The sequence below is a fragment of the Gavia stellata genome, chromosome 2 (assembly GCF_030936135.1).
Source record: "Gavia stellata isolate bGavSte3 chromosome 2, bGavSte3.hap2, whole genome shotgun sequence".
Classification (NCBI taxonomy): domain Eukaryota; kingdom Metazoa; phylum Chordata; class Aves; order Gaviiformes; family Gaviidae; genus Gavia; species Gavia stellata.
In genome coordinates, this window is record NC_082595.1 from 61510090 (window position 1) to 61654268 (window position 144179).

The window sequence follows — 144179 nt, forward strand, 5'->3', positions numbered from 1 at the left end:
CCATGGCCAAGCACATAGGCTGGCACATAGCTAGGACGGGCAGCCAGGTGATTATCAAGCAGGAGCTGTGCGCTGCTCATCAGGGCAGGTGCCAAGCTCCGAGACTTGGCCAGGACAAGGTAAAATAGAGATGCTGCACCTGCTGAGGTAGCAATCAGAAGTTGAGGATGCTGAGGAGTGGAGTGGAGCTGCTGCAGAACATAAAGCACGTTATAAAGCAAGGCAGAGAGAGGCAAATATACAGGCTCTTGGGGCAGTGAGGCTGGCTGGCTCCCGAGGACCGCCATGTGCTGCTGGGAGAGGATGGCAGCCTGGCATGCTCACGAATCTGTCCAAGGCAGTGGGTCACGCTGGCAGGTACAGGGGCCAAGGATGGGTTGGAGACCTCAGGTCAGTAGGGTCACAAAATCCCCCAGGGTACAGGTAGCTTCTCTTCCCACACTTTTCCCACCAAGGCATCGTGGCCCAAACAATTTTTGGGTGTGGGAGTGTAAACAGCCAGGCTGCATCCTGTGAGGCTATGCATTGTGTTTAATAGCTAAATTTCACATTTTCTAGGACAGAGCTAAGCAGGTAACCCAGTCCTCAGGGTCAGAGGGGGAGCCCTGCACAGCAGGGGAACTGAGGTGCATGTTAAGAAAAGCATCTTCCACAATGCTCTGGACTCTTTGCGTAACCAATTTGCCTCCTGTGCAATTTGCTTCCATGGCCCTGGCAGTGAAAGACCTCATTGCTGAAGATCCTGATGTTCAAACAACCTTTTTGCTCATGGTGCCTAAAAGCCAATTTCCCCAGAGCTCCAAAGAGACTTTTGCCCCTGACATGATAGAAAACTTGACGGGTGCCTCACTCCCTTGGGTTTTATTGAAAAAACCTTGCCCCAGCTTGCTGCAGCCTGAACACCAGTGCTGTACATACAGATCGCTCTCTTGCCCTTTGCTCTGAGGATGGGGTAGTGGCTGTTGAAATACTTTTCAAAAATTAGTTGTCATAACAAAGACTATGAGGATTTTTTTAATCCTTACCTCAGTCTTGGTTCTCTGTGTGCAGCAGTTAGTCCTCAGTTAGCTGCCCCAGGGGGTTACATTACATCTTGTGTGGGTATTTCATACCCTGATAAGGGTGTCTGGCAGGGATATTAGTAACACAGAATATGTTATTTCCAAATGCACATAGGTGCCTCTCTCCTCTGGCTCTCCACCCCAGAGATGGCAGCACCCAAGGTCGCAGTGGTTGGCGCAGGAGTCATCGGCCTGTCCACAGCACTGTGCATCGTGGAGACTTGCCCCAGCTGCTCTGTGACGGTCCTTTCAGACCAGTTCAGCCCCAACACAACGAGCGACGTCGCAGCCGGGATGCTCATCCCTCACACCTACCCAGGTGCGTGCAAGCTGGTGTGACGTTGCCCATGGCACCGCATGTGGCTGCGTGCCCGAGTGTGCAGCAATGCACAGAGGTTCAGGAAGAAGAGTGCCATGACCTGTGTTTCCCATCTGTTCCATCTCCTCGACACTGGCTTGTACGCTTCTCTTCTTTGCATTATTCTTCTCTGCATGTTTGGTTTTGTTTACACACAGGCACACCGATCCACGTGCAGAAGCAGTGGTTCAAAGAGACCTTCGCTTACCTTTTTGCCATCAGCAACTCAGCCGAGGCGTCAGAGGCTGGCATTCATCTGGTCTCTGGGTAAAAAAACATCCCCCCGGGGCAGCCTTTGGTATGTTTGTGCTGTGTGCTGGAGCAGGCAGAGAGGTATTCCTTGCTGGAGTTCAGGCGTATTCCCTTCATGGAGGAGCTCTTAGGACCATATTCCCAAGAAACTGCATTGCAGCTGCTCAGATACAATGTATTTTCAAGCAAAATTCATGCATAGGTGTGTACAGAGAAACCACTCAAGACTGGCCAGCACCGAATGTCGTTTAATAACTGATGTTTTCCATACTGTCATCCACCAGTTGCTTGCAGCAAGGGTGGTCTTCATAGGGATGGGACTGCAGGACCCTCCAGCTTTAGCAACTAGGTATAGGGATGCAGCTGGGGTGTGTGTGTGTTGGGGGTGTTTTATGCTGCTGATTATGTACACAGAAATTCACCTCTTGGGAGTGTTGAGCCTGGGCACTCTGTAGCTTTATGGGTACACAAAAAAATGTGACCAAGAGGCCCTACATAAAGGTCTAGCCAGTGTGGCCGCAGCCATGGTGGGGACATTGTGTGAAGTGACTTTACTTCTACAGCTGGAATTACATACAGTATAGCTGGAAGAACTCTCTCCAGTTTATTTACCCCAGTGTGTCACCTGCAAGCTCGGCTGTGGCAGCCCTCTGCCTGTTTGCCAAGGCAGGTATTGCAGCAGCAGGCAGCAATGTTTCCCAGTTGCTGTTAAACCTTCAGAGCTGCACTGATGAGCAGGAACAGGTTCCTGAGTTCCTGGGTTTGTGCAAAGATTTCTGTGACACATAACATGGCAGACCAATAATGGCTAAGTTTTGCAGCTTTTTCTCTGCGTCCTTTTAGGTGGCAGGTCTTTAAAAACACTCCCAAGGAAGAGTTACCTTTCTGGTCAGACGTTGTCCTGGGATTTCGACCGATGTCCGAAGCAGAGCTCCAAAAGTTTCCGCAGCACCTATTTGGTCAGGCCTTTACGACACTGAAATGTGACTGTCCACCCTACCTGTTGTGGCTGGATAAAAGGTTGGTTTTGCTGCAGGCTGGGCATGCAGAGAGAAACCCGGGCAGAGGGACTGGTGGCAAGCTGGGGACTCTTTGAGAGCCTTAGGTTTGAACAAAACTGGAAAAGGGCTGTTTCTCACTGGGGAAAATGCAGCAAGTTCTTCCTTGGGGCGAAGGACAAGAATTAAATACCCAATTTTTCCAAAATGTGAAAGGCCCCATTTACGCAATGTCCACTTTGTACCACTGTGGCTGTACAGTGAGGCTTAGAGTGGGAGCGCCTCTGGGCATAGGACCAACATAGCCACAGGGGCCATGCTTGGCCAGCCAGACCTTGAAGGTACGTTGGGAACTTGCCATGTCCTAAGAAAACATGTGGGTGCTCCTCATTTGTCAAACTTCCCAAATATATCCCTCTGTTTTTGAAGATACATCCAACACCTGGGAGAATAGGCATGCCTGGGAAGATGTCTTATCTGTGAAGATTTTGCACTTAGGAAGTAGCTGGACCAATTAATCTCAAATTTGGTCAACAACTGGAGTCATTTCTTAATCCAGTCAGGTGAAAAAAGGTCAAAGAGCATCATCGTGTAACAAACCTTTTGGAAATGTTTGCCTGCGTAAGATGGGTGATGCACTTACTCTGAGGAGTCATAGCTTCAGAGTTCATGCCTGGATTGACACGAAAGTCAGAAAATTTGCCAATTTCTAAATTTCCAAGTTTCCCCAAAATACATGGATTTTGGAGAAACGTAGGAGAGTCAGAATGAAGATCTAAAAAGGTTCTGACACCTCTGATGTGCATTTAATCCATTTAAGTACACCTAAAGTGAACAAATAGCTGTCTTCACTTGAGAGAAAGCAATAGGCTGCCAGCTGATTTGAGGTTAAGTAAAGAGACGTGTACCGACACCGTGATACAAATTGCCAGCTCAGCTGGTTGCTTGGATGCCTTTCATCTCACAGAATCACGGAATCGCACAGAATCACTAAGGTTGGAAAAGACCTGTAAGATCATCAAGTCCAACCATCAACCCAACACCACCATGCCCACTAAACCATGTCCCGCAATGCCACATCCACACATTCCTTGAACACCTCCAGGGAGGGTGACTCCACCACTTCCCTGGGCAGCTTATTCCAGTGTGTTACCACTCTCTCAGTAAAGAAATTTTTCCTAATATCCAGTCTGTATCTGCCCTGGCGCAACTTGAGGCCATTTCCTCTCATTCTACAGCTAGTCACTTGGGAGAAGAGACCAACACCCACCTCTCTGCAACCCCCTTTCAGGTAGTTGTAGAGAGCGATGAGGTCTCCCCTCAGCCTCCTCTTCTCCAGACTGAACAACCCCAGTTCCCTCAGCCGCTCCTCATAAGACTTGTGCTCCAGACCCCTCACCAGCTTCGTCGCCCTTCTCTGGACACGCTCCAGCACCTCAATGTCCTTCTTGTAGTGAGGGGCCCAAAACTGAACACAGTATTCGAGGTGCGGCCTCACCAGTGCTGAGTACAGGGGCACGATCACCTCCCTGCTCCTGCTGCCCACACCATTTCTGATACAGGCCAGGATGCCGTTGGCCTTCTTGGCCACCTGGGCACACTGCTGGCTCATCTTCAGCCGGCTGTCAATCAACACCCCCAGGTCCTTTTCTGCGGGGGAGCTTTCCAGCCACTCATCCCCAAGCCTGTAGCGTAGCATGGAGTTGTTGTGACCCAAGTGCAGGACCCGGCACTTGGCCTTGTTGAACCTCATACAATTGGCCTGGGCCCATCGATCCAGCCTGTCCAGATCCCTCTGCAGCGCCTTCCGACCCTCCAGCAGATCAACACTCCCGCCCAACTTGGTGTCATCTGCAAACTTGCTAAGGGTGAACTCAATCCCCTCATCCAGATCATCAATAAATATATTAAACAAGACTGGCCCCAAAACTGCAAAATGTGAAAAAACATTTCTTGTTCTAGCAGCCAGACAGGCTGGGAGTACTCCAGTTGCACCAGTGCCATGTGAGGTCTGTGCCGTCTCCTCAGTGCACATGCTCTGTCACGTTTCATTTCCTAACTGAATTGGAAATTTCAGCTGAAGCACAACTAAGTTTTACAACTCATTTAGTATCTGCCATGTGATTTCTGCTTTCTCCTTATTCCTGCTATAGCCTTCTTATTTCTCAAAAGATGTAGTCTAATAAGATGATCAAGCTCCTTTTCTTTCTCTTCTCTCTGGTGATGAGAAGTGAGAGCATATTAAACATGTAGCTAATTCTCAAACCCCTAGTGACCTGAGCAGTATTTATAGACCATTCTCTTGGCAATCCACAAGGAAAATTGTTTGTGTGCCCACCTTGCTGGTCCAAAAATGGACTTCAGGAATTTTTTCCTGCTTGCTTGCCTGAATTCAGGAGTTTTCAGCAGGTATTTTTATCGGTGTATTTTTTATGGCACGATGGAAGAGTCCCAATTACAATGCTTATGAGCCCTCCCAGCAATTTGCGCAGCCAGCACTGCTGCACGAGACCTCCCCTCTTTTTCCCAGCCAGCCTCAGTGTCCTGCTGCCCCTAAACCCCAGCCCCAGAGCACCAGCTGTGCCCTGGATCCTCGGCTCACTCACTGCTTTGTGGGCAACCACTGCCTTTGTAGGGGGGTTGATCACTTTGCCAGCTGCCAGAGTATTGCAAAGGACAGGATTTCCCTCTTAGTGTATCATCATCACAGACCTGTCTCCTGACTTGCTCATGCTAAAACCCCCACTAAAGACCCCCAGCAACTGGATCCAGCTGGCAGCATGCAGTGACTCCATCTCACACCAATGTTTTTCCATGGGGAAGTGCTTCAAGCTTCAGGCAAGTTCAGGGTGGAATTTGGCTTGAAATTGAGCTCAAAGATGAACCTCAAGAAGGGGTGAATTTTACTGAAGAGCAGACATGGACATATAGTGCTCTGAGCTGCCCTGGGTGACTCCTGGCTGCTGCTCTAGAAGGGTAAGGGTCTCCTGGGGGTCCCCTGCCACATCTGCCCAGCCTGCAGGGACATCTTGGGTACCCCAGGGCTTCACACGTAGCCCTAGATGACTAAGTGGCTCCTGTTATCGGGGGGGAGTTGGAAATGAATGTAACAGTGTGTAACAACAGACACATTAAAAGGGGTGTAGTACGCTAGCACTGTCACTAGCAGAAGTAAGTTGGGGAATAAATCTGACATTTTTCAGCTTGCTTGAGCTGTTAAAGCTTGGTACAGTTAGAGAAATGAATCAATGAGACCATGAGGACCTGAGTGCCTGCCTAGGGTCTTATGCTAGACCTTCTCTAATATTGGTCAACTTGCTGTATCTTTTCCAGCCTAAGCAAGCTAAAAATAGCTTTGATCAGATCAAATGAAACAAATCACAAACAGAAACCCCATGGCATTGTCTTTGCTTTTTGTCCCATCTGTTGCTTGGTTTTGATTGGTATGTTAAAGGCAATCTATCATCTCATTTACTTAATGTGCATAATAATTACATGAGGGTTTAGGGGTTTCTTTTCTGCCTCACTTCCGGAGTCTTTTTGCAGGTTGAAAGCAACTGGCGTCCAGATGTACACCAGAAAAGTCGCAGACTTGTGGGACCTGCACAGCGAATATAACGTTGTCGTCAACTGTGCGGGCATTGGAGCCCACCAGCTGGTGGGGGATGAGAAGCTCTTCCCCGTCAGGGGACAAGTGCTCAAGGTTCATGCTCCTTGGGTGAAAAACTTCATCCGTGACGGGGATGGCTTAACTTACATCTACCCAGGGATACACAGGGTAACCCTAGGGGGAACCAGGGAAAAGGAGAGCTGGAGTCTCTCCCCTGACCCTGGCACTACCAAAGACATCTTTGACAGATGCTGCTCCCTTGAGCCCTCACTGCGGGGAGCTCAGGATATCAAGGAGAAGGTGGGCCTGAGGCCATCCAGGCAGTGCGTGAGACTGCAGAGAGAGGTCTTGAGCCAAGGAGGAGTTAAACTCCTGGTGGTCCACAACTATGGGCACGGGGCAGGTGGCTTTTCGGTGCACAGGGGCACAGCCAAAGAGGCAGCTCGCCTGGTGGGAGAGTGCATTGCTGCCCTGCAAGGCTCCTCATCAAGGGCCAAGCTTTGAATCCCAGAGGCTCCTTTTCCATTTACGACAGGCTAGTGTTACATCTCCTAGCAGCAGCTTTGGACTTTTATTCCATGACTGGATAGAAGGAGCCTAAGACAACAGTTTGTGCCATTGCAGATGCTCGGTGGTATCTCACCTGGCTTCCAGCTGCTGCCTTGGAAAGGCATGATGGGTTGATCCAAGTATTAGTCCAGCTGTCCTTCTCCTCCATCTGGCATTGTTTCTGCCCTGGGCATTTCCCCTAGCCTCATGTTAAGGAGAAGGCAAGATATGTAAATATTCTTCACATAACAGGGATCAGATTGCTGCAGTGTAATATAAATAACATCAATTTAGCATTTCTTCATCTGCATCTAAAGGGTATCGGACGCACTAGGTTCAGATTCAGTAAAAACTAGTTCTCTGCTCTTGTACCAAATCTAATCTAGTATTGCCCTTGCTCTGGCCATCTTGCTAACAAACTTTACAATTTTTCATATGATTTACAAGGGAAATAAAACCCACGCAGTGCTGCATTATAGTGCTCCAGGTCAGCTCTTACAGAAAGCAATGTTAGGTCACTGCCATGCACAGCAACCAGGCAAGTGTGATTTTAAGAGCAAGTTTGTGACACTGATCACTGCATTTGCTCATATTAAACCTCAGGGAACTTAACACAAAGTTTCTGTGAGAGGAGGTTGGCCCATATGAGCTACAGTTTTGTGCATCTTTTCTCACGCTTGTTTGCAAATCTCTTTTTTTTCTCTGAGCCCCTCAGATTTTGCTCTCAGACACAGAAGATTTTTCCCCCCAATAGCACCATTGATGTGGCCTGTGTTCTACAGAAGAGGATTTTTCAGGGTGGGCTTGGGAGTGCAAGCATCTCTTTCCTACTTCGCATCAGCACTGGCTGCTTTCTTTGCAACAGCTGGTATGAATAGATCGGTGACAAACCAACAAGGATCTTAACACCAGCTTCAGTTTCATAAAAGAGAGAAAAGCCTTTTAAGACTAGATAAACACTCTAAAGACAAATTTGTCTGTAACTGGACATGAGCGAGCTCCTCTGCCGTAAGGAAGCTGAGCCACCAGAGCCCAGACCATCACTCCATGGCAGAGGCTGAGCTGGGCTTTACACTCCCCTTAGCAATTCAGGCCCTTTGATGTGGCTGAAGATAGTCACTCCCCAAAATTGGAGCTTACCATCAAAGTACAGGTCTGACTGTTAGTGATTAAACCACTCATTAGATCTTAAATGGCTCATTCAAGAGCATTAGCATCCACTTTTGTCTAGTTTTTTTGTCCTTACAGTTACAAACCCAATCAAAATCCTTCTAGAATTCATGTGATTAAAAAAAACTGATAAATAAAGTTCTAATAATGGAGCAAAGGTCAATTCTGTAGTGTTTCCTTTCATAAACAAGGAGTTTTCCTTCATTTGGGATGGCCTGACAGGGCCAAGAAAGACCACACTCAGACATGGCTGCCAACTCCTGCTGTTCTCAGGGGGGATGAGGACAGTTACCCTTCAAAAGGGACAGCTGTCAGAAGAAACATCACCAAATTAAATTATAGGTCGATAAGCACCTGGGATCAGCCTAAGCCAGCCCTGCCTTCAGCAGCCTTGCCCTCTTCTCCTCAGCTCTGAAAGCTAATTTTGCATTCCACACCCCCGTCATTTGTTCTTTCCAGAGGTGTGAGAGGGCAGAGCTGCTGCTTTTGGCAGCAGTGTTGGCGTAGGGCTTATCAAAGTGCAGCTTTGTCCTCAGCTAACACGGAACATAAAAATATGTGGAAAAGAACGTAAGAATGGGCTATTTTTTCTTAATCTTGATTCTAATCTTAAAAAGTAACAAACAGTGTAGCTTATCCTGGAGCAAGAAACACTACTAATGCTAATGGAGTGTTCATAGCCCATGAGAAACCAGAGCTCTGGTTGTGCACTTCTGCTCTGCAGGGTGGCGGGGTTTCTTCTAATTTACTTCTAAAAGTCATCTGGTTGATAAAAATGTCAAAATAGGTTCAGCTGCAGAGCCCATTAGTCTGTCATCCTAGCTCTGGCCACGGCCAGCAGTGGAGAGGGCCACTTCTAGCCGTTCCTCAGCTGAGGGGCCTTAATGCTTCACGGCCCTCAGATGATTTATCTTCCACACATTTGTTGACTTGCTTCTCAAACCACATATGGTGCTTTTGTAGTCCCCGACATCTTGTGACAACAGGTTCTGTAAAGGGATACACTTTGCCCAGGAGCAGAGCTCCTTGCCTTCATCTTCGTCTTGAACCTGGAAACACAATTTGATGCACCTTTCTTGCATCTTATGAGAAGCAGTGACTAGTTACTCTCCATGACTCTTCTTGAAGTTATAAAGCTGCACCCTACTCCCTCTCAGACTCTTCTTTCCCACGTTGAAGAATCTTTGTTTACGTAGCTGCTACTCACATAAAGTCATCCCATATCTTTGGTCTTCCTTGTTGCCCGTCTTTATACCTTTTCTCGCTCTAACATAACCTTTTCGAGATGGAGGGACCAGAACTGCACACAGTACTCATGATAAGGGATGAACCTTGTATTTAATTGATGACATCTCTCTTCCCTTCGTATTAATTTCTTATATTAAATTGCTTTATAGTCACTAACAAGCTTTTAACTGGCATTTGAATAGAACTACCTAATTCCAAGATATCTGTCCTGAATCACACTAGGTGGTTCAGAGGACATTGCTGAGGCTGGGTAGTGAGAGGGGTCTTCCTCCCAACAAAGCCGTATGTTTTTCTCTGCTGTTATCCACACCAAATTTCACCTGCCATTACTTTGCCCAGGCTCATGAGAACGTTTTTGCAGCTCCTGGCAGGCCGTTTGCATTTTGCTACCTTGAATAAGCTGGTACCACAGAATCACAGAATCACTAAGGTTGGAAAAGACCTGTAAAATCATCAAGTCCAACCATCAACCAAAAAAAAACCACCACTATGCCCACTAAGCCATGTCCCACAATGCCACGTCCACACGTTCCTTGAACACCTCCAGGGAGGGTGACTCCACCACTTCCCTGGGCAGTTTATTCCAATGTCTCACCACTCTCTCAGTAAAGAAGTTTTTCCTAATATCCAGTCTGAATCTCCCCTGGTGCAATTTGAGGCCATTTCCTCTTGTCCTATCACTCATCACTTGGGAGAAGAGACCAACACCCACCTCTCTGCAGCCTCCTTTCAGGTAGTTGTAGAGAGCGATGAGATCTCCCCTCAGCCTCCTCTTCTCCAGACTGAACAACCCCAGTTCCCTCAGCCGCTCCTCATAAGACTTGTGCTCCAGACCCCTCACCAGCTTCGTCGCCCTTCTCTGGACACACTCCAGCACCTCAACGTCCTTCTTGTAGTGAGGGGCCCAAAACTGAACACAGGATTCGAGGTGCGGCCTCACCAGCGCTGAGAGTACAGGGGCACGATCACCTCCCTGCTCCTGCTGGCCACACCATTTCTGATACAGGCCAGGATGCTGTTGGCCTTCTTGGCCACCTGGGCACACTGCTGGCTCATCTTCAGCCGGCTGTCGACCAACACCCCCAGGTCCTTTTCTGTGGGGGAGCTTTCCAGCCACTCGTCCCCAAGCCTGTAGCGTTGCATGGGGTTGTTGTGACCCAAGTGCAGGACCCGGCACTTGGCCTTGTTGAACTTCATCCAGTTGGCCTCAGCCCATCGATCCAGCCTGTCCAGATCCCTCTGCAGAGCCTTCCGACCCTCCAGCAGATCATCACTCCCGCCCAACTTGGTGTCATCTGCAAACTTGCTGAGGGTGCACTCGATCCCCTCATCCAGATCATCGATAAAGATATTAAACAAGACCGTCCCCAAAACTGAGCCCTGGGGGACTCTGCTTGTGTCCGGCCGCCAACTGGATTTGACTCCATTCACCACAACTCTCTGGGCTCGGCCGTCCAGCCAGTTTTTTACCCAGCAGAGTGCACCTGTCTAAGCCACGAGTCGCCAGCTTCTCCAGGAGAATACTGTGGGAGGCAGTTGTCGAAGGCTTTACTAAAGTCCAGGTAGACAACATCCACAGCCTTTCCCTCACCCACTACGTAGGTCACCTGGTCATAGAAGGAGATCAGGTTGGTCAAGCAGGACCTGCCTTTCATGAACCCGTGCTGGCTGGGCCTGATCCCTTGGTTATCCTGCACGTGCCCTGTGAGCGCCCTCAGGATGAACCTCTCCATAATCTTCCCTGTCACCGAGGTCAGGCTGACAGGCCTGTAGTTCCCCGGATCCTCCTTCCGGCCCTTCTTGTAGATGGGCGTCACCAGTGGACCAAGCCACTTCACCATTCACTGCCTGACTGATGGGTATGTGGATTAGCACTGGCCCTACCATGGATCCCTCTACAATGTTATTAGTGACTTCTCTCCACTGTGAAAAATGGATGATTTATCCTTACCTTGTCTCTCTATCCTATATGCAGTTGCTGACTCATGAGAGAATCTTCCTTCTTATCCCATGCCAGATTAGCTTCTTTGTGAGACCTTGGTGACAGATGTTATTAAAGGCTCAGAAGCTGAGCAGATCATACCGAGTGGATTGCTCTGGTCTGCAGCTTTGCTGTTTCCTCTGAAGCCATAAGAGGGTGGTGAAGCACAGCTTCATAGCTCCTCACTGCAATGCTCTGCCAATTCTTCCCTCTTCATCTGTATCTGTCCTTGCAACTATTCTATGACCATGGCTTTTACTGTTTGCCAGCTACGGGTGTCAGATTTAGTGGTTTACATTTCTCTAGATCCCTCACAGCATTGAAAAGAAACAGTGTCACGTGCCATCCTCTTTTTTCTTTGGCTGTTTTAAGTAGAAGGTTATACACCAGCCCTAATGGTGCAACACTTTCCCATTAGCATTCCTTAAAAACCCACAAGTGAGTAAAATCTGCTTCTCATGAATTTGTTACTATATCTCTTGCATCTATTTGTTCTAAAACCTCATCTAATGGCCCTTCAATCTGAGGCAGCTTCTCTGCACTATCTCCTTAACGAATGGCTCTGCTGTGAGAATTTCACTAAGCTTTTCTGCACTGAATGCAGACACAAGTAATCTGTTTAGCTGTTGTGTTAGGGCTTGTTTTCTCTTAAACTCCTTTGCCACCCTCATCATCTGCTGACTGCATACCCTGGTCACCTGCAGAACCCTCTGGCAGGCTCCCTGCTCCTGCTGGGGCAGAGGAAGCTTTTTGTCTATTAGCAAGTTATTTCCTCACAATCTTTTTTAGTCTGTCTTTCTGTTTCTGCTTTTAATTTGAGAGTTCGAGTCCTTTTCTTCATTTGGATGAGATCTATTTCTGTTCTTTTCCATGTAATTTTTATCATGCTATTACAATAAGCCAGTAGTTACCTTTCTTCTGGAACGTCTCTGATATTTCAATACCCTTATATAAAAATCAAGCATTTTAGACCAACATCTTATTTTCAGACTTACAGCAAATAGAAACAAACATATATCCAGCCTGATTGCTCCAGCTCCTGTGCCCTGTTAAAAGGGGTTTGTTTTATTTGTACAGATTGCGCCTTGCCGTTTCCTGCTTACTTGTGGTTACAAAGAGATCAAAATGGCACCTTTAAGGACATGCCATCATGAACCCCTGCTCCTCTCTGCCTGCTCGCTTCCCCCCAGTCTCTAGCTTGAAATTTCTTTTTAAATCTTATTCTTTCTCACAGAGGCTTTCTTCCCCACTAAGGTCATGCCACACAAAGGCTGAGCATCCTACTTAGGAGCCTCAGCTTTTTGTTCCAGCAGCTTTCAATTTGCCAAGAATATGTCCTAATGTTTTGGGAATAATTGCACATCCCTCCCTCATTTTTCTCCCTAAGCATGGAAAATTAAATATTCTAAAATATATCCATAGATAACATAGTGATGCTGCCCTGTGCCAACTATACACCTACCCACAAAGGGGAGTCACACTTTCGATGCCTGCAAGCCGGCTCGCTGACACTGACCACTTGGCTCTTAGGCAGCTGAAGTCTGTTGAGATAAGTCCTTTCTTTCTTCAGCTGCCCAGCCTTGGGTGTCAGTCTCTGGCAATACCTCATCAGCCATCCCTGATTTTCTGCTCCTCACCCAAGAGCCTTGCCAGGAGCTGAAGCAAAGATGTGCCCTGTGTTAACTCTCCAGCTCCAGCTGAAGCTGAGCCAGCAGCTGAGGAATTTGCAAAACTCCATTTTGATCCTAAATCTGTCTGTCCTATTGCATCAGCTCTGTAGTCTTCATCTGGAAACACAGAGCAAGTGTCAGGGAAACACCGGCACGTGGGAGAGGATTAACAGTGGAAGGTCATTAAACCTCCCTGACTTCACATGCTGATGAAAGATGCCCTTAAAGAAAGACTTAGCTGTCACCTGTGCAAAGCATTTTATCCTTGTGCCATTCCGTAAACCCATGCGTGTCCGGACAAAACTTATCTGGACCATACTTGAGTATTTCCTTCTTCTCCGCACTTTCTGATCTACATTGAATAGGCACCCCTGGCAGATGGCAACTGATCTGTCACACTCACAGGGAACTTCAAAGGTGTAATTATGGCATAGAAAGGGAACGATTATATTCTGAGACATTTCTATCAAACCTTGCGATTGCAGACAGCAGATGGTCTGTATGATGGATTTTAGAGCTTGAGCACAAAATAATAGTTTTCTGCAACAGGGAATTTTCTTGATTTTCTTTGCAGCAACAAAGCCCTAAAGACATATTGTCTCGATATAGGCTTTTGCCTATATTTATAACAAATTTGCCAAATTTCTGAAAAAACACAGGAAAATTGGCATTCACCAATCATTACAATTCTTTTCCAGTCGAATACTATTTGAGATAAACTCCAGTGTGATACATTCAAATTCATTTGGAATAAATGTGGTAATTGGAGAGAAAATAATGGCCTGGACCGAGATGTATTGTTTTCACAGCTATTTAAAATTAATGTCTATGTTGTACGAGGCTTTATTTTCTCCTGCTTTATTCCCTATTTTCCACCAGAGGGAGATGTTGGATCAAGCAGTTGCTAAAGAAACCCACACACTCCATCTCAAAAAGAAATGCGGTGATGCTGAACTCAGTGCCTGTCGGGCTCCCACATACCTAAAAGGCTTGGAGGACTTGGGTGCTGCAATAGAGCTTAAGAAATAATCGTGAATCAGTTAGGGCCGTAAATGTCATGGGGAGAGCTTAAAAAAAGTACATTGATGAAATAGAAATGTGAAGGCAGCAGCACACCAGAGGCTGTCATTAATAAAAATAAGGGATTATAATCCTAGACAAAGCTGTTGCTATAGCAGCATGTCCCAGAGCTTTTTCCCCACCAAAAGGCTGGAGGGGAAACCACTGTCTTGGGTAGCCAACTGTCCTCAGTTCCTCATGTTGCGGGGACTCGTGGTCCCCCGGCCCATTGAACTGTGCCTGGGCTGGACATCCCATGGGGGGTCTCTGCGGGGTTGCAGCCTGGCCCATGCGCCCGCTGCCTGGCCTGGCTCCCAGCAAGCCTACACACCACTCTGGGCACTCAAGTAAGAAACTATCACTGATTTAAGGCTGATCTGAAATGGTCTGTTTTCTTTCTGGGAATTTTCCCCCCACATGTCTGGTTTTCTCAAGGAAGAAGTCAAAGTTACGTATTTTGGTGAAGGAAAAGTGGCCATGAGCCAAAACTCAGGCTTACGAGGAAGGGCAGCAGCTGGGGAGAGAAGAAAGTGGAAAGAAACTGTTCTGAAAGTGAAGAACTTCATAAAAATTGTATTTCCAAACATCAAAGAATTTCAAGGGAATCCTTTTCCTGTGTTTTGTTTTTCCTCCTTTGAGACTGTCTTACACCACTGACAGCAGCCAGCACTAGGAGAACACCGTCTCGCATTGCTTTCCTCTGTTCCTGTTCATGTCTGCTACCTACCATGGGACAATATATTTCTCACATTGTAAGAGGTGTGCACCATGTGCATCCCATGTGGTGCTCCTGTCACTGTCACCTCTGCTGCCTTTTTATTCAAATTCTGCGAAGTCTCAGTCAACCAGCTGATATCCAAGCCTTACATTAGCCTTTATTTACATTTATGACCCAAACAGGGGAGGGGAGGCTTGTTTATTTTCTGTATCACTAGAGAATTAAGCATCCAAGCCAGCTGCAGGTGTTTCTGAAACACCTGCATATGCAGCTCCAGTTGGCTTTTTGACTAAAGTGAAGGTCTGGAAAACAACCCTTCCCCAGGGAATGCACTAGAGCCATGGAGCCTCGCACTTGCTTTCCTCCTCGCAAAACAAGCGCAGGGCTGGGCTTCAAGGAGGTGAAGCCTTTTCTCCCCACATGCCTTGCAGCCTGGTGAGCCGAGTGCTCTCCTGGTCGGTGAGACAGCTGGTCGTCTTTGAGCATGCAAGGACTGGATTTGGGCTTCTCACATCCCATGTCGCTGAGACAGTGGCTACAAGAAAAGCAATCTCACTTTTAGGTGTGCTAAAAAAGCTCCTTTCCATTTTTGAAAGAAAGGGGCTGAGGCACCTGAAGTCCAGGAAAAAACTCCAAGAAACAACCTGCTTCTCCACAGTGGTTAATGATAACGTAATATTTCGCTGCAAATGAGTTTTTGAAAAAGCTAGGTGACTCTATAGCAGTTCTGTTATCTCATTCTGTAGCAGTTCAGTAGGATGGCAGCCTGAGCACAATCAAAGTGTAAAAGACCTTGAGAAGCACTGGCTACCCCACTTCTGAAAATCCCTTCGTAAGCCTTGGTGGGCAAGGTCCACACCTTTTTTCTGTGCGGTGAGTGTATCCACACAGTGTCAGCACTCCAGGAATAATCATGGGGTGAATTGCCACAGAGATTTGCAGCAGGATAATTGCCTCAAAGAGAAAGATAAATATCTTTTTCTGGCATTTAATGGGCCTCTTAAGTGAACAGCAATAAACTCTATGCGAACAGATGTTTTCCCTCTTTTTTTGTCCTCTTGCATCTCATCCATAATTATGCACTAAAATGTTCTTGTCTGGGTAGCTGAGAGCAATCCTGCCGCTGTTTGTCTTCACAGTCTTCTTCACAGTCACTTCAGCACAGAGACTGAGCAAAAAGCCCTCGATCCCTAAAGGCTCCTGTCGCTGTACATCAGTGATCACCCTTCCTTTGCGTTAAGCCTGAGGGATGAACGAGAAGTTATGGGGAAAATTTGCCTCTTCCAGCCGCTGCTCGGCAGGTCCCAGCACTGGGGTCTCTCCCTGCCTGCGCTGGTGCCCTGGGCTCCAGCCAGGGGTTCCTGCACTAGCCAGGCTTTGGGCATTGACCCAGCTACGGCTCAGAGCAGTTGCTTCTCCTTTGTCTTGTGGGGGAGGTAAGTGCCCTCTGAGAGAGTCTGGCCCTCTCTGTGCCACCTCTGCTACGCTGAGAGGACTGCAGGGAGACAGCAGGGCAGGCTTTCCTCTGTAACCACCAGCTTTGTCCCCAGCCTTGCCACCAGGACAGTTGCAGGCACCATGCAGGCTCTGCAAAGAGTCTTTGCACTTTCAGAAGCATGTATGTTACCTTCTGACAGAGTACAGAGAAATGACCTTGTTCCCGAAGAAATTCAACACATTCTGGCAAAGGGATCTCCTCCTAACAAGGAGCTTGCAAGCAAGACAGGAGCTGGGGCACAACCACAAGCATTGGCCTGGCTGAGTGTTCATCGCCTGGAGTGATGTCTGCAGGAGTGCCTGCATCTTCACAAACCCACTTCGTCCTTCCCAGCGCATCTTAGAAGAGTCTGGCTGGCCTCTGCTTTCCGCGCCCACGGCTGAGGATGGAGGCAGACATGCTGTGGGAAGACACGTGCCAAAGGGATGACCCCTGCGGCAACACCTAACCTATATACAAACTCTCAGCTAAGGAGGTTATTCCACTTCAAATCGATACCAATATCTCTGCATCACTGATGCTGCCCTACATGGCACTGAGGGCAAACTGCCTTGAAAGGAGCCTGCGGGAAGAGCACAGAGTTTTATCCTCACCGTCTGGTCCTGGCCAGGCTGCTCAGCTGCAGGGGAGCCATGGCATCTTTTCTGCTCTGGGCAAGGCTATTTCTCTCCTCCTCATTAGGATTTTGTTTAAGACATTTAAAATGCAACCAGTTGGAAGAGAGGATTGGCTGACCACATGGTAATAATTCAGAAAAGCAAACTTTTTGTTACAGATAAAGACAGCGATACTGAATTTAGTGTCCTGCGAAGATGGGATGCTTTTCAGACACATGGGTGAAACCTTTATTAAAGGTGGATGCATATTATTAAACTGGCCTGCATACTGGTTCGGGACATTTTTGCACGCCTCCTTTCCTATGAAAGCTGCTTTTCGCCCATCAGGTCCACCAAGGATACTGCCAGCCACTCCCAGCTTTTATTTTATCCTATTGCCTTTAATGAGGCATAAACTGTACAGACACATGCCAGTATATCAAACAACATTGTGAGACAGACTGTAGAAAAAGTGCACAGCACAGCACATTAATTATGGGTCTTCAATTGTTTGTGAAACTGCTGCCTGGAACATGTTGCTGCTGTTCTTCTCCCTAGCAGCCCCGGTGCTCTGCCTTGCACCTCTTCTCCCCTTGGAGAGCCCTTTTCCCCGAGCGCTTGCAGATGACAGTTGCTCTCAGTGATCAGATTGCGACATCTGCTCGATTACTCCAGTGCCATTGCCATCTCCTGTATAAATACTTCAGCATTTGTACTGTGTATGTAAACCCATTAAAAACATGTAATAAAAAGGCTTATATAACTTCTTAAAGCCATAATTACTACTCCAGATGTGGTGTTTTATAGATTTCTGAGTATTATAGATTAATCCCTTTGCCAAATTACATTTTTTAATGAAAGATATTCATCCTCCAGCTTAGAAGTGTAAAAATGCCAGTAAAATTGATTGCATCCAAAAAAAGGGAGAAAGCTGAGCCCAGAGTAACATCAAGGTAATCTTTAAAACATACAGAAAATAGGATTTTGTAATAGAAACTCAGGGTAATTTTTAAGCAAAGCTGGACATCTGTCTGGGATTACAGTACAGATACGGGGGAAATACAGACAACAAACTAATATCGCAAAAATCATTGTGCAATAGTACGTGAAGTGCATATGAGCTATCACTGCTTAATTCCTGTAAACTGGAATGTCTTTTTTAAAAAATGGCGATATATGTTTTCAATTTTTATACTAGTATCCGTTCAATAAAATTGCCACCCCTGCTTTAAAAAGCAGGCAGAATTTTGCTTGTTTAGAATTATCAGACAATTTAGTAGAAGGCAGACTGTAAAACCACTGTTGTTCCTCTCCAGGAGTGAAATACAGCTGCTGGAGGCAATAGTCGCATTGGTAGATACCACAAAGACTGGGGTTAAATAAATAAAGGTAAGGCCCAGGGATAGCAGACTGCTACAGAGCATCTTCTACTGAAGGGCCGTATCATTCCTCTTCTCATTCCTGCAGCGAATGTATGTGCACAGGTACAGGTATGTATGTGTGCAAATGCACAAGAGCGTGACTCAGAGGTAACTCTTGATAATCCCCTCTCCATGCCATTAATTATCAAGGAGCTCTTTCATCAAATTCAGAGCACACGGCTAGGCTGTGGTGTTTGAATCTCTCCATAGCTGGAGGGAAAAGAGAGCTTCTGCCCCTGCCTCATGCTGCCGAACAGCAAGATCAATCTTGTGCTAAGCTGCCTAAATAGCCCGCGAGCTTGAGGACAGCTAATGGGAGACTGCATGAACATTATTTTTTTTAGCTGTTATCTTCAAACCTACCAGCGGTGAGCTGAAAAGTGGTTTTAATGATCCACGCAGCTGAGCTTTAACCTTGACAGCTGTTCAGACACGTATTTCTCAGCAGCAGTAAGTGGGTAATAGACCAATGCGGCCAATTTACTTCTCTGTTGCTAACATCTAAAAGATGACAAAAAGAGATTCTTCCTCTGAGTTTTCAGTGGGGTTTAAGGCATGGGAAGGAGTAAGGGCTGTACGTCCCTTGCAGAACTGCTGGCTGCATGCAGGCTCTAGGGAGGTCTGTCAGTTGGTGCACAGAGAAATACTTCCAGGATTTCCAGCTGCAGTTTTAAGGAACAGAAGTGAGACCAGGCTTGCACCAAAGCCATCACTGAGAAGTCACCTGGGGATCTACAAACATTTCATCCCACCTTCCTCAGGGCTATGGCAGAGCTTTGGCATGTAAATGTGCAAGGCAATGAAACACCCCTGGACCAAAGCTCTGACTCCTGCAGACCCAGGATCGGAGGCACATGCATCTTCTGTGGGGAAGGACACACCGTGATTCTCTTCACGCAGCCACTCTTAAAATGACCTCGTGAAAGTTTCTACACAAAACTTCTCTGTTTTCATGTGCACAGACCAATGTCACTCCGGTTTTCAAAGCATTAGCCAGGAGCGTAGGAGGGAGGAGGGGGAAAAAAGTCTTCCTTCGCTCTGTCCTGTAGATTTTGGCAAGTGGCTCATACCAAATCCAGCGTGGTTGTGAAGTAGAGTCGAAAAGAGCATTTTTATTCATTTACTCATTTTATAGGAGGAATGTTTGACTTCCATTAACAGCCCTTGGAGAATCCAGAGAATTCCCAGTGGTGTTTTTCCTGCCTGGAGTTTAATTTTGCAGAGAGATCTGGGCAGACATTTTGAGTAGCCAGAAGATAAAGAGAAGCCTTGACAGTGGGTGGAGGCAGAAGATGGATGGTGGTAAGCAAGACGTTTGAACTGAAAATGGCCATAAAAGAGATCAACATTAAATAACTGTTGCAAAGGAGAGATTTTGCTACCAACAACATCCCACACAAGATGTACTTTATAAGCAGCAAAGACAGCACTGAAGTAATAAACTTCCATTGATGTTAAACTCTTTCCTTCCAGAGGTTTAGCACTGGACTCTCACCATAGACAAATTTGTAAACGCAGGAGGACTTTTAAATTTTTAAAGACTTTTCCTGGAGAAATGAAGGGCGCTTTAGAAATCTGTGGCACCTACATAGAAAGTAGATACACTAGGACCGATGTCCGATTTTGGTTATCAGGGCATAATGCTCGCTGCTCTCAGTAGAAATTGCATGCTCATATTCAGAGTTGCTGTTTCGGTTACTCCCTGCACTACATGGCAGTACTTTGTGCTCTATTGGATCCGGCATGATGTATTTTCCTCTAACACTATCCATCTTGGTTTGGGGACAACAGGGAGAGGAGGCTATTTGCTTCCTGACTCAAAGAGTGAGCATGTTTTGCAGAAGCTGTCAAACTTTGCAGAAGCTGTATTTCCCAGCAATCACCTCAAAAAGGCCCATCCTCCAGTTGAACTGGAGCTGCATGCATTACGCTGCAATTTTAATTTGCTTTTCTTCTTAACATGCATTGCTCACATACAGGTGTCTTTGCAGCAGATTCCTGGGGGAAGAAATCTGTTTATAATTCACTTATTAAATTGGGGAGGATGCTGGAGAGGTGAGAATGTTTAAGGTACTATCTTAATTCCCATTGATTCTCATGCTAATCCAGATAAGATTTCTCATTGTTCCCGAAATTTCCTGCGATCCTTGTCTACCACTGTTCCCTTTTTCTCTATCTTTAGAAACCCTCTGTTCTTTTTTAAACAGGCAAACTTACACTCAAAAGAGATGGGGGAGAAGCATGAGAAACTCAAACATTTGTTAAAATACAAAAGCAAAATTAAAACACTGAGTTAAATTAATGAACTGTTCTTTATCAGGATCACTTAGCACGCTCACAAATTGGGGCTGATCCGGCTTTCTAAGGAAGAGAACGTCTTGTACAAGGTCAGCATTTACAGTTACAGCTCAGCGACAGCAAGAAGAGTGGCTGGATTCAAGTATTTGAGCTTTCTGTAGAAGCTATACAATGAGAGAAGAACAACAAATGAACCTGTGATGCTAAAACCAAGAAAGACCTTGTGGTTTTTATTCTGCTCAGTCAGACCTCTTTATTTGAATATGCATTGTTCAAGCTTTTAGGAAAGCTTCAATTTCTCAAGGTTTAAACTTCAAGAGAGTGTTTTACAATGTATTTGGGAACTTCATACTTTTTGAGTCTTGACCTTTATACTCCTGCTTTTAAGAGTTTCTCCATAACCATACAAACACAAACTTTTATTTTCATAGGACCTTCACATGCCATTATTTATTGACTAGTTGCTGATTCTCTAAAACAACCTTGGTGCTACGAATTTTCTGATATAACGATTTTGGCGAGCAGTACTGCAACTCTTGTGTCTTGTCACATTTAACCCCGCATTTAGTGTACTCAGCGTATGTCTAAACCTCTCTTCCCTGAGCAGTGGCATTACTTCTGTCCTCCAGATGAACAATGCCATTTCACTCAGAGGAGCAGAGTGATGCACAGGCACCCCTGTGCCAGCCCGAGTGACTTTCCGCTGATGAACTCCAGGCGATGCTCATGGATGGAGCCGGATGCCCGTCTCTTAAGCTGGTATCAGTCATGGTTGTTGGAGTCACACTCTCCCTCTGCCCTCATAAATGTGTTCCTCCCTTGCACTAGCACCGGGGCTTGCCTGATCCGCTCGTGAGCCACCTAAGGCAGGGTTGAAACAGAGGAAAAGCATGTGGTTTTCGGCTGCCAGAGCCGACTAGCTTCCCTGTGGCAAGCACCAGAGCCTGCCTAAGGGAGGGACGGGGACCCCTGGGCAGGGGCAGGGGGAGAAGCGCTCTGATCTGCACTGCATTTCCTCAGGGGCATAAACCACCCATGTCCCACATTGGCTGTAGGCTGACCAAAAGACAAGATGGTACCGAAGAGGGAGTCCAGGTCTATTAGGAAACTGCTCCAGATAGAGTTTTTCTTGAGTTAGTTTTCATCTGGGTCATTGTCCTGGTTTGACTTAGCTTAGGACAAAGGAGCCCCCCTCCTGCTACAGGAATAGCAGGCAGGACTGCCGTCTACCGCCTTCCAAGAGGAGCCTGCATGTAGGGCAGTTTAAAACAACCATGCAATTGCTTTAACCTAATTTAGAAGAATAGCTTACCTAAAAAAAAGAGGACAGCAATGTTTAAATGGCAGAGAGCATGCACCTGGCCTGCCAGTGCATCTGTGCTTGGAGCCACGCTTGAAATCCCACTTCCGCAGACAGATCACGGCTCCCTCCCCTATCTTACTGCGTGCAGCTCCTCTGTCCTGCTGCCACCAAGTCTGGTTGCTTGGCTGCTGGCGGGCTCCGCTTCTGCCAGTGCTCCTCTCTGACCCGCTCCCCCAGCAGCACCCAGCTCCGGCTCTGCCCCAGGCTGTGAACAGACAGGAGAGGTCAAGGAGGAGTGGTGCAGGCTGCCGCCGGGGAGAGGGCAGCCGAAAGGAGGGAGAAGGAGGTCGGTGCAGAAAGCCTCTCCCTTGCCAGCAGACAAGGCAGGGGCGCTGGAAGCACAGCACTCAGGGGACAAAAGTTACAACCTCCCTTCCCTACTCAGTAAAACAAATGGGGATTAGGTGTGTGTCCATCTCCTGCACATCCCACCTGGGAACACATTTATTACTCTCCTGCCACTGATGTGTCTCCCCACCTGTGGTTCCCGCTTCAGAAAATCCCACCAACCACCACTACCTGCTTATCGCACAGTGATGGTTTAGCGTTGTGGCTTAAGACCAAAGCTGGCCTGCACGCTTCAGTATTTCTGTGTAGCATGTCTCTGTTTCGAGACAAAAGGCCTCGTGTGCTCCCGCAGAGGTAAGCGGGACCGCCCGTCCCCTGCGCTGCCTCTCGGCCCTGCTCAGCTCACCCAGAGCCTTTCCCGCAGGGGTGAAACCAAGGATGTGTCATGAAAATTCACAGCTGGCCCGTGCCGACCCAAGAGAGAGGCTAGCACACAAAGTATAGACTTACAGGAGTTAATTCTTTTATTCACGCACACGAGTTGTCCCAGCCAAATCGGGGCACCCCAACTGTGGTTTCACGCAGGGTTCTCGTACCCCTCGTACCCCAAAACAGGTCGAACACGATTTGACTAATCACTAACACCCACACTACTGATTACTAATCATAGTAAAACTTTGTAAAGCAACTCTATTTTTGCAGCATTCTCGCTGCTTGCCTATTGATCCAGACATCCCTGGAGTCAGCCTTGCTAGAGTTACTTATCTGTAACGCCAGACGAGGCTGGAGGGTTTCAAAGACGTGTCTGAGAGGCTGGGATGCTGGTGTTATCTCGGATGGCCAGGGCTATCCTTTGTCCTTCACGGACAGCTCTAACCTTCCACAAAGCAAAGTCCTTACTTCCAGGGCCAGGCTGTCGTGTTTAGTTTGTTTTACTTAAGCACGAACAACACCCGAATCTCCAGTCAAATTCCACTACCTCATGACATTACAGTGCGTAATGTGAACTAATACATACCTATTAACAAGGCAGTAACTTCCATACTCTAAAGACGAGTTGATATCAATAATAAGGGGGCAGTTTTCGTAACAGAAGTTGTCTGTTACAGGCGGCCTTTGAGGGCAGCGTGGGTCTGGGTGCGGGCACAAGTGACACGCACGTGTGGCATGCTACACGACAAGGACCACGGCCGCGAAGGCGCCAGCGTCCGCCCCACACCCGCGGCGGGCGCGGACCCCCGCCCCGTCGGGCCGCCGGGGCCGGCAGCGGCCCTCGGGCCGCCCGCAGGCGGGCACCGCCGCGCCCGCAGCCCACCGCGCGCCCGGGACAGGGGCACGGCGGCCCCTCCCCGGCCGGCCCCGCTCGGGGCGGGGTCTCCCAACTTTCGGCGGCGGCCGCGGGGCCCGGCCCGCTGGCGGCATGAGCCCTGCGGCGGGGCGGGGGGGGCGGCAGCGCCGGGCAGGGCGAGCCCCCGCCGCCATGCCCAAGGAGCGGCCGCTCTGGCGGGGCCCGGCCTTCCGCCTCTGTCTGCTCTCGGCCGCGCTCTTCCTCTGCCTCCAGCTGGGCATGAGGCGGTCCTGGTGCCCGGAGGAGAAGCCCCGGGCGCCGGCGGCAGTGGCGGAGCGGGCGCCCCCCCCCGGCCCGCGGCACGGAGCAGCAGCCGGGCGCGGTGGCGGCGGGCAGGCGGCGGGTCACCTACGTGCGGAGCGGCCGGCGGGGGAGCGCCGCGCCCGGCTGCTGCTCCCTGCAGCCCCCGGGCGGCCGCCGCAGGAAGGTAGGGCGGGCGGGGTGGGGGGGGGGGAAGCGCCCGCCATGTCGCGACAGGAGCGGGACCACGGCGCCCCCTCTCCCCCTGAGGCGGAGGTGAGGGTGACCGCGCTCCTGGGGTCCCCGCGCCGCCCCGGTCGGGGCTGGGCTCCGCGGCCGCTGGAGGACCCCCGACCGTAGGAGCCCCGGTTCGCAGATGTGGCCTCTTCCCGTTGCCGAGGTGTTGCCGGTGCCCGAGAAGAGGTGCCTGGAGGGTGGGGTGAGGTGGAGTGATGGCGGCTTCCGAGGAAGGCGTCTCGTGGTCAGGAGATTTTCTGAGCCGTGCTGCCGAGCTGCGGGAAAGGTGGAGTGTGCTGGTGGGGGAGCGGAACAAGGTCAGAGCTCAGTCTGGGAAGGGGACCTGAGCCCGGAGTCGCCCAGCTGGCTCAGCGGGCCGAAGCACCTCCAACAGGAGCAAGCTTGGGAAAAGCCCTTGGCCCTTGTCATTCTTGGCATCTGAATGCCATTTCATTCGCTGAAGGCCGTCAAGAAATGTTTCCAAGACATGGTCTGCGTGAGAATTAATGAGTTAGTTAATGAGTCGGTAAATGGACCTGTAATTAGGTTCAGAGGTGGTAATGATTGTGGAGCCTTTTGGAGACGTGAGGACCATCATTAGCATCTGCAGCTCAGCAAGAGGGAGGAGGGTGAGTACTAACTTCTCCCCCCAGTTAGCTGCATGTGTGACCGGTAGCAGGATGCTGCCTTCTTCAGCAAGCTCCATGCCATCCTTGGTTTTGGCAGATGCCAGTCTCTCAGGAATCACTTACAGATTCAAATGTTTATTCCACTGAGTTTTGTTTGCAGTCTTTCAGGGGGGACGAGCCAGCTTTCGAAGGCTGGGAAAGGGTAGCTTGTCACCCGTTTTGAGGTCCCGCTGTCAGGGTGCACTAGTAATGGTCTGTGCGGAGATGTGCAGATACTTAAAGAAGCTGGAATGACTGAAGAGGAGCAAATGGGATTTTGCTAGAGGTGGAACCAGCTTCCTGGTCAAAATAAATAACTATTTCTGATGTTTGCCTTGACAAGAATAAAACCAGAGTTGCCTGTGGAATGGCTAAACTTGCTACTGTTCTTAAACTGAAGCTTTATCTGGGTTTGCTCGGACTCCCACGATGAAGAGACCTCTTGCTAACATCCAAACCACCACCTGAGTAGGTGTCCTGTGATCACAGGGTCTCATTTGCAAATCTGCTTCCTTTTCTTTGCCTGTGCGCCCCCAGTAATTTAGTTTTTATTTGAAGAGGAGACGGACAATGAACTCGTGTATAGTTTGAATTTTAGATTCGCCTCATCTTCTGTGGAGAGCTGTAATGGAAAAATAAACCCGCTATTTTCTGCCTCTGGCTTCCTGAAAGGCTTAGAAGGAGAAATGAGATAATCTCTTACTGCCTTCACCGCTGCGGCAGTGGTGAGGACAACATTGTCACATATTTCTTCAGCATAATGACTGTGTGGCATCCTGATGTGCTGTGGTATTGATACCATGGTGAGGCATCCAGATCTTGCAGTATCAGTTGTTGTGATTTTTGTTGTCAATGCTGTGTTACTTGGTATTCTCCTAAAGCCCAACTTTTATGGGATTGTAATTATGGAAGAATTTCAGCATTCACAGGGGGAAAAAAGTGTAATCACGGGGATTCAGGTAGTTTCTTGAAAACATGTGCTAAGCATGGCATCAAAAAACAGGAGGCAGAAGTAAAGCATATCCTAATTTATTTCATGATTTTTGAGGAAATCCTAAGGGAGAAGTGGCATCAGGAGAGGCTGCTCGTCGTCCCGGGGAACCGGCAGTGCCTTGTGGTGTCAGAGACCTCAGGGCTCTGGAAAGGCCATGGTACGTTTTGGTGCATCTCCAGGTGAAGTCCATGAAACATCACTGCTGTGGTTTGCGGCATTTGGCACATTGCTGCTGAGGTCTCATTTGAATCCCACTAATTAAGTCAAGTGAAAAATGTTAGTAAATATAATGGAGGGTGGAGTTGCCAGGTTAAGTTTGAGACCATCAGGTGTCTTCCCTGTTCAGCTATTTGACTTGAGCATGTTGCTTCAGGCTAAGAAAACCTACTCTTCAAAGTGAAGATAAGGCTTTGGAGACAGTGGGAGTGAAATTCTGGGAATTACTGGTTTTGAAATAGAGTCCTTAAATAGAAATGTAGGGGGGGGAAAAAGTGATGAGAAAATAAAGTAGAAGTGGTCTGTTGCCATTTTTCTTGTGGAAGTGGAGATCATGCAGGGTAGCTAAAAAAAATAAGGGGTGAAATAATTTTTGTTTTGGATTTATTTTTTTTAATCAGGAAACATTGTATTTCACTTCAGACTGTTGTAAGACAAGACGGGGGCTCTTACCAGAAAAAGCTGCCTAAGTTGGTGGTCCGTGACTTCTACCAGCAGCTCTGGAGAGAGGCAGCAGCGTGCAGCCGCTGCCAGGGTGGTGTACTGGCATCTGTAAATGCTGCCTGGGGGAGAGGGACGGGCTCCCTGCTCTACCAGGTTGGGATTGCCTTTTGCTGTGGGTTTTACACGCTTTTGTGTCATTGTCAGTCTGTTTTTGAAGCCCGCAGAGGCTTCCAGGTATGGTTCCCCCCCCCCCCCCGGCCCCGCTGCCGATCGTGGCGGTGGTGTTGGAGTATGTTGCGATACGTGAGCCCGCAGGATGATGGCAGTAATGAAAAATCAGCGTAGCCAAACTTTGCTCTGGTTCCCTAGTGCCAGTTGGTTATAACTCTGCTCACACTTACATCACTGAATTAATGCATAAGACTGATGGACGGAGTATTTCCATAGGTCTAGTTGAATATCCTACTTTGTGGCCGTGTAAAAAAAATTGCAAAAACATGCAGGGAAATTATTTTATGCCCACTTTGAATCACTATAAAGTTTCCTGAAGCAGAGTTGTGTTACTTATTTCCCAAGTGCAACTGCGGTCCAACAACCAACAGCACCAAAAAGGGAAAAAAAAGACCCAGGCAGGATGGGAAGGATGGAGACTTGTCCATAAACGTCCTTTGCGTCGGCAGGAAACTGCCTGTGCAGTCGTGCGCTTTTCCTGACCGCTGGTAAATCTCCGTCAGCGGAGAGGGTGACTGTGCGGCGGATGGGGGGGTTTGACCACCGAGGTTACAACTGTTTGTTTGTGCCTTAAGATGCATGCATGAAAAATGCTAACTGAAAGCATCAGGGAATAAAGTAATTTAGCTATGTGGCAGCTCTGGGAGCTGCTGGTACTGCCTGTTCTCGTGCTTTTGGGAGCTGTGTTGGTCCCAGCTGTTTTGCTCCCGGTGGAGCCTCCCAAAGAGCAGATGCTGCTGCTTTTGCTGACAATAAAATTCAGCAATGAGAGCATACGATGGTCATCTGAAGAATGGGAAGTGTTACATGTTGTGCTGCAAATGTAAAGGAAATGGAAGTTTGTAATCCCATTTGTATTTTGGTGGGAGCGCTTAAAACTGTGTTGCTGCTAATAAAATGCCCAACTATGTTTATAAACTGTGATTCTAAGCTGTGGTTGTGTTAAGCACTGGTCTGGTAACATATGCAGCAGATAAAACCTCCAGCTACATGGAAACGCAAATTCTGCCACGTGTACCCGCTCTTGCAATAGGTATTAATGAGGTCTGCACCCACATAGTGCTGCACATGCGTGAGGCGAGTTTTAAAATGTTATTGCCGGGTGTGATGGTAAAAAAAAATAAAAAAATGCTGCGTTTGGAATTTGAAATAACAGCAAATTCTTATCACAGTGATTGCAATAACAAGGTTATGTTGGCTCTCGTGCTCTGAAATGGGGATGACCCCTCTACAAGAGTCTGGTTAAGAAGAGCTGGAGTCCTTTGCCTTCTGGGTGGATTTATTTCCGTGGAGTAGGGGTAAAAAAAAAAAGTTTTATATGGTTATGCATGAAAGAAAAAAGGCCGATGTTAGTTGAGGCAGGTGTTTTAAGTTCCTGCAGTTCTGCTTGCTCATGCTGTGACTGTCTCTCCTAAAAAATGAGGTTCAGGGTCTTGCTTTCTGCATGGATGTAGCAGAGCTGTGCAGTGGGGGACTCCTGGAAGGCAGACTTGTAGAAATGCTGGAGGCTGCTAGGCTGCAGCCACAGGTGTGTCTTCTGAAAGCGTGCCTGCCGGAAGACAAGCAAATTACTAAATTCAGTTTGAGAATTGTAGTATCAGCTAGAAATCACTCCAACTGTTGTGGCTGTCCAAAGGTGGGGACTGTGGTACGCTGCCAAAGTTAACCTGGTGTTATTTTGGATGCTCTTTCATATCTAGGGATGTAAAAATGTTTGCCTTCAGTGATTAAAAGCTAAGAGTTAGATTTTGCTTCTGGGCCCATCTGTATTTTGTCTTGGATTATAACATACTTTGGAACATGAAGTACCATTGCCTAAACCAGAACAGTCTTATGAGATTATATTTTTATAAGGCATTACTTACACTTTTATACATTTGTATTTTGGTTCTTCGTAAATACAGACTAATTGTCTTTTGCTGTTGCTTGTTGGATTGCAGGTTTTGTTTTTCTTTAAACAGGAGCTATTTCTGAGAGGTTACTGCTTCTCTGCAGTAGTGACCGATAACAGTCTCATCCTTAATGTAATCGAAATCTGCAAACTACTTTGGAGTGATATCTTCAAAGTTATGTGGAATAACTGTTTGGCCGTTAATAATACGGCAGGTTCAAAATAACCTCATGCAATTTAGCATTACATTACTGCTAAGATTTTACTTAAATTTTATATTTGATTTTTAATTTAAAAATTACAGTGCTACTTACGTTTCTGTCAGCAGTATGTAGGGCTTATGCAGAGAGTCCTTTTTAAGTCTTCTGCAAATCTGGTTAAAAAAAGTATGCGATGTTTTCATTGCCTGTTGGCCTATAGTGTTTTCAAGCTGACTTCACATCTTTAAAAATCTGGTAAACTTTGGGTGCTACTTGAATAGGAAGTTGCTCTGCCTCTTGATGAGCAGGAGCCAAAATTCTTGGCAAAAACTTGGTTATTCTGAAGTCAAATGTATCCATCTGTCTTTCCATATCCCATGGCGTAATAGCTGGTCTGGTTTGGATCGGGACTTAAGTTTTATAACAGTTTATTCGTTATGTATGCCTGGAGCAATGTTTTAACATTACAGCAAGGTTTAACACGACAGGGCTTTGGAAGCCGTGCAGCGAGTCGCATCAGGCGGTGTTTAAAGGAGCAGATTTGCCCAGGCTGAGCCAAAACAAGGGAGCTGCTGGGGCAGCAGCGTGGGTCGAAGCAGCCTTTTGGATCTCCTAGTGAATTTAAATCCAGAGCTTATTCCAGTCACCTCACCTGTGTACCAGACATGACAAGCTGTACAGCGTGCAGCACTGTTCTCTGAATGCTGCAGCACGGAGTGAAGAGCATCCTGGCTTTGATGAACTGGAGTTGCAGCTGTGATTCTGTTGCAGAGGAGTGCAGTGCTGAAGAGCTGGATATTGGTTATTCTTTTGAGTGTGCCTACTTTTGGGCACCTCCTTTAACAACAGGTAGACAAACTGGAGAGAGTCTCAACGGGAGGAAAAAGGCATTAAAAGGTGCAGGAGGGCAGGCCTTCAGGGAAAGCCTGGCAGAACTGGTACTTATTTTGAATAGGGAAAAGTAGGTTTTGAGAGGAATGTGCCAAGGCTCCTCAAACTAAAAAAAGTAATTTTTTTTGAAGGGCGTGATGACCACTTGTTCCCTAGGACTGCTTCAAGTAGGACAAGTAACTGGCTTAATTTTCAGGCACGATATTAAGAAAATCTTTTAACTCTGCAGTTGCGTAAGCAGTGGAAAGGCTCCCTGGAAAAATGTGAACTTTGGGTAGCCACACAGGGAAGGTCTAGGTGTCCTTAGTTGTGCTTCAGGGCAGGGAGGTAGAGTCAGTCAACCTCCTGAGGTCCCTCCGTCTACATTTACCTGCTCTACAATTAGAGAAGCAGTCTGGCAGGTACAATGTGATTAACTAAACTGGAATTTAGGCTGAACAATGATCTAATGTCAATGTAATAAACAGAGGTAATGGGGTCTTTAAAGACGATAAGCGATCCTTGCCCTGGCTTAATACCTCACTAGAGAGACCAGACCCCGCCATAATTATCCTGTGATGACTTAGTGGACCCCAGAGGAAGGAACGCTACTTGACAACTTTTTTCCTCTGGCACTTGGTCTCTTACCAAATATAAACCAACCCAAAGTTGCCTAGCTTGTAAGATTAGCACAAGGTAGGAGCTTACGGCTTCAGGCCATTAGTACCTGGGGAACAGCTGTGAGAGCCTTGGTTGTTTTTTGTTCACATATTCAGGCTAATAGCACAGACTGAGAGAGGTTATTGTGTTTGGAAGAAAAGAACAAAAGTTTATTGATAGCAGCTTTCAACAGCAGTCAACCAAATCTGGGGAGCACCAGCCAGCTCTGCCTCTAAACGGGGACAGCTGAGGCACCGGAAGGTACTCAAGCACGGGAATCCTTCTCCAGTAGCCAAGCAAGGGCAATACTGGCCTTTTGCTGTATTTTAACTGCAGATGAAATGTGTTTATGGTAGACCATAAAGAGGAGATGGCAATGTTTTTTTCTGACAGGGATGTCACTTGCGAGCTTGTGAGGTAAATGATCACTCAGAATAACCTTGATTCTTATACACCTTTTATTACCTAAAACAGGTTCTTCCTTCATGAATTTTTGAGAAGCAGCTGGGGAATATTATCCTTCAGAAAGTCATTACAGCTTTATGAGACTTAATTATATCCAGTAATACAGATTTCTTTCAAATACCTACTGAAGGCTTTCTTTTAGCATATAAAGACAGGGGAATAATTTTTTCTAGATAGCTGTGGCACAGAAAAAATGTTTTTCGGGTATATAAGCTTTTCTATTTAAGGACATAACCCAGGGACCAAGGTGGTAATTTCTTCTGCAGATGCCTTGCTCCATGACGGCTGTTAACAGTTGTGCCATCTTTTTTCTTGACCCAGGCTAGATGGCCCATGGGCCTTGAACAAAGCATGTATCCTTTATGACTGTGTTAGTGGGTGCAGGAAAAAAACCCATACTGATCCAGTCCCGTTTGCTGTCTTCAGCTCAAACTGTTGAACAGGACTGCTGTGCGGGGAAGCGACCCACACTGCCCTCCTGCCCATGCAGTGATGCTCAGAGAGCGGCTGAGCAGCTCTGGTCATGGCCTCTGTGTCCCACTGAAGGGCAGCAATTCAGTAAACACGTCCTCTGCGCTCACCTCTTTCTTCACCCCTCCACAGTTCACTGTGGTTGGGGTACTGGATTGTGTTGTCTGGTGTACTGCTGGTTTAGACTGGATATTAGGAAAAATTTCTTTACTGAGAGGCTGGTCAGGCATTGGAACAGGCTGCCCAGGGAGGTGGTGGAGTCACCATCCCTGGAGGTGTTCGTAAAGCGTGTAGATGTGGCACTTCAGGACATGGTTTAGTGGGCATGGTGGTGTCAGGTTGATGGTTGGACTTGATGATCTTACAGGTCTTTTCCAACCTTAGTGATTCTGCGATTCTGTGATCAGACCTTATTAGCAGCGAACGAGCAGGATTGCCCTCCACGTGCTGTGTACGTGTTCGGAGGCGGAAGGATCTTCTGCATGAAAGGAGCTTTCAAGCAGGAGGTGGGAGAAGGTGAACACTGGTATGACAGTCAGTTGTACAGCAAGTCAGAGTCTTGTCATGGGAAAAGAGCAAGAGTCCCTGGAAGTCAGAAATTTTGACAGCCTTGAAGGCAGTGAGCACAGTTAGTACCAAAAATGATCTTTTGTCATGTTTCGTGTTTTATATTAGAAATAATGGAAGTGAGGACAGTTTTGAACTCGCAGCTTTCCTTGCTCAAGCAGTTCTCAAAGTGGCCAAGTTTGCTTCATTCTGTTCTAAGACTTCCTTCTTTGAAGAGAGAGAGGCCAGAAGGAAAGATCTGGGACAAGTAAAATTCTCCCAGAAAGCCTTAGGGTTTTTCCTTTACATCTCTGACCTTTAGCTGCTTTCTTATGAGATAAATATTTAACTTTGTTGCTAGTAAGGTTTTCATCCCAGTTTGTTCAGTCAATTCACATCAACATTTACCCATCCAGCCAGGCAATTAACAGAGATGTGAGTCTGCTTCAAAGCTGCATGGTAGGTGCTAGCATGCCAGACATCTCTCTCATGCCACTTTTACTGAACTGTGGGCACGGTTGAGACTGAGGTGCAGCTGGTGATCTTTGGTGTGAACCCAGACCAAAACTCCAGTGGCCCATGACAAGGGATGCAGTACTGAAATCCAGTGATGAAGAACAAAACCCTCTAACAGCTGCCTTGCAGACTCGTACAGACAACGTGACAAGTGCATCATCTGTCTTACAAAACAGACGTCGAATCTGGACGTTTAGATAGCGTTAGTGAGGGACCACCAGTCTTCACACGAGCAGTTTGGTTTGGTTGTAGTAGACCACACTGTCCTTCTCCTGCAGCCTGGCAGTGATGGCTGTCACTCACAGCACAGCTTAGGTAGAAGACTTAACACATAGGTGAGAAAGTGCATGTGAACCACTGCTAATCTTTGATGGCATCCGCAGCAGTCCCCTCTTACTCATTGTTCTAATATTAACTTGGAGCTGTGTTTGTCTTGGACGGCCGTTCAGCGCTCCAGAGCTGTGTGCAGTGGATGCAAGTCATTTAACCAGCTCGAGTGTTTTCGTAGCTAGCAGATACACACAAAGATACTTTTGTGTATGATGAAACATTGTCCAGAGCCCTTCCGCACTGATGAAGTCTAAGATCAAATGGCATTCAGTTCAGTGGAACAAGTAAAAGGCAAAAAAAAAAAAAAAGAGATTTTATGTAATTTTTCTTTTAAGTATGGTATAGCAGGAATATCCTGGAATCCATAACATACATTACTCACCCCAATGTTGTTTATGGTAGTGTCTCTGTATACAAAAGTGACAGGGTGACACGCTGTCCTATTTTGAGTTAGCAAATCCCTAAGGGTGATGGAAACGATGTGCACAAATGGACTGACGCCTTGGGTAATAGATAGATGAAAGCCATGATTTTGAACTCACTCTTATGGCAACAACTCGGTCACTTTAAGCAGAAGATGGCGGAAACGTTCCCAGCTGTTAGTGCAGTACTAAGTGGAAGAGTTTGGATCTTCAATGACATGTGTTTTCCCCTGCCTGATCTTCTGTCCCATCTTCAGTAGTCTTGCTTTTAAATGTGCCATCAGGCTCAGGTGCCATCAAGAAAGGCACTGGCTGTGAGGCGCTCAGGGACTTCATGTCAGGGAATGGGTGGATGGGGTGTCCTCGGGTGACTGCTGACCCCTTGAAGAGCACAAGTCCTGGGTCTGGCTCTGGGGGAACCCCTTGGTGGTGGTTTTGCTTTCTTTTTCATTTTTTGCAACATTTAAAAACTAGCCCTGCAATTTATGTCCTCTCTGACACATGTATAAATACGATAAATAAACCTTTCCTGATGTCTTTGTGTAATGATAAATGTAATGGTTCCAGCAGGTGTTACCACATACACAGAAATCTTGCTTCTCACCGAAATCTTCTCCGTATGCTCTGCAGACGGGAACAAAACGGCTTTGCAATGTTCTTCGAAAGTCAGTACCACAGAACTGTTTTGGCTTTGCAAATCCCAAATCTGGGGGACCCTTGTGAGGAATGTCCTTCCTGCTGCCACCTCTCCCTATCCTGCAATGGGGGCTTCTCTTGTCTCTGGGAATATAGGACCAGGAGGACTTTTCAGTAAGCCGTTGGCTTCTGAAGTCTCTTAGGATTTTTAGGTCAAGCCAACGGCTTCAGATTTTACAAGGAAAACCTCTGGGTTTACGTGCTTGTTACAGAAAGAGCTAACCAACAGCTCATTTAACAAGTGACCCACCGAAGTTTACTTCGGGTTCCACTTTCTGATAGATTTCAGGTGCAGCTTCAGGTACGTTGCTGTAGGTTTTTCTGGAAATGACAAAATTCTGAGTCGTTTCCAGGACTGACCTCGAGGCTCCTGCAGACTGAAGGAATTGAACCCTCTGCCCTTCTTGGGGTGTGGTGTGGAAGACAAACTTTGTGGGCCTTGAGAGCTTAGCAAGGAGAGGGCTGCAAAGAGCCAGTTAGGCAACTCGTCTCTCTTAGGGTTATTGCTAAAATAGCGGACGCTCTGTGTTCTTGCTATTGCTTTTGATGAGGTAGTAAGTCACTTTTTTTGTGTGTGTGTGACAGGGTGGTCTGCTGGGGAAAGTTAACCTAGACAAAAAGGAAGCTGTGCCAGGGGCTGGACCTGGTTGGGAAACGCGTGCAGTTGAAAATGATGTTAGAACCAGTGAATGTTAGCATCGTAGAGTTGCCGTCACTGCTTTAACCTCCCCCCCTTTGCCCCATCCATCCCCAGCCCTCTTCCTTCCTCTCCTAGCAGCTAGCTAAGTCAGATAATTAACTAGGAGCTTCAAAGTCAGTGCCCTTTATTTAGCATCCTCTTTCATATTTTACAAAGAGACAGCCTTTGAGATGCTAGGGGGGAGAGATGGTAATGTCTATTGATATGGTATGTAATGTTAAATAATACTTGCCACTTAAAAGCCTAAAAAATGGTAAGAATCAGTTTGAAATCCTTCCCGCTCCTTGCAGAGTTGGCGGCACTAGTGGAGGATCAAGATTTATCCCAGAGACGAATGCTACAGGGTAGGAGCTCCCTGAAAAAAACCCAAAGGAACAATAAAATTTGTTAATATTGATGTCATGTCTCTTTTTGGGCTTTCCTCATGGTTGTTCTGTAGCACTGAAACTTTCAAAGACGTGAACTTTGTTTCATCCTGAATAGAGCAAAGCAATGGCATCTTTTTCCTTTTCCCTCGCTCTTTTGAGAAAATTAAACAAGAAGCAATTATGTGTCAATTGGCTGCTGCTGAGCTGATGTGTTTCTTCTTAGTTAGATGCCTTGATTAATGATTTGATCTTGCAATTATTATTCATTATGAAATCTGTGGGAATTCTGAGTACATCAGGAGTTCAGGGTCAAACCGTGTAGCTGTGCAGTGCTATATTCTGTATAATGCTCAGAATTAGTAATAAAACATTGGAAAATGTCCTTAACTGAAGAGGATGGTGCATATTTGCCCAAGCTCATCCTCCACGGGCTTATGATACTTGGGTCTATACTTGTCTTGAACAAAAAATATTTCAAAATTGTGTGCTTTGAAACGAGCTTGATTTTCTTCTTTATAAATTGGAAAATAAATATATCCTCTTGTACTTAAAATCCTAACAACTTGTCAGCCAGCTCTCATTCCCTTTCCAGACATGGGGAACTAATTGCCCAAAACACTGTTTTATTTTGCTTGGAAGACTTTTACATAGCTCTAGACTGAGGACAGTTATCCATAATCACATTAAAAACAAGAAAGGGGGTATGTTTGTAGACATTTAAAGCTAGTATACATTTCATTCTATGGAGCTTCATTACCTTGTTTTATTAACTAGTGCTTGTATGAAATAAGGAGTTGAAGAAGAAAAAAGTGAAGTTTGGCTTTTTAAGTCTTCCCTGGCTATCCAGTAAAACCCAGTATGATCAAGTGAACTGATGGTGAGTTGGAGGGATAGAAGCCCCTAGGTACCTATTGTGAATATTTTCTGCCTTACCTTAGGTTTTACGCTATGAAGTCTAAATACCTGTAGAAGTCACTCAGCCTTTTGGTTTACCCATGGATAATAATTAATTGTTTGCTTTATGATATTATAGATGCCTAGTGACAAATACTGCCCTCTCCTGCTCCCTGGGCACAGAAGGTCCTCCTGGTCCTTGCCCAGGAGGGGCAGATGAAGGGAAAAGGGGTTTCTGATGCTTCAGATCTCCCTTTAGGCTGGAAGATGTGGTGGACCATTTCTGTTTAGACATTTGCACTCCACTTGGATGAGAGAGAAAGCTGCACAAGTGTGAAATGCTCTTAGTCGTGTGAAAGCATTAAGATATACTTTAAAGCACCTTCTTTTTCCCCAGTTCTTAGCCTCAGGCAGAGCCTCCTAAAGTCAGTGGATAGGCTGCCAGAGGCATCCCTATCTGTAAATCACAGTTAGAGTGCTGGAATTTGCACAGAATAAACTCGGCTTCTCTGGCTAGCTGAGTATTTACTGATGAATTCTGTTTGTTGTATGCTGTGGTTTGAATATTGCATTGAAGTCAACCTAGAGGAGGAAAATAGCTTTTTTTTTCTCCTATTGTACGGATTATGACATCTCCTGTATTTTCTCAACCAAAGCACTTCATTTAAAGCAGTTATGAATACAGGTTGAAACCGTGGTCTTGCCTCTGCTTAACTAAAGTCTGAATTTGCCAAGCAGTGACCAGTAGTTGCTGTATCTGTTTTTTGCTGTTATCCTTAAGTGTTGGCAAAGGCATGCAGGCACTGAAGATAATTCAGTTGAGTATTACACTGCTTAAGCAGTTTCGAGAATTCGCTTCCATAAATTTCAATGTGTTCTGGCTCCTGGTTTTGTCTCTATCAGATATAAATTATCACTCTGTCAGCCTCTGGATCGCACTGGAATGCTGCTGCCCGATTTATTTATTTTATTTTATTACCATAGCAAAGAAATCCCACTTGACTGTTTTTAAAGTCATGTGTCTCTTAGCAGAGTAAAATCAATCTCTCTTTTAGTAAATGTGTATTTCTTCCTGATGTTGCTGGGATTTCCAGCGGCAGAGCTGTCAGTTTTTGGTGACCTTTCAAGGCCCAAGGAGGGGTTCCCCAGTGCAACACCGCCCTTTCCTACCTCTGCAGCTCCCAGCTCCTTTGGTTGCAGTGGATTTATTCCTCAGAGGTAGTGAGGGGTGGTAGTTACGCGATGTAAATAATAATGCAATGCTTCCCGAATTCGTAAGTACCTACAGATTAATATTTTGGCAAGTGTTCTGAAATGCGTGCTTCCTGTAAGTCACAAACCTGCACCCAGGGTGATGTGCATTAGTCGCTGAAGCCCAGGTCTACCGGTGAATTTACTGGGGCTATCCACCAACGGCTAATTTAAATGTGGTAAGCTGGTTCCCAATACCCATTTCCTAGGGAAGTCAGGGTTTCCATTTGAACTCAGTGGAGCATTAGTCACCTAAATTCTTCTACAGATCTGGCTGTGTCATGTTAGTTTTGGAAGGCGCTCTTTATTTTTCCAAAGCCATTTCTTAATTCTTAAAGTGATATAAATTCTGTCACTTAAAATCAGTGCCAAGCATCCTTTTGCATATGCTTTTCTTACGAGACACTTGTTTGGGGGAAAAGACACAAAACTAGAAGTAGAGTTGGAGAGAGCTTGAGCGTGGGCTTTGCATATGAAACACTGAACCTCCCAAGGCATCAAAGTTGTTGGTGTTTTGCATCGAAGTCGCTGGTGTGGCTTGCCTGCAAGTTAGGCCAGCAGTTCCCCACAAGTGGGAGAGCTGTAATTTGTATGCGCGTGGCTCCATTTCATACTGTCAGATGGGAAATCAGAAGCAAAAGGAGCAGAAAATAAACATGAATATTAACAAAAGGAGAGCAGAGGTGAAATGCTTGGTGATTGCTGCCTTTCCAGGGGTTGTTATGTATGCATGTTCAGACTGATTTGCTCTGCAAGGGTAAAGACTCTTTTGTTTTCAATTACCATGCAGTGGCTCGAAGATTTTCTAATGAGAGTTGAAGTCAGAAAATTGTTTTCTTCGTTTCAATGTAAAACTTTGCATTCAAGACGTATTGCTTTTTTTCCTTTTCCCTGCTCAAAGTAAGAGTTTTACTGATGGTGCAAACTGCAGCCTTGGGAAGCAAGTGCTGATGAACCACTCTCAAGCGAAGCCCTCTGGGTGATGCTCAGAGCTGCGTAAGTTGGCGCTCGCAGCAATAGCATCCTGCTCCCAGGCAGAGAAAGGTGTGCTGCACTGCAGAGGCTTGGAGGAGGTGATGCACAGAGAGCGAGGAGCTAGGGGAGAGTTAAGTGCATTCTAGAAGTTCCTTCTTCAATAAAACAAAACACACATGTCCAGACATAGAAACACCTCTAGTTATTAAAATTCTTTATAGACAAGTCGTGTTGAAAACTCATTTAAATTGAAGACACCCACTTAATGCAGAAAATGGCCTTATTGCAGGACTGGTTTCCATAAGCAGGGTTTACTGTAGTATGTAGCCTTGCTGCACGGGGGAGCCTGACTGTATCTGTTACGTTGCGTGCTCATCTTGGCACAAACCTGTTGTTCCTCAGTCTAATGTTCCACAATCAAATCTTCAGATAAGATCATGGAGCAGATCCTCGTGGAAGATAAGTCAAAACATACTGAAGACAGGGAGATGATTAGGGACATCCCACATGGCTTCACCAAGGGCAAGTTGTGCCTGACTGATCTACTTCTCCTTCTACGATGGAGTGACTGCATCAGTGGACAAGGGAAGGGCTACGGATGTCATCTGCCTGGACTTCTGTAGGGCCTTTGACACGGACCACCACAACATTCTTACCTCTAAATTGGAGAGATAGGGGGTTGATGGATGGACTGTTAGATAAGGAATTGTCTAGATGGCCATGTCCAAAGAGTTATAGTCAATGACTCAATGTCCAAGTGGAAACCAGTAATGAGTGGTGTTCCTCAAGGGTCTGTACTGGGACCAATACTGTTTACTTTGAGGAACCTGATCCAGTGGAAGGTATCCCTGCCCATGGCAGGGGGCTTGGACTAGGTGATCTTTAAAGGTGCCTTTGAACCCAAACCATTCTGTGATTCTATAACAAACACACTACGGTTTTAGAGCACTGGAGTTTGTCTGTGTGGGGGACTCCCTATGTGGCCTGTGTGTCCCACTGCACCAACCCGATGCGCGCAGACGATGGAGCAATCCTGTGGTGGCTGGGTACGAAGAAGGCTGTGTGCTTGCGTGCAGTGTTGTCAGAGATACCTCTGCTTTAGATAAACTCAGAAAAGTAAAACATGGGGAAGTAGAAAGATTTCCTGTATTAATTTTTTTCTCAGTTCATTACGGACTTTGTGCAGCCCGTGAAAGTTTCACTGTTGGAGTGGAAATTCTCAGTTTAGGTGGCTGCAGGACTAGGCGTCAGCTGGGTTTCCCTGTGATACTTCCAATGCCTGATGCCTCAGGGGGAACCCACTGCTTTTCTCTCAATACAGGCACACACATGCAGAGCAGGAGTGTATGTAGCGATTTCTGCAATATGGTTTCGTAAGCAAAAACCTCCTATGTTTAAGAAAGCCAAACTGCAAAGAAAAATAGAAAATAATAGTAATATAAAAGAAAAAAAAGGGAAAGAAACAGTTCAGACATGTAGGGATGGGATACCTATAAAGCCAGCCACATTAGAAATTAATTCACTCGGAGCTTTAAATATGAGTCATAGTCACTTTGTAAGCCTGTATTTTAAATTACAGCTTACTGAGCCTATGCATGGCCCCACTACTTCCAAATTAACGATGTAGCGTAGCATGTCTTTATGGGTGTACCTCTTGTGAGCCCTCTGTATGATGCTGATTACAGTTAGCTAAAGGGGACTGAATGAATTGACCTTTCTCAAGGAGGTCTTTGCCAAGGCTGAGGCATACTTGTTCTTTCCTATTGACACCTCCGCTTTGAGGTGGAGTTTGTTTTACTTGTGCCACGTATTGCGGCTCTGAACATAAAACATTTGGAGTTACTCAACCCTGCTGAAGAAAAAAGTACAATTAAGCGTTGCTTGAGGCTTACAACTAAAGAGTAGGCTCGGCCCTCTAAAATACAAGTTTTTCCGCAGCATGGCATGTATTATAGTCTGGTCTGGGGCTCCTCCTCTGTCATGTTGAAGGTCTATGGTGTAGGTGCATCTGAGCCTGTTCTCCAGGCTTCTTTTGCCCATCCTCCAGGCTTCCTTTGCAGGTCATGGAGAGAAATGGCTGTTTCCAGTGCATGACTCATCTTACTTATTTTAGACATCTTCTCTATAGTGAGATGAATCATTCCCTTAAAGAGCCTGTCTGCCTCGTCTGTCCTGTCAAATAACTTAGCTCCCCAGCCCACTGTGGGAGCTTGGTCCCTGGCTGTCTGCACTGCAGGAATGTTTCTTCACTCTGGCACTCCCTTGGAGTCGACCAGCTAATTGCCTCTGAAACTAGACGTGGGTGTTCACGAGGGATCGTTCGATGCCGGAGCTGCTGCATGTCATCAGCAAGAGGAGCAACGTGCCAGGTTTGGCCACCTCCACCCTCAGCAGCCCTCCCACTCATCTCAGCAAGCTTTGCACTTGTTGCATGTCCCTCGCAAAGCAAAGCCAATGCTCGGGTGGGTTGCAACACACTGCTTTCACTATTTAAGGTACTTTTGAATTGGGGAAAAAACCCCAAACCCACAAAATAATATGCTTAGGGCCACTGGAACTCCAGAGGGAGCCCAAAGAAAATGATGGCCAAGCCCTGTAAATCATATCTAGGGACAATCTACTCTCACAAGGGTGAGCCTTCAGGAGTGTAAACCGGTATATATACATTTGCCTTGCAGATATCTGAAATTTTATAATTTGAATCCCACCCCTTGCATTTTAAACTGATGAGACCCCTGCAAAATTTCACCCACGAGCAAGCTCTGTTCTGCGGTACCCTTCCACAAGGGGTGAGCGTGGTGATACACAGAGCACAGGCAGAACGGTTGGAGGTGAAGATATCATTTGTTTCTATGGCTAGCAAATATTTATGGTTATTGGTGGAGTTTATTGCCACAGGTGCTTTCCACTCACATTTGTTCCTGCCTCAAATGTAAAAAATTATTGTTGCACAGTTTAATCAGAGGATTTTATATTTTTCCCTTGATTAAGACATCTGTATATGTATTGACAAGTCTGTTGTTTCTTCATTGGAAGCAACAGACTGCTTGGCAGGACAATGGGATTCCCAAATTTTTGTTTATGAACACGGCTAATATGTTTCTGTATTTTAATAGGCTGCTAAAAAGGAAGGAGATTGAAAGGAGGGAAAAAGCAGTTACTGAGTTAAAAAAGATGGAAGTATGGAAAACTGTCCTTTCAAATGTAAGCAGAAGGGAAGGGAGGGGTTGGGCTGTTTGAATTATTGCACTGAAATTAGGATTGATCTGGAAAGAATTTAATGATTTATGTGTTCAAGTTTATGCTAGGAAAGCCAGAAGTTCTGTAAACCTACAATTTTAAACCTGCTGTTTTGTGAGCCCCATGTTGGTTCAATCTTTATATTACGATTTCAGATTTTTAGGACAAATTATACCTTATGTATACTACAGGTGATTAAGGGATTATCAGATGACTATCATAGCTGGCTGATGAGGGAGAAAAAAAAATCTAGAAAGAAGTTGCCTCCAGAGAAAAGTCACTGCAGATTACTGTCAAATTGGTCTGATGGAAACATCAGTCCTTATCCTTAAGTGTGAAGTACCTGGAAAAAAATCAGACCTTCAAATGCATTCTAGTTTTCCTAACAAAGCAATAGCATTGCCTTAAGATTTTCTTTGCTCTGTGGTTATCTCATCTGGTGAAAATTTAGACATCACTCTGGATGGCACTTTCTATATATCCATTACACTTCTAGGATAGCTGAAGTCAGTGTCTGACCAGTGCCTGTGGTAGTCTTGCTGAAGACTGATTTTTCTTACAATGCTAATTTCAGGTAACATGTCTATAAGTGAAACAACGTAAATGGAGGGATACTTCAAGATATTCAGTATAATATTTTTTAAGTGGCATTGTAACTTTCCACGTACTGTCATCTCTTTATATTGTGGAAACAGGATATATTGGTGTTTGGAAAACACAGTCATGGTGTCTTGCTGGATGAATCCTTACCCTAGGGAGATAGCACACCTTACCCTTACCCTAGGGAGATAGATGGCGATAGCCAGAGATGCAGAATGTCTGAACTGGTTTTCTGGCTCCTCCTGGGCGACCTTAGGGAGGTTTGTCTGAATTTCATATCCAAAGCTGCATAATATGGACCATAATACCTGCTCTGCTCCTCTTGTGTATTTGCTGTAGAAGTCCCCTGTGAAAGGAGCTGCTCCTCAGCCTGTTTTGTACAGCAGCCACGGGGACCTGCTTTCAGTTATGTACTCTAGAGGCTTCTGTGATACAAGTGAGAAAATCCAAGTCATGATGCCACCGTCAGGTTTGCTTTGAGCAAATAAAATTGCAACGTCTAGAGGGGAAAAACTCAGAATAAGGAACATGTGTTTATCAGGAATAAACCTGATTTTCACAAAGCAGTTGGTTCACAGGGACCGGGTGCATTTTATCTGCAGATTTTATTTGAGAAGGCTTACATGGAAACACTATGGAACAGGCTGAAAATTACCTGAAAAACTATAAACAAAGGCTAACGATGTACATAGGGGAATGGCTCCTTCAGGAGGATATTTTGTGAGTCCTGAATATACCCATACTGCATCGCTGACATCAGTGAGTTACCTGCTGGGACGGTGTAACTGGTCCAAGAGATGTACTGGATTTTCACCTCCGTTCATCATCTGTGAATCTTATTGTAATGCAGCTATTGAAGTGCCCCATAAGAGTGTTTAGTAGGTGTTAGGAACAGACCTCTCTAATGTATTCGTTAGTGAATGGAAATAGGCTACTGCTTAGTAAGGAGCCAGGGACCAAGTGTGAAGTTTGAGAAGCTATTTAAAAGCATTGCCATCAAACAGGAGCTTAGGTCTGATCTCTGTAACAAAAGTAACATATATGTAGTGCTTCTAAATTTAAAGAACTATATAAAAGGTTGATCTCTCTCTGTTTTTTCCTTTTTTTTTTTTTTTAAGTGAAACTGCATTATTAAGTCACTGGGGTTTTTATCTTCATTTTTGTGTGTTTATTGGTACCTTTTGGAGTCAGTGGGAAGGCAGTTTGTCCTCTTTAAGATTTTAAGAACCTGAGAGTAAGCCGCAGTGGTTCTTGGATATTGCACTCTGCTGAAAAAGAACCTCATTCATGTGGTTAATTATAGGGATTTTTTTTTCTTTCCCATCAACTCTGTGCAGAGGGAATTCTTGCTGAATAGTGCCACAACAGCCACCCTGCAATTCCCCTACTTAATGAGCTACCTCTCACACAACTAGATTTCAGAATAACCGGGCACAGATGTTTAGGTGTCTGGGTTTTTGGGGTTTTTTTGCCTGAAAATGATTGTCAGTCTTCATTTCCATTTCAGCTTTCAAGCCTGTTGAAACGGCAGCATTCCTGTCATTGCAAACGTTATTCAGCCGTGTGAACTATGACTCATTCTGAAGGATTACAGGCATTTCCCTCCCCTGCGTGCACCTTTCCTCCTGCTGTTAGCTGTTTGTAGGCTGCCTTCTGCAATCAGCAGGTCAGGGGTATGTGCTGCTGCAGAGCTTGCTTGCTAGTCTGCTTGCTTCCAGCTTTGTGCTGTGCAGGGTATAGGAGCCCATGTCTGCTGCAGGCAGCAGGCTTCAGGGTGGAAAATGCTGCTTTTGTCTGCTTCTGGGGAAAAAAAATATCTCAAATGTCATTTTCAGCATCTCTTTACAGTAAAAAAACCTCCAAGAGCAAACCCTAAAGGAACAATAAACCCCATACAGACCTCCTGGCTCACATTCACTCCAAACTGTGTTTACTTAGGCTGCAAAAATACCAATTCATGATATCAGCTCAAGGTAAACTCCGTCTGGTCTGGTGGTCCGCTTTAATCATCTTTCTTTTCTAGCATCGCCTTCTCTTTTTCTTTCCTGAGGATCCCTCCTGACCCCGCGCTGGCTCTTGCCCTGGTGCCGCAGACCAGCCCGATGGCGGGGCTGGCCTCTCCGGCGGGGCTCAGCACCTTGCCTCTCTCATCTGCCGCCATCCTCTCTGCTCAGTTGCTATTTCCTATATGTTTTCCAGGGCTTATTTTGAAATAAGGTCCTGTGGGAATCCCGAATGGGGTTGCTGTTTGTTTGGTGTTTTATTGAATGTCAACATGAACCTATGGGAAAAAACCCCCATCCTGTTCATTATGGAAGCTCAGTTAATCGGGGATGATTAAAGGGAAGCTTGATACTACCTGCCCAGCCATAGAAGTGAGTTATGGTGCCTGAAGATGAAAAGCCATGAGGAATCAATCTTAATTTAGTACAACTTAACACTGTGCTTTTATTTTTATCTACTTGAGGGCAAGAGATAACACGTCTAAACTTCCCAGCGACACAAAAGTGGGCAGAATTTGGAGAAGGTGGCGCGGATGGGAGCACAGAGCCCCGTTGCTCTGCAAGCACGTGTCTGAAAGACCTCTTCTGTCCCCCCCTATGTGGGAAGTGTTGCTGGAAAAGCTGACAGCATCCCCGAGGTTCAGAGCTGAGGGGCCTCACAGGGAGTGCAGAAAGCATCCACCAAAGCTGCTTCCCGGGGGCTATGAAAATGAGGAGTGGTAGGGCTACACTGATGTTTTTTTCAGGAAAACAAAGAATTCGGGTGTATCTTGTCAGGCAGGCATGGGAGAGGAAGTGGACTTTTTCTCAAAGACCACAAGAAGCTTGCTTTTCCATTAAATCTAGATTTTAAAAAAGGAAGGAGATTGTTTCCAGAGGTTTCCTTTGGTGATTAGTGTTTGCAATCCAAGTTCTTGTTTCAGTGGACATTCAAGTGGAGATACGTGATAGATACAAAATTAAAATTATTTCACTGTTTTCAGATGTTTTGCTAGAGGATTTAGATATTCAGATCTTGGTTTTCTTCATGCATTTCTACAAGCCAGGGCTTGCTTGTGTGTCCTAGAATAACTGTGCTGACACATGTATGCTGGATGAAGAGCCCTTTCTTTCTGAATTACCTACATCTGCTTTCAAAGCTGATCATGATAAATCATAGTTAGATGCTCTTTCACTGTAGTTCAAACCCTACTTTATTCTGAAATGACTTTCATGTGTAGACAAGCCCTTAGGAAACTCTTTTTGTTTGAAATTAAATCTCCTTACCTTATTAGCCTTTGCATTTTATGCTTGTACCGAGAAATAAATCCTGTTCCTTTAAGGTGTTTTTTGCTTTGCTTTGCAGACTGTAAGATGGCACATTGAACTACAGCCGTGGGCAAGTCCAACTCCTTCCCTCAACTATGAGGCCTTGAGGTTCCTGAAGTACATTAGCACTTCTCAGGTAGGTTTTTCATTTCCTTGAGAAAACAGTTTGCCTGGCACAGGCTGTTCCCTCTCAGGTGAGGAATTAACCCCACACCAACCTGGTTTCGAAACTGCTTTATTTCTAAAGCTGCTTAACCTAGCAGTGATGGTCAACATGAACGTAAAGATCAAAACACAGAGTAGAAAGAATGAATTATTTCCTTGCTTTTTATTTCCAGATGGGTTCATGTCCTGACAGGAGTACGATATGGCTGAATCGGTTCCTCTCCCGCTCCCTCTCTTCCTCCCTCTCAGACACAGAAAAATACAGAGCATTCTGTAGCAAGAGAACTGTGTATTCAGCCATTCCACCTCTCAATAATAATAATGCGATAACCAGGCTCATTTTAGCTAAAAAGGATGCATTTGAGGTTCCCAGTAAAATGAGAACAAGGCATAGGTCCCTAGCTTGGACAAGTGGTCCCAGTGGTACCAATAGAATCCTGATCTTTTGAGGACAAAAATGATGACCTGGAAAATGAGTTGGTTTATATGCTTTTTCAAAGGTGACATTTCCAAATCCAGATTGTGTTGACAGATACTTCCAAGGTTCAGCATGTACGGAAACTGGGCCATCATGTCTTAATGGAGGCACCACTTTTGCACAACAGCATTTACGCATGCATTTCCTTTAATAAAAAATGGAAAAGGTGCTGGATGCCTACAGTTCTGACAGGGCGGCTGTTTTCGGTACCCAGGTCTATGAGCAACTGACCCTTGAATACATACTTAACTGCACCATTGCTTACATTGGAGAACAGCAAGAAGCCTCAGGTGCTAATGTCACTGAAATGTCATTCACATAGAAAATGCTTTGTTAATGCAGCGCTTTCAAGGCTGAGACAGAAGATTCATTTGAAACACGTCTAAAAATACGCTGCGGTGTTGATGGTGTGGTAACTGGGAGGGTGGCAGAGTGTTTACTTATCCTCCAGCTTCTGGGTACCCCTGGCTAAATGCTCAAGAAAATGACATCTCTGCCTCCACTTATGCCACTGAGAGGGCAGGAGGCAAGATGATACATGTGGAGACAGCAGAGATGTGTGTAGAGCTGCTTGTTTTGTGGTACGGAAGTTTAGGCTGAAAACATCCTTCATCCCAGTGACTTAATAAACCGTGGCAGATGCTGCTAAACTCCACTAGTTGGGTCAAAGCCTACAAGGACATCAATTAGCAGAGAGTTTATTGCTTCTGACGCACTAGTCGAGAAGTTTCGTTCCCAGAGTAACTGACCTTGTTGGGGGGGACAAGCATAAATGAAAACAAAAAATGAGATAAATCCTTGTTCCTGACCTGGCAGATGTTACAGGATTAATAACTGTCAGGATAACACCATGACTGGCATGAGCACTTCTGGAAGTGGGATCCTTCTTATGTGGATGAGCATGGGATCACACTTTCCTTGTTTGCTGAGCAAGTGTCTGCTAATTACTGTGCCTGAGTTCAGCTCCCTGCCATTAGTGTACAATGGCTCGAGCTGCTGGAGGGAGAAGATGCTATGTCAGCAGAATTGAGGTGTGGCCAGAAAAAGCTTTTTCAATGCTGGTATCTAATGATCAGAAGAACCTTCTTACATGTGCTGTTGCCTGTATGATAGTAGTGAGTAGAAGCCCAGAACAGGACATGAGCTCAGTGCATCAGGGTCTGTAAATCATGTAACAGACTGGTGATGATGCTAAAGGCGGAGTTCAGGGTTTTTTATTTTTAATAGCAAGAGCTAGTAAAATTGCTCCAGATTCTGAGTGTTGTAATTGCTCATAATGCCATGAGTCAATTAAGTGGCAGCATTGCAGAATCTTACTTTTCTGTAGAGAGCACATTATTCTTCTGAGTCTTAAAATTAGCGCTTGTTATTGCAGTGCCATTTTTTCCTTGATTGTTATGTGACAAAGGGAAATGGTTAGTGGGGTGCAGTGCAAATCATTGCTTAAAAGTTAGTGAATCCTGAGAGCTGCATGAAGAGATGCTGTATTAGCTTTTATGAATTTTCCATGGGAATTATGAGCTGAGCAGGAGCAGGGAGGTGGTGATGCAGCATGCAGCTCTTTGGATGTAATGCTCCAGATAATGATCTTTCAGAGCTTAAGCTTCTTAAAGAATGAGAGTTTTATTTACTTATTATAAGTCACACGGTGGAGAGTGCCTACCACAGCAAAGGCTGGGTTCCAGTTTTCACTCTCACCCCTGTGTAAAGTTGTTCCATTTCTGTGGTTCTAGGTGGGGCCAAACCTGTGCTTTTTAGTTTGGCTGAAACCGAGAGCTGAGCCTGGGCAGTCTGCTGTAGAGGAAGGAAGGAGCAAGATGAGAACAGTCAGTTCAGGACTGATGTTTAATCTGGTTTGTCTCTACTACTGTTCTTTCCACCTTTTTTATTGTTGGCTTTCTGGCAGTGCCAGCTCCCATCCCTGCAGCCAGGGTTGGTACTGGGGCCCAAAGAACAACTTTTTGTCGTGGTGGCTCAGCTGGGTTGCTGCAACTCTTCTCAGTCTTTGCTTTCTTATCTGCCTGTTAGCAGCCTGTGCCTTGCAACCCCTGAATTTGATGGCCGGGCTGCACATGGTTTGAAAAGCCCTTCAACAACCAACTGTAAGCTGATGCTGGTGCAGAGCAGCGCAGTCTCTCTTGGGCAGAAGGAGCCACAGCTTTGGTGCTTACTTCTGCTTCCCATTACCTTCTTACCACTGCTCCGGTGACAGCCATACCAATTGCACTGGCTTTCCATCGCCTGCTGTGCACTGACTCCGGAGTGCTGGAAAGGCTGCAGCACCCCCCAGCTCCATGCCTGCCTTTTCCAGAGTGGGTCTGGAGGAAGAGGATGGTGCAGAACGATGTGGCAGAGCCTGGGGGTGGAGCGCTGGCCCGAGCTGCCAGACGGCCAGGCAGAGCCGGGGCTGGAGGCAGGGGCTCCTCCGCAGGGTGTCACTCATGGGGCCATAGCTTCCTTGGCTCAGTCACCGCTGTGTTTCGGCTGTTGCAGGCTGCTGCTCAGCTGCTGGCAAAGCCGACTTCACCTCTCAGTCAAGTGATTTTTGACACTTCCAGGTTTCTGATGAATCCAGCGCTTCTTAGTCCTTGCTTTCGTGGTCTTTACGAGGACTTTGACTTACAGTGTAAGGTAAGGTATACAGTGTACATTGCAGTGACACTGCAACTTGTGATTACCATCTTGAGTCATGACGTGATTTTAACATTATTCAGGATGCAGAATCCACTCTAAGGTTGGAAGAGAAAAAAATTAAACATAATTAACTTCTTAATAACTTGTTCTCGGGAAAATGGATTTTTGGGTATAGTACTAATGCTTAATTATTTGCTTTTCAAACTATGTTGCTCTCTGGGGGATTATGTAAGCCTTAAATTTCACCAAGCAGAACAGATAAACAAGGAGAAAAAAACCATCAAATCTCCATAGCTGTGGATCAGATTTGACAATCAGGTTTAAATGAAACCAATTAACATTTTTCTTCATTCCACTCTTTCCCCAGAAGGCAAATTAAAAACAAATTAAAAGTCATGTCTTAAAATGAAACATCCTTTGATTTCAACAGATTTCATGTGAACACATGAACCTGAACATCCTGAGAGGGTACTCTGAAACCCCAAAGAAGCCCTGGTCAATCTGTCTTGACGAGAGGTTTAGCCTCATTCATCGAATCAGAAGCAAGCAATGCCGTCTTTATTCCCTTGGGTAAGTGCTCTCTTGAAAAGACAGCAAAATGTTTCATGGCACCTTCTAGCTTCAAAAAGCCTTATAAATGCAGCATAGGCTGCAACAAGGTTGTCTTTTAAAATATGGACTTTGTTTGGGTGTGTTTGTTATGTGTTGGATGTGTGTCCAGACACTGTTTTTAAGGAAGAACCTTTCTCTGAGAGGGTCTTTATTTTCCTTCACTTTTCTAATATCAGTATGAAAAAAAATTGCTTAATGGTGAGTAGTGAGTGGTAGTTCACGTAGATGAACATGGAAATTAATGAGATAAACTGAGAAGCATACAGCATCTTCTCTGAGCAGAAATGACTTGTGTAATTGCCAGGTACTTCAGCAGCATTACTTATAAAACTTCATTAACTACCCCTGGGACAAAATAGTACATTTCCATATGAGAGTGTGTTTGCTAAGCACTTCAGGGGTGACATGTGCCGAGGTGATAATAATAAAGGCAGTTGCAGCTTTATTTTAAAATGTTTGTAGTGTTTGTGATGTTTACAGCACTTGAGATTGAAGTTTTCACTCATCACAGAACAAGGGCTTTCACAGGTAGTAAAACCACAAATGCAGCCTGTTTCCATGCTAATAAAATACTCTTGCTTCCTGGGAGGACGAGGGAGGTCAGTCCTCAGAGTTCGTCAGGCCGCTGGCCTTTTGCATTACCCATCAGCGCACAGGTGCATTAGGAGAATGATCGCTGGGATCTGGAGCTCATTTCACACCGATCACCACATGGCTGAAGCCTAATAAAACTGTCTTCGCTGTCCTGGGAGCCAGCTTTAGGTTAGAGGTATATTGAAAGGCTTCATGTCCCTTGAAGCAGCACAGTTTATTTCTGTGATTTTGCTGCTGTGGGTGTAGAAATGGTGGATGGCAAGGAACTGTGTCTGGGTGGGATTTTCTCAGTGATTGGAACATGACAATTAACACCAGCAATTAATGTAAAGTGGATGCAGAGTGCACTACAGTCAAAGGGAGTATTTTCTGTTAATTGGGGTGGGCTTATATTTGGCTTGAGCTGGTTTATATTTGGCTTGAGCTTATATTGAGCTGTAAAGACAAAACTCCTCAGAGGCTGAGGGGCTCTCAGGTCTTGTTGAGCTGCAGTGCTCTGTGGCAGAACAACAATAACATGCCCCTTAGAGATAAGTCACATCTACGGAAAGCAAACTCTTCTCAACTGCTGTGGCTTCTTATTTTCTGAATGTTCCTCGCAATCTATTTCAAATTATACTTACCTGGTTTTAATGCAAAATATAGGTTTACATGATTTTTTTTTTTTCTCAGTTTTTCACATTCCTGTGGAAGTTAGGAGAGATGCTGTATTATCCCACACCTAGGTTTAGACTTTACCTGCTTAACTGTAGTACTGGCTCATTGTCTGAGGCTCCTTCTAGTAGTCAGTAGGGAGAGGCAGGCACATTTAGGTGGAAAATCAGCTAAGCTAAATAACCTTCTGGAGGTAAGTATAGCTTTCCTTTGATTATAGAGGAAGTCTGTGATAGCATGCCTGCTGACTTTAGGAGTCTTGGCAAAGTACCCAAAGGTCAGTGGAATTAATCTAGACCTTGCCCTTCAAGTCACATGATCATTAATATTAGACCTAAGCTCCCATATTAATGTTCCTCTTCCCTTTTGATATGGACTAAGTGTGGGTTGAGAATGGTATTTTTGTTGAATTCACCAGTAGACACAATGCAGAGTTGATTTCATCTGTGCTAGGAAATGCAGATTTGGCACAAAGCTGTCCAGCGCAAAGATAACTTGCTGATGGTTTTGAACAAATCTGAGCTAGTGCATGTATACCAGTGCTTTATGTGTGGTGCTGTTTTGGGTATAGTACATAATTTCTGTACTGATGGAACAGTAGGGCTTAGCAGAGATTGAAATTGATGTTGGCTCTCCCATCAATCATCAGATACACATGTGCAGTAAATACCCAACCATGATGCATCTCATGAAACAGCTGAAAAATAAAAGATAAATATTTGAGGTTGAGGAGGAGCAGCCTTCAGTCCTCCAGATTCCTTCTGCAGCCTTTGGAGCTCGTAAGTGCATAATTCTTCTGTCAGACTCGCTTCCTTTAGCTTATGACAGACAGAAAAGTAATTTTGTTCTGAGTAAGACAAAAATCTCTTTTAAACATTTTTGTTATCTCATACAGTTCATAAAGAGCAAAGGGGGAGCAGCTGCTTCCAATGAAGAACATTCTCTATGGAGAGGACAGATGGAGGACAAATGTGAAAGTTCAGTGTGGGGATTACTGGGAATCCTGAATTAAATACGTATATCATTAAAAATGGAACAAAACATGCTGCTTAGGCTTTGCCTTCTTGAATGCTATAGAAGAGGTTACTCGTGAATGGCAGCGAGCAGCGCCTGAAACGTCTGGAGATCTTTTTAGATTAGTATTAGTTGCTTCCATTACTGGGAGGCAGCAATGTTTTTGCTTGTGGGACAGGATTTCCCAGTATGATACGTAATTGCAGTATGCATTAGTAAGCTCTAGTTATTAGTGCTAAATCTGCTTACATTAAGCTAAGTCTGTTACAAACACCACAGGTAGGCACTCAAGCTGGGATAATATAAATGAATAGGATTTCAGAAACTTGCCAGTTGAGGTTTAAAGAGTCGCTGCAACACTGTATAGAAGCCCTTTCAGGTGGATCTTAGAGTAGCGGCTTCAGGATTCAGACAGGGCATGCTTCTTTTTTCCCGAGCTGCAGAGCTCGGTTATCTTCCTTTGAGAAAGAAGCAGCGGGGAACACAGAAAGGGAAAGCTGGACCTTAACATGTCTGTTTTTACAGCTCTGTCCTGTGGTCCCTGTGGGAGCTGGAGTACCTGCAGTTACTGGGCTGGACAGCTGCAGGTGTCCCCTAGAGCTGTGCTGGAGGAGACAAAGCAGCTTTTGTGCCACCTGCGCACTCGCTGCGCCCCGGCATGACACAGGGGCCCTCGCGATGCTCCGTTCAGCGCAAGCTGCAGCCCAGTGTTTATTCCGAGTGCGAGGCCCTGTGTAGCGTGACCTTCTGCGAACCCTGGAAGCAGGGGACAGCCAAGGGACACTGTTCCCTGCTGTGCTGCGCTCCGTCCTGGGTCAGCGTCCCTGCCCTGCTGCCGGCGGGAAGCAGTGCCAGCGAGCCCTCCCTTTCCACTCGCACGCGGGCTAGGAGAGCCGGTCATGCAGGTGCTGTTTCTGCTGCTTTGAAAGCCCAGCTTTACCCCCACTGCAGGGGTCTGTGTGCAACTCTGACTCTGTAACCAAGCTCTCCTCTCCTTTATAGCAAAAACAGGTTGGTGTCTTTAGCATTTTTTATTTTGCTGGTGCTGGAGGCATCAGCTGCTCTCCCCTGATGGTGGGGAGGGGCCTTTCTAGTCTTCTGTGCCCTCCACACCTTTCTTTTAAAATCCCGGCCTTTTTTAAGTAATGCAAAATCTTTCTTAGGAGACCTCATTTGTTTACTTTTTTCATGCTGCGTTATCCCTTAGCATGATCACATGTGAGCCTGGAATTTTTCAAACCAGTTATTTTGAAGATGACCCTATTTTCTCTCCTAAGTATTTGGTTTTGATTAGATCTCTCTTCAGGCATAAATTTGAGCTGTTAACCAGAGTGCCAGAAGATATATCGGCACCTTCTTCACCCTCATCTATATTTTTTTTCTGGTTTGCACCACTGTGAACCTCCCTTTGCAGTCCACACGAGTAGCAATCTGTTTGGAGGCAGCCTGAGGTTTGTCTACATCAAAAGCATCTGGCCCTGTGGATTGTACCGGCTGGTGCTGTTAGAAGTGTGTCACGGACGCATGTGTCCGTCGGTCACTGGTAGGCTTATCACTCTAATGCTGTAACTGTCCCCAGCAATTCACATTTTGTTCATTTTTAGCCAGCTTCTCGTTCCTAAGGGATTACATTGGTCTTTGTTCATCAGTGTCCCTTCTGTAGAAAGCCGTATGCAAACAAATATGTCAATTCACTTGGTTAACTTCTGAACTTTTTTCCTAATGTGTGTTGAATGTATTAAAAGAAAACTCCTCTCTTTTGCTCCTACACGTCTGTACAGGCTGGAATCCTGTGAAATAGAGTCATTCTTTAAAGCACACTGGGCTGTTTCAGCAAACTGTCTCCTCCTACTTTCCCAGGATGCCTGAAGGGGGGAAGATGGTTGAGGAGAAGGCCTTCTAACAGGGCATCATTACACTGTGCTTAGCCAATGTGACAGCAACCGCGATACCGTGCTGGTAACTTCTGAAACATACGCTCTTCCAAACATTGTTTCAGGAGTTGGATTAATTTTAGTTTACCAGTATGTCATCTATGTAAAACATTTAGTGCTGCTTTAATGTCATATTGCAGTGTAGCATGATGTAAAATTCATCACCTTTTACATATTGATGCAAATAGCCAGAATTATTTCGGGTTCACAGCATTTTAAAAATATGTGTCTAAGGATGGTTGGGGTGTAGTGTAGCAGGTGCTCTGACAATACAGCTAGGAGTACTGCCCTGTAATGTATCTGTCTATGACAGATAAAAAATACTCTCAATTAGTACAACTGGTTGAAGTGCCGATTTCAAAACTTGATTCTTTCCCCAGTGCTACATGTGTGTATATCCAACAGCATAATTTTCATTAAGTTCAAGGTTTAGTGCATGATTTGAACCATGCTTGGAACAAGCTTGGAGGAGTAGGAATGAAAAGGGCATCCTATTTTATGCTGTAGAGAAGGCCTGTGGTCCAGACATGTGATTGCAATGGCAAATAGGAGAATTTTTTAGTTTTAGTGTACCCTGTGTGGGCCGTAGGACGTGGGAATATGGTACAGCCTTGTAAAGTACACCTACCCCTTGTAGAGACAGGGACTGAGACAACACTATTTTCTGTATGATGGGGCTATTCATCTTTCTTCTTCTTTGGGGTCTTTTCTAAATTAGCAGCAATCTTTCTCTTAAGTCTGTATAAAAATGCTGCTGCTTTTAGGAAGGGGTTAGTTTTAAATTTACCTTTTTTATCTGTGTTTTCATGTACACGGAAAAAGAGAGGCATTTGATTCTTCTGTTGTGTCCCTGTTGGTGGCCATTGTGGCTCATCTATGCAACACCAGATTATAGACTCGGTGGAAAATATGCCTGATTTTTACAAAACAGCATCGTATATATTTTAAATGTATTTGCTTTTCTGCTTATGCTTTGGTTATTGGAAGTTTGTGCAGTAGGAACTAAGGAAACTTGTCAAGAAAAATCAAATTGAAAATAGGGGAATCTATATAAGTATATAAAATAGAGGAATAATGACAGTACAAAGGTTCTAATGTTTGATTTACTTTCTTATAAATGACGTCACCTTCTGAATTAAGAAAACAGCTCTTTGGGAAGGTTATCAGCCTGGCTAAAAGTGGTTTAGTTCTTGCCCTGAAAGGAGCCCTTCATTATCATCATATGCAGTATATTGCATTGAGCTTGAATTTTCTGGTGAGGTTAGTTCATCCAATCCACTCCAGTAGTTTCATTCTATAAATGAAAAATGTCATTAAAAGTTTCTTAAGGTCAATTATGAATGTGACCTTGAGAAAAAGACACATGTTCCTTTAAATGTCCTTTATCTAACTACTTGTTCCAAACCTTCAGCAGGTATTATTGTGGACCCTTAGCTTTATTTCTGGTTATCTTGTCAGAATTACGGTTAGATTGTGCTCAGTGCTGTGGGTATATCCCAAGAAGGAGCATGACAGCTCCTCTACTTTGCTGCAGAAACAAATTGATTGGTTTTTACCTTCTTTTGAAATGAATCCTCTGAATATCCTACTCTCTAATAGTTCTTTTTGCAGCATTGATAGTTACGTCTTTTGTTTCGTAGGCTGGGCAATGATGACAACCGGTTTGAGATCAGCATGGCCAACAGCGGGTGTGAGGTGCATCGCTTTGACCCCAGCATCAAGTCAGCACACATTCAGGAGGGCCGGCACCTCTGGTATCATCGCCTGTCCATTGACTGGAGGGATCCCAATCCAGCCATTGCTGCGCATAAACTTCACAGCAACACGAAGAAGCTGGGCACAATATTGAATGAATTTGGTCATCAGAAGGTAAGGTCTCGGGGGTCAGGTTTCTGACTGCAGGATTAGGTGTTGGGAAAGCTGCAGAACTTCCTCCTTGCTGTCTCAGGAGCTCGTGCAGTTTCCAAGGTTATCTCCTGACAATGGGTCTTTCTTCAGAAATAATTGTAATGCATTTCTTGTAGGGGTGCCTTGTCTGTCTTGCTTTTTCTGTGTGCCTCTAATAGCCACCTTGATTTTAAATCACTAGCCATATACTAAATACTTTGCTCCTACTCCCTTTCTTTTCCCTTCAACTAGCTGGTGACATTGGGTGCTAGTATTTTCAGTCCTGTGGAAGTTCTGGTCATTGCCCGAATATGAGCATTAACCTACTCATACAGCCAAGTTTATAAAGAGAAAAAAAAATATTTGCAACAGTACTTGGAAGAGAAGAGGTAATGGTTGGGTTGTTTACATTTTCAAGGTCACTGGTCCTAATTACAGTCATCAACAACAAAAACATCCTGTTTTGAAATTGGCAGCAATCTGTGGGATTTTTAACATTTCCCAGTTTGTTTTTAAGGCACTATAAAGACATCAGAAATCTTCAAGTCTCAAATAACTGTTGCCAGAATACATTTGAGGAAGTTCCTTAGGTTGCTTTCAAGAGAGTAGTTTTTCCCTCAGAGGATATACAAGCATGAATTCAAATGCTAATATACTTTATTGCCTGCAGCTAGTTCTGCTTGTCTTTGTTTTTTAAGAAATAGGCAGCCTGAGCTAAGGAGGAGCTTTTCTGTAAGATTTGCAAAGCAAGCAGTGCAACGTTTGTTTGGTTTCTATTACAAAATGCAAGATGTCCTTTTCAGTTCATTTCTTGCTTTTCTTTAGTATTTTCTTTTGGTTCAGCTCCACTGGTTGGACCATTTTGAAGATAAGAGCAGAAAAAAAAAAAAGCTTTTTCCTACTTCTTAGTCATACTGTCACTATACTAGGCTGTGCGTTAGTAAAACATATGGGGAGAGAGGTGGCATTCCTTTGATGTATGCCTTACATTGATTGTTTTGATTTTAGAAGAATTAGTCACAGAGCAAATGATTAATGACCTGACCCAGAAAAAGCATATGAATCTTCTGATATACCAGACCTGCTGAGAACAATCAGTTCTCAGGTTATCATGGTAATATGGAGTGATTGTAAGACCTTCTGTGAATTAGAAGGGTGTAGCTATGAATTCTGAGTTTGCAACTTTTGGGGCAAAAATTATCTTACATGAAAGCAGCCAGCTGGCGGGCCGCAGAGGAATATAATGCACATGGAATATAATGCACATGTAACACATGCAATCAGGCTTTCCCCTAGCTGTGTACACACAGCATAGGATTTGGTTAAGTGTGTTGGTGCATTATGAACAGCGTGTATAGCTTCTTACTCTGTTAGCATTCACGTAGCTTCCCTGTGCAAAACTATGGCATTAGTGAAGTCAGGAGCTGACTTTCTCCCTGTGAGGATAAAGCGGTTATACGCTCTGCAGTCTTACTTTCTATTTGTGAAATACCTGAATGGGCTGACTCTCCTCACATTGTTCTGTTTACTTTTTCTTTAATTGGAAGGCAGGCTGAGAAGTTGTATGTTGCATAAAGACACTGATAAACTCCAATTTATGAAGAGAACATCAAAGTAAATACTGTGACATTCAGGTTTTCATTCTTCCGGTGAATGTGAGTGGAATGTTCCCTTGACTGAATAAATAAGTTAATTCAAAACAGTTTCACAGCATATTTTCCAAAGCACTTTTTTCAGTTGGAAAGTTAAAACACGTTCTTCGTCCCATTCTTCTTAATTTTAAGAATCCTTCTGTCTACCCTCAAAATCGTTCCATTCCCACTTCAAGGCAGGAATTCCAGGCAGCTGCATTTGAAGTTAATGCCTCATTTTCTCCTTGCTTTTATTCTTTAAGATTTGAAACTTGTTCCAAGACCCTCCAAGTGATGGAGAATATTTACACTGACGTCAGGGACTTTGGATGAGGCTGATGAAGCGAGGACAGACAAGGCCTCCTGGAGTTCTTGCCATTGTAGCCTTGAAAACAAAACATGCACTTTGGGGAGGTTTGTGCGCAAGGGAATCAAAGAACTTGCATGGGCTCATTTACAGTCTGGCTCAGAGGAGAGCACACCTGCTATTCTGCAGTCAGCACTGGGACCTCATCCACAGAAGGGGAAACCCATCCTGATATTATGGCAAGAAACACAAACAGGTTTTTGGTGTTAGAGTGGGTTTCAGCAGAGATTGAAAGAACTTGATCTTTCTAATTGACTATGTGGCATAACAGTCCCCAGTTCTCTGGAGAGTGTAAATAGCCTGGAGGTAGAGGACTTATCTAGTACTATATTAGGATAAGACTGACAAAGGAAACATGTAGTCAGAGTATTCTGGGGAACTGTTAGAGTGTGAAATCTTTTAAGCCCTGGAATAATCTCCAAAGGATGTCATGAGAGTCCTATTTCCTGGTACACAAATCTAAACTGAAAATTTACTGGTGTATCTTCTGAGAAGAGCAGTATTTTATCGGCCACAGGAAAGGATAAAGATGTAAAAATTGATCTTGCTCATCTTTTCTTTTTTTTCTTTTATCTTTTTCTTTTTTTTTTCTTTGCTGAGCACGTGCACTGCTGATGAACAGTGGAAAAAAGGGAGAAAGCCACTGAATGCACAAGATTTTCTTTCTTATTGCAGTGGAGTTCAACTTTGTGAACTTTCATATTCTCTAACTACCTACTGGGGTGAGGATGCTACAGTGTTGCTGTTCCCCATGGATTAGCGATAGCTGGATGGGGAACTTCCTTCATACAGTGTCACTGGATAATTCAAGTCAGAAGGGATCTTGAGAGGCCTGTAGTTCAACCCCCTGCTCAAAGAAAACCAGCTGTGAAGTCAGGCCAGGTTGTTGAAGGCTTTATCCACTCTGGTCTTAAAAACCACTGAGTTTTCTCCAAAATGGAGGCTGCACAACTTCTCCGGGCCAGCTGTTGTCCTGCTTGACTGTCCTCATCATGAAAAAGTTTCTCCTTATATCCAGTCTGAAAGCCCCCAATTTCAATTCATGCCTGTTGTCTCTTGTCCTTCTTCTATGCACTGCTGAAGAGCCTGTCTCCGCTGCCTTGATGACCTCTTCGTAGGCTCTACAGGCTGATGTTAGTCCTCCCCCCAAGTCATCTCCTGCCTAGGTTGAACAAGCCCCATTCCCCCAGTCTCTCCTGCAGGGCAAGCGTTCCAGTCCCCAACCATCATGGTGGCCCCCAGCTGAACTCACCTCAGTTTATCATTGTCTGTCTTGTGTTGTGGGGACCAAAATTGGATGTAGTATCTAGATGCACACTCACAAGTGCTGAGTGCAGGGAGATAATCATATCCCTTGGTCTATGGGCCATGCTCCTGCTAATGCATCCTGGGATGCTGTTGGCCATCTTTGCGCCATGACCCCCAGGACCTTTCTGCAGAGCTGCTCCCCAGCCAGGCAGGCAGTCCCCAGCCTGTCTGGGTCCCTCTGGACGGCAGCTCTGCCCTTGAGTGTGTGTATGGACTGGTCCCACCAATTTGGTGTCATCCACAAAGATGGCGAGAGCGTCATCTAACACCTCCTCTAGGTAACTGATAAAGATGTTAAACAGGACAAATCCTAGTACAGACCCTGTGGCACTCTATGTGTAACTGACTTCCAGGTAGAGTATAGCCCATTAACCACTGCCCTCTGAGCCCAACCATTCAACTGGTTTCTTAATTATGTGATTGTCTGTTCATCCAGACTGTAATGTCCTGACTTGGATACAAGACTACTGTGGGAGACAGCGTCAAATATATATCCCAGTGCTCTTCTAGACTAGTCACAGCCAGTTCCGTGGTCTTGCAAGGGGATTGTCAGTCTAAATTTCAGTTACAAGGGGGCCAATTCAGCTGTCAAAATAAACCATTCACCTAGTCCCAGCATAGATTTGCGTTGTGTATGGTATCAGTGTCCTCCTCAGAAGGTTGCTATGTTCCATGTAGCCCGGATTTTACTACGCAATAAAACTATAAGGGGAAGACCGTGTTGAAATGCAAGTGAGCTCCCCCCATGCCAACACTATCCCCTCTACAGAAAGTCCTGACCCTTAACAAGAAATTCAAACCAAGCTACTACATGTATTCTGTATTCCAAAGGTTAAGCTATAAAGCAAAATTAAAAACCTGTGACAGAAAGGCCCTGAGCAGCAGAAGCAAGGAAGAATTAATTCTGTTTTGAATGGGCATGTATGAGTAAATCATGCATGTTCATGCATGCAAACTCTTACTTCAGTAGCAGTTTTCCTCTTTCTGGAGCTCTGTAGGACAAATTTTGTGTGATGCCATCAGTAAGCACTATGAATTTGCATTCCTTGGCAGTATAGCTCAGCAGTGGATGAGGCGGTTTCTTGGAAAACAAATTAAGATGGAAAGGAGAATCTGAGAATGCAAAGTAAAACCTTCATTTAATCAGGAAGTGCTCATAGGTGTAACTTTCAGGGGACAGCAGAGTTGCGTTCAACTCCTGCCATTCAAGTCATCTTGAACAAATTGTGTAAGAGACCAAACTGTGTCGTTGTTTATTATGAAAAGAAACACAAAGCAGTCTTTAAGTCCTGATTTTGATTAGAAGGCTTTAATTTACACTTTCTCTTCATGAAGATTTTTTTCTGTGACAACCTGGCTAACAGGTGTGTGCTTCATTTTATTGAACAGGCTTAGATTTAGGGTTTCAAAAGGAAAAACGTCCTCCCTTTCACCTGTTACTTAATACTCAACACAACTTCAAAACACTACACTCTGAAGCCATTTTGATTAATAACCTAATCTGCTCCTAGGCAAGTAATTTATCACTTGCTCCTCTCCTAAAGCAGATACTATAGAGTTTATTTCATGGTGCACCTCCCATTTTGTGAAGACTGGTGTGAAAGAGCAAAGATTAAAGAAAATCCATTTACCATTTTGGTTTAAAATCCGCTCTGTTGGCAGCACAGAAATAAATGTAAAATAAAAGCCCTGGGAAAACTGTTTAACAGCTTAGTTGTGCATGGAGATTTCATTAACAAAAATTAACTCTCCAGGTTGGGAAAAGTCTATGTTCAAGTTTTGGGGCAACCAAGTCCATGCAATTACTCTTTACTACGCACACCTCAGGACTGCAGGGGCCAGAATAGTCTTTTGAATTCTTGACCCTGCCTAGGCAAAATTATTTGACTTTGATTATCCCTTGCAAAGGTAGACTTAGGTATTGCATGGGGAGCCTGGGGGTTAGTTAGCATGAGTTACGTTCATTAAGGGGCTGCTGTGCCCAAGTTCAACGTGTGGATGCCACCAGTGTTCATAAACTCAGCTCAGCTGCCATCTTAACTCGCAGAAGGTCCGGCAGATGAGCGCAGAAGTACCGGCTGATGAGCGCCTGCAGGCTGGTCTATGTCCTGATGTGGAAGCCTGAGCTTGGGATGAGAAGGCAGGAGCTCAGAAACCCAGGAGCTCTTGCCAGGAGGTGAGTCCTTGTCAGGGTTGCTGCTGCAGCCGGGAAACAGCCCCCTTCACCTTGCTGGAGTGGGAAACACAAGTTCAGATCTGCACTCTGCTCTGTTTGGCTTAGTGTCAGAAAGACCAAATGAGACCAGATCTCTTGAATTGCTGCATCATGCAAATCCTTGAGTAAATGTTTGGAGTTCTGTCTTGAAAGGGTTTATTTTTTTCTCTGCTTTATTATGCTTATTTGGGGCTTTTCCAGATTCTTAATTCTAGAAGGAAAAAACCCACCCTTCATCTGATTTTTAGCCTCGTTATTTTCACACCCACGTTTTCTTGTGTAATCATTGGCCTTTAGGCTTAAGTGGCCCTTTTTCTGCAGCTGTTATTTACCATCCAGATATATTTGTACCATCCAGATATAGTTGTGAAGAGCAGCCTTTGCTTTGGTAGGGTTATCATACTGGCCACTCTAAGTCTTCTCTGACATGAGAGATCCTGTATTTCCCATAACATCTTATTAGTGTTTCACTGCCCCTCCTGCAGCTGGAGCATCAGCAATCAATACTATTCAGAAGTCCCAATGGGGTCTCTGCTAAGGCTCAGGCTGTGACTGCCTTATTCTCCTTCCTCCCCTGGAAATGTCTGCACTGCTACCGCTTGTCATCTCGTTTGCTTTTATGTGGACACATCAGACTGTCTCTTTGTTCTATCAGTTTCTGCAAGGCACAGTAGAAAGAGTTTTGTCCCTGAGCATTGATTTTTTTAAGTGTAAATGGCTGGTCCTGGCCAGTAGTAGGAGTAACTTTGCACAGTAAAGTCCCACATTAGCACTGGACCATTTTGCACCAGTAATACCATAGCTGTAAGAGCTTATAGTCTAAATAAATGACCTGCCAGGGGATGGTCCTCCATGGATCTCACTTCAGTTACATTTAGGATAGCTGTTGAGGTCCTCATAAACTCAAGGGAACAGTTAAGGTACAGTTCATCTCATTCAAGGGCAGATGTTTAAAACAGGCTGGATGATGTGACCTGCACATCTCAAATTGCCCTTCAGACATTCCTGTTCTTCTCTGTGGTCTATAAAGGCAGCTTGGACAACTGGTTTGGGTTTAGACGTCTAAGGCTGGGTGAGATGCATCCTGTCTTGAGTGACTTGTCCACAGACTCAGCTCTGTGCACAACATCTGTCTGTCCGAGATGCTGTCTGTGCTCAGCATCTGTCTGACAAGTTCTGAGATCAGGACTTCAAAGTTCTGCAAACCTGTCTCACACACCTGATTTCCGTGCTGGTTGTGCTGAAAGGGAGAGTGCTGGAGATAATAACATTGGGCAAGCTAGCCAGAAAATGTAAAATTTTTTTTTTTTTAAGTCATCCCATTAGAGCAAAAGCTCAGAGTGCTGGAGAGCATGTTACTCTACAATAAGCATCTGCCTCTAGCTCAGTAATTTGATTTATGAGTTCTTGCAAGACTTATTGCCTGTAACACACGCATTCAGTCCCTTTGAGGTTATGTTCGTACATCCTGGGCCAAAATCATTCTCTGTGTAACGCGACTGATTTCCTTCGAGTTACAGCAGAGCTGCAGTTTGAGGACTAATTGTTGCCGTGTGTGAACCTTTTGTTTGGGGTTGCGTCAGTGAGTTGGCAAATTTTACTCCAGTTGCTGAAAACGGGCAATTAAACTGGTGCAGATGTTTCCAGCTGCAGCTGGAAATACTGCCTTCTATAACCTTGTAGTGATTGCCCTCAGTAATTTACAAGTTCCTGACATACAGTTTTTCTTCCCTGGATGTATATATTTTTTTAATTTTAGCGATAATGAAATCAAGGTGGTAATTGCTCTGTATTTGCTTAGTCAGCTGAGGCTGCTGCTGCATAAAGTCTTTTAATTGTAACTAGATTGACAAGTTTGGCTGCAAGGAGAAATGGGCTTGACAACCTCATGTTTCTGGAAGCAAAGATCTCTGGACAGTGATTTACTGCTCACCACCTCTCCCACTCTCTGTGTAGTATGCAAGGAATGCCTCATACCCATGCCTTTATGGGTTTTTCTTTTGGTCCCTTACATGTCCTTTTGCCTCATTTAAATTCTCTCCCCTAGGAGCAGTTCTCAAGATATTGTTAAGAATAGTGGTGTTTCTAGGGAGTGACCTGGAGGTGCTGTTTAGTATGCAATTGTCACGCATGGAGTGAAGATCCTCTTAATGATACTGTTGGCTGAATGTGGTGCAATCCATAGCCTTTTCTTCCCTTAGGAAAAGGGCTAATGCAATGCCTGAATTGTAATGAAAGTATTCCGCTGTTGAAATATAACTTATGCAGGTCATCTTTAAAAAAAAAAAAGCACTTTCAGAGCATATTATTGTCTGCTAAAAATTAGAAAGGAAGGAGGATTTTTTTTAGGGTTTTATTTCCTTTTGTTGTTGCCTTTGTTGTGGTTGTTAAGACCCTTCAGAAAAAATTGGGTATTAAAAATTTGCTTTCCTTCAGCTTTACTAGAGGGCTGCTCAAGCTGTGTTCAATTCCCAGCACAGTTTGGTGCACTAATATACCGTTTCGACTTCTTTTTGACAGCAGCAGCAGCATAACCACTATTTCAGTGTCAAACAGTTGCATTCAGGAGAGTCATGGCACTTGCTCCAGGCACCGTGGAGTCATCATTGGTATGCTGCTGCTGTAAGAAGCCAGTCGCTCCTGGTTCCCTCCTCCCACCGAAACTGGAGTTCGGCAGGAGCCTGGGGAACCTGCCTGCTTCACGAGGTGGTCCCAGATGCAGGGCACCTGCTGAGCTCAGATCTGTATTTATGCTCCACAGCTCCCACTTAAGCCTTCAGCACCATCTTAAGCACAGTAACATGAATCTGTACGGTTTTAATTTGGCCAAGGTGCTGAATATCTGCTTAGGGTGGTGGTCCATGACATTACACTGGTTTTACGAGAATTGAGCATAAGCATCCTGGTCTTTCTCCACTACCCATCTTTCTTATGATTTCCAGGGAGTAATTGACATTAACAAGTTCTTCAGATAAATGCCCTATCTGGAACACTTAAGAGCTCTCTAAAAAAATGTAATTTTTTTCGCCCCACATTTGTCTCTAGTAGCTCATCCCTCCTCTTGTCACTGTTTACAAATTCTTGTCATTGGAATTGGCCATCTCTTGTTTGAATACTTTCACCTTAGTGTCTGGATCCTTTCTGGTCTTGTTTTTGGTCTGACAGCAGTTTAAGGTATCCCTCCATTCTCAAAAATTTGAAATCCAGAGGTCAAAGCCACAGCAGCTCTCCCTTCCCCTCCTCACTGCCCATCCCAGATGAAATCTGATAGTCGTGCAAGCAATTCAGGGTGTTCCGTATACACACTTTCAGGAGCGTGCAGCTTTCTTCCTGCCATGGAGGCAAGCAGACAGCAGGGTGGACAGACAAACAGTGAAGCAGAAGAGAGGCAGGTTGGCACCTTGGACCAGAAATGGAGTGAGACAAATAGATCCCCATGAAGGGGTCTAGTCTTGAAGGGCTTTATTGCACTGGCTGGTGCAAATGGGAACCAGGTCCTCCACCAGATTTAATTGGAGCTATTCAGTTATACCGGGGCTGCATGTCCTCATCCTGCGAGAGATGTTCTTTAAGATGTGGTGAACATTTTTTGAAGATGGGACTCTGAGCCCTTTCTTCAATTACTTACATTTTGAAGGCCCCCATGGGCACTGTATTAATAAACAGTAGCAGGTCTTGCAGCCAAAATGCTGTTTACTATGTACAACCATTTTACGGTAGCCTAAGTCCTCTGTCCCTTGCACGTGTGCACACGCTCGCAGGTCTTGCTCGTCAGGGCGTCAGGATCAATTGCTGCTTAACTATTTGCCTTCTAATGCAAACCTCCCATGCTGACTGCCCCCTCGTCCCCTCGTCATGCATTTGTCATATTGCTGCTGGCTTTCACCTTTAGCAAGACCGGGATAACGTGGCATTATGTAAGCACGGAGCTGGGTCCCTCTGCCCTTGCTTGGTGCTGGGGCAGCACAGACTGCAAATGTTTGTTCCCCTTTAATGAAGAGACTTGAGGGTCCAGCATACAGCGTTTATTCTTTTGAGTAAACATCCGTTCCCACAGGCATCCAGCAGCGTCTGGCAGAGAAGATCAAAAGAACAGAAATGAAAGGATTTTCCCCCTTTGCAGGGGGAGCGGGCAGCGGGACATCTCCTGTGAGATTAGATGGCTGAATGGTTTGCAAAGCAACTCGTGCGCTCGGCCAGGGCTGCATGCGGAGCGGCTGCGCTTCCAGCCTGGGCTGTTGGCTGCTGGTGGAATAAATGCAGTATTTAAGACGTCTGTTTGCAGCACGGGCTTCCACGGGCAGAGTTCTTGCTGATGATCAGGCTCATAAATAATTTAAGAACAGGGTTTCTGCAGCTCCCTGGTGGGATTTTTCTCACTAGGGCAATCTAGCCGTCGGATTGAGGGACCTGGTGAGGGCAGGTTGTTTTCATCTATGTACAACAGAAGAGCTGTGCAAACTGAAAAAGGTAACACGGTGCAAATGGGAGCTGGGGCACAGTGTTTCTGAGCAGGGATGCACTCCTGTGAGCTGCTGCCACTCTGAGCCGGCGAGGAGGTCGCTGTTTGGGGTTCATGTCCTCACAGTGGCTCTTCACCCTGTTTCCTCTGAGAAAGCATCACTTTGAGTCCTCAGCTAGCGGTGAGGTTCCTGTTGCCTACTCTGGAGACTGGTCTTGGTTTAAAGAGATGGGCAACCAAGATTTTTGATGCTCAGGATTTTTGTGAGGGGAAGGTCCTCTCCCTCAGCATTGTCTACGTGTAGTGCTGGCCTGCCACATGCTGAGAGCTTGTAGATCCTGTTTCTCTGGGTCGCTGTACAGGAACCTTGGTCTTGCTGGGTAGCAAGCTAGACAAGATGTTAAGCACAGTATCTCTAGCTTTAAGGTCATTATAGTGTAGTGCTAGCTAAGCCCATGAAACCTGTCTGAAAATCAATTCAGGCTTGGGGACATGTATTATTTTATGACCAGAAGGTGATTAACGAGTGAGCTGCCCTCTCTGGCTGGTCCAATGGCCAGCGTGGGTTAACATAGGAAGATGCCAAGAACTAATCCCATGGTGAAGAAGGATGTTCGTGACGACAGGAAGGCCACAGGTGAAACCCTACAGCCTCCTGAGCAAGTGCAGCCAGGGAGAAAGGATTTCAGGCCATGCTGATCTCATAAGTCAGGTTGCGGTTGTTTGTCCAGAGATGATTTTGTCCTCTGGTAAAGTGGCATTGAAAAAAACCTCCTGCCAGCTAAAAGGCCTCTTCTCTGCCTGTCCACTGCAGTAACTGGACTGGAGGAGTGGGGGGTGTCTCTTTTTCTGTAATGAGTCTGCAGAGAGAAGTTGCTTCCAGATGGAGAGAGTATGTAGGAAACATCTCGGCGTCAGAGACCAAGGGAAGAAGTAGGGAATAAAAGTGCCAGGTCACCCCCATGCCTGGGCTCTGTGGCTGTGGGAGGGAGTCACTTGGGGTGCTCACGGGGGTGCTTGCTGGAGTGGTCCCCAGTGGGACGGTACAGGTGAGGTGCTCGTAGCACTCCTGAGCACTCAGCTGAGATTGATGCCTCCTGTGTGCATGGGGTGGGCTTTCCGGATGGGTACTTTTGTCTGTCTGGGGCCATTACCGCTTCTGGCAAGCTGTTGCTATACTGACAGTTGGCTGTAAGAGAAAGTTAAATAAGTTTTCTTAATATGATTTTGAAACATTTTCTCCAGCTCATGTAGTAAACATAAAATGACTGTTAATATCCTGCCCCTGCTGTGTAATGCTTTCATGGAAGCACATCACTGAAACTGGGGGAAAAAAGATTCTCTGTCACTCACAAGGCTGTGGAGGATCAGCAGTGAGAGCAGAGGAATGAAGCTCGTCTGCACACACTGCAGGTTTTCTGTTCCGGTGATGTGTATATTGTGTGACTTCAACTGGACGGTTGCCCTTTACTGTAAAAAAAGACCAAAGACCATGTAAGCACCCAACTGCACAAAGTGTCTTTGTGGCTTTAGTACCTTAAGCAGATACTTAAAGATGTGCTCAATCTGTCACGTCGGGAGTGAATAATCTCAAATTACTCGTTTGCCCCAGAGTCATTTTGAAGTTGGCCATACGGACCATCGCGGAGGGGGGTGTAAAATGTGAGTAGGAATGATGGGAGGTAATTTGAAGGGGAAGTGCTGCTGTTTGGAGCTGTATATCACTGACCAGTAGAGACTGGGTTTTCTTCTGATTTCAATATTCATATTGCTCAGACCATGGCCACAGCAGTTCCCATCTCTCCCACGGATGGCTCAGAGAAAGCCGGGATCGTTCACCCTCCCACCGATCGCAGGGAGCATGGGGAGAGGCAGTCGCAAGCTCCTGGGAGCGTAATTTGCTATTAGGCTACGTGGCATCCTGTCTGCCATCAATTACAGCCTCGGCTTGGAATAAAAGGGAATGAAAGGGACTTAACATCCAAGCCGTCGCCTGCTGGTGAGGAGGGGCTGGATGCATTTTGAAAGGAGAGAAAGTGAGAGAAGTTTCATGCTGAAAGGTTGCAGATAGGAAAAGAGAGAAGCTATGTTTAAAAAAAACCGCACTCAAGAACCTGTTTGTTACCTGCAAAGTCGTGTGCTATCAAAATATGAATTAAACAGCTTTTTATAGAGTTTTGTCTGCTGAAAATAGAAAATTGTACTTAGGTGGAGAGGGGAAAAACTGATTTATAAGCAAGCAAAAGTTAGTCTTGCTTTACAGCTGGTGTCAAAATGGTAACTCATTGTCGGGGAGCTAGAGCAGAAGGTTGTTTCCCACAGCCCCAAATTCTGAGTGCAGCACTCTGGTTCAGGAGCATGGGGTGGTTCTGAGCTCTGCTTCTCTGCTTGAAAGCCATAACCAACTCTCCTCTCCCTGCTCCCAGCTTATGCCGCAGAGCTGCTGCCACGGAAAGGGAGGGATCCTCCTTGCCTGACCTGAACTGCGTTTGCCATTTTTGCCTTTCCTGGCTGCCACTTCCACACGCTGAGTTCATGCTGGAAGTAATACAGCTAAATTGCTTCCTCCAGCTACTCACTCTCAATTGACTCTTCTCCATGGGGAGCTTTAAATGGTTCCCACGGGGCAGCGCAGAGCCTGAAATCCCCGTTAACCCTGGTAGTTCAAAAACGATCAAGGCAAATAGAGCTCTGATCTCTGCTTTAGGAAATGATGCACAGTTGTAACAAGTCATTACCCTAAAAAGAAGAACTGAGCTTTCATACAGTACCTGTTAACCTTCACTAACTAAAACACATTCTTTTTCAGCTGTTTTATATGCATGAGGAAAGGCTTTTTTTTTCCTCCAAGCGTAACTGCTACAGTGCTGCAGTGCTTTTTCAAGGGAGCTAAACACTGAGAAAACATTAAAAAATACACATTTGTTACTTTTATGTGATAACCTAGTTAGTTTGTGGAAGATAAGAGGATTTGTGGAAGATAAGAGGAACCAGTCTTAGTCTGCGAGTGCTCAAAACCCACGGGCTATCTACTGCCATCCTTTACCTTCAGGCACTGTAGATCTTTGCCCTCCAGGATTTACTCTCAGCAGCAGACTCCAGCTGCGCTCTCAGGTGAATTAGAGCTCTGAATTTATAGATTTGTCCACTAATCCTTTCACTGGCACTTTGAATCAAGGCATCTGGAAGGTGGTAGTGCATTTCTTATCAGTAGTGCACTGCTTATCACTGAGAGTAAGTATCTCCTGACCGGTCTAATCATCACAAAACTTGAGTTTGGTGTTAGCAGGACACTTGTTATTCACTCAGATACTCTGACACAGAGCTGTTCTGCTGTTTATTTTACCCTATCCATGGCATCAAATGGAGACTCTGGGCTGAGATGGACGCCTTGCCTGGAAGGTAGTCACAAAAGTTGATGGGTAGAGACAGGTACCTTCCTCCCTCCAGGTCTCTGAGCAGTGCAGGCCACTAAAGGCAACAAAGAGCCTCTGGTTTGTGTATGCGGCACGTCCCCACTAGCACTGTCTTTTTTTCCTGGTCACTCCAGTATGTGTTTAAGCAGTTATTGTGCTAACTCATTTTATCCTACCAAAACATTGGTTTAGCAGCCACTTTTCAGATCAGTTTTGCAAATACAGCACAGAGCATGTGGAGTGCCTACTGAGCAGCCAGAGCAGGAGTTAGTGTCACAAGAGAAAAACAAATAAACCTGGATGATGACTGGAAACATTACCATGGGAAGAAGATGTCCTACTGTTGCCATAAAGCCAGATCATGGGAAAACAAAAGCAAACACTTAGAAACATTTCTCCCCCATACCCCCCCCCAAAAAAAAATGTTTTGAATAATTTATCTCCTTTCAAAGTTACAGAAGTCTCCCAAAGATAAAAATCTGTGGTTTCTGAAGTGCGGCAGCATGGCCCTATGGCAATTGCACCCATGTGTAATCAAAAGTACCTGCAAAATTGCATTACAGGTAGAGCTGCGAGTTGCTATCTGAAAAATAAGTAACCTATTTAAATGTATAAAGGGAAACAAGTGAGCTCAACCATCAAGTAGTTCTCAGCTGAAATGTCATGAGCAGCATCATTTACATTCAGCCTCCCCTTGACCCCAAAGAAGCGTCATGTTAAACTGTTTCACTGACCATGTATGGACAGACTGACGGGCTCTTTGCTGCAGAGTGAAGTTAGGAAATACCAGACCTAAGGTTGTCTGTGCAACCTTCCTCTCCGCTCCCTGTGCGGACGTGCCACAATACAGGCTTTAATTCCGTAATCCCTTGGTCATTTTCCACTGGCCCCCTGCCTCCCTCAGTGTGGAGGAGGCACAATGCTGCCTTAATGAGCAGATAGGCAGTGGCTTGGCTTGGCATTGTTCAGTCTGTGACCATGGACCTCATTCAAGTCCCACTCTCCAAGTCCTGCTCTGAAAATGCAGTGTTTTGTTTTCAGCTGTTTTACAGTTTGTCCCACTAAAGTCTTGCAGCCCTTCACGGGCACAACTCTTGTACCCTGCAGCGGGAGTTCAATGGTTAATATCCTCGTTTTACAGATGGAGACCAGAAACAGTGAGTGTTTAAGACCTACTGATTCTTGCCATCCCATGCCCGTCCATAATGCCGGAGCACAGCCCTTGAGGAGGGTTGACGTGGTTGTGAGAGCTGTGCACATCAGCAGATCAGACGCTGGTGCCTCCAGTCAGTCAGCCAGAGAACAAGGGAAGGTAGACAAGGCCACCCCATTGGAAACAATATCACCAAGCCCTCCATGGCAACTGCCTTGCACAGGTCCTCACAGGTCGGTCCTACCCTTCTAGCCAGTCCCATTCTGATGCTTCACCCTGTTTGTCTCTAATGACCTCCGTTTTCCCACTGGTAGCAGCATTATCCTGCCCACAATGTAGCTCCCGGTTGTAATAAGACAGAGATGGGAGTAGCCGTACGCTGTTCTAGCCTTACCCCATTGGGAACAAGAACAGCCCTTTAAATGATCCCAGGGCCCATCGCTCCTCTTGTCTCCCTTCTCTGGGTTACGCGTTTGCAGTTGGGAAGCACTGAGCTCTTCACCTTCCATTGGTTTCTGCCCTCTTTCAAACACTAGCCTAAAGCTGAGGAAGGAAGGTACTCTACTCTGTTTTGCTGCAGCTGTGCTCTGCATGTAGCTCATTACTAGAATTTCCTCCTTCACTACCTCCAGCCCTGCCTCTTAAATCTCTGCCCAAGCTCTCGGTCATACTGCTTTTGCTTAATGTCTTTCACACAACCAAGTCCAAGGATAACTCCTCCATCAGTCTTTGGTCCCAGCCTCTTAAGCCTCTGCACTTTTTGTCTTTATGTCTCTTCTTCCCTCTGCTACCAGACCTGTCTGTCCCTCAGGCAACCGGGGAGCACAGACTACAGAGCTTTGGGCATCCAGGTGTGATCAGTGCAGGTACTACAGGTCCAGGTAGACTGGAGGGACCTTTGCCATCAGGCGAGAGCCCCTGTGTAGGAAGCCCACACAGTTACTGTCATTTATTTTTGACATGCAGGGTTAAAATTTGCAATTAATTAATTAATTAAGTCTTAAAACTTCTTGTCCAATGTCTTTTGACATTGTGGTTGTGGTCCCTGACCCCAAGTTAGGGATGAGGAAGAGTGCGGCAAGACAGCTGTATGAGGCAGCCTTCGTCCTCTCAACTGCACCTACCTATGGAAGTGGATGGCCGAGTTATTTACAGCCCTGGCCCTGCTCCCTAGGCTTTAGATTAATGGTATTTATGTGCATTTCTGGGTGAAGTTGAGGAACCAACAGCATTTCCCTTAGCCAAGGCACAGTGATAGAAGCAGCCACACGAGACCCTCTCATGGTCCTGGCAGCTCACCTCACCCAAACCCTGCCACTGCCTGTGGTTTCTGGCTACGGCCCCTGAGAAGCAGAGCTCTGGCTGTACGGGAGAGGGGCTCACAGCCCTGGGCAGAGGGGTCTGTGAACCAGGGCCCCAACCATGCAGCTGGGGCATGGCCTGACACCAGCAAGGTGTCCTGGGATGGCATGGCTTAGGAAAACAGTTGCTTTAGCAATGCTTTTACATCACCCACCCAAATTTCTCTCCTATACCTACACAGGTGCCTTTTCTGACACTACCACAAGGGTTACAGTAGGCTACCAAGAAAGTCTGAGTTTTGGGGTTTTTTTTACTATTCTTGACTCTAAATAAACTCTGGAGCGTGTCCAGAGAAGGGCGACGAAGCTGAGGGGTCTGGAGCACAAGTCTTATGAGGAGCAGCTGAGGGAACTGGGGTTGTTCAGCCTGGAGAAGAGGAGGCTGAGGGGAGACCTCATCGCTCTCTACAACTACCTGAAAGGGGGTTGCAGAGAGGTGGGTGTTGGCCTCTTCTCCCAAGTGATGAGTGACAGGACAAGGGGAAATGGCCTCAAGTTGCACCAGGGGAGGTTTAGACTGGATATTAGGAAGAATTTCTTTACTGAGAGAGTGGTGAGACATTGGAATAAACTGCCCAGGGAAGTGGTGGAGTCACCATCCCTGGAAGTGTTCAAGGAACGTTTGGACGAGGCATTGTGGGACATGGTTTAATGGGCATGGTGGTGTTGGTTGATGGTTGGACTTGATGATCTTACAGGTCTTTTCCAACCATAGTGATTCTGCGATTCTGTGATTCAGTTTTCACTTCAAATGCACCTTGAGCGTGAGCAGATGAGCAGAAGCAGCAGCTCAGGTGGAACTGGCACAGGCAAACCCCACTCTCATGGGGCGGGGGAGTTTCCCCTGTTCGGCTCTGGGAAACACGGGCCCTTGAGTTCTGCAGCTTGTGAGCGCTATTGCGGTCATCGTTTTCTACCACGTGTGAAATTGTGATGAAATGCTCTTTATTAAAGCATACAACTCCCCTCCCCCAAGTAATCTCCAAGCGAAGTCCACCTGCAGTTGTGTAGGGTTGTGAGACGTTGGTGTGCTGAATATCTAAAGACAAAATTAAATACTGGTCTAAAATTAAAATGGGGCACTTGTTTATTAGTTGTATTTTTCCCTTCAAACAACCTCACAGCTTCTTTCCTGCTATCCCTTATTCTTTGGAGGAGCTGCTCTTAAAATCCTGCAGACTCTTTGCATAATTCTCCTTTGATTTGGTCCTCCTCACTCAGCATCAGTAGTGATGCCTGCAAAAGCTTCAGGCAGCAGCTTTGCCCTGGGTGGCTTGTGACCTGGGCTGCTCATAGTATTCATTTCACTTTGGCCTTCTCTTGCACTTGTGTGTTGTGTCCAGCTATTGCCTCCTTATGTGCTGCACTGCCAGGTCGTCGGGACTCGGACCGTCTTTTTGTGGGTGTGGCATCTGGCACACGAGGACCCCGCTCTACTGTGGTGCAAGTAATCACTGTTAACATGTTTTCTTCCGTCGCAGGATTTTATGATGGCGAAATAAGCAACAGTAATGCCTTAGCATCTTTGTTTAGTGAGGTGGGTTTCTTTTTTCCATAGCTTTGATGCCACCACAAGATTTGTGAAGGAACAGTAACATGCTTTGGTTGTAGGATCAGCTGCATTGGACACCTTGGGGTACAAAGCTTTTCAGACCGGGAGTTGGAGGCAAGAGAAGGGCTGTGAACAGGCAAGGGTGAAACTTCACGTACTGTCTGTGTTAGCCCTAGGATGTCCTGAATTTTTAAAATTTTATTATTTTTTTAATACAAAAGGAACTGTACGTAAGAGCAGTTACGTGTATTATAAAATGGACAAGCCTGGCCTCAGCTGTTACTGACAGTAATTGCAAAGCCTCCCATTTTCACACAGTAACGATGTTTCTGTTGCAGATTGATGTCCTCAAGGCAGATGTGGAGAGCGCCGAGTGGAAAATTTTGGAAAACCTGATCCTGGAAGATGTCGTTGAGCAGATAGGACAGCTGGTCTTTGAGGTGCACATCCACTGGCCTGGGTTTGAGGTCAGTGGCAATGACAGCACCGTGGTGCGGTACTGGTACAGTCTGCTCCGAGAACTGGAGCTGAAGGACTTCAAGCTTTTCCATACCTACAAAGACTTATCAAAACCACAGATGTTTCTGAAAAAGGAAGCCTTCAACGCCAGTAGCTGTTACACACTGAGCTGGGTAAATACAAGATGGAAATAGCAGAAAGGAATTTATGATGTGTGACTGCAAGCCATCTGGCCCCGTAGCGTTATTGAAGAGGACTTTGGCATCACTGGCTAAAGTTGCTAAATATGCACACAGTGACTGCTAACAAAATGGACTGGCTTTTATTTTTATGTGTTGTCAAAAGAACTGGCACTAGGAGAAGATACATGTTGCAGATTTGTATAGCAATACATTTGCCGATGGGTGTACTGTCTTACAGGACAGAGGTTTCTGTAAAGGTTTGTCTGGGGCGACTAGCAGCGCGGCTTTCCCAGGCTGCCCTGTGCCAGAGCGTGCCGGTGCAGAGGGCATCCCTCTGGGGCTGCCCCGCGGAGTTCTGCTCACTGAGCTGTGCTGGCCCTCGGGCAGGAGAGTGCTCATGAGGAAGTGCCTTTCTCAGGAAGGGTCAAGTGTTAGTTCTCTGTAAAGCAATCGTCTTTGATTTGTACCTTCTTTACTTTGGCCTTGTTTCCTATGGAACAAATTTTAGGTGAGAACAGTATGTTCTTGAACCCACTGGCAAATTTCAGCTGAATTTGGCAGCGGCAGAAATCACCACCAAACTAAACTCTTACCTATTTTGTTGAGCAGCTTCTGAGTGCTCTGCCTTTGGCTCTTTAAGGCAGTCTGGCTGCGGGAAGCAAGTTCAGCGCTTCTGACACAGGAGACGGTGGGACAGAGAGAGACTCAGCTGCCAGAGGAGCTGCTGCCAGTGCTCCCCTTCCTCACCCTGCGGAGGCTTCAGCCGCAGAAGACGGGGCTTCCTTAGTTCATCTGCTCAAAGAACGGCTTGTTTTAAATTACTCTTGCAATGGCTGTAGCAAATGGTTTTTCATCTAGCGAGTTACTTATTTGAAAGAGCTGAAAGTGAAACCTGGTCTTTTTTGTTTGTTTGTTTTGGGGTTTACTTGAACGTTTTGCTGCATCTCTTCTCCAGCGCTGCGCCTGGACGCCTGCTACCTCCTCACCGCCTCCCGGGCCTGGCTGCCTCTCCCTGACAGGAGCAGGCCAGACCCCAGGTCTGCACCGATGCCGGCAGAGGTGGTGGCGCAGGCAGGTGCCCTGGTCTGCAGGCGTGCTGGGGCTCTGCAGGCTGGTGGGTGGGTTGTCTGCAGTGCATTCCCAGGAACCAGCCTTGGCCTTTCCCTGAGGAATGGGTGGAGCTACAAAGTATATAGCAGATTGTTTTATTTCTTTTCTAAAGAATTTTGCCATTAAACTTTGCATTAAAATACAAGATCACACCACTTCCATGTCTTTGGTATATGCCCTTTGTGACTGCCTTTGGTTTCCAACTTCCACAGGGCTCCGTGTTCCTCCCTTTGGTGTGCCTTAGCCCAGCGTTGTGTTTTTAACAAGTCTTGCTCTGTAACTGTGTTTTTCCTTCTTTGTAATCCTGGCATCTCCTTCCCTCCTTTCATACTCTCCTTTTTCACCCTCTCCGCTGCCTCAGCTCCCTCATCCCCTTCTTCCCAGAGCAGGGCTCTGCGTTGGACCCAGCATGCTCACAGGAACTCAGCAAGTAGCCAGAGGTGGGGAAAGTAAAAGTGTGGGAGCTCTTCCTTCAAGGCAGGCGAGTCAGCTTTGTCCCAGAGCCACTGCTTTGCCTCACCAGTGGATCAAGCCATTCTCCACACCTTCCCCAGGCTTCGCCCCAAGCCAGGCATCTTCTTCCCTCCTCTCCCACCTCTCTGGGGGCTCCTGCTGCCCCAGGGTGGGCAGAGACCGCTCTCCCCAGCAGAAACTGCTTCAACTCAGCTCCCTTTCTCCCAGAAGAGGCCAGCAGGCGGGTGGTCCTGCTGGGGTGACAGCCTTCCTCCCACTGCCCTCGCTCTGGGGCTGTGGGGAGCAGCCCGCCCTGGCCCCGGCGCCTGCCTCCCACCCGCACCTGCAGAGCCCATCGTGGGGCTTAAAACTGCTGCAGTGGATCCGATTTGTAGCGTCTGTGTTGGCCACAGAGGCCACAGACCTCGGGCCGCTTTGGAAGGTGGAGAAAACCCCCCTCCCTGCTTCAATGGTGAAGGACTAGGGTGGTGAGGGACTAGTGGAAATGGAGGGTATTTTAATCTCTTCAGCGAAAGCCAGCGCTGTGCCCTCATGCGTTCAGGTTTGTATCAGTCTTCCTAATCACATCTGAAATTTTAACTTGTGGCTAAATGTCAAACTCCTTTCTTTTATAACAAATGCACACTGGTTTTCAATCTACCGCCTTTCAGTCACGCTTACAGTGCCTTGTGTTGTATGGAGTCTCTGATTTACTGCCTCCCCATTTTTGTTTTCATTTTATAAAAAGAAATCCATCTACTTCTTTAGTTACACTAGGATTTGCTGAAGTGGAGTTTAATTCTAAGGGGACTTAACATGGGCTTCTGCACATCAAGTGTCTCAGTCAGGGAAGGAGGAGGACGGTGCAGGTGGACCAGGACTACTGACCAGGTGATGATCGCAGCTATGCCTGTGCTAGCAAATTAAGCAGTGGCAGGCAGCATGCACAGGAATGGCTATCATCTGGTTTATTAATGAGATCCACGGCACAATTTTGGTTCACGTCATCTAGGACTCTCCCAGATGATTCCTAGGCACAACCATGGAGTAAGCCCAAGCCAAGGACAGCTTGGATGCAGCCATCTTGTTTGGGAAGCCGAAAGAGTTTAGTACATGGACATGGCCAGACCGTCTTTGCCAGTTTGCCTCAAGGCTGGGGAATACCTCCTGGTACTTTTTGTTTTCTGGTGTAATTTAACAAGAGCAAGTGCTGGATTCTCCACCTGGGATGGGGTAATCCTGGTTATATGTACAAACTGGGGGATGAGAGGCCGGAGAGCAGCCCTGCGGAAAGAGATCTGGGGGTTGGGTTGATGGCAAGTTGGCTATGAGTCAACAGTGTGCCCTGGCAGCCAAAGGGCCAACCGTGTCCTGGGGTGCATCAAACACAGCATAGCTAGCGGTCAAGGGAGGTGATCGTCCCCCTCTACACTGCACTGGTGCAGCCCCACCTTGAGTACTGTGTGCAGTTTTGGGCGCCTCAATACAAGAAGGACATCAGACTGTTGGAGTGTGTCCAGAGGAGGGCGACCAAGATGGTGCAAGGCCTCGAGGGCAAGACTTACGAGGACCGGCTGAGGTCACTTGGCTTGTTCAGCTTGGGGAAGAGAAGGCTGCGGGGTGACCTCATCACACTCTACAACTTCCTGACGGGGGGCAGCGGAGGGGGAGGTGCTGATCTCCTCTCTGGTGACCAGCGACAGGACACGAGAAAATGGAATGAAGCTGTGACAGGGGAAGTTCAGACTGGACATTAGGAAAAGGTTCTTCACTGAGAGGGTGGTCGGTCACCGGAACAGGCTCCCCAGGGAAGTGGTCACGGCACCAAGCCTGTCAGAGTTCAAGGAGCATCTGGATGATGCTCTTAGTCACATGATTTAGTTTTAGGTAGTCGTGCGAGGAGCAGGGAGTTGGACTCAATGATCCTTGTTGGGTCCCTTCCAACTTGAGATATTCTATGATTCTATAAATGTTGCTTCTGTTTCTGCTTCTGCACATCCCGCCTGGACTTAGGACTTAGTCCCAGTGGACTTAGCAGGGTTAGGTTTACGGTTGGACTTGCTGCAGTGGATCTTTTCCAAACTAAAGGTCTTTTCCAACCTAAATGATTCTATGGTTCTATGGTTCTATGTCTGGGGAGCAAGGGGCTTTGCAGTCACCCAGAGCGGGGCACTGTGGGGGCCCACCATGTCCTCAGCTCTGCAGTGCTCAAAATCAAGATGACCTACTGCAGATGTGTTGGATTCCCCATGTCTAAGACGTTGGGCCAAGTGCTTTCCTCAGCTACGTATTGCCACCCCTGAGCCAGGTAATACACAACCCAAGAGATCCACGACCTCTGAAAATAATGAGTAGGAAATGCCTTCTCTGTGACAGCCATGCTTGCTGCAACCCTCCTGCATTAAGTACTGAGGCTGTTTAACGATGCAGGGTCATGAGGAGATTCATTAACATGTGAGAAGGTGCCAGGATTTCCTAAACCAATATCTAGCTTGTCGGAACAATCACGCTTGCTGTACCACAGGATGGCTCAACTCCCATTTTTCAAATAATAGGGTGGCAAAAGCCCAGCTGCAAGTCCTGATTTATAAATACAGCATAGAAGTATGGGCTCTAGCACTGCACAGGTTTTTCCTCCTGAGTAGTCTTAGAGTAACTAGCCTAGTAGCTTATTATCATTTGTTTGAGAAACCAATAGACAAAGTTTAAAAAACAAATTACATGATCTCTCTCATATGTTAAAATTCCAAAGGGATGCACATCTACCATCTCTTATTGCCCTGAAGAAAAAACAGTGATGTATATGTAAATTATAGAAATGGAGTACAGGTCCATCCTGGTTCTTCTTTGGTGGAGAGTTTAGTAAACCCTCAGCTAATCTCTTGCTCAGGATTGCCAGGTAGTGTCAGGAACAATTCAGGCTGTAGCAAATACATCTTCTGCAAGAAAAGATTCCAGTAACTATGGTAATTTTTAAGGAAACCTTATCTAAGATATGGGATAGATAAAAACCATTCATCATTCTGGAGACAGTTATGTGATATTATGGGAGAAAATGAACAGCTCTTATTTTATGCACTATCTATCTGTGCCTTCCTACTTAAAGCAGAGTTACAGCCGTGCTTTCTGAGGTCTTTTGCTTTTGTGCCCTTACCCCTTGTCTTTTATTGATCTCATTTACCTAAAGGAGAGACTCTTAAATGAATTCAGTTCCCAACTCCTAACAACTGACTTAAATGCTGAGAGAGCGAGAGCCAAACCTCCAGCAGAGCCAGCAGCTCGCCGACGGATAGGTGCACGGGGGCACGAGTCAGCGCTGGGTGACTGGCACAGCGGACAGGCTGGCACTGAGGGACACCGCAGGGGGGTAAGTCTGTGTCCCCCCACTGCCATACCCAGGCACGATCGGCCCCTACCTGCTGCAGGGTCGCCGCCGTACACCTCGCTCAGGTGGTCTCTCCGGCCCGTTAGGGACAGTGGTGGGAGAGAAAGGCAGGGATCCTGGACTGCTGGCATCCACAGGCTCTTGCTGCTTCAGCAAGAGCTGAAGATCCACCAGCCAACCTGCCCCCTCCCCGACTGACTGCTATGTGCTGGCTCTCAACCACACCAGCTACTCTGGGGACATCTGCACACGTTTGGCAGCCGTCTTTGAGCCTGCCTGGCTCCTATAGGATGGCTCCTTGCAGGGAGCATTGCACTGCCCAGGAGCAGCTCTGGAGGAGCCGTGAAGCCAGGTGAGGAGCTGGTTGAGAGAATCTCCCTGCAGGGAGCCCTGCAGTAGCCGTGTGCCAGTGTTGTACTCCACATCTCTTCCCAGATCAGACCTGCACAGAAACTGCAGTAGCTGCTCCCTTCTTCAAGTGCACCATTAAAACCAGAATAAGCAGGGTATTCTCCCATTATAGCCACAGCCTGGAGACTGGTAACTGCATGGCCATGCCCAGGCAGGAAGAAGGGGCTGCTGGCCTGTCCTGGTGTTGCTAAAATATTCCTGAGTGCGCAGTCTGAGCAGCGTCCAGCATCTCCTGCAGACAATGCAAAAAGACTTTTCTTCCTTCTGGTTGGTCTGAGAGATGACTCGCCGGAGACCCGCTGCGGGGCCCTGCCCGCAGCACCATCGGAGGAAGAACGTGAGACTCACCCTTAGAACTCCTACTGCCAGGAGCAGCACAGGAAGGTGCCCAGACCAAATCGGGGCAGGGCAGGAGCACAGGGGCCAAATCGGGATCCCAAGTCATCAGGTGGCAGCTGGCAAATGTGCGTCTCTGGACTGACCTTCCAGCAATGTGCTCAGCAATACACTTGCACAGGAGTTCCTTGCAAAAGAGTGGCTTGTCCCCGTTCCTAAGCTGTATATCTGTACTATGCCATCCACCAGGTGCTCCTGGCACCTTCTGCCACCCCGGATCTGCTCAGTGCCACCGTTATGGGTATTGCCCAGCTCTGCTTTCCCCCCAGGCTTCTGGCCCTCAGTCCCCAGGTGCATTGGGCACCTTCCGGCACTGCCTGCAGCTGGGCACCGGGTGAAACCCAGCCCAGGAGCCTCCTTACTGCCCACACCTCAGGTCATTCATGGTGGCCACAGCAGTGCCAACCCCAGCTAACAAGGACATAATGACCAGATCTCGTTCCTGAAGTGGAGTCATTATGGCATTAGTTGGATACCTCTGCCAGGAGACGTTTCAGCTGGGTCTAAAATGGATCTTTGCAGAGATGTCCTGTGTGTAGAGGCAGTTCTGTTTGCACAGATCCTTCTGTGGGGGTGAGGGCATTTCCCTTTCAGAGAGGCCCACAGTGATTTCTAAATCAGAATTTAGAGGTGCTGCCCGTCACCTGATGAAGATGAAGCAGCGACAGATTTGAATCCCCCAAACCATCATCGTCAATACTGCAACATGGGCTTTCCATAGGTAATCCATGGCTGCGCAGAGGGGGATGTGTTAGGATGCTAACACTCTTCTCCAGGGGAACTGGTCCTTTTCCGAATGCCATGCTGGCTTCCTTGGAGGCTCCAAAATTTGACCAAAGAAAGGTCTGACCTCCTGCCCCACTCCAAAACCTGATGTTTATCACATGCGCTTCTGGCCCCAGGCTTTGATCCCATCAGCCGCTTGTGAAAGGTTATTCTTCACGAGCGCCTCTCAACTGTGAAAGATCAAAGAAAGCCTAAAGGGAACATATGTCTGGCCTTTCTTGGCAGATGACATATCACCCGGTAGCACACCTGAAGAAATAGCACTCATTCTTTCTGGTGAATTATTCAACAGCTGAAACCATCTGGTTCATTCAAAAACTTTGATTTCATGAGCTTCATTAGCCGCTCCCTTGCCCTTGAAAGGATCCTCAGGGTTGTTCAGTAGGAAATCACTCTTGATTTCTTCCTGCTTGTTAACACAATGTGACATTTAATTGCAGTCAGTAGAGACCTGGTGTAGTGCTGGTGGAAGTTCAGAGCTGACCTACATTCAGAGACACATTTATACTCGCCTCCCTCCGCTGGCTTTCAGGGGCAGCATCTGCAGGGCAAGCCCGGCACTTGAAGGGAACTGCCCGTGATAACGAATGGATCTCTTCCCTTAAATAGAAGTTCCTGTTCACAACATAGTTTGACCTGCCTGTTGTAAAGTGTTTCAGCTGGTCAGAAAGAGACCTTTGCAGAGACAGCCCGTGCTACGTCCCTTATCCCGAAGGGCAGGAACTTACACAAGGAGAAGACAGGAGCCTGCTTTGTGCTGCGTAGAAACAACTCAGACATAAACACCAAAGCAATGTCCCTGCTCTTTTTGGTGGATTACCACCATACGAGCTTATTTTTCAGCAATTTCCCAAAAGAAAGTTCAATGGTGCAAAAACTTTTGTACAAAACTTTTGTAAGTAATTAAAATGCTCCTGCGCCTCAGCTGGTATTTCCCCCCCTATATTTGAAATTCCATTTCTGAATCAAAACCAAACAATGTGAATCCCACCTGTGCATCCACCTTCAGATATTTAGAGTGGAGCCACCGCCCTGGGTGCCACCACCCTTGCAGGGAGGTGGTGACGGCCACTGACCAAGGTCAGGCCTCTAATGCAGCAGCATCAGCATCAGCAGCCGCCGTGTCCCAGCAGTACCCATGTCTCTCTGCTGACACCAGCCAGGAGCAGCCGCGACACAGGGGCTGGGAATTCATCAAAGCCCACGCTGACCTCCCAAACTGACTTGCCAGGCAGGAGAGCCCCTCAAACGCCTTCTTACTTCTTCTTATTTGCGAAGGGAAGGAAAACTGCTCCAAGACATAGGAGAAGTCAGCATCTGAAGAACTATTATTCCATAATGTTATTCCACCTTTTTAATACTGCAGGAATTATGACAAAAAGCAAACAAAACCAAGTCGCCCCCCTGCCCCAAGGTACGCCCAAAGGGTTGGCACCAGGGGAGAGAAAGAGAGGAGCTTGCTGCAGAGAAGCTGTTCTGACCAAACTCAGCATAGTTTCAAAAACTCTGGGGAATGGGGCTTACTTTATTTCCCTGTAGACGCCTGGCCTGACAACTGACTTCATTCAGGGTCCGATTTCCCTCTTCATTTCCTGAGCATTACGTTTTACAGAGTATATACGAAGGAGCTGAAGAAGCAAGGTTGTACATGGATGCGGAAGCAAAATAAAACCAACTAGCCTGGGTGAGCAAAGTCACAGCTGCGCCAGGAAATTAGTCTGGTGCAAGCTAAGGTATGAAGTTAGAGTGTTACAGCTCTTCTAGCACAGGCCATTTTTGCAATTTTTTAAAAAAATGTTGCTTTGCAAGAGTTTAAACACCAAAAAAACACTTATTCCACAAATGAGGTGTTTAGCTGGTAAGTTGGAACGAGACACCAACTGTGGGGTAATTATGCTGGGAGAACTGGACAGATCAGCAGCTCCCAGAACCATGTCCAGGTAACTGCCAGTGGTCTTGAAGCTCCATAAAGTTCCTATTACTGAAATGACTCCCTAGAGGATTTGTGGTGTTGTCTTCCTTTCCCAAATCAGAGGAGAAGCAGGCTCAGTTAGTCTTGACATCTTTCAGACTAACCAAAAAACCCCCAAGACCTAATGAGAACTTCTTATGCTGAATGACAAACCCAACACATCTGCAGTAACGTTTCATTTTAGCAGCCTCCCAGTGGCATGAAGCGCAGCAGGTAAAAAGGAGACTCAGAAAGGCTCAGTGCTTTACCGTTTAACACATTTAAATGTTCTATCATACAACAAGATAATAAAGAGAGTACCTGTTGAATCTAAGAGGTCCACACCCCATTGAAAGTCATTGCAACTTGTTTCTAAAAGCTATAAACTGCGCAAGGAGCTTGCGCAAACATAAGCCTGCCACAGTTTTCTCCGAGCACTGCAAGACAGCCGTGGCGTATCTGGGGTTTTTTTTATCAACAAGCCTGACAGAAAAGACATATTTTACTGCAAGATACAAGCTTAAATGTTGAGTGTATGCCTGTGAGGTCAACCTACAGTAGCAAGTCCTTAAGTAGTCTCCAGAGGAACAACCTCCCTGGAAACTGATTTTCCTGGTGTATAGGTTCAACTGTTTGCAGTCTTCCGAGCAAAACTCCCCTCCCTCCTCCGCTCTCCGTGTGTTCCCCCTCATGCAGGCTGCTTGTCATATGGAGTCTTCCTAGCAAACGGGAGCAGGATTTTGTAATGACCAGCTGGTAGAATGAAGGAAAGTACATTTTGTTATTGGGCTGTCAGATCTGCAAAGCTCACTGCTTAAATCAGCCTTTAAAGACCACAGTGTTAAATGGTATATTGAACATCTGCCTGTTGCTAAAAACTGGCTTTTTACAAGACAATCTCAGACTTTTCTGGATGTACAGTAATTTAGATATTTGTTCCTCATAACGAGGGCAAAGACTGAGCAGCCCCATCTTGCTGGGGACAATTATAAACTGTGCAAGACAGATGCCAAGACCATCTGCTTCAAGAAAGACAGCCTCCTTACCAGCAAGTTGCATGAGGATGTGTGGGATATTTCCCCCTTTCGCATATGAAAAAAGTGCAAGAAAAAGATGGCACAAGGCCAAAGGAACTACAAAGTTTCCCAAGACTCCAAGAATGATGGAGATAGTTCACTTATGTGTATAACCCCCACTGTAAAAAGTGATTGGTGTTAATAAAAGTGGCAACATATTGGCATGTCATTTCTGGAAGTTACAGATGCATGATCAAGGGGAACAAAATTATGATGCTGTGACAGCAGCCCTACACTCCAGCTTGCACGTATTCCTTCCCAGCAGTGCGACACGCTTGCCTCCAGCCCTCCCAAGAAGCTCCTTTCAGCTTGAATCACTTTGTAGCATTCTCCGCCTCATGTTAGTGGAGAATAAATTGGGGAAATGCGCTCTTCTCTTTCCTCGCAATGCTGCCTTTTCCCTGGCTCTGTCTGCTCACACGCCAAGTTCAGCCTAGGGGTCTCAGTCTAGACTTGTTCTGACCAACATTTCTAACAGACCAATTTCTGGCAAAACATGAAATTGGGAAGATAAGAGAAGGACATGATTGGAGTTAATTAGCCCAGCAAGAAATCTTTTCCCAAAAGGCTGCCGGGAAGACAAGTCTAGACTCACAGCACACAGACACACTGTCTATCCTCATGCACAGCAAAGTAGTTGACAACGCAAGCTTTGGAGTTTGCAACTCTCAAGTCGACAAGAGGGAATTATCCTCATAAAAATTCCCCCTGCAGGCTTCAATGCAGATGTGAGAAATTCCACAAAAGATTAACACGGTGACCAACAGCGAGGGACAAAGGATTTTGTCTGAAAGTTCCAGGGGAATTTTGATTCTGGGCTTGTTGCAAACATTTAATCCCAATTCATCAGCTCCAGCAGAATTGATTGAGTCAACATTTCTTATTTTTTTCCTCCAAAGACAACACCCAGTATATTGCTACAAAAGTTTATACGCTTATTTTTATACTTTGTATATAATATATATTTAAACTTCTGCCTGGTAGGTGACACATGGAAAAACACAGTACCAACTACAGAGCCAAGCATTTCGTGTATTATGATTTGAAGGCTTTTAAGCATTTGGGAAAAGTGTTTCTGATATGGAAGCTAATATACATTCCTGTGAGAAATTTTTGTATCTTTCTTCTCTATTCCTCCTCCCCTCCCCAATTCCCTGTACTTACAAGCTGTTAATGGTCAGGGCACACTGCCACATATCCATTTAGGAAATGTATTTGAAGGAAGAAAGCCATTCTAAATTATTTCAGCCCACTTTCTCCCAAAGCGGCACCCAGAGCACAGCGTACACCAGAGTTCAACTCCCAGCTCAGGAGTCAAGTCCTCCCTGTGAAAAGAACCACGTCGGAAATTCACCCTCTGCAACACAGCAGCAGCCCACTCCCACCCGGACGCTGAAGAGCCAACAAACAGGAACAGTCTCTTCTCTCCCTGCAGAAGGGATGGTCCTCAGGACATGCCGGACCGGCTCTTTCCTCTCTCTCGAGGCTCTACCATTTCCTACCTTAGTACTTGCACAGGTGCAAGGCAAGGCAATACCCAGTTACCACCAGTACAGCCCTTAGGGAAACAGTGTGTGGAGTTTTTCAGGTACATGTAAACTTGGTGCAGTTATGCGACGGCATGAAGGGACAGTGGAAAGACTCTCAACCTCAGCTTTAGAGAGCTGGTCTAAAAATGTGTAACTTTAGCAAGTACTCTTTGAAAGAACAGAATTGTCTTGTTAATCAATCAAAACCCCACAAAACAACCAACCCGTTTCCTTCTGTCTACACAATTTGAGATTCTTTGCATCTCATCTACAGAAGCGCCTTATCTTCTATCCTGCTGTCAATTAAGGCAATTACTCCTTTGCTATTGTTTGTAATTGATGAGCAGTGATTAGATTTCTAGTAAAAAATACAGTGTAATTTAAAACTGTAATTAAAGACTGATCAATGGAATAATGGAAATGAATTTTATTACACATTTTTATGTGCTCAACAAGAGAGCAGCTAGGAAGATTAAAGGATTTTTTTTCTCCTGCTTCCAACTTGCATTAGTTTTGTATGAACAGCGCAAGAGAATGAGTTTATCTGAATGCTGGTACAACTGCAAATTGAAATACCAAATGGTAAGAAATATTTTACATGGACACTGCTAGACAGAAGAATTGAATGAAGATAAGCAGACTTTTTATAAAAAGATTTATTAAAAATAAGTTCTTTAAAGAGAAAAAGTGTGACATGTATATACATTAAATTGTCAAAAACTTTATGGGGCTTATAATACAACGTATTCCAAACCGAACAAGAGACATTCACTTTTTTTTTAATATGTCATGCTTATTGGAACGTAACAGCATATGGGAAGAGAAAAAAACAACACTTAACACACAATCATTACAAGCAAAATCTTGAAATTGAGGACTACTTGCAAGGATGAAACTCAGTGATCAGCATGATGCTATTGTTAAATACAGACAGAAACCAAGAGTTTATGAATACGGTCTTCAGTTGATACAGTTTATCTGACAACTGCTAGCTTCTGATTAGTTCTTCATTACTACTGTGAATTAACAGATCTTAGCAAGTGGCTTTGTGACCTACAAAGGTAGAAGTATTTTGGGGACAAAATACCACCCAAAACCAGGTAAGCAAATGCATCTTTTCCAGCTCTATTGCAGTAGATAGCAAAGATTTCTTCTTAGGAAGAGAGTTACACAATTGCTGGTTTTCTACTTTAACTCCCCACATCTCTGACAGCCAGAACCACAAAAATAGCTTTTCTTAAAATGGTTTTATTTTACAAGAGTGTTTTGCACAATCAGCAACATGACAAACTAACACTTGATTCTGCATGCTTCAGGTGACCTCAGCTTCTCATACTCAGAGGTCGTATTTAGAACTATATTCTTTCAGTTGTGTCTTCTGAAGATTTCCCATTTTTTAGTGCATATATACAGCTAGCTGAGAACTGCTGTATGACAAACGTCTATCCATTCTTACAGCAGAATTCACTCTAATCTCAGATGTATGCAGGACTTACATCTTTAGATCTTTGTAGCACCCTCTTTAGTCCCATAGTTTAATAAGACCATCCCAGCCGCATGTAATGACTTTAGAGGTTTCGTGTGGATGCCACACTGCACCGATACAGACTTTATCATGTGCTTTTAATCTGCTGTAGAGTTTTGTTGTCTTCCAGTCCCAGATATTAAGTTTTCCATCTGCATCTCCAGATATCACATAGCTATATTAACAGGATTAAAATAAAAGCATATAAAAATCATGTGTGAAGACTGCTTGGATTGTAATACTTTTACACTGAGCAAGGGAAGAGAGCTTCACCCAGTGAGCTTCCCGTATGACAGTCTGCAAACGTACCTACCAAAGAATTAGCATTCACGCTGTGCTCTAAAGTGCACAAGTCCTGCAGAAGGTGATTCATCAACTGTGAGGTAAATGTGCTAAGCAATGCGATTATACCATACACTGTGTTACTGGAACTAAAGTGAATACATCAGCAAAAGAGAAGGTGCCAGAAGTTTCTCTAAAATTTATAGACACTTCTCTCCACTTTTTCCTCCAGTTTTGCTGAGGTTATTCTCCAGTTTTTATCGTAATGAATACCTTATGTACATACAATGGTAAATGTATGGGCATATTACTAAGCAAATAGGATGAAAAAGATGTTTCTCTGAACAATAAATGACGATACCCACACCAGATTTGCAAATTGGGCAAACTGGGCAAGTCTGAATCCCAGGTATTCTAGACAAGTGCATATTGTGGGAATAGACCTTGTGCTGCAGACCGTGCGCAAAAAGAGCCAGATGCAAGTCAGAAGTGGAAGCCTCCTGTCCTGCACCAGGGCTAGGGAAAAGAAGCGGAGTCTCTGAATGGTTTAACAGCAGTGTAAATCATCTTTGCAGAATGGGGAATCTGGACTACATGGACTGTTTTCTAAATGTTGCTCAGAGCAACCGCTGAGTGTAACTTAGTCCTATCGAATGACAAGAGCAAACTTTCCATTCTGCTGCTTGGCTACAGAACTCCACCTGATGCCAAGTTAATAGGATGGCTGTGCATGAATTAATGTTGCAGAGGATTCAAAAAGAAATTTAGTGTCTGTGCCAGCTCATTCCCACAAAAACTTACCTCATGTCAGGTGAAAAATCCACTTGACAAGCGTAGCCAGCTACCATGTGACCTTTGAAAATTTTCTTTTTGTTTAATCTGAATCTATTCTGTGCGCCAAAAATCAGAATTTGGTTATCCATTGACTGGCAAGCCAACCACTTCCCTATAAATGCAATAAACAAAGGTGGTAATCAGAAGGCCGCATCTGAAGAAACAGACTTAACTGGAAAGCTTTAAGAGACTTTTCTAACTTTTCTTGCACTATCTTAATCCAGTTTTTCATTATGTAACGGGGTTCTAGGTAGCAGCTGGTATTGCTTCTGCCTGGTACAACTGCCAAGAGGCAAACCCTTATGTTTGACAGGATCTGGGATGCACTCAGGACTGTAGAAAAGCTCTGGCTGTTATAACAATGTGCTGCATCAACCCCACTGACTGACTGGTAAGTTTTTAAGCTTTGCAGTAAGCTCACTGGTGCACATAATCAAGTAATCCAGATGAGGTGAAAAAACCCATCCAGCAACAATTTATTTGATTACCTGTTTTGTGGGTACTCTAAGATCATCACCTTTTATTTTCTTTATGGCAAAACCACGTCTAAGGTAGACTCAGGAGTTTGAAAAATCTTTAAATTTTTGCAAATATTTAGTATTCTCTGCCCTAATGGAATACGATTTAATAAAGATATTTTAGTGAAAGAAAAAAAACCCCACGCTTTTCTAATCTTAACTCTTTCTCATTTTGTGTCTTGGCAGTGTATTAACTCCTGCCTGAGAATCCAATGAAGATGATGTGCCACAGAACACCATAGAACAGAGACTTCTGTCCTGAACTCTGCTTATCGTCACTGCCTTCACAGTGTTTTACGCAAACAGCAATAACATTAAATGTGCTGACTCGACTTCCAGCTACTAGCTTGGAATTTGAGGATTTTCTTCAGCCTCCCAAAAAACCAAATCAAGTGTGTAACCACAAGCATGTTATTCTCCTCTTCTACTTTTTAAAAGGTCTGTTTCCTGCATCGCTCAGGAGGAAGATTTTAATTGATGAGATTCATAAATCAGTGCCCCCAAGCACAGAAATTCCACATCTGTAAAATTCTCAATTTACTTTTCTTTCAAGGACTCACTTCAACTCCAAAATGATGCACGATGTGTCTGGCACAATCTGTAGCCTAACTATTCTATAACAACTTGCTTTGTGTGATACTGAACTACTGTAGGTCAAGATAATGTTAGTCAATGTGACAGGTGATATCCTGAGCTGAAAAGATGACTACTTCATCCCTAACATCATTTACTGTCTCATCTCAGAAATCAAACACTCAAATGCTGGTCAGCCAGAACTGGAAAAGAATGAGAAATCCAGTATTTCAATGTGGAAGACAGAGATGAACTTAAAAACTGGATCAGAATACAGCAAGTTGTGCAATTTCAGAAACAGGGGTTGAAATAGGTCAGATTGGGAAGCCAACATTTTTAAATGCAGCTATCTCTTTCTCCAGAATCTTCCTTTTTACATTAGAAACCCACTTCTAATGTTAAGATTAAAATATTTACACTGCAAAGCAAATACAATTTGATGCTGATAGCTGGCTGAAAACATTAGCTGTGCAACGTTGATCAGCCACTACTCAGCATAATGGGACTGTTAACTGTAAATCTGGCAACACTTTAATAATGTTGACGCTAAAGCTATTTAATTTTGGCCAAAACAGATTAACAGAGATTTTGTCCTGTTAGAAGGATTTTCACTGATTACTGGAGGCACTAAACCTTTATCCTCGTTCAGTTTGATTCTAATTGAAGAACATAAACACCAGTGAAACATTAACATACAAAACCACTTAGATACTTTGGGATTCTTCTTATGCAAGAGTTATTTGGGCTATATGCAGAACAGAAAGGAACAGTATTAACAGGATCATGTACAACATCAGTTTCTTGCTTTAATGGTGGCACCACAAGGACTGCTAAACTTGATTAGCATTTTGCAGCCATCGTCAGTTTCCATCATTGTTTCTCTCAATATTTTAAATACAGCAAAGAGCACATCGTAGCTCTATGAAAAGAAAGAGTCCTTTTGCCCTGTCTGGATGAAGGTCTAAATTTAAATTGATACAGTTATCCTGATATAACCCCTCATTTTGACATACTTGTTCTTCTTAAGACTTTTAAATCAAAACCAAATCCAGTCCAATCTTGGAATAAATGTACACACTGATTTGGGGGGTGGGGTGGCAAGGGGATGCAACATGGCAACATTACAGAGATATAATCAGTAAGACATGCCTACGTAAACCAGCCCTAAGGCAGCAGTAAAGTGTTAACCTACCATTTGGAGACAAAGTCACGGCTGGCATCGAATGCATACTTGGCTCAGCTATGTACTTGAAGTCTACAGGAATGTCCCTGCAAAAGGAAGAAGTATGTATTTTATGAAGACATGGAGATTTTCCAAAGGACTGCCTCCAGTCAGCTGATTTACTCAGCCACTGAACCATGGAGAGCGTATGGTGGTATCCAAAGGAAGAATGTGCAAAATCTCAAAAATATTATGAATGCCCAACTAGACAGCTCCAGCTGTGGAGCCATCTACAGGATAACCTCCGATAGAGTGAATTTACCCCCATCAAATAACCCTGACTCTAAAGCAGAATCATAATTCCAATTATTAAGAGTAAAACTGTAACACACAGATACTCTATTGCCTCCAGTTTAACTGCAGTTCTTACAAAATTCTTAGATAGGTAGCAAGAATAGACCGATATATGCATTTGTCTTATTGGAATGTCTTACTGACTTGAGTTTTCTTCTAACTAGAATATATCTGCCTTTTCTTTTTTTTTTTTTTAAAGAAAAAGAAAACAGGAGTCTCTCTCTCTCTCTTGTCTCTCTGACAATGCCCTTTTCCCCCTGCTCTCTCCAAATGGGATGCCAACCAATTCCAGATGTTCACAGCTGAGCTGAACCATGAACTCCTTGGTCTCGATGCCATACAGGACAATGCCAGTGTATGTTAAGAATATACACCGTCCTGTACAAAGGCATGTGGACCTAGGGAAAAAACAAGTACAGTCTAATCCTTACTCTGCAGAGCTGTCATTTGGTTTTGACTATGTAAATTACATTACTAACGGGCTGTGCATATTCACATTATTCCTCATACCCTACACTAGAAGGCTGGTAAAAAGGGAAGGCATGCACATGTCTTTCTCATTAAGCAAAAGAAATCTCCAGCAGAAAATAGATTTGATTAATGTATTCAGCAGAAAACACATGCAAAATGTTCTGTAGCAACAATAATACAAAGGCAATGGTTATGACTTCATTGTCTAATTCACAAAGTAGAAGAGCTGCTGGGACACTATCGGAGCAGAGAGTGTGGATGGCTGCCTTGTACTCGCTGACCAAGCCTTGCTGGATGGCAACACAGTTGACATTAGCAAGGTAATTACAATTCTGTTTTATTGTGGAGTAAGTTATTTCCTGTCATCTTGTGTTAAGTAACATGCACATGGGCAGCAGGGTGAGAAGCTGCTCTATTGTCAGGAAGCAACACACATGCTCCTCTGAGTTAAATGTTAAAATCATTTACCCCTCTGCAGGTTAAGAAGGGCAACCCACTTAATACACTCCGTGGATAAGAGCACATGCAGGGATAACTGGCTTCTAAACAGGCAGACCTAAGACTACTGTTGGACAGTAAAGCTTGTAAAGCAGTAACACATAAATACACATAAAAACCCCCAAATAAATCCACATCATCTCTGAGGCTGACCAACATGACAGCACAGCAAGTGCAGTCCCCCCGTAACCCATCCTATCCTTTTGCATCAATACCCAAACAGCTTCAAACCCCACCTGCAACACGACACAAGGTCATTGCTGCAGTAAGGCCAGATCCTGATCAACCCCCAACATCCAACACTTCCTCAGCCCACTGGTCATCTGGAGTCCTCAATGCCAGGTAAAAGCAATCCCATTGGAAGCCCCATTAAAAAAAAAAGTCTCATCACAGAAGATGCATCTCCAATGCTGAATTGTACTGCAGTAAGAAATTTAAATGCAGCACAGGTTGTCCTGCCTTCTCTCCCTTTACAAACGAAGGGAGGCTCATCTCCTGGAATTTATTCAAGACACCTCTGCTTTATGTTGAAATCTACCAGACACACTTACGACAGCTGCAGGATATGCTGCATTAAGCTATTAGGCAGAATAAAGAGATACATTTATGTTTCACATTTGCTTCCAGTCAAATTGCTAAATAAGTAGTATCAGCCTGCTCCCTTAAAAAAAAAAATCACCAAGAAAGATGCTGTTATGGTTGCCTGACCTCAAAACTCACATGATGTATTGTTTGTTCAAATTTTTAAACTTAAAGATCTTCAAGTCCTTTCTCCACTTCATAGCATTTCAAAGGCTGAAAAGTTTTAAATATCAAAAGTAGTATGTGCTAGCCAAGATTTAGAAACATGGTACTTTGGGGTTCTAATACAATTTCTTCCCCAACCAGGAGAGAGAAAAAACCTTTTAAAGAAAGAAGAAAAAAAAACCAAACCCCAAACCCAACCCAATCCAATTTTGGGATGTGCACATCATAAAGAACTCTCTCAGGAGACTCCTGTATCTCTACCAGGAATGATGGAGAGAAAAGGCCTGCTGAGATGACAAGCCTCCTAAGCCTACCAATGTACAGTTCTTGCTTTGCTAGCTGACTTGAAGGTAAAAGAAAATAAAAGCCTCCAAGGTCAATTACCCAAATCATTTCACTGTTTATTCAAGTAAGATCACACACATATGAAGCAGACAAAGACAAAATAACATTTTGCATTTCTAGGAAAGAGAACACAGAATAGGATACCCACGTCAACTTTAATATCACTGCTGTAATGATACAAATCACATGAAATGCAAAAGCAGACAAATCTTAAAGTAGTCCCATTAAGACTCCTAAAGAAACCATATAATCTGTGAGAGTCTGTCCTATACTTGCAGTCTTGCGGCAACCAACCAACTGCAATTCAGTGCACAGCACAGTGAAATCTATGCATGGGATGAACTCCTGGGGAAAGGAGATTTAAATTCTCAGGGGAGAAGTTCCTCACTGTGATGAACAACATGGCATCCCATTACCAGCTCTGGCCAAGTCAAAGTGTTTACAAAACATACTACAAAATTCCTCTAGACAATTGAAACCAAGCAATTAGACCAACTTTAATTACTGGCTTTTAAGGCCATACTCAGGTCATAATTACTTCTGCTTTGTTTCTGTAGGATACTGAAGAAATATTGTGCTGAAGAACATATGAAGAAACATGCCAAAAAGGGTGATTTGGTTACTGCACTAAGTTGCAAATAATTTTCCTTAAGAACTTAGGAAAAAAGGATTTGAGGTGCAGCATGAAATAATTTGCCACGGAAGTTTTCAAGCTCCAAAAGCTTCTGTACTGAATACATTAACTTAGTTTTAATTAATTGTAAAAATCCGGATCTTGAAATTATAGAAATATGCCTACAGACCAATTAACATATATCACGGCAGGCGTGGAGAAAGGTTTTCAAGTCATGCCTAGGAAGACAACATTACAATTGCTTTTTGTAAAACAAACCAAAAAAAATCCCCAATGACTATATTACAGAATATTGCCTACACTTTAATTCCCTGTTATCTGAACAAGGGTGCTCTTCGGTGTAGAGCAAGCTCAGTACATATTTTTTTCTTCAGAAGGAAGAAAACTTCTGCTACTGGAACAATCAGGTTGCGATGTTCCCATGCCAGAACCCTTTTGCCTTTCCGGCTCTTCCCCACAGAGGGACTAAATCCACCCACTTCACTATTTATTTCAGCCATCAACACAAAGCTCACAAAACAAGGGCAATCCAATCTCAAGGAAATAACAGATTTGTGCAAGTGAGATCCTCCTCCCACTCGCCAGAGAGGAGACACTTGTTAGCAGATATGATATTGTAAAGATTTTCCTTTTAAGAAGCTCAGTAAATACATGGGTCTAATTATGAAATACTGAACAGAGGCTCTCTTGGAGTGACATATGGTGACAGCATTACATGTCTAGCCTAAGCCTGGCTTCCCAGGCTTTGGTCATTACCACCGCTGCTACTGGCAATATTAGCAGCTGACCACAGACATGCTGACGGTTTTGCTGGCTGCTTGGGTAACATTCAGATACCACAGATTGGAGTCTCTTGTCTAGGTTGAAAAAAAAAAAAGCTAGGGAGGAAGTGACTAGTCACAGAGCTGTCAACTAGCATCCATATTGTGCAACAGCTTTGCGTGTGTGAATGGCTAAATGAAACAGATACCTAAAGATATGGGCGTGATTATTTCAAAAAGAAGTTTGAAATCCTAGAGAAATCTTAAAAATCCTAAGCTGAAAATCTTAGTACCTAGAACCTTGTGGAAAACATTTCAGATAGGAGAGATTCGGCTCCTCCCCAGATAGTTAAAAATTGGAAACCATTTAAAATGATGTTTTTATGAGTTTGTCTTTAGATAGACTGTCACTTTTCTGTCATCTATTGTATTCATACCATGGGTATCAATGATTGCCAAAAAACCCAGACTACCAGAAAACCAGAAATGAAGCTACACTAAACTAGCTATTTCGTACACGGGCCAAATATTATATAATACTATAGACATCCAAGTTCAAAGCTTTCAAAACCAACACACACTAATGTAACAGAGCAGACATTTCTTTAAAAGGTTAATTTAAGGGCTAATACACCCTTGAGGGAAGGAGAGAGAACGGAGATCACTAATAGAGTGCAGTGTGCTTCAGGCTGACAGGGCTGTTTTATGCTTTCTTTTGGGGAGAAGGAAATCTGTGAAGCATCTGGAGCATTAAGCCAGGATGGGTTGATTAGTATTCAGCAATGTGATAGGAAGCACCTGGTTTTAAAGATTAATATCTCTAGAGACATTATTCTAAAAGATACAATATCAGGATAAATTATTAATAATTAATGCTAAAAATAAATACAGCTCAATGCCCATATAATATCTGAACCAATAAAACAGAGGCTACTTAAGACATTTTACTTTGCATACAGTGATTTAGGTTTTGTAGGCTTTAAAAACAGTTTCCAGATATTGCAGTACAGTAGGACAGTAAGCTAGGGACAGTAATTAATTATTAGACATTAAGAATGATTTCAAAGACACTGAAAGTATTCTACTAAGATTTTGGAAGGGATGTTTCCTTTCACTGGACAAAAATGTTTAAGAACTATGACCCATACTAGACTGAGTTGCAGTATGCAGGAGTTTGCATAGTACATGCCCAACTTCAACAGTTATCAGAAATTAGCAACAACAATAGCTGAGCTTGTTCTGGTTCCGCTTTACTGCAAAATATTTTAGGTACTGCATATATAATTACATACAAATTTGTAGAAATTTAAATTCAGCTCTTCCTCAGCTAGCTAGAACTCAGTACACTCCAGTGTCCTGTGTGCTACGTATACTTTTAAAACTAAACTCTCTTTTCAATTTGCTTATAATATACTTCAAGTTAAAATTCAAATTTTTAAAAACTTACCATTCCCAGACTCTTAAACTCTTGTCATCAGATGTGCTCACAAACCTTCTATTTTCATCCACAAACACAATGGTGTTGACAGCTCCCAAATGCCTATCGTATTCCTGCACAATCTCACCACTTCGAATATCCCACTACAAATAAAAAAGTCAGAATAAGACCTTGGTTTTTTACTAAATATCATAATTTTTAGAGGAAAAGATATTAAGAAGTCATACCTGCACAATTTTTTTGTCTGACATTCCTGCAACAAAGAGATTTTGTTTATCTTCGTCAGGATTGAACTTGACACAATAAGGAACCTTCCTGTTTGTGAATCTTGAAATACATTGCCCTGGAACAGACAAGCCATTCATAGTGTGTCAGGCTGGAAGCTGATTAGTTCTTTGCAGATATTGATAAAAACCATTCATTTACTAACAGCAGGAAATACCTGTTTTAAAGCCCTTAGGAGGATTAGAGGGTAGAATTTACCCTGCTCTTTGATTATACTTTCTTTTACATGTTTGTATGCATGCACCTGTATAAACACATACAAACTGTTCTGTACCTTTACTACAGCTTTCCAAGCAATGTAACTGCTCACTACCCTGTATGTCATCAGGACATATCAAGGACATCAGGACTGGTCAAGATATCTCACAAGCTGACCACTGTCTTTGCATAGCACCACCTCCTTAGGATCAGAGGTCTTCTTGACAAGAGACTTAAACTCAAGCAAGAATTCCTCAATCCTAAGCCTAGAAAAGCATAACTAATCCAACTGCAAAACAAACCACTGACCTCTTCTCATAGCCTCAGTCACAAACACCCTGATTATATATTATCCATAACTTACAGGATCCTGTTTTAATCTGAAAGCTAAATACATTTTTCAGGTGTCTAATAACTAAGTTCAGACTCAATTCTGAAGAATTTGACTTACACCTTTCTGGCTGTCACCTGTACGAGACTAGTGGCACTGCTAACCAAGAGAGCTAACGTCTTTTTCAAACATGGAAAATTCCCGCCTTGGGAACAGACTTAAGTTTAAAAGAATATTGACAAAAACCTATCCTGTATCTTTTTAGCTTAAGAAACTGTTGGAATCTCCCAGGCAGTTCTGCGAAAGCATCAGACCTACCCTCCACTCCCTATAACAGCAGCTCAATTTCCACCACCTTTTCTTATTTGGAATGCTCTTCAAGTTCAGGTTAACTGAAAGATCAAGTGAAATAATTCTTCTAAATTAAGCACATTTAAGTCTAACGTGTGATTTCATTACTTAATTTTATGCCTGTAAATGTAAACATGCAATTAACTGATCTGGTAAAATTTTGTCTTTTTGCTGAAAATTGTTCTAGCATTACAAATAACTATCAAACTTCTCATATAAAAAAGTATATGAAATACAGGCATATGAGATACAGGCATTACAGATAACAACAAAACATTTAGGAAGAAAAGACTATTCATCCTGTAATGAAAGCCTAAACACTAAACTACAAGACGATATTAAGGATAATTGGAAACAACCTGACTGAGTGGTAATATATCTTGATATTTACTATTAATTAAACATAGTGCCAAATAACAGCATCTACAAATACAAGCCTACCTGTTTCAGTGTCCCAGAGTTTAAGATAGCGGTCATATGCAGCACTAAGAAACCGAGTGCCAGCATTATTAAAACAGATGTCTCTAACAGCTTTACTATGTCCTACAAGATAGAAAAAATGCAGTGATAAACTTTTATCCATTCATGCTTAGAATTAATGTGTTGTTTTTTTTTTTAAAAACATTATTCAAGTTAAATGTTCCAGTCTTTAACAATGCAAAGAGAACAAGGAAATCGCTTACTGAAGTTCTTCGGGAGCACTAGTAAAGAATGATTCAAGTGAAAAAGAAAAAGTAACTCCTAAAGAACGATGAGAATAAAACCTAAAAATCTAGACACCTCTAAAGCACTGGAGAAAGAAACAATAGCATTGCACAGAACCAACCACTGTGCATCATTTATAAACTGATATATAAGCAGAACTTCTAAGTACTATTGGCTTCAAAGATTGTTCTGGTCACAGTTAAGAGCCACAAGAGAAGTTTAAAACACTATAATAAATGTCAACATCTAATGAAAAAGAGGAGAGACAAACACTACAGGAGATACATTTAAAGGAGAAACATTAGAAAAAAATAAAATTAGAAAACAGGTACAAAATATAGGAAATACTATATCATAAAATTAAGAATGCTTTCATTTGGTATTAACCTTGCTACCCATCAATCCCAATACTTTCATCTGACCACTGCATCAGACTTGTAGGAGATGTCTTTATTTATAATATTGGCATAGTAACTTCGAATATCGCAAAACAGCAGGTGAATCTGGTTGATAACAAGGACCTTTTGAGAAAAATAGTCGAACGGTTCAGAAAGAGCAGTCTATTGAGAGAGAACCTTTTTTGAGCCATCATCTTTGCCACACTGCTGTCATCAGAAATATTAGGTGAAAAAGGCTTCTTTGTTGTTACTCAACATATATTCACTCAGTGTTCTAGAAATGTTCCTATTTCAAAAGGAGAATCAGCTGCTTTTGTTCTGCATTCAAGGGTGCTAAGAAGTCTGTATTTCTCTCTCTCTCAGCTATCTGCTTTAAAAAGCACCTATTATACAAACAAAGATGGCACCTGAACCTAAAAAAAATTTCCCATGTGTTTGCACTAGAAACTCAGCACAACAGACACCACATATTCAAGGTAGGATCATCAGACCATGAGATGCCCTCACTGCATAAATACAGAGGGCTGCTGTTCTCAACATGAAGATGGGGCAATTTAATTTCACAATTTTGCCTTTGGTAAGGGGTCCTGCATAAAATATTGATGACTGCAGTATACTAATGTTTTAAGGGTTGTAAGGGGTTATACATCAACAATAGATTGCTTGGAATAATGACAAAGGTTCACTGAACACTTGCACATTTTTCAATTCTTATTGCCAAGATTATACTGAATACCATTTACCTTGGATACCTACAAGTTCTCTCTATGATAAATTACTAAGCTAACCTAAAGCCTATCCTTCCATGAAGTTGTTTTAAATATACATCAGTTTTAAAAAAAAGACTATTACCAATAAATGTTCGTAGACATCTTCGATCACCATATACCTCCCATAGCTTGGAAAAAAGAAGGGATGGGGAGAAAAAGATGTCAATTGTTAAACAATAATGATGCTGAAATTAAGTGCAAACACATATGGCAACATCTTTTACGAAATTAATTACAAACATACAACATCTACTGATTAATCACAACCATCTACCCAGGAATTCACAAGAATGCTCTGCCACCTTCTTGTTAGCAAAATCCCCTTAAAATAACTAAAAAACCCATACCATATTCCAACTTTAAAGCCCTAAGGTTTTCCTAGTAAAAAAATAAATACATAAAAATATTACCAGCTTACTAGTATCATGTATGCTGGACTAAAATGAGATTAGTTCAAGACCACGAATTCTTCAGTAAAACACTTCAGCAGAAACCTATTGCTAGTTGCAAAACTAGGCTTCACAGAAAAGAAATTAGTATAATAATAAAGGCAATAACCTGAGGAACTTGTGACTTTCTAAATGCTATTACTAAATGATTGATACTGTTCTAACACCCACAGTCTTGTGTATTATTTCTATCTTTGTTCCAACGAATTTGTAATTTAAAAATCAAGTGAGAAAAAGAAAAGTAACACAGACAAAAAGTATTTGGTAGAAGTACCAAATGTTTAAGTATTCTAAAATGCATTGTCTGTATTCAATGATGATATAAAATATATACATGAAAATAGAAAAATAACTCACCTTAATTTTGCAATCCATAGAGCAAGACAACAGTATATGCCCAGAGAGAGGAAACAATCTAACTGCACTGACACCCTGTAATTACAGACACAATTAAACAGTAAGTGGACCATCTAGATATTTCCTCGGTTCACTTGCTCTCTTTCTAAGCAAAAAGGTAAAGCTTATCTTCATAAAATATACAGATGCTGTATCTTGAAAAGAAATAACCTACTGACATTCCATTTTAGAAACAGCAATGCGTTTTGAACAATTATTACTGGCAACAAATTGATTCCTTTCAACAGCTGTATATATACTCTCCTTCAACACTCACACTTTACTGTGGTAAACACAGCAATGAAATACAAGTTGTGGGTTTGGGCGACTGTTTCTGTATAACAGGCCTTTTCAGGTGGGGCAGGTGAGGAAGTTTTCCACAAAAAAAAATTCTGGCCAGCTCCATTTCTTACTTAGACTACCAGTGGCTTCTACACACTGAACTCAGATTCCCCAGGCACAGCATCTTCTCATCTATCTGTATTTCTGGTACTCCTTGCAGAGGAAGTCCGAAGAACCACCAAGTACTCATGGTGTGATGTCCCTTCTTTCTATTTCATATCAATTACCCTATTCATATTCCACCCAGTTCCTCCCACCCCTGGTTGGAGTTGGGTGCTTTATCCTCCCTATTATTGCCTACTGATATCCCCCAGCTTTTCTAGATTTGTCAGCCCATCTTTCTTTTGCTTCTCTCATCGATATCATTATTCATCTCTTGTTTGAAGGAAAAAGCTATTTTATGCATCAGTCTGTTCTAACAGGATAATAGGCAGAGGAGTGACTAGAGCTTTGGGGAGAAGATGTTGTTATGGAAAGCACTAATAGTTGCAGCTACAAGGTCTTTGATGCAGCAATCATTGAAGAAGAGTTCAGAGCTGTGACTCAACTAAAAAAGCATAAAAGCTAAAAGTGTTCTCTGTGTCCTCCTTTCTTCCATCTTTCAGATATCATTAAGGTGCTGTCCATTGCAGCACAGCATACTCCTTCAAGCAATACTGAAAATTAGAGAAAAAAGAAGCAGCAAATTGAGTATAGGATTTACAAATCTGATCAGTGAAACACTTTAGTTCCAAAATTATGTATATAGTTACGGCCTCTGGCACAAGAAGAAACTGTGAATGTTAAGTAGCATCATCAAAGAAAACTCTTAACAAGGCAGACCTCTCAAAGGTAATACTTGTATTTGGGAATCCTGTAATGCTGATGCATCATAATCACAAAACCTATGTAGCTTTTCATAAGTTTGATATGAAATAACCCTTAAGCACTTTTACTATTAAAAAAAAAGCATTTTCAGGGATCTCCAGGATTAGCCTTACTCTTATTCATGTGGTAGTTTAGGAAATAATTCCAAACGCCACAGAAGTCACTGAATAATATTTGTCCCTTTAAAGGAGGTCAGGAAGTCATTACGTTCATGAAAATGTATATGCAGGTAAACAACTGCATTTGAGCAGGCAAACACCTTGTGTGAGCATATAATGCAACCAATTACATGCATAAAGTAGTAAAGACAAAAATACTCCTTCCTTCTACTGATACTTCAGTTTTATAGAAGTGACTAGCTTCAGACACAAAGTGAAGTGGGTTTTTATGATGCACGCTTACAAACATGACTTCCTACCTTTGTATGTCCAGACCACACATGGATTTGTTTCTTTGGAAGATAGCACTTCTCAGGTGGCACTGTAGAACGGAGATTAACTCCAACATCTTGAGGGACATGAAGATACGATCTCCCCTGATAGTCATACATTTCCTTAACTGAAAAGGGAAACACAGAATTCTGAGAATCCACGAGCCTGTATTTTAAGAGGTTATAATCTTTAAAAGGCTCAACAGCCACACACAATTAAAGTTTTTCTCAACACAGCTGCTCTGCTGTGAAGTGGGGGGTGGGTGGAGAGGAAAAAAGGACACTGATGGGGAATCTTACTTGACATCAGTTGAGATCAAATTAAGTTATTTTGGCAAAGTCTGCTTGGAATCTGACAATCTGAACATTAAGACGATCTCCCCCCTACACATCTTACTCATCATCAAACAGCAAGAGAGTTCCTCCAGCCAGCAAGGTTTGCTTACGCTAGCTCTACATGGATTATAACGTGCAACTCTAACCCTGGCATTTGCTTGCAATTTACATTCCAGCCAGCTCTGTGCTGTGTCAGTCACATCAACAGAATTACAAACCAGAGAAAAAAGATCCATTTGGCCAGTGTGAACCAATATTGGTCAGCAGTAGCCAACAGCTGCTCTTTAACTAGATTTAAGAAGTGACTGGACAGTCAGACATTCGGGGATGCATTGTGCATGGAAATGGATATTTCAGAGTAGACTTGTGCTGGATAGCCATGACATTAAGCTGTGCACTGATTAAATCAATTTCTCAGTTTCTGGGATATTGTTATGGCAGTTTTGGTTGTACAGGTGACCTCCCACACAGTATCAATGTTTATACATGTCTACAAAATGGCGTATTTCTGGTATGTACGTGTTTGAGGAGTTAAACTTTAATCTTGTAAGATCCTTCACTGTGAAACTTCAGGTAGAGACCATGAGAAGTTGGATACAAAATAATTATTCTATAGGAGGCTCAATGGCTAAAATTTTAGGTTTGTTATGCTCACCACTATTCAATAAATATTGTCATGATCTACTACATATAAAAAGAATGAAGTACTAATGTCAGCAACCATATCTCATAGCCACTTCTTTAATGCATATAAAAAAGGACGCTCCAGCTTGTGCATGTGAGCCTGGCTGTAGAAAGCGGTAAACAAAGAGACACTTGGTTTACCTAACTATCTGTGACAAGCAATATAAGGCAGGACTGTTTTGCATGCAGAGAGTTGAAATAACAGTTTCCAAAAATCACTTGATGTTACTTACTTACCAAACCATTTTCTCTGAAGGTACCACAGGCTATAAGATTCCATAGGATAATTATTTGATACACAATTATTCATAGTATGACAGCAAGAACATTATACTTCCTCAATTCTTAATGTAAAAGTCCAAGTGATTTTCTAAATTATATGTCAGCCATAAGTCAAAGCACTACCTGCTGACGAAAGTACTGACACATAAAACTGCAGTAATTCTGAAGCTGAAACTAAGCCAAACTCATAACTTTAAAATGTTTGCTCCGTAAAATAGGAAAAGGGATATGTGCATCTAGTACCATTAAAAATAAATAAATAAAACCAGTACCCTGAAAGATGACATTTCCATGCTGCTCTTCACAGTATGAAGTGGAATTAGTCCAAGTTTATCTCTTTCCCTGTCCTTTATGCTTATGCATGTGAGCACTATTATCTCCAATACAGAAACATCAAGGTGCCTCAGCAAAACTGCTGAGGCTGTCTGCCATCCTCACTAATTAACACAGCTGGCAAGAAAACACAGTGAGCAAGAAAATGAGAACAGGCAGGAAGATGCCATTACCATGTAATATAGTCTTCTCCTCTCCAGGTTTATCATCTTCTAGTTTTCCTCTCTTCTGCCTCTTAGCTGTTATTTCATCCAACTCTTTCTGTTCTTCCTGGAAAAATAAAACATGATCTTGTCTTTTAAAAATTCAGTGTTCAGAATCACGTAACAAAATCCAGAACTGCATTATTGTTTACTTACTGTTAAGAACACATTTATTTGCTAAATGAGATCAGAAATATTTCTAAGCATCAATAAAAAGAATACCTTTATCAAACCGAGAATAATTTAAAAAGCTATGTACACTGAAAAGAATTGAATACTATCTTTTCATTCATAGACTACAGCTAAGCATCACTGACTGAACAAGAAGGATGTTTCTTGGTTGGAGAGGGTTTTTTTTGGGGGGGGATAATTGTTTTTCTGTTTGTTTTTTTCTTTTCTTTCTTAAAGAAGTTTTCATTTCAGTTCTTTTCAAGCTGCTTCTGTTTATAAACATCTTTTAATCAGACTCTACACACAGATGCCATTAATTTTATTTCCAAACAGTCTTGCAAATGAATTGAATGCAGAATATTCAAAACACCTTATTTGGACATATCACCTGAATTGTTTCTATCACCCTAAAGCATAGCATGGATCTTCTGCTTGGAAAAACTACTAATGCAGCTGGATCTCTGTTAAAACCACTGCAATGTACTAAGAATTTGTATCTATTGTGTTAAAGTAGTACTTACTTCTGATGGTTTGGCTACTTCTTTTTCATCAACGTACTTCGCCCATGGTCCCAGAAAACCATCAATATTAGACGCATCATTCTCCTTGAATTTCTTCCTTTTTTCAATTTTCCTTTGTCCTGTTTCAAACACTGTTAAACCTGAAGAAAGAAACAATGCACTGCCTAGCTGCTAACACAGAATACAACCTCATAGGTCACATCATAGTCAGTTTAAAATAAAAAACCACCACCCCCACCCCGTCCAATACACACAGCAAAACGGAAGAAGCATTTAAGCCAAACTGGCCAAAGCTTTGCTAACTTTTCTAACTATGAACACTTCTAACTTTGTATGGTAACGAAGAAACCATTTAAACTGTGTGTCATGGTTTGTTAGAGTATTCAACCATACATGGACCCATGTATTTTTAACAATAAGCCTGCAGACTGTATGAATACATCCATTTTCATACTTTAAATAGTGCAGTGTTTGAAAGAGTAGAATCTTAACAATTGGCTTCTGATCCCCCTCACCTCTCTCAGTTTCAAAAAAAAAAAAACAAACCCAAAACCCAAAATAAGAGAAGTGTCCCAAAACCCCAACCACAACTGTGTATTTTAATTTAGTAAAAAGTCATAGGATCACAGAATAGTTTGGGTTGGAAGGGACCTTTAAAGGTCATCTAGTCCCAGCCTTCTGCAATAAGCAGGCATATCTTCAACTAGATGAGGTTGCTCAGAGCCCTGTCCAACCTGACCTTGAATGCTTCCAGGGATGGGGCATCTATTACCTCTCTGGGCAACCTGTTCCAGTGTTTCACCACCGTAAAAAATTTCTTCCTTACACCTAGTCTGAATCTACCCTCTTTTAGTCTAAAACCGTTATGCCTTGTCCTATTGCTACAAGCCCTATTAAAAAGTCTGTCCCCATTGACACAGTCATCTACCTCCAACCCCTATCTTGTTCTTTCATATAAATGCTAGCTTTTCACAAATGCAGATTTCAGAATTCCATTTGTCAAAACCATTAAAGAACATAGACACAGGAGGAAATTAAAGTAATGACTTTAAATTTTTTTCAAAAGGTTGCAATTTTCAAACAAAGTTTTCCTACAGCATCAGTAATAGTCATCTAGTGCAAAGAAGCCAAAAAGAGCTTTGTATAAGCAAGGAGAAATAGGCAATGTAAAAATTAATGCGACGATCATACGAAGGAATTGTACATTAATGAAGACTTTTCTTAAAAAAAATTACTAAAATTCCATTATGAAAAGGTTATTTTTTTATTTTGGAAATTATTTAATCTTAATAATTTCTGTCTAATGTCTGTAGTGCTGTACCAAAATAAGTTTATTTTCTTTATCTTACTTTGGAAGAAAAGAGTGAAATAACCTTGGATATCCTCTGTGGAAGAGGATACAGAAATAAAGAACCTTTGTATACACATGTGAATAAGATGTTAGAAAAAGACGTGCAAAGGAAAGCATAACTGTAAAGTTTACACAGGTACAGGTTTCCACTGCAAATAAGTCACTTTAAGTGTTCAATATCTTGTATCCAAGTATTAATTACAAACCCCAAGCCTCTGATAGTCAGTTCTCCCAGTGGCACGCTATGCCTTTACCATTTGGCAACCTTCCAACGGTTTTTCTTTTCCAACCCAAACAGCTTAACTCTGCTAAGCAGAGATAACATGCAATTCCCAACAGAATGCGAGAGTTTGCATACAGAGTGATCAGTTTGCTACCGAGTAGCACAGTTAAGGTGATTAGCCCAACATCTAAGAGTATCCAAATGCAGACATATGACATTTTTAGCTAAGACAGAATTTAAGGGGACCAAAAAGCTCTGTTTCAAATATACAGATCAATTCTATTCATGTAATGGCACATGCTAGGTTCCAATTACAAATCCTAATTTGAAATTTGACATAATGATAGCCTGAAATATTTGCTACTTCAGGAAAACAAAGCTCCCCAATATCTCTCTTCCCTCTTCACATTACAATCGCAACACATCTTCATTTATTGTGTCTTTGGACATGTTAAGTCTCTCATAATTCCTTGCTTTGACAATACCTATTCCATTTCTTAGTGAAGAAGAAACAGAAACAGTCATCAGTTACAAGTCATTTACATGAGATTCTGAATTATTTACCTTGATTTTTTTCAGCTTCTTCTACTGAACCAATGTATTTGGTAGCAACTTCAGGGTTATCTATAGAGGGATCTAATGCATAACCTAGAACAAGAGGAGAAATAAAATACTGTTATTTCAAGCTTTTTAGTTTTGTATAACTTTTATTACACTGCCGCCCCCCCCCCCCGAAATTTTTCCCATTGGCTCTCAAGGAGCTAAGGATGAGGAAGGGTTGATACTTTGAAATCCCATCCACTTTTCACTTGGGCTGAGTATTAAGATTACTATGAAGTATTACCATTAGGCCCTTGAGTATGCATTGCTGCCAGAATGCACAAGATGGAGAAGCAAATCATTGTAATAGGCAACAGTTAACATAAGACACAAAGGGAGGGTAGTCACAGAAAGCAAAGTCACAGAATCTTTCTGGTGAGAACGGACCTCAGGAAGCCCCTGGACTAACACCCTGCTCCAAGCAAGGTCAACACTGAATTCAGACCAGTTTACTGTAATGCAAACATCAGATTTTGAAATGCCATAGCAACCTCTTCTTCTTGTAACATGGCATAAGGAAAAGACTAGCTGAAAAACTTATGTTAGTGACATGTGATTTTAAACAGATACTGCTTTAGTTCAGGGCACTATTCCTTGGTTTGCAAAGCCAGTAAGTCACACTGAAACCAGCCTGTTGCTGCTGCACACAGAGAGCCCTCCAGCTTCACCAGCAGCCTCTGGCCCTGCAGCCCCCTGCCCACTACTTCCTCTGGGTCAAAGTGAGTGCTACTCATCTCTGGCAGTCCTGGGGATGGCAGCAGCTGGAAGGAAGAGGACAGAGATGGGGAAAAAATGAAAGCAAATGAAGTTTTCTAGGGCTTTATGTATATTCTGTCTCCCCCAGCAGAAATTATTTCTTTCTCCTCCTGCCAGAGTTGGGAAAGCTTGTTCCTTCAACTTGAAAGCAGTTGCTTTAACTAATGTGGATGGTATCATCATCAGCAGCAATGGCCTTTAATTTTTAAAAGGATTAAGTATTCACATCTTAATTTCCTGATTGCAGCTATTGAGTGTCATTAAAAAAAACCACAAAACCCAAAACCTGCTGCATTTACTCTTACAAATAATTTATAAAATGTATCAGCATTTCATAGATATTCAGGATAGTTACAATTTTTGATACTGCGATTCTCATTTTAATACGCATACCTTACAGTTTTTCTCCATTTCTCCTGAAATGGATAGCATGATCTTATGAGAACACGATAGACAAATAAACTCATCAAGTTTCCAAGGAACAGGTGCACTGAACAGTTACTGACCACCATGGCTTTTTTTTTTGGGAAAGACTGCACCCTGGTGGACATATCACCAATTTTTATTAAATATTATTCAAGTGACAAAATGTCCCTTGAGGACCCAATGAGAATTTCTCTGTATCAGGAAGGAAAAAAAGAAAAAAAAAAAGAAGCAATGACGATAATAAACCACCTGTAAAAATAATCATACACACAAAATCAAAGAAATCCTACAGCATAAAATCTAATTTTTATATTTTTGTTGATTCACAGAGACAATCATGAACAGTAGATTACCCAGTCCACCCCAGAGACCAATGGCCCATGAAAGTACTTGGGTGCATACAAGTTGAGAACCTGTCAACATCACCCCAATAGCCAAAGGAGATCATCTCCCCAGCCACTTCTCAGAAAGACTACTGTCCTAGAAGATGGTCCAGTTAATTTCTTTTTAGATGCTGGAAAAAAAAAATTTACTGAAATCAGTAGAAGAGCCATTCCAAGAACACAGCAAGTGTTCCCATACAAATAGAGCAATCCACCTGCAGACCAGCTCTGGAGCTTCAAACCTTGTAAGATCCAGTTGTAGAACAACATATGCCCAGATGCTCCACAAGTATGATAGAGGAAGAGAAATATATACCAATGCCCTTGTATGAAATATAAATTCCCACTATACCTAGACCAAACAACAACAAAAATTATTCTAGACTATTATTAGGATTTACTTCCATGGATAACCAAACTGAGCAGACACTGCAATCAGACTTTTGCTCATTTAACTGCCTGCTATTATTAAGCTGCCATTTCAATGAGTTCTTTTCCAAGCTGTAAGATTTCTGTTAACAGCAGAGAGATATTACTTTGGATTTCTGTCAAAATCAATACAGTGTTTTACTTGTCCTCCAACTGTATTGACACAGTCTCTGGGACTCTATTTGCTCAGTACTTGTAAAAGAGGGACAGTATTCTAATGAATAGGGCGCCTGGGCCAAGCACAGCTTCCCGGGGAAGTGGAGACTTCTTATAGCTGGGTTGAATTTGGTCCAGCATCATTCTCACAGAAAATCTCTGAACAATTTCTACTTTCTAGTGGATATGTGAAAGAGAATCTTTTCTTTCTAGCTAGGACTCCCAAATGCAGCTGCAAAAGACAGCTTGCTTTTATCCTACTCAGCTGGTATGCCATATAATGTGCGCTGACTCCTACGTCTCCTTCAGCTTTGTTTAGGAGGTAGATATTTCACGCTATGTTTTAGTAAGGAAAGGTACAATTCCACCTACACCCATAATTTCAGTGCACCTGAAAATGGTTGGTTAAATAATCAGACTTTGATGTGCATTCCAGAAAGACAGCTAATTGAAGTATGTTTACACTGTACTGTGCAATGCAGCGTACAGAGACCCAAGGTAGCTCAGGTATGCAGAAAAATACAGCTGGACTAACCCATTCTGACTGCACTGGCCTCTCCGCAGAATGAAAGTAATCAAAGTGCCTACAATTGTAAGAGGTCATAGCAACTATAGGTGTTTCATGTAACATGAGTAGATAAAAAAAAAATCACAAGTGTTATTTCCAAGTCAGAGTAATTTTAAGCTCTTAAAATATCAGTTTTATGGATGAAGTAATCCTGTTATAACCAAGTCACTGAATACTCATAAAGAGCTTTGAGATTCATGGAGAGAAGACTGTTTCTTATCAAATAAGACATTAGTGTCTTGTGAAGGAGAGATTTTAAAATACTAAATGCTGCATGAATGAAGCAGTCCACTTCTAGGATGACTACTGATGCTGAAATAGCTATGAAATTATTTTTCTACCACATTCATGCACAGTTTGTGTGCAGCATGTAAAAAATAATCCATAATTCTGCTTCACACTGAAAATGTATATATGCCTACATAATTAAGGAGAGTATATTGCCTTTTTTTTTTTTAAGCAATGCTCTAAAGGGAATTTTCAAGAAAAGAGACTGCTTCTGCTGAGGGTACAGATACAGAAGAAAAACCAAGTGCTTGTATTTTAGGATTTCCTAGTCTTTTTAACCATGCTCCAAGGACTACAACATTGGAAAAATAATGCTAGTTGAGCTTTTGGCCATTTATATCATAGTGGCTTGTGAAAAGAAATTTGGTTTTCTAGAGGGAAAGCCTTCTCTTTTAATAGCTGAAATTATATACAAAAAGATCGCCTTACATCAATGGATTCAAAATAGGGTAGATTACCTATGACTGCAGATGCAAAACTGGTTATCAATTAAAAAAAAGTCAGGCTCTCACAGAGTAATTGTTAATGGCTTTCCATCAAACTGGCAGAGGATCTTATACAAGATTATAAAATGGCCTGCCTGGACTATTTTATTAAATATTTTAATGGATTATGCCATCAGCAAAGGATCACATACCTGTAAAACCTGCAGCTGACACCAAAGACAACTGTGAAGTATTTCACTTCAGCAAAGACATGCTGAATGGCAAATACCAAAAAAAAAAGAAAATAACTGATTAGGTACAAGGGGGAAAAAAAAAAAACAAAACACCGGCTGCAAGGGTAGTGGTGTTGATATGCTTAACAAGTCTATCTGACATCAATGAGAAAAAAAAAAAGAAAAAAGAAGTCTGAGATTTATGGTAAAGGAAAAACTACATAAAACATGGAACAGCACTGACAAGACGTAATCTAGACTGGTGTGTCCAGTTTTAAGCAATTTATTTTAAAGAAAAATTTAGAAAAAATTGACAGTAACAAGAATGATAAAACATTGGTAGTGGAGGGAAGGCCTAGAAAACGTTGAAGCAGCATGCTTGTCAGTCTAAAGAGAGATGAAGGATAGAAGGCAAAAAACTGATGGACTCAAAAGTACTTTCAATATGTGAAACATTACAGACAACAATGACCCATGGCTTGATAGGACTGCTGAAGGAAATATACAAAGTAGTGTAAATTTGCAGCACAGAAGGTTCAGGGTGGTATCAATAAAATCTCAACTATTACACTCGTGAAAAAACTACAACTAGATGATTTATGTAGATTTTAAAACCATGCAAAAGAGTATAAAAATAGGAATGACCTTGAAGCAATTCTGACTCAATTCAAGAGATCTGACTAGATCACCGGTTTAAAGCTATTCTCTGTGGATGCAGGACCTGAATATCCCCTGACTCCTTCTGGGGATTCTGAAAGACAAGAAAAGCAGGTTTGCATTCACAATAACAAGTGTTCACATCCTCTTGAGCGTCAAGGATGAAATGACAGCTGAAGAATCTAGTGTGAAGGAAAAAAAAAAAGGAGAACAACTAGAGCAGTCTAGATTTGGCTTTTCCTTTTGTGTACTATATGCCTAAACTACAATGTTCCATATCCTAAAAAATAAAAAGATGGCAGCAGATATCCAACTACTTCCACGTGCGGGTATCACAGAGACATTCTTGATAAAGAAGCTGAGGTCTGGTTGATCTGTCAGAGATCTGAGGTTTGCATTTGGCATGCTCTTCCTCAGTTTTCCATGGACTGAGGGATGGTACAAAAGTGACTCAATTAAGTGATGGTATTTTTGAATTTGTATAAAATACATTCTGGAAGGGCAGCTCGTTCTCAAGAGGTTGTTTACTGCAAAGAGAAGCTGCAGATCTTAACCCTACTGTGGAAAACATCTCCAGTGCCTGTGTCAACTCTATTTCTCTAAACTTCCGGAATGAAGGCAAGCTTACTGAGATGGGTAGGTCTCATGTAGATTTAAAAGGCTCCTGGTACTGAGAAGGTTCAAAGAGTGCTTTTTGATTAAATAGCTGGGGATAGCCCATAGTTAAAGAAAAAACCCACAATCTTAAAAAAAGCCATATCCTTAAGGAAACGGTAGCACAGAAATCTGAAACCTCAGATAACAGGGACAGCAATAAGCACAGAATCCTATTTAAACTGAGGGCAGAGAAAGGAAAAACCCACGCATGCATACAAAGTGGCAGAGGCTAAAAATAATACATAGTGAAATTTGAATATCTTGTTTTAAATTCAGAAACTAACATAATTGGTAGGACAATACTGACATAATTGGACAGAATACACTCCTTACCAGGCATAAAGAATACAGAAATAAGATGGTCATACCAGTGGGGAAAAGCATGCTATATGCTACAGAAAGCTTAAAGACAAATCAGATTAACAAGTTAATAGTGTTAACAATCATGAAAGGATCCTTTGGATTGAAATTCCAGGTTTAAGTAGTGGTGAGTACATTTGCCAGGACTCCCTTACTGACTGTTCAGCTAGAAGATGCAATAAACATGAAATGGCAATAGAGATTAAACAGGTGTTAGGGAAAGAAGCACAGTAATAATGAGGTATTTTAGTCACCTCCTTATAGTAGACTGTGCAAATCTCACACCAAGATGTGATGAAAACAGCATTTTTACACAATGTACTTGCACCATGAAGCAGTCATGTTAGAGATTCACATAAAAAAACCCCACCCGAGCAGTGCAGGAAACTTGATTTTAATATATTTTTTCTAAGGATACACATTTTAATAATGACCATAATGCAGTATAAATCAACATTGTTGAGGAAGCAAAGAAAGCTGTAAAAACATTTACTACAATAATCTCAGTCTCAAAACAGGAGGGCTATATTAACTAAAGATTTTAAAAGGGAACAGAAAGTGAGCACAAAAGGGTAAAGCCTTTTCTAAATGCAGGGCTACTTCAAAGACACCATGTAGGAGAAAAAGATCTAATGTCTGCCAGCTATTAAAAGAAGACTTTAAAGAGACCAGAAGGAAGTGAGCACAGCTGAACAGTAAGTAAAGAGAAACTACCAGAAATAAGGAACTATTCTTCAAAGAGCTGAAGTTGCATCCAGATGTGAAAAATACAAAGAACCAAACTCCAGCAAACAAAGTAAAAACTACCATAAGGCAGCGCCCCCCCTGAAAGTGAGGAGCAAATCACATAAGGTATAAAAACTAACACTTGGCCTTCGTCAAAAAGTGCAGGGCAGAAAGCATACCAGACAGCATGTAGGCAAACAGATGATCAAGGAATGAAAAGAGAGCATCAGTAAGGTTTTTTTAAACACATGTTCATTATGGAGGAGCTAGGGGAGGCTCCTGTGCTAGAACCTTCCTTTATGGGTAACATGACAAAGTATCTACCTCAAAGTGAAATGTCAGGAGACTAAAGAGTCAAATAAGTGGTAACAAAACACTGGGACCAGATGGTAGTCATCCAAGAGATCTAAAGCTGAACCACAGTGCAAAAACTCTCACCTAGTATCGCCTCAATATGACAGAAATGGAATGTATTAAATACGATGCCAACTTTCAAAAGATGCTTCAGAGGAGTTCTGGGGAACTACATATTTGTATGGTTACAAGTTTCAAGCAGTAGAAACTACAATCAAGAAAACAACGAGTAGGCACTTGGATGAGCATTATATTTTGCAGCAGAGCAGAGAACACAGCTTTCTGTACAGGTAAATTACAATGACAAAATGTAGACAATGACCTCCAGAATATTTCTGGGGTAACAATTGTGTGAATGAGCAAAGCTTGGTTGAGGTTGGATACCTTTATGAAACCGAGTTAGACTGATTACAGGGTGCCTCAAAGACACTTTGAAAACTCCACAGGTCTTTACATGGTTAATTGATTAAAAGTTATTAAAACACTGGGAAGAATAAATGGTGGGTTTCCACAGCACAGGAAAGTTGCTGATGGATCCATGCTCAGGCCCACGCTATTCAACACGTTGATAAACACTCTGGAAAAAGGGAGCAAGTAGATTTTACAAAGTTACTCAAAGTTGTAGAGAAAAATGCAATGTTAAGAATTCTCAGAAACTGAAGGGAAAAAGCCTCACACTATTAAGGCACAGAACAAATTCACAGCGAGATTACATGTTAAGTGCTGTGCACAGCTTTGCTGTTCATCTCGGGAACGATACAGTGGAACTAGCAGAGACACAGCAGAAAACCAAGCACAGCCATAGGCACGGAAAGGCTGCAACAGATGAACAAGACTGATCAGATCTTTTCAGGCGGAAAAAAAGCAGACTGAAATGAAGTTATGGCCAAGATCTGTAAAATAAGGAATGACACAGAAATGGTGAGTAAGAAATGACTGCTCATTGTGTCTTCCAACACAAGAGACTAGGGGTTATCAAGTCAAACTAGAAGGCTGTTAAGTTCCACAAGTTCAAAAGAGAGGTACTTCCTCACACAAGGTGCTAGTAAACTGCAGAACTGCCTGCAATAGCTTACTACTTCACAGAAAAATTATATGGGTTCAAGAAGCAGCTGGACAAATTTGTCAAAAACAAAGACCAAACAAAACTAACAAATTCACTGAAAATTAATAAATATAGAGACATTGCCCTTGGTTGAGAGACTGCATAGCGAGAAAAAGTATTCAGATGTATCACTATTTGCTTGCTTCTTTCTTCTATTCCTCACTAAGTACCCCTTGCTGGCTCATCTGTCTAACAGGATAAAGGGCTGGAAGGACCCTCAGTCAATGACAGCATGGATGTTCTGAGCTATCCGATCATTAGAAGGAAAAAGTACTCTTGACAGTAAATATTTACTGCAAGAGAAGTAAATGAGAAAGACTGCCAAAAAAATACTTGGGTTTTGTTTGTGATTAATATATATAGGTTTACCACTGAATATATATTAACTTTCAAGATGATATATAAAGTTTTTTTTTTTTTTGAAAGACTCTGCAGCAGTTGAGTTGTTTTGGATACATGATCTCATTTACCACCCTCTGGTCTTGTACCACACTCGTCCTTCATTTATAGTCACTGCTTATCTACGTACTAGCCATCGCAGATTTGTTTGAGACCTCATGCCTTAGCACAGTGGTGCTAAACAGCCTAACAGAGGCCAGAGGTCTCAAGATCTGCAGCTTTTAATTATGAGGTTTACTCTCTGTTCTTCTACTTGTTATGACTTAGTCATTAAAAACATGTATGACTTAGATTTATGCCTAGCAATTATACTTGTGTTTTATACTTTGTCTTTTCTGAGGAGACATTTATTACCTCCTTCCAAATGGAAAAGAGAATATTGAATTTTTTAATAGACAACTTTTTGACAACTTAAAGGAGTGCTGTTTTTAACAGACCTTCTAGTGCTCATTTACTGCATCTTCTGGCTTGAACTTCAGCTTCTTGGTGCTTGTTCTTGCAGTTTAAATTGCCTATCTCAGCCTTTTCATAGGTCCATTTTCAGCATACCCAGATCATTATCCATTAAACATTTCTAGAAAGCTGAGTATGATAGTTGCACAGTTGCCAATGTTATCAGTCTTAAACATATATTTTTATATTCTCCTGTAATTCAGCTTTCAAGGCAGGTGCTGCACACTGATGATACAAACCAATAGCAGGAGCTTTGAGTAGACTTACTAGTTCTATCTTCCCCCAAACTAAACTTCACAAACAAAAAATCTGCAAACCCAAACACTATATACCTACAGGCCCTTTTTTCCAATATCTATTTTACAGACACAAAAATGTACAATCCACACAATGCAACATTTAATTTCACAGAACAAAATCTAATCTGTCTATTCAGATCCTGAATAGGCTCCTACCTCCATTGTCTGTCAAGTTATAACATCAAAATTGCAGTCAAGTAATTTAAAGTTATGCTATAGAACTACGCATCCATTTCTTAACATTGGCATTTTGCTTATATTCCACATCCTAACAACTCAGTGAAAAATACCTATTAGCGAAAACTGTGTAAAAGAAAAAAAACTGCCTTAAATATGTTTCAATTTTTAACATTTACAAGATAACTTCTAATGAAATCCAAATATGAAAAGAAACTGAGGATGTCATAGTCTCTGATTTTAGGTAATTTTTTTCTTCCAGATTTCACTGTAATACATGGCTCCCACAGATGATAGCAATAAAGTCCCAACCTCGTTCATCACAGGATGCAATAAGTGAATTCATGCATGCATAAAGCCCTACCTAATGAAGTTAAGGGAACTCTTGTGTAGGGAGGCAATTTTGAGGCATGACAGTTTGCAGGGAGTAGTCTTTTGAATATAAATACAATTAAAGAAAGCAGCAAGTTTGCTGTGCAAAAAGTTGAGTGTTGTGACACTAAGTTTACACAGGAAGTATCAGAACTTGCCTAATAGACAGAATTTGAAGACTATAAAGTGATACTTCATCTGAAAACAAAGATTCATATTTGCAAAACAAACACTTGCAGTCAAGTTTAAAACAGAAATGAAAGCTTACAATGAAACACAGAAGAAAAATTAACCACTGTTTTATGTAGATACACATCAGTTTTGTTCTTTCAAACGGGTCCAAAAGAATGCTTAGAATCCAGTCTCTCCATGTTTTCCCTATTAAAAAACCCCATTTTTCTTACAATCCGTAAAAAGTCTGTTTGAAATTCAAGCTTCTCCACAATGCAAATGTTTCATTTTTCAAATGCAACTATTTACAAGTGAAAAGGTTCTTCAAGATAAGAAAGCAGCAACTACAATAACCACCAATATAGAGATACACCTTTGGGTCTGTCTTTGCTAAGAATATTTTAGTAACGTATTCCCACCTTCTTCAATTCCTGTTCATTCAGCTTGTACCTAGAGGCAACCACTCTGAAGAACCTGACAACTCAGTAAGGCTTCCTTTTGGTTTTGAGAGAGCTACCTTTAGTTAGAATCACATGAAAGAATCTATTTGCATAACAGATCTACAGTTATTTGTCATATTAAAAGTGTGAAATTTTGATTTGTGTTTTCTACACTGATGCAACTAATGGAAGCATTAATTAAAAGGAGTTTGGTAGGAGGTCATACACTTGATTACAGTTTCAAAGGGAATTATAAAATGAGATTTCCCAAATAAATACTGTGATTTGCAGCTGTATGGATTCTCATTTAAAGACCTTTCCCCATTTTAGTAAGTCTGTTAAAAAGCAATTTTAAAAAAAAGCAGTCCTATTAACTGTTCTATAGAAAGCAACTTATTTTGTCCAACCTGTGCACAATAAAGGTGGAGGTGGATTCCACTGTTAAGGACTTACCATAGGTTGCAAATGTTCTTCTTTGTTGTTCAAACATGAAATCATTGATGTGAGCTGGTTCTGCATATCCAGAAAGCATATTTCTAGGTGCAGCCATTTGCTGAGTCCTAAATGGGTTTTCTGGTCCAAACTACACCAACAATGTTAAAAGAAAGTATATCAGAATTACTAATTTCTTATTTATATGTGTGTATTTTTTCAGAAAAAACACAGAAAAAAAGATTTGTCTTTCAAAAATTGTAATGCAAAATCACTTCAACTTTCTATTTCTTTATGACTACTGAATAAGCTTCTTAGTCTGTTATTTTACACAGTAATCGCTTACACAGTTGCTTTGAACAGCTCATTTCATGATTGAACTTTCTAGCCTGTATTACTGGTACAGAGAATAAATCAGTATCAACTACTTGACACAAAACACTGTCATTCAGTATCTGATCAGTACAAGCATTCAGAAGCAAAATCACAGCATACTGTTCCTTGTAAGGGGGAGATATCAAGATAGAGGTATCAGGTCCTATTAAACTCCTGGACTTAATACAGAAATTACACTGCCAACAATACTTTCATGCATTTAAAAAGCAACTGGGGACTTCCAGTAATATTCCAGGAAATACACTTAGGAAACCCTGCCTTGCTTCTTGTGAGATGGCAAATGCCAGTCTTCCTGACCACACCATGGTTAGGGAAAAGAACAGTGAATACAAACAAATGCAATACACTGAGACTAATATCAAACTAAATTTAATTGTAATCCCTATGCTTGTCAGCCATATTTGCAGACATTAGGCTTCCCTAAGTAAAACACTTACACAAGGTAACAACTGTAGTAAGTTTAAATTGGTATTTTTGCTCACACACTTCATGGCTTTGATATGTTGCAAAATGCAAGCTTGCTATGAAAAGGCCAATTTATGTGGTTGCACAAAAGGTTTTCTAAACATAAAGCATAACTAATGTAGAAATTTCAGATTGATGCAGCACTTGTCTACCTGCAATGCTAACCTCTGGTCTAATAGCAGACAAACTGTACAAAGACTGTGTTCAGTTTTAGGCCCCTCACTCCAAGGACGACACTGAGGTGCTGGAGCGTGTCCAGAGAAGGGCGACGAAGCTGGTGAGGGGTCTGGAGCACAAGTCTTATGAGGAGCGGCTGAGGGAACTGGCGTTGTTCAGTGTGGAGAAGAGGAGGCTGAGGGGAGACCTCATCGCTCTCTACAATTACCTGAAAGGGGGTTGCAGAGAGGTGGGTGTTGGCCTCTTCTCCCAAATGATGAGTGACAGGACAAGAGGAAATGGCCTCAAGTTGTGCCAGGGGAGGTTCAGGCTGGATATTAGGAAAAATTTCTTTACTGAGAGAGTGGTGAGGCACTGGAATAAACTGCCCAGGGAAGTGGTGGAGTCACCCTCCCTGGAGGTATTCAAGGAACGTGTGGACGTGGCATTGTGGGACATGGTTTGATGGGCATGGTGGTGTGTGGTGTGGTTTTTTGTTTGTGTTGTGGTTTTGGGTTTTTTGGGGTTTTTTTTTTGTTGTTAATGGTTGGACTTGATGATCTTACAGGTCTTTTCCAACCTTAGTGATTCTGTGAACGAAGTTAAATACAGAGAAAAGTTAAATGCTTGAACAGCTATTTTTATCTTCCAGATAGCCTGTCAGATATAATAAAATAGAAAGTGGTTCACATGGCACCAGCCAGTCCAACTTCAACCTAAAATGGTTTTTCACTATACACATGTAGCATAGCTTAAGTTACTAAAATTCTTAACACTGCTGTGAATATACTGAATATACTTGGATTTTAATTTTAAATCCTCTTCTTAAAAGCCCTATATCCGCAAGACTTACAACCATTCATTTTGCGCTAAAGAGCACGAAGAGTAAATAGCAAAAATGTGAAAATACTAAGAGATTACTTCAATACAGTTCATGTTTTACTCAACATCTTTATAATGCTATTTTCCTAGCTTGATTTTTAATTTCTGTGGCTATAATTCTGATAAACACCTGAAGTTTCTTCTTAGAAGAGCTTTATGCAGAATATTAAAATTCAAGCATTAAAAATACCAACACACCTGTGTACAATCTTTTTTCAATTTGCCCAAACTAGGTTCCAAAATACAGCAAGCATCCAAAGAAGACAGGTCTTACATGAATTTCACACTAGATTTACAGAACCTCTGCCCTTTAAGCCAAAGGCATTTCTGGTCTAAAGATCAATTATTTTTTCTTACCTCAGGTGCAAACATGGTATCATAAGTGGGATTGTACTGAACTTCCTTGATCGCAGGATCAAGGTGGACTCCTGTTTCCACATCTTCCTGAAATAAAACAGACAAATTAATAAACCATATTTAAAAGTCTGTATGTGAAAAATATGACATTACCTCATTTCAGACCAAATTAGGGGTGTAGTTCAAGTTGACACTTTTAGCACTATGAAAGGAGAAGAGTAGCTTGGCCAAAGTTTCTATTTTAAAAAAATATTAATTGCAAAACCAACGTCAGGCCCTCACTGAGAAATTCAGTCTAAGATACATGTGGGATTTTGCATGTGTATTATTACTTTTTTTTTTTTAAAGACTTCATGCATACATTTTAAAAACAGTAGCAAGATTGGAGGCAGGCTTATTTTTTTTGAGGATGCTTAAAAAACAGACCTTGTAAAGAAGAGCCAATTAAAATGGTCACCAATTTAATATAAAAGTGTGAAAACTAGATTTCTACAAAATGTAGAAGGCAGAAGTCACAAATAACTGTTTTGAAAGATAGTTGGGGGAAAAAAATTAGACATTAGTGCAAACATACATGTAACAACGAGTTTCAGAGAATCCAATGATCCCTTATCTCCAAGTTTTTACCAAAAGGTATAAACGTAATTCAGCTTCAGTATTTAAACTTATTTCTGAGCCTGTTGTGACAAAAATTTAACTCGACAGATGAATCGTAGAATAGTTTGGGTTGGAAGGGACCTCCAAAGATCAACTAGTCCAACCGCCCTGCAATGAGCAGGGACATCTTCAACTAGATCAGGTTGCTGCTCAGAGCCCCGTATAGCATTCTAACCAGTATCAGTCAGTTGCTTTCTTGCGAAGTGGTTAATGTGGTACTCAAAAGGATTATTAAGTTTCTGGGGTCTTGTCCTCCTTATTTTTCAGGATTCACCACACCCCTTATGAAGGGACAAGAAAGAGAGGCTAACCAAAAGAATAACTTCTCAAGCAACTCGAAGGGAAAAACTCAGAAGGGCACATGCAGCTGATGTAGAAGACAAAGAAGATGGAAAAGAAAAAGGCTGTTTAAATAAATGTCAGTGCTCAACAAGACCTGGTTTCACAGAGCTCTACAAAGGCTCATTTACATTGACACTAAATTGATACAACCTCCCCACCCCCCTTTAAGGGCTCAGTTAATGAAAGAGAATGTTATTTTGGAGTATTATTACTCGTATTGCTTCCTGCATCTTTATTCTAGAAGAAATGCATTTGAAAGGTATTTACAATGTGCTAGTATATTGATAATATCCCTAGTAATTATACTGAAAAAACTATCTTAACATCAGTGTTCAATCAGTGCTCACCTACAACAGGATCCAAAAATATTTGCAACTCACAGAAGGAAGTGGCACAATAGAGGATCAAATTTTAGCAGTCACTTCATTAATAGAACATTACCTCAAACAAACTCAATCTTGCTTTGTATTACTGTATCTTGAAAAAAGCAAAATGGCATGTTCTTTACTTATTTAAGATTGTTAGCTATTCTCTGACATGCTGTGCCCAGAAGCTTTTTTTCTCCCCAATTCAACAGCAGGTCAATTACAAACAAATCTGCTCTAGGCATGCAAGACTTAAAAGGTTTTAAAACCTGTTTTTTTTAGAACACAGAAAAGAAAAACAGTACCTAAAGATCTCTGGCTTGTTACCTGATTATATTTGGTTAAAACAGCTCAAAAAAAAGTGTGGGTTTTTTTTTTTTAAAAAAAGAGAATGACATCAGCAACCCCATCAATTGTTACTGTTAAGTCCAGCTACAAAGCTTTACTCTCACTGTGTATCAATTATCAATTATTTTAACAGCCAGGTCCAGCCATTGCACTGATCTTGCTTGAGCCCTTAGCACTGCCAATTCTCAACCTGACCTCCTTTCTCTCATCACTCGATCTTTCCAATTCACTGGGCTTAGACGACAACAGCTACTGGTACACTCACAGCCTTGACTTCCATACCCTATGAACTTGCCTGGGAACAGCACAGCAGGCCTAATCCAGTCATTCAGCAACAAAACCAGACACTCCCCGCCCCATCCCCAGCTAGAACAGGAGCATATAAAAACCATTTCCTAACCTGTATAACCTACAACTTCATATTTCCTTTCACAGATCCATGGTCTGAGGACATTTTCCATAGACAACTTTTTCAAGTGACATCATACAGCTTGCTCTGCCAGCTACAGTTCACATCTTATCCACTAACCTTATAATTTGAGAAAATATAAATTAGTATCATCAATAATATGGCAAAATTTATCTGACCAACTTGTCAGTGACATTAAAACAGTTATCAGTTTACTTGAAATTAAGACACAGGTTTTTTCCTGCTCTTTAAACTGAAAAAGTGAGAAAAATCCAGTTTTGCAAAAATGCCAAGAATTTTTCAGTTCTGCTATTTTTCCTCCTCTTTTCTCTCTGTTAAGTCCTATTATATGCTGCTCAGTAATTGAGAAAAGAAACAGATTGTGCCATGAAAGCTGATCCTCTGCTGGACTATTACAGCAATTCTGGTTCTTCTTCGCTGCTGGTGGAACAGTGCTGAGTCACTTGGAAACCACACAATATGTTCACTCCTAGACCACCACAGGCATAGTCTCTCTGTGTGAAAACCACCGAGCCTTGAAATTGAAGCACGTTATATTTATCAGAGCTACACTCCCCAAGACCTCCAGGCCTTATTCATGCTTTCATATATTTGGGCATCAAACGACGATCTGTTAATATGCTGCTGAGGCACATAATTGTTATCTTTTGACCACGTCATTTCGCTTTAAACTATGTAAGAATTTGAACGTGTTCCAACTCCCCACTTTACCTTCTCAGTATTTTAAAGAATTGAAATCTTGATAGGAAAATAAAGTATTGACACAACATAGTCTGAAATGTTAGTCTACAGCAAGAGTTCGAATTGCAGCAGACAAATTATACTTTGGTCAGCATCCGATAAATGCCATTTTGTACAGCATTATGAGAGACTGGTAGGTAGCAGAAACATTAAAAATATTAACCTAGTCCATCAATCATTTCACAAATTGGCAAGCTATCTGCATTGGGGTGGGTTTGGGGTTTTTTGGGTTTTTTTTTGTTTTTTTTTTAATGAGAGGAAAGAACTCATCAACAACCTCTGCACATGGTGAAGATCACTGGGTACAACTGCATGCATCGCCAGAAGACCATTTCAGGAGAACTCATCTAAGACCCAGAAAGTGAATAAAGTAAACATACAGGCCTTACGACTCTGCCCCTTTATGCTGGCAACAGCCAACAGAACGTAATTTGCCACAGCTACAGCGAACAGGGAAGGGATCACAAGAGCAGCAGTTTGAGAGCTGTGACTGAGATAAAGTAATCTAAGGGATCACGTCCCTCTGCTGTGCTGTAGTTTTTTCCTTTGGTCACACATGACATGTCTTGATTTATCTAAAAGCCTAAGGTGAGCAATTCATCATGTAGCTTATGTCCCAAGTGTGACACAAGTGGCTCTGCGGGATGGAAGACTATCAGTAGCTAGGCTGAAAGGGCAGGGCATCTGTGAATTCAGCGATGGGCTAAGTATTACCCTAGGTCACTTCCTGCTCACAAAGGCACAGGAATCATACAAAGGGGGGTCAAGAAGCTGTCAATTTAAACAGATACGGTGTTCTTCCAGAGAAAGCTAAAAGTTCAGCTGTAGGACCGGCAGAGAAGCAGCTTGTGTTTGCTGCAACTTGGAAATTGTGTAAATATGGGCTTCATGGCATGCTGTGGTATCATTAAAGGTGGTATACCCCATGCAACCTGGAAAAGAATTACGGTTTTAGGAAGTTATATTTTACTGAATACAGCTTTCTTGGAAGACACAATGCAATGGAGCTGCAAACTTCAGCTCTACATGTCACCTCTCCGCTTTTCTCAGCGCTGGTAACAAGTGCCCAACTGAAATACAGCAGCCACGCTGGGCACCATGTATCAGGTAAGACACATGCTACTGAAAAGGGTCCAAAAGAGAAAATCAAGAATGATCAGAGGTCTACGAAAATATGAAATGTTTTCTGTATAGAAAAATTGAACAACCTAATTCAACCTAAAAAAAGATTCAGATTATACAACTTTGCAGAGATAAGGACAGCCAAACACTGAAATTGCTCAGTCTATAGATCCACTAAAGTCTGGTAGACAGCTTAAATGAGCGTCTGTCCAGACAGACACAGGTATCACTCTTGATGCAAGGCAAAAAAGGAGCAGATGCCTTATCACTGAAATACTTGGGGGTTTTCGTTTGCTTGTTTTTTAAATAGATGTCATGTCTACTTACTTGAAGTATCAGGTTGATTCAGAGTTCAGATATGATTTGATTAGGAAAAAAATTTCTTTGATACTTAAATGCTGTCCTTTTGCCTCTTTCACCCTACAACACTATCATAGGGGACATATCACTAGCGTCACACTATCATAGGGGAATGGCACTCAGGGCTGTACTCCTTAGCATTTCCTAAGCAATCTACCTTGAGACAGAAAGAAGCTTTTGACACTAAGTGTAGACAAGCGGGTGCTTCATTGTAACTCCCTAGAGATCACAGAATGTCTAGCTTCTACCAAGGCTTGCTTCCTTTAGTCCTACCATAACGGCCCTTTGGCCAGTTAAAAGTCAGTATAGGAAAGAGCACAGGAAATAGAAGGGATTTTAGACTATAAATACAGTAAATCTGATTAGCTTTCCTTCTGACAGATTCCTTAAACATGCCACAGTCTTGTTTTTCTTCAGAAAAAACCCACCTGAATGCCATAAAACAAAACTGTTACCATCTATGAAAAGGACTTGATTTATAAAATGCAAAATAGTTCAATAATTAAAAAAAAAATCTGAAAAAAGCTTACTAGCATTTTTCTCTTATATGTATGCAAGACAACATTTTTTAATTAAACACAGGCCAAATCCCTGTAATAGGCATCAAAGCAAAACCTTAAATAAAAGAAACAAGCTGCAGCATGGACTGCAACACTGGATACCAATTCTGTTCCTTAGAAAGAATATAACGTTTATGTTAAGGCAACTCACATCCTTTTAATCCACAATATTTTCAAATTCCAGCCAAATTATGTAATCCCCACTGTGCTAATATGTGGCTACCTGTAAGTTTAATGAGAGCTGTTTATGCATTTAGAAGCAGAATTTGACACTTACATCTCAAGCGTTTGTCTAAACATGAAGTTTGTTAGAACAAAGCGAAGTCAGAGTTTTCTAGTTTTGTATCATGCAAGCAAAGAGTTGTGATGTCTATATGGGTTTTTTTCTGGACATTTTAGATAATAAACCTACAATGTTCCCTTTTCCCCAGGTAAATGTGTTACTAATTAGCCAAATAGCTAAAAAGGGCAGGCTGCTTTCTATAAGATTTAATTAGTTTTAATTACCCATTAAATTAAAATGTGGTAAATTAAGACCCCATCCCATGAGCCACAGAGGCTTAAGCAATTTGTCACTTACCAATTCTTGCATAAACCACTTGGGCTGTCAAATACGTGGTATTATTCTAAAGATTTTCAGATTTATTACCAAGAGATGAATGGCATTTACAGTGAAGTCCCAAGATTAAGATTTGGTTGTTATCAGCTTTTAGTCATTCTACCCATTCATACACCCTTAACAGTAAATGTCCATCCCACTATAGACTAAAAATAAACCAACAAGAAAAGCATATGTTAAATGGTTTTGTTGAACTAGGCCAGATTCCCAGCATCTTGCAGGATGACAAGTTCTAAACATCTCTTCTCTACAAGATATTTTGTGTCAAAGAAATCAGGAAAACCCGCCATATTAAAAGAAGCCAAAACATTCTTAAATAACAGCTGCCAAGTCACTAATGTTCATCACTGCTACAGAATGGTCGCACACTGACTTTGTATCTTTCCTCTCTCCACAGTTGGGCAGGGATTAGGTTTTAAAGAACATTAAGAAATGTGACTGAAGTCTATTTCTTCCCCTGAAGCAGTATTTTTCTGGACTCCTGCATAGTGCCAAAGGTAAACTAGATTCAACAAAGAATAGACCTGAGACTTCCAGCCCCTTCCCCCATTAAAGGTAACACAAACCCTCCAGCTCCAGTACTGGGCCAGGCCAGCCTAGTTGATTTCAACCCAGTTGAGTATCCTCTTCTCAAAAGACAGTGAACAAGACACTGTAGATAAGTATCACAAAATCTGCTCCCATCCAAGTCTCACCCTGAACTGACGGAGATGAAACAGTAAATGTTCTCTCCAAAAGCAAAACTTATAGCTGCAGCATTTCCTGTGAAAGTAATTTCTTCACAGAATGGGCAATTTCCTGAATTTCCTTCAGCATTTTTAATTCAATAGTGAAGGTAAATACTTAGTGGGCAATCTTAGAGTCATTTTTTCATATCAGTAGAAGCTGTAAGAAAATTAATTATAATTGGTTTCGGCAATGTCTACCAAAATGTAACTTAGAAAGAATCCTAAAATAAGAGGTTTAGAATGAAGAAAGGAAACCGCTATGTTATAGGACTTTAAACACATGCTGGCCTCTACTTTCAAATCAAAGCCAGCATTATTAAAACACCGAACAAACATTCATAATGCACTTGTGTTAAAGACCAAGTAAATAAGTGCCTGTATTTGACTTTTTCAGTTTATGTTCTTAATTAGCCTAATTCACACATAAAAGTCACCACTAACAAACACACCTTACTTAGCCAGTTTCTGGATAGCTAACAGCAAAAGAGCTCTGGATCATCAGACTTCCATTACTTAAACATATTCTGGGTTTCTTCTTACTGCGTTAGCTGTAGTTAGTTCAGAAAACTGATTGCTTTAAGAGCATAAGAGACAAAGAGCCTGCTTAGCCCAGTATCATGGGCACTACCATGCTGGGGGAGGAGATCTCTATGGCCAATTCATACCTAGTGCCTCAAGTTCTCAATAGGTGCATACCCCACAATAACCAGAGTCAACACAACTGTCCTGGAGCTACCTACAGCAAAACGCTCTTACAGAGCAAAAAGGCCTAAGGCCTTACTTACTTCAGGTGGGGTCTATTTCTCCTTAAAGTAGGCTGGAGCAACAGACAAGGAGAGCCACTGCCTGTGTGAGGCCTGACTAGTAGCAGAAAGCACTGGTGTTTCTGTGTGGGAGGGAGGAAGGGAGATAAGCCTCCCTTCCTCTAGAAGCCACATGTGTGGCTCATAGGAGACATCAGAGGCAAAAAGGTTGTACCTACTATTGATTTTAACTGCCTTAAATCTCACCATGAAGCTGGTTAAGGCAAAAACCATTCATAGAAAACCAGTACCAAAGCACGAGGATGGTGTGTGCTTAGCCAGTGCAGTTACTACAGAGTCAAATGGGATGGATGAGCTATGCTTCGCGAAGATCTGCCTCTGCCACGAGTGGAGGAACCTACTGTATCTTAGAGACAAAAAGGAGAACAGGACTTTACTTTTTCCATACAGAAAACACAACTATCAGCAGGAAGCTGAGAAGAGCCACATCTATGTCAACAAGTCAACGAATTGACACAAATCCTTGCAGAAGTCACAGGACCTGACATTTTGACTCTAAGTCCACTCATGATGGAACAGGAAAGTAGAAGTACTTAATCTCTACTCTCATGGTGCAAGTGCTGAGGACACCATAAAACTATTCTACATGTCCTGCCCTTCATGATGACCACTGCTAGACGGAAGACATTTCCTAGCCCCAGCTGTTGGCAAGTGGGCTCCCTTCCCTTTGTGGAACAGCCTCTATCAACAACACTGTCATGCGTACCTGCTACCTGATGACATATTTGGAGTAAGAAAATATCTGGATTAACCTATCCACTCTCCCCACCAAAGAAATCATCAGCCTTATGATAACTTGATGCTTAGGGGAGAGTAAGAACAGTGCAAGTGTATGTGATACTACTTCTGCACTCTCCCAACAGCTAAATATTTTCAGGTCAGAAGACTTTGTGAGCTTGAAGAAATCTGTGTCTTTACTGACACCTCTTCCTTCAATGGATCTCTTCCAAGTACTTATCCAGACTCTCCTTGTAATAGCATAAACTTCTTGCATACACAATATTTCTTGGCATGGAAATAGCCCTACTACATGTTGCATGAAGAACTGCATCCTTTTGTTTATTTTGAACCCAGCTCCTACTAGTTAGCTTATAGTTGCTGTACTGGAAGAGGGAGAGAGTATTCAACCCCCTCACCATCCCATTTAATGATTTTGTAGGTCTCTGTCATACTTTTCACCTCAGTCATCTCTTTTTCAGTTTTGGCCTCCTCAATAATTCCTCATACAGAAGCAGGACCCTTCTTCAGCCCTGCTGCCCTTCTTCTTTGGCAGTTATAATGTATCCTTTTCTGGATGAAGGGACCAGAAGTGCACACTTTCTTCCTCTGTTGTCTTCCCTCAGATTCTGTAACGTTTTCAGCACTTTAGTGGCGCTAAAAATAGTACTAGAAACATGCACTTTCATCTAGTTGGCTTTCCAATTTAATTTTAAAGTAGAAGTATTACTGGATTGCAGTAACCAATAATTATAAGTCAATGTTATTTATTATGAGTAATTTAACATCAAGATCAGCAATAGGCCTATTTTAACAAGCAGACTGTAAGAAGAGGGTGTAACAAAAGCCATACCTTCAAACTTTTAAAACACAGTTACAAATCATTAGTACAGTTTTCAATTCTAGAAAAGTAATTTTCACAAAAATATGATTTTATATATCTATGATATACTTTGAGGCAAGGACTCAGCAGATTTCTGTAGAATAAAGACATACATCTTGGAGTAACATCTTAAGGCTATACTTGATACGCACATTTAAGTAACAACAAAAAAGCAAATGCCGTAGCAGGGTGCGTTAACAATTATGTGTTGCTAATAAAGAGAGCGAGGAATCTATTCATCTTTAAAGTACATGCACATCTAATGTTTGTGCAAGTTAACAGGCCAAAATTCTGAACCAGAAACAGATACAATGATTAAAACTATGATGCAGAACACCAACCACTTAAGGTTTACTTTCTCAACTGCCAAAAATGCACTTGTGTGCAGCTGTCATTTATATTTATTGTATGACTAACCCTTCTAGCCTCCCTTCTTACCACCACATTTTCTTATCCATTCCTGGTCCCTTGTGTAATACATAGTCATGTACTTAGAGTACTTGATCCTTATTCATGTCAAAATGACGTTTGCACAAGTGAAGTGATACTAATGAACTGTAGCTCTGCTTTCCTCCTCACTCAGCTTGCTGTTTTTCCAACCCTGTACTTAAAGAGTTCTTGTGACTTACACTCAACCATCATGTCTTTTACATTTGTTCAGTAAGGGCTTTCTAATCCTAAAGAATTAGGGTAAATTCCTGAGGGGGTGACTGGCAAACGTTCACTGCTCATTGGTGAAATGCTATCACTTTTAGACGTGGAAGGCGTTGAGAGCATGTTGTCTATGAGACCAGCACTTCTTTCTTGAACTGTAAAAGTCTTAAAAGAAAGCCTAATATCGCTCTACAAGGAAATTATCTGTTACTCCTCAAAGAAGGCTGTGGTGCTAAAAGAAGCTCCAGTATACTGTGATTCAGAAAGCCTCAGCTTGAAGTCATTGATCTTTTCAGTTATATGCATCTCATCTATGATCTCAAATAAAAATGATAGACAACATTTTAATGAAACATCTTGATACTCAGAAACCTCACTTCCTTTTTATCTTGGTTAGCAGAATGCCTGCAGCAGAGACAGTCCTAGATGTCCTGGTGGATACCCCTTTCAGTGCACAGCTTGGCAAACGGCTTTGAATGGAACGTGCTATTGACACCTAACTCTTTCCTCCAGTTGCTTGTTCCTACTCTGGCACTGGACATTTAACTGTGCTAGCACAGCATTTGTGCAGCTACATTGCAAACCAGATCAAGGAACGGATCCAAGGACAAATAAATCCACCAGCATTTTTTTAATTCAGCTCAGTTCCTTGATGTCAGCCACCAAACAACTGCATAAACCTTTGTGCTGGCACGGCAAAGGGAAAACCTGTTGCTACAGCCTTAAGAGTGGCAAAGAGCACAGCCAATGCTACTTGCCACTTAATCTTCATTCACGCCCAAAAGATATTACAGATGTTAATTAGCATTCCTTTCAAAGCCTGTACAAGACAGTCTGCCAGAGGCTGCAGTTCAAGAAGTTATTTATTTCTAAAACTCTAAGGGATAAGAAAATGCACATCTAGTGAGTACATACAATGTAACATGCACACGCAAATGTGATTGGTTGCGACAGCATACGAATTACATAACGACAACAAAGTGAAAGATTCTATCCACCTCTTTTCACAACATCAGAAACTTTTTGGAACAGTTGGAAGCAACATTAATACTACAGTGACACTCATCATGGTGAGATGCCTGCTTCTGATTAGAAATTAGTTGCCCATACCAAAATCCCAAAACCAAACCAACACCCTCTCCTCCCCCTTTCTGGAATCACAAAAGTGAACAAATATGATACGAAACTTGGAAAATTAAGGTTTCCCAAGCAACACTGGAACGAAAACAGAAACATCGATCAGCTTTCAGGCTGCTCTTTAGAACAGGATTCAGCTGCACTCAGCCTATCAAGTATCGATTTCACCCCACCACCCGGGCAAACCACACAAAAAACCATCTTAAATTCGGGGGAAGAGAAGACAAAGATTATCTGAGAAACTCCAAGCCACACACAGCTTTGAGATAGAGATAATACGCTTTAATAAGCTTAATCGCCACAGTGGCATCCACCGGCCGAGCTCCCCGACACACGCCCTCCCTTCTCAGCTCTGGTCCCCCATACCGCGGGGCAGGGCAAGGCCAGGCGGCGGCAACGTCCCCCCGCCGGCCCCGCAGCCGCCCGCCCCGGCATCCCGCTCTTTCCGCCCCGCTTCCGCGGTCCGGGGCTGCTCCAAGGCTGTCCCCAGCGCTAGAGGCCGACGGTGCGGCTGCAGCGGCGGGCGGACGGACGGACGCCGCAGGCCCCGGTCCCCGAGGCGGCGGAGGGACGCCTACCTTCACAGCTACTTCCGGGGCCGCATCGACGGCCAGGGCCGAGGGGGCAGCGGGCGGCGCCCGGAGGTGCAGCACGGCGTCGCGGCTGGCGACCACAGCGGCGCGCTGGGAGCCGCCCTCGGCCTCGGATTCCGAGTCGGGCTCCGAGTCGGAGCCGCCGTAGGAGGCGAGCGCGGCGATAGCCGCCGACATCTTGGCGCAAGGGATGACGGGACGAGCAGGTCCTGGCAGCTCCGCGGAGCTCGACGTATCCCTTCCCCTCACAGCGAGCAGGGTGGGGCTGCACCTTAAAAGGTAGCTCAGTAAAACGGAAAATACGCTCTAAAGGATAAATTATGGCCTTCTATGGGACATACAGGCGCTTGAGGGGGGTGGATCATCACTCCTTGCTGTTGTTAGTGCTTAACCTTTCAGGACTCCTGGCCGGGACTACAAGCTCCAGCATGCAACGCGGCCCCAGCTGGCCCGGGCCCGGGCACAGCGGGCTCTGCGCGGGGGATGGCTTGGCGGCACGGATGCCGCCGTCCCGCCGGAGGAATTTTATGGCGCAGCTCTTGCCGGGAAGACGAGCGCGAGGGGGAACTTCCCGCTGCCCGTTCCCGGGGAACGCGTGCCGGCCGATGACAGGGGCGCGAGCCCGACCGCTCGTCCGCGCCCGGCGCCGCGTTCCCGCCCGTTACGACCCGTCACGGGCGCTTGGGGTTTCCCCCCGCGCCCGCCTGCACCTTGCGTAACGGCAGGGGAAAACATTCAACAGCGGGTGGGCGCGATAGCTTCTGGGCGCCCGCCTCCTTCCGCACACAAAGGGCTTTCGCCATCTCTTCAGCAGAGAGACGGCAGCAGAGCGGGTCGCTGCGCAGCCGGGGAGCCCGGCACCGCAGGGCTCCAGCCGGGCCGGGCCCGCCGCGCCGTCGCCGCTCACCCCTGAGCTCCCACCGCCTCGGCCCGGGCAGCCCAGCGGCTGGCTGTGCCCCAGGGAGCCCCGCCCCCTTCCGCTGATTGGTCGCCAGCAGCCGGCTTTGGGTACGTCACAATGGCGGGCCCCGCCCCGCCCGTGCTGGGGAGAGGGAGCCGGCGGGCCGGACTGTACCACCTGCCGCCCGCGGGGTGGGGTGGGCTCGCCCCCCTCACGTCGCGGGGCTGGGGGGCGGCGGCGCATGGACCAGCCCGAGCATCGGGCGGGGGGGCCGGGTCCGGCCGCCGGGTAAACAGCCCTGCGTGCCTCCCTCCCTCCCTCCCTCCCTCCCTCCCGCCTCGGCGCGCCGAGAGAGGCCCCTCCTCCCGCGCGCACAGACACACACACACGCGCTGTCCTGTGCCTATTGTGAAGCCTTCGGGGAAGCTCCGCGCCGCCGCCGGGGCCGCACGCGCCCCCACCACCTCCTCCCGCCCCCACCCCCGGAGCCGCCGGCCGGCCGCGGCGCGCGCGGCATGGCAGCCGCCGTTTGAAGTTCCAGCGCCCCAAGGGCCGCGGGGGCAGCGCAAGGCGGAGGCGGAGGGAGGGGCTGAGGCGAGCGGCGTGAAGGTGTGAGGCGAGGGGCGGCAGCGCACGGGAGCCGGGCCGGCGAGTAAGTGCCCCGCACCCTTCCCTCGCGGCCCCTGGGGCGGGCGGGAGCGGCCCCCGCCGCCGCCGCCGAGCCCGCGCCCCCGCTCCCCTTCCCCGGCGGGGCGAGACGTGCCTGCCCCACAAAGGGACCGGCCTCCGCCAGGTGTTGGCCCCCTCCCCTTTGTCCGTGTCCGTGCGGGGCGAGGCGGCGGGAGGGAGGGAGGGAGAGAGGGGAGCAGGTCGCGGCCGCGGAGCCCCTTTCCCCCGTCTCCCCGCCGCCCCCGCTAGCGGGGGCAGGAGGGGGCGTGTTGTGAGGCGGCGGAGGGGAGGGGGCCGCGCTCGTGCCGGAGCGCGGCGCTTTCCTCTCCTTCTCCTTCTCCCTCTCCCTCCCCTCGCCGCCCAGACCGCTCGCTCCGTGTGCCCGTAACCCGGCGAGGCGGCGGCGGGATCGCCCGGCGGGGAAGGTGGGGCGGTGCGGGGCCGGGGTCAGCGGGCAGGCGGCCCGGGCGGGGGGCGGCGGGGTGACGTCAGCCGCAGCCAGGTGCGAGCGGCTGGCGCCGGGCCGGGCCGGGCCGGGCTGAGGTGAGGCGAGGCGAGGCGAGGCGAAGCGCTCTCCCCTCCGGGCCGGCCGCCGCCGCGCCGCGGGGGTGACTGGGGCTCGGGAGGGCAGAGGTGGGGACGGGCGGCGGGTTCGCCGTTCGAAGGCGAGGGGATTCGGTCCAATTCACGGCAGATCTGCCCGCTGGAACACTGCTACCATTGTTAGGCTGGCTTGGAGATCGCGGCTGGCTGGGAGCGGGAGAAGCACGTAGGTTCCAACTTCTTCAGCCAGCAAAACGCCTTTCTCTGCGCCCGCTTCACTTGCGGACAGAATAAATAGAAAGTGCAGAGCGCTGAAGGGCTAGCTTTAATGCCAGGTACATACATTGCATGCGCTTGCACCTGGAGCAGTACATTGCCGTGACTTCCTTTCATGCTGCATGTGCTTTCAGTATTAAAGTGAACATAGAGTGACATCTAATTGTGACACAGTGGCGTTTAATCAGATTAAATGCTCTAGTTTGGTTTTCCACTCTCTTCAGCAGCACGGTTTTAATCAAATACCTTAGCTTGAGACGATATAACTTGGATTCTTTTTGGAAAAAATGATAGAATAAACGTAAGAGCAAATAGAAAGTGTTCATAGCATGGAGTGGAACAAGGTGCTGCATTTAGATCCGTTTTATTAAGCACGGACATGCCTCTTCTTTCTATGCTAGAATCAGGATTTTAGGTAAAAGTCCCGTATTTTCAACACTGAGACCTTTCTTTTGTTTGCATCTCCAACAGCTGAAATACACTACGTTTAACTAGCATTTCATATGGTAATGAGTTGACTTTTAAATATATGGATGATGAATCTGTAAGTAAGGAAAGCAATAGGACGCTTCTCATGAATCACTGCTTATTAATATCAAAAGTGGATCTTCCACTGCAGTCAATTTGTTTATTGGCTGTAATTGTTAACTGATTCCATATGACTGCATTCCTTTTTCTCTTGGCATGCAGATGCTGGGTGTTGTCTGAAGTTGAAAGGTGTGCTTCCTGAAAAGTGAAATATTTCAAGATCTATTTGTGCAACCAGTCTTTGATATTTTATCTGGAGAATTGTGTTGAAAATGATTAAACTACTTCTGCTTTGTTATCCTTGAATCTGAAATGTTTAATTGACAAAGCTTTGGTAGTTTGCTTAAGTATGTTCAGCTACCTCATGTCCAAGCATCCTAGATCGCTTGCCGGTAAAATTTAATCATCTGGGATTCTAGATTCTTTCATTGTAGAACCTATGAAAATCGCTTACTGGTTTAAATTAGTTGCCTTTCTGGTATCATTAGGCTAGTATATAAGCAAGCACACAAGAAGGCATTCAGTGGAACACTGTCTGAAGTTTCTGTTTGCTTAAATTGTCGCAAAGATTAATTTTTAGCAAGCATGCAGATGCCATTTTTGAATATGAAATACTGACTTGACTACGCTTTAAAAGTGTAGATGGATAATATACACGTTTATCTAAAATCTGGTTTTATTGAAAAAGCTGAGGAATTGCTGCTCGTCATTTGTATCGAGATATGTTAACACATACTGACTATTAACTGAATATTTGTGAAATCAGTTGATTGGTATAAAATCAAAAGAGTGATACAGCTTTTAAAAAAACGCTTCTCATTGATTATTGTATGCTGTAAGTATGTTCTGTTTTAATCGGGTTCCAGAAAAAGTATAACGTTATGCGTTGGATGCTGCTGGTTCTGAAGGCAGACTGGAGCAGTGGGTGGAAGGTGATTTGGGTTACTTGGCTTTTCTTTCCATCCTGCTTTTCCACTGCTGTTTTTCCTTGCAGCCACTTTGCCTCTCTTGCTTCGATTTCTGCAAAGGAAGATAAAAATGTCCAGCTTTGTACAGCACTTTTGCATACAAAAAGGGCCTTTTGGCACCTGTTTGTTACTACTCCTGATGGTGAATACTATACCAAGTATTACCTTGTCTTCCTTTTTTCCCCAGGTGAAAGAGGAAGAAGTATTGTAAAAGAATAGTTCCTTGAGCAGTAGAAGCCTGGCTTCTTACTCCCCCCCGCCCCCTTTTTTTAAAAAAAAAAAAAACTCATGGATGATTGTAAGCTCTAACGGATTTTTTTTTTCCCCCTGTTTGAAACATTTATAGTCTCATCCTTTTGTGGATCATCTGATGTCTAATAAGGTCTTAATGCATACTGCAGCCTTTCCCTTATTCAGGACACTGACAGCATCTTGATTTCATGAACTTAGCATTTTCTTAAGCAATTGTCTTTGAGACTTCTACCCTTGTGTAAAATTTGATTGAATTCAGCCAGCCAGTTTCCAAGTGGGGGACCCCTCCCCTCCCAACTCTTCCTACATGAGGCTGATTTCCTTAAAAAGCTGGGATAAAATATATTAAGTTTTAACGCAACGTTTCACAATTTTTCCTTCACATCAGTCTTTTCTTCCCTGTAGTAGATAATGAAATCTGTTTACCTGTGCTTTTAATGTGTTTTATCCTACTCTCTTTTACCTTTACTTTCCTAGTTCTTTTTTGTTGCTTTCCATGATGGATGTACTTTATCTCATACCCTGTGTTTTCTGTTGGTTTTTCTTCCCCACAGGAGATGATGCATATAGTCCTGCTTGTTCTATTTTTTTCTATGCATTTTTTTAACACTCTTAAACTGTTATCAACCCACTTGCATATACACTCACTTCTCATCCACCAAGATCTGTAAGTCTGCAGTTTGGAGGGAAGAAGAAAAAAAAAAAAAACAAAAAGCCGGGTACTTGTCAGACAGAGGATTGAACTAAAATATAAGGCTCTATTGTCTGTGGGAAATACAGAGTTTGAAAGAAAACGAGGTTTTTTTCCTTTGTTCCCATGCTTTTGGCTGCTGAGAAAAGGTATCATGATGGAAGTCTTATCAGGTTACTGTTACTGCATTAGGATTGGGCCTTTTTATAACCTCCTGCTTGTGAGTCTGATGCACCTTAATGTACTTTATTTAATTTAACTGCTTGGAGAGTGAGGCACCTTTTTATAACTTACGCTCTGCTTTTTCTACCACCTTGGAGCCTCTGACTGCTGCAAGGTTGATAATACCTCTTTTCCAGTTTTTGGTTTTTTGGACTATGTCCAGGATTCTCAAAGATATCAAGGCGCCAGATTGCAATAGGAGTTCTGTGTTCCAGTACATCTGTGAATCAGTCTCAAGTTTTTTAGGAGGGATCTTGAGGTCGTCTGACACAGATTACAGGCTATATGTTTCATGTTTACAAGATATGGTTTCAAAGAAAAAAAGGTATGGGATAAGACTGGAACAACTTATTTCAAATGACTTTGCAAACAAAATAATTTTTTTTTGCAGAGCCACCTCTTCCCTAGAGGTCAGAAGCTGTGTAGCCTCTTTGAAGTACTCAAGTGCTTACGCAGTGCTGTGACCTGCATCTTATAACACAAGTTGGACAAAGAATATGTCAGAGAGGCAGCAAAACATTAATTGTAGACTTCCAGGAAAATAAAGTAATTAGCATAATTAGAAGTTCTCCTATCTTTAATATTGGATTTCTTAATTCTCTGAAAAATGTTTTTTAATCAGTTAAAACCCAGAAAATGTCATCAAAAGTGTATACATTTCTAAAAATGTATTTACTAATTTAGGTGCCTATATTTTTTGGGGGGGGTGGGAAGCTAAATTGAATGCTTAGCTTGCTTATGCTAGTGTGTTGGTGTAATAAATTACCTTAGATACATAAAGAACTACAGAATAACAAAGGTAGTTACATTTTAACAAAACACTTAATAAAGAGCAGAAATAATGGATAGTTTTCAATGAGTTTATACCTTGCTGTTGATTGACTTTTTTAGTTAGATGCTATGGTTGTAACATGAAAACAGCAGACTCCATAGAGATTATGATGAATGCCATAGCTGTCTGACACTTAAAACTTGTTAGAAAACAGGAATCTATTCTAAAGCCAGGTAGAGTTTTTTGGCATCTAATAAAAGGCATTAAATTCTCTTGAAGCATTTCTTATAGCTAGGGCATTTGTACTGTTTTTTTCTCTTTTTTCCTTCTCTGAGGTAAGCTGCACTCATTTACTGGGAGTATTAATAGCGTCTCTGTTCTCTAGCTGCCTCTTGTTTTCACAAATTTGGAGAACCTTAATGTACTTGAGTCCAATTTGGTAGAAACTGGTCAATAGATTTTTAAGTTACTGAAGGAGAGCTTCCAATAAATACTCTGCAAGTGATATCATGAACTTTGCGTAGGAAACAGGTCTGAAAATTGTTGGGTGCTCTTAAAGAAAAAACACATAATTCTCATCCCTTATAGTCGCAACTGCCTGTAGATAGAAGTATATGATGACAACGAAGACTGATGGTAGATTCGGTAGTACTACTAGTATTACTAATGTAGTTAGTACTGCTTCTGCGAAGACAATTGTGCCTCGCTAATCTGCTAGGGGTTTTGATTGCAGTAATAGCATAGTAGATTAAATTTTAATATAGTTTTAATTTACATTTACTTTTTAAAGGTGTAATTGAAGGTTCCTCGCACCAGGCTGTTAAAAAAAGAAGCCATGATGTGAGAGATAAAATATTTTCATGGGTCACAAAAATCTCTGAGAGGAAATAACAGAAATAAATGTTAAGTTATAGGAGGCTTAACATTTTGTCTTAAATCAGGAGCTGTTCAATATTTTCTATTAATCATCTGTAGAATTTCATTTTTAAAGTAGCAGTATTTACTGAGGATTCAAAACTTTAATCAAATTCAGAAATACTGGCCAGGTCACCTGAGAAGTCTAAGCAAGCTGTGTGAAAGGACAGCAGGATGACAGGTAAAACTGATTGTTGGTATATGCAAAACAGTGTGTTTTGGAGACAGAAAATAGGATACCATTTATATGTCTTAAAAGTTCCTAAATTAACAGTATTAATAGAACAAGAAAATTTGGGCATCATTGGAGTTTGCTGAGGTGTCGTTACCCAATTTATAGCTATAATCAGAAGTGGGGAAAAAAGTATAGAGAAGGAAGGGCCATTCTATACAGATTCCTTAATTCTTATCTGCTATTCAAAGTGTGTTATTAACTGTCCATTAGTTTAAAAAAGATAAATCACGGTATTGCAGAGAGTTTGATTCGAAGGATGTTACAGAGTTTTTCAAGGGATTGAAAAGCTTGGAGTTACTTGCCCAAGGAAATGAAATGCAGATCGAACAAGTGAGGAGTGGGAAGTTATAAAATGGATGTGAATTTATGCTCTCCAATAGCAGATGTAAAAATAAAAAACCTGCATTCAGTAAAAGACAATTTATTGAAGCCATACTTTTTTCCAAGGAGAGGGGAATGGAGAATTTTTCCCTGCTTCCACTCAATGTACCTGTATTTCTCTCCATATATGAATGTATGTATTTGTCTGTCTATCTGTCATTCAGGGTTAAACCATTTCTCTTGAATACACAGAACCGGCTTAAATTCCTTGCTTTATTTGCTTCAAACCAGTAATTTGAACTTTGCTCTTTCTCATCAGAGGTGACTGCTCAAATAAATGAATATTAATTGGCGTGAGGTATCCTCAGTCTTCTATAGCTGAAATGAATTTTGTAATTTCTGGTGTTTGGAGTAATTTTCTGGCTGTTTGATGCAATGAACTGTTTTACACAAAATGAAACGGTCCGAATCAGGGCGATAATGAGAAGAACTCTTACATCAATATGTTGAATATGGGAATGGCTTGTAGCATGGGGATGGCCAGTTTGAACACAAACCATGGATGAAAATTGGTGTTTGAAGAGAAGCCGGTTTAGGCCAATACAGCAAGCTTACAGTGAAGGTGTATGGCAATGGAGCATGATGGTCTTTTTTCGGGGGTGGAGTCTTCTTTCAGATTAACCCTTTTATTTAGTATCAACACTGCATAATAGATACATAGGTTATGGAAAATTGGAAGAGTGATTAACACTGAGTTACTTTACTGGTAGCACTTATGCTAAATACTGTATTACAGAGGCTTGTCTGGCAGCACCCAGTTGCCATCTCTAAAGTAATGGCTATGGAGTGGCCAAAATCGAAGTTGTCGGCTATATTTCTACAACATGATACTGTTCATGGTTTGAGGGTCCAGAATCTTTTACCTTCAGGAACATTCAGAATGTTTATGTGGATTCAGATATATTGTCTGCCAGATCAGCTATACTAGATAAGCAGGGTCATTATTGAAGAGCCATTTTGGTAGCTAAGAGCAGTTTTCCACAAAAGAGTCTCATTATCATAAGAGAAAACAGCACCCTCCACGGTGATTTTGGCACAGACCTTCAAGTAATTTAAAAAAAAAAATTGGGAAAATAACACGTCATGTATAACTTGATAATATGTGTGAACTTAAGTAGTTCAACCAGCTCTTGTAAAAATGGCGTGCAGAGTCAGCTTTTCAGTAAAAAAAGGAAATGCTTAACTTGTTAAATCTTGTTCAGCCGCTAGCCACTGAATGTGTGCGCAGAAATGCTTAGAGAGGTCTTTTACGCTCAGCTGGTTCTGCCTTTTTGTTGATATTAAAGGAGAAGGCTGTGATTGACAAACTTTTCCAATTGTGATTCCATGTGCAGTTGTGAAACTTATTAGGCTTGAGCACTCAAGCAAAAGTACAAGTTGAGATTGTCATAGGTGCTCTTTCTCTGGAAGGCTCTCCTCAGGAACAAGGGCTCTAACAAAATTGTGTAATTTGTGGGGAGGGAAATCTCACTCCTGAGCCTCCCAGCTACCTGGCGTGGCGAATGTCAGTCTCTGCTGGTAATACAAGACAGTGATATTTATTACATCTTAGTACTCTGAGCAACCTGCTCTAGTTGATCCTGCTTTCGGAAACCTCAAATGTTCTATGATTATATGATCTTCATAGCAGGAGGAAAAAATATCTTACAAATAATTCAGGAGAAGTGATAGGTGGCCTAGGCTGCTGTAGAGGTGGTAATGAAAGTTTCTGGCATTGCGGTCTGGTCTGAATTTGCTCTTGTGAAAATACATCAAAAATGATACAACAAGTATCTGGTGTTGCAGGGATCTACGTTGCAGCTGAAGAATGGCATTATACAGCAGAATACATATGCGTATCATTCATATACAGAATGAACTGACGTTATTCTGTAGTCTTGAAGATTCAACACTGTTGCGCTCTGGAAACTTCAGATGTGGCTACCCACTTGAAGCAATACTGTCTGCATCCTCAGGCAAGATAACGGAATGCATTCTGTGACTCTAGCTAGCATGAGTGGTCTGTTGAAAAAAAAAAAAAAAATCTGAGTTACAAAGGAGTTTTTGTTTCCCATGGGACTGAACTTCAAGCAAACATACCTTCAGCAAGTTCCATGATACAGGGAGAGGTTCTGTACAATTCAGTCCAAAAAGAATATACCTTCTACCAGCTATGATGTTTCCAGTAATGGAAGTCAGATATTGGGGATTATCTGTGGCTAGCCTATCTAGCTAGACTTTTATCCATTCTACTTCTAACTAGAAAAAAGATTTTCTTTCTTTTGTCTAGGAAAGGAGCAAAAGTTTTATTAACAAGGAGAAATATTTTTGTTCATGCTATTTTTTCTTGTTGGAGGAGAATTGGACCTCTATTCCATACTTGTGGCTACTCTGCCAATAAACACATTATTTTATTCCAGGATGACAAATGTACCTGTCTTTAAGTTCTGGACAGATTCGTATTCCTCCTCTACAGTCACCTGTTTGATCTGTAGGGAAGTTCAGGGTGGGGTTTCATTACTCAAATCTTTACAAGTACTGGCAGTATTCATGAAAAAGATTTGATAGTAGTGATATTACCTCGAAGGGGAAAAGGAACTCTTATGACTCCTCAGTCCTTACCTGATGTGTTATTTACCAAAATTTCTATTGCAGTTGAGGTAGATGGGATTGGTTTTAAGATCTACCATAGTTGGTAGATTCTTGAAGCATTAATATATTTATAGGCTGTCTTCTAGTAAACTCTAGGTTACTCACAAGTTTACTATCTGCTTATTCATTGGAGACCTGATCAGTGTTGCCAAAAGATTATTCTCTTGAAACCTGTGGACCATCCCTTTGAGTGTCTGTTGATTCGTTTAATATGGCATAGCATGTTATACTTGGAATTACCTTCTTGTGGTGGATTGGTGTGGCCCAATCATGGGACATCTTGATGAATGTATGTACTTTTGTGGCCTAAAATTTTTCCTAACTCTGAACTTGTGACAGCAACTGAACGCACTCTCTGCCTAGATGTTAGGAGTTCCCATGGGAAATAGCCACTTAATGATTAGTGTTGTTCTAAAGTGATACTTGGTATGAGGTTTCATGTAGAATAACCTATTGGTAGAGAAAAATGCTTGTTACTTTTAATACTTTCAGACTCTTGCCTTGTCACATAAAATAGTCCCTTAATTCTATCTTTCATTGTTCCTGGGAATACATTGAAAAGCAAAGCCATTTGTGTATAGAAACAATCTAAATGGGTCATCTTCTGTGCCTGAGTATTTTCAGAAATGTAAGCACTTTCCCCTAGCTCAGTGCTTGCATATGGGGCACTGGCTACCAAAGCTGATTTTTTTGCGCATGAATGTAGCATCCAGTCCTTTTTATGTGGTAAGAAGCAAATGTTTCGATTTTTCAGAATCCCAAACCATATGCTTGTTATAGATACTCTAGTCCATCCTTGATTATAAGGAGCTTCTTTACTCATAGTAATTTTTCCGTTGAAACCTTTTGTATCATTAGAGAAAGTCTTTTTAGAAAAAAGATTAACTTTATTAAGCATAGAGATAAGGATATGATTTTTAAAATGGAGGCAGCTGGAAAAGAGAATGGTGAGAATTGCATGATGCAGTCATAAAACATGTTGGATGTTGATTTACTGTTCGGGTTGTTTGTCAGTTTTTGTTCTGAAGCGTGTTAGTTAGAGAGAGCTAAGGACTCTGCTTAATGGTAACCTTCTAGAAGGCCGAGAAAGACTTTGAAAGACATTCTTCTCTACCTGTTTTGTGCTTCCTTTTTCAGGAATTCTTAGGCTCACATTACAACACTTTCAAACATGCACTGTAAGAGTTTTTAATCTTGGTTTCCCACCTTCCTCTGAAGTCTGACTTGCAACATGAGGCTTTTCATATGTTTTTTTCTGACTTGCAACATGCCTATATACCATTTTTGCAGGTTAGCAGTTTATGTTAATTTTCAAGACATTAATGTCCGTTTAGATCCCAAGACCCATCTGTTAGCCTTATTTTTAGAGTACTCAGATATCTCTAAGCTTGAGTTGCAGACAAAATGATAGATAGTTTTGATTTCATGTTGGAACATGAGCAACCCTTTGGACGTTGTTGAAAGGATTCTGGAGAAGCCTGATTCACCTGTACTTGGGAACAATACTTTGATTCAAAAGATACACTTCAGAAAAATATATATGGTGTCAGGACCTTATTTCTGTAAGACTGTAGGAATATTGAAATATCTGGGGTCTTATAGAACGAGAATGCATGTTCAATGCACTGAGTTATAGCTCTTTAAAAAGTGCAGACATTTTAGGATGCCTAAAACAGACAATGAAACATTTGAATATAATGATAATAATAATTATGGAGATATGGTGTGTCCAGTATACGAGACTTTGGGATAGAAAACACAAACTTCAGGGATCCTTTTTTTCAATAAGAAAGTGGTGGATTGCAAGGCTTTAATCAGGGAACAGCAACTGTATGTTACTGGTGGTGGAACTTACTGTTCAAAAGAGGTGTCAGCTGCTTGCTGCTTTGGACTGTGGCTGAAAATTGTCAGACAAGTCATCAGTCCTTGATGTTTTGTCCTGTTTAGTTATCTACCTATTTTTTTTCTAACAAATAAAATGAAAGTAATGTCAAACTTCCTAAAAACATACATTTCTTCTTTATTCAGTTATTAAGGATGTTGTCTGTGTTCTGAGTTTGTAACATATTTTTTGTTGTAATAACAGAGAATTTTAGAAATTTATTAAATGAAATACTGAAAGGCTCTCTGGAGGATGTATTGTGTGTCCTAACGACTGAGTTATAGAGTAATGCTTGCTCTTTTTCTGCTATTGTGAATCTTGAATTGTTTTGTGGCTAGTGGAACAACTGCAAAGGGAAGGTGAATAGTTTTCTAATTTGTGTTTGTCTATAGTATATCTTCAATATATGTATTGTTCCCCACGGGAAGTAGGAGATACGCTTTTGAACTCGCAGAAAGCCAAGGAAGATGTTTCTGCTTTGTAGGGGACAGACCTAATATCAAAGATGGGCAGTCTCTCTCCTGGCCACATTTTGTAAGAGAAAATAAGGACATCTGCTTCGTTCTTTGAAGGAATGGATGTAAACAGCTGCATTCATCTTTAGTGGATAAAGAAGCTTGCCTATAGGTTTAAATCAGATGGATGAAATCTAGAAAAAGGGTGGAATATAAAGTTCACCTGTTTTTACTGTCATTCGTAGATATTTAGATTATACCCTCTTCACATCATACCGTATGTGGGTAGTCTAGAAGCTTAAATGAGGATTCTTCTCTGAAAGGCAGTCCGTACTGCTGTGGGCATAGGTTGGGGCTGAGGCAGTGCTGGCTCATTTCCAGACACCTTAACAGATAGCTGTCTTCAGCTGTCCAGGTAGATATACTATAAATGTCTTATTAGATCTAGGCTTTAATGGTATGATCAGATTTGACTGAATGGTATATAATGCAAAGTTGCTTGACACAACATGTCAATAAAAGCAAGTCGGGTTTTTTTGTGTAAGAAAAAAGCTGTCTATGTAGTACTGAAAAAATATATATTTTAAATGAAAGCTGACACACTTGTATCTGTGGAAATGGAGTCATAGTGTCTCTTTCTGAGTGTATTTCTTAGAAAAATGAAGTATGCCTGAAAATAAACACTGGTGGTTTGGGGTTTTTTTGGTTTTGTTTTTTTCTTTTTTTTCTTTATAGCTCCCCTCCTCTCGATATTTCAGTATTGAGCAAAGCAAAGTTGTTAGATGCATTTTGGGTAATTTTAAGTTTGTTCTATAGTATATTAGTAATCTTGAATGCTGTTTGGGGACAGACAATAAAAATGAAGCTGACTGGTAACTGTCATATCATGGTTTGGTAGGGAAATAAGAATTGTTAGAATGTGGAATCATGTTTCATGTGTGATTACAAACTTCTCTCCCTCACCCGAACTCTAGTCTCAGAATGATCATGTTCTTTCCTGGACATGTGAAGTTTAAAGTCACACATTTTCCTCTCAGTCTTCTAAATATGGTATCTCTGTAAGCGCTGACCTACTATCAGCTTTTTTATTGCAATGGAGCATGAATTTATGAAGGTGATCTATTTCTGTAGGCAACAGAGAAACTTTGAGCATAAAAATCAACACCTATCAGTATTGTTTGACCATTTTCAGTGCCTGATATCCTTAATCTCTTCTCCCTGAATCTGGTAGTGTGCTGCTGTAAGGCAGCTAATAAGGATGTAAATAGAAATTTTTCTTAACATAGCAGTTTTCAGACCTTTTTCCTTGAAGCTGCTGAGCTTCTGTTTACTGCAGTTTGAGAAACACCGGCTTGGTTTGTCTATCTCTGCTCTGTTGTACTTCTGTGGATATCCACCAAACACAGCTGAGAATGAGGAATGCAGAGAGGCTATAGGTTCCCTGTCTGCTCTTAATGGAGAAAGGAAGGTACCTAAAACTGTTGCTTTTCTAAAGAGCAGTGATGAGCTTCCTTTAAAGAATGCCAGCTAATGCCTTTCTTCTCACCTCAGAGCTTTGCCATCCATGGTCTGTCACACCTACCCAAAATGGCCCCAGAGAGTGCCTTATCTGTAAGGGGTCACCCTTTTACAGTATGCTTCAGTCCAACATTAAAAGCCCCTCAGGTTGACAACTGCTGTCATGGGGAAAGAGATCTCTGCAGATGTTGTGTGACTGCTGCTTTTCAAGAGTAGAAGAACCTTCAGTCACTTTAACATTCTGTTGTGACATGTATATAATGGATTTTCCATGGAATTCGTAAGTTACTCTTTGTCAAAACATTTTGAACTTCAGGTATTAGAAACTAATTGAAGTGAACATTTCACTTCAGCCCTTGCTGACCTCTGCAATCCACATTACTGCTTGGGATAGTAGTTGCATTCACTCGGCTGTTAAACAACTTCTAAAGCTCTACCCTCTGATCTCAAGAGTGTAGTTTTCTTAATGGGATTTTTTTTGAAGGTGGCCATAAAAGAAAGACAACAGCTACTGTCAGAAGTATTAAGAAGTAGTGTGCAATGTGAACAGGCTAGTTTAACTCACGCCTAAATATAATTCTTCTAGATTCTTCTAAAAATAACTCTCCTCCAAACAACAAAAATTGTCGTAAGTTGACTGCATGTTTTAGCAGACATTGACAAAATGGAAGCTAACAATAATTTAAACTCTTCTTGGTAGATGTTGTTGCTATATTACACTGTCCTTGTAGTTTTTTGTGTGTTAGATGAACACTACAAATAAGCATTCAATTTGTCTTCTGATTTTTTTTATTTTTTTTCCTCATCTCACCATTCTCTTCTCCTCTTTTTTCTACAAAATTGCAATGTTTTACTTGCTGACGTAGTATCTAGTTTAAGCAAGAAACGACAGCCTCAGTTGTGGAATAAGTTATGTTCACAGTTCTTCCCTTTTCGTTCCTTGCTAAGTGAACTGGTAACTAAAATGCTTTGTTCTCTTCTTGTGGTGGAGGTAAGTCTTCTCTGCATGATAAAGCAGAATGATGACATGCAGGACTTGTTTTAATGTGTAGATATCATACACAAGGCTAGGCAAGTAAATGTATTACAAACTTTTACAGCAGGAGTCAAGCTATGCTTATTTACATTGGTGGGTCACTTTAATGCAAGTATGTGGAAGGCTTAGTAATTTTAACAGCCTAAATAATGAGTTGTAAATTAAAGATATTGCTTGGAATTTTGTTTTTCTAATTGCTATAAATTGTAATACATAATTTTCTTTCCATCGTTATTCTAGTTGTAAGGCTTATCACTTTTTCAAATATTTTAAGGTAGGAGTGCTAATAAGATGTGTTATACTGTGCTTATTTTCGTAAACATGAGTTCATCATTATGTACCTAAGCAAAAAACTGCATTTAATAGCAGTTGAATTTCAAACTGAAAGCTGGAAGTTTGTAGCAAGATCAAGAGGATAGCAAAGGACCAGTTTTTGTTTTGGTTTGTTTTTTTTGTTTTGACCAGTAAATTACAGAATGTAAAAACAATAAACATTTTGTTTTATTTGTAATAACTAGCATAATTTAAGAGCTAGGGATATGAAGAGAAGGTAAAATTTACTGTTAGAATTTTGAATTCCTTATGTCACATGTTAAAAAATTAATTTTTTTTGTTCTAAATTATTAACAACTCTCATACATGTGGGGTTTTTTTTGGGGGGGTTGTTTTTACATTACGCTATGTAAAGCTTGCTCAGGAGAGAAATTTTTAGCTAACTTGATGCATTTGTGTATACCTACAACTTGAAAATACCTTTCTAAACAAAACTTTGTAGTAACTGTTAAAAATTTTTGCTTGTGCTTTCATTGTAATTCTAGGCAGAACTGTATTTAATGAGGACAACATAAAACCATAATCCTGCGTGGATTTTTTTTTTTAATAGTAACAGTTTATTAAAATAAAGAAACATGTACAAGTTCAGAGAAACCAGTCATCTTTGGTGATAGGTGATGTATGTGCGAAATCTTAAAGGATTTCTGTGTGACCATTCACGACGATGATAAATATAAATATGTAACAGCTCATAGCATTTATAGTTGTTATAATGAAACCCAAACAGAATTTTTAGAGCTTCTCTGCTCTCTTCAAAGCCTGGGCAGCAGTGTTACTAAGGAAGAAAACCATTTGGTTTCATCCTATTATTGTCTCAAAACTGGAAGAAACCAATAACTAGAAATGAGGTTTAACAGGTGAAAAAGAGGATGTAGAAAAGTAGAGGAAATTACTAGCATGAACA

General features: G+C 43.1%; 3 protein-coding genes across 4 annotated transcripts; 2 read left to right on the top strand and 1 right to left on the bottom strand.

Moving 5' to 3' along the window:
- The first annotated feature begins 1208 nt into the window (after positions 1-1208).
- On the top strand, positions 1209-8088 carry DDO (D-aspartate oxidase). 2 transcript variants are annotated; one of them, XM_059835448.1, is made up of 4 exons: positions 1209-1380; positions 1578-1686; positions 2515-2691; positions 6216-8088. In XM_059835448.1, the coding sequence occupies exons 1-4, from the start codon at positions 1209-1211 to the stop codon at positions 6781-6783; spliced, it is 1026 nt and encodes a 341-aa protein (XP_059691431.1). In that variant the 3' UTR covers positions 6784-8088. The 2 variants fall into 2 exon arrangements, with proteins under 2 accessions (XP_059691431.1, XP_059691432.1); XM_059835449.1 differs by lacking the exon at positions 2515-2691.
- Positions 8089-23618: 15530 nt separating this feature from the next.
- On the top strand, positions 23619-73217 carry METTL24 (methyltransferase like 24). Its single transcript, XM_059835588.1, is given in 6 exon segments — positions 23619-23768; positions 23770-23913; positions 44960-45058; positions 48630-48769; positions 54648-54876; positions 72698-73217. Coding segments are annotated over 6 exon segments (1077 nt in total). The 3' UTR covers positions 73013-73217.
- Positions 73218-84761: 11544 nt separating this feature from the next.
- On the bottom strand, positions 84762-128244 carry CDC40 (cell division cycle 40). Its single transcript, XM_059835064.1, has 15 exons — positions 128053-128244; positions 116988-117074; positions 114753-114882; positions 104430-104513; positions 102292-102431; positions 101570-101666; positions 99750-99889; positions 98084-98158; positions 97360-97405; positions 95846-95947; positions 94467-94582; positions 94249-94382; positions 89022-89098; positions 86706-86850; positions 84762-85797 (listed from the first exon to the last, which is right to left on the bottom strand). The coding sequence occupies exons 1-15, from the start codon at positions 128242-128244 to the stop codon at positions 85620-85622; spliced, it is 1743 nt and encodes a 580-aa protein (XP_059691047.1). The 3' UTR covers positions 84762-85619.
- Positions 128245-144179: the final 15935 nt, after the last annotated feature.

What these genes read in the sequence shown, in the direction of transcription:
- DDO (XM_059835448.1), top strand. Translation starts at nt 1,209, where the DNA reads ATGGCAGCACCCAAGGTCGCAGTGGTTGGCGCAGGAGTCATCGGCCTG. An exon ending in GGCATTCATCTGGTCTCTGG is followed by an intron (nt 1,687 to 2,514) that starts GTAAAAAAACAT and finishes GCGTCCTTTTAG; the next exon opens with GTGGCAGGTCTTTAAAAACA. An exon ending in CTGTTGTGGCTGGATAAAAG is followed by an intron (nt 2,692 to 6,215) that starts GTTGGTTTTGCT and finishes GTCTTTTTGCAG; the next exon opens with GTTGAAAGCAACTGGCGTCC.
- CDC40 (XM_059835064.1), bottom strand. Translation starts at nt 128,244, where the DNA reads ATGTCGGCGGCTATCGCCGCGCTCGCCTCCTACGGCGGCTCCGACTCG. An exon ending in AAGAACATTTGCAACCTATG is followed by an intron (nt 104,514 to 114,752) that starts GTAAGTCCTTAA and finishes CTCTTGTTCTAG; the next exon opens with GTTATGCATTAGATCCCTCT. An exon ending in CGTGACTTTGTCTCCAAATG is followed by an intron (nt 86,851 to 89,021) that starts GTAGGTTAACAC and finishes TTGCATTTATAG; the next exon opens with GGAAGTGGTTGGCTTGCCAG.